Source organism: Rhinolophus ferrumequinum, chromosome X (genome assembly GCF_004115265.2).
Source record: "Rhinolophus ferrumequinum isolate MPI-CBG mRhiFer1 chromosome X, mRhiFer1_v1.p, whole genome shotgun sequence".
In the NCBI taxonomy this organism is placed as follows: Eukaryota; Metazoa; Chordata; class Mammalia; order Chiroptera; family Rhinolophidae; genus Rhinolophus; species Rhinolophus ferrumequinum.
Window position 1 is genome coordinate 69610034 of NC_046284.1, and position 144179 is coordinate 69754212.

The window sequence follows — 144179 nt, forward strand, 5'->3', positions numbered from 1 at the left end:
AAGACTCATGATATATTCTGAAGTAAAAAAGATAGTTAATATGATGTCAATATCATTTAAAAATTACTTACATATACATACATATTTATAGAGAGAGAGAGTAGAAAGTCATTGAAATGTAAATAATGGTTATCTCCAGATAGGATTCTGAGAGATTTTTCATATCTATTTTATGCATTTCTGAGGTAACCCAAATGTCTCCCAGTCTTCTGGAATCACTTATCCCTGTAATAACAAAAATGTCTTGAGTTCCTACACCAGGTAACAGCTAGGATCTGTATTCTTTACCTATTCCTCTTCCCCTAGGGTAACCTTATTCTTATACACCTGTTCACAAATCTATAACCCCCAAGCTATAGTCAGTTCTCCCAGTCCCTGGGTTCAACTCTTGAAACTGCTGTCTTCTTTCAGTACTTCTGCCCAGCATGCAGCCTTCATCCCTCCACTTTCATGACCCCAAACTACCATAAATACAAGGGTAGTGTAAGTGACTTCCACTAAATTATTGGAGAAGAGTTAGGAATATTTCCACACAGCATGTAGTAGGGAACAAGTTAAAACTGAATACTGACATCTTAAAGAGAACCTTTACTGGCTGCCTGATGCCCTAGGCCTCAGCCTACCACCATTTTTACAGATTTCCTCCTCAAGCCAAGAATTCTTCCTTTCTATTTAACCACTCTTTTCCTAGTTCCTAGAATACTCAGCCTTTCTCCAGACTGCTCCCGGAAAAAAATCCAAGTTCTTTTTAGATACAAAGCAATTTATAATTCTCAGTCCCTATCTTAGACTAGGCTGTGGACTCACCTTGCGTTTCATAAAAATCGGGGAACTTTTCTAAACAAAAAGGCATATATCCTTGATCTGCACCCTCAGCTAAGCAAAGAGACAACATAAGCAAAATAATGATTTTCCCTTAATTGGAAATTTGGTGATGATATCTGGGAAGGAAGAAAATTCAAAATCTTGGGTGTGCTCATTTCCAATCAGAGCAAACTCTATAGGTAATTTTTTTGTCTGTTACAGATATTTTGGAAACATTTTACAATGAGCACATATTCTTTAATAAAACAAAATACAGCAAATATTATGAAATATGAAGTGAGGAGGCAAAAAGCGGTTAATAAAAGTGACCCTGAAGGGAGACTGCCCAGGCCTGCATCCCCTCCCCAGGAACCGCCCAGGCTCATCCCCTACAAATCATTCTAAGATGTCTAAAACCCTCTAGAAAGGGGAGATAAGACCTGACTGGTTTTAACCGGTTCTTTGCACATGCGCAAACTACCAAAACTGTCCTTTAGTTGAACTCTAACTAATCATAATGCAATTAGAATGGAATGAACATTAAGGCTTGGTCCCCCTACCCCCTCCGTGGGCTTTTATGTATGCATTCTGGGTAAGAGCACGCGTAGAAAGAAACTAGTTATATAACCAACATACGTCAATCAAATGACCTCAGTCTATAGTCACATCACCTGCTGTAAGGAAATTTACCTACCTTTTCCTATATAAGAAAAAAGTAGCCTAAAGTTAGGTGCAGTTGTCTGCCCCAGCAACTTCTATGCTGGCATCTTGAATAAACTTACTTCCTTGCCCTTCTCATTTTGTGCTGAGATTGTGAATTCTTTTCACCTTTTGCAAACGACCAGGGGTTAATTCCAATGACACAGCATTAAGTGTTGCTTATTGATGAATGCCTCCAAAGTACTTTCTTTAAGTTTTTGTTTCAGAAAATGCCCATATGTTCTCTCTGATCCTGTGGCTCCCTGCCTTTAAGCTCTTCCCCAGTCTCCTGCCTTTTCTTTCTTTCTTTTTGTTTGTTTGCATTTTACAGGGGTAAAAAAAAAAAGCTTGTGAACTTAAAAGGGACAGGAAAAAGGTATTGGCTCTAAAGTAAAGGGAGATCCCAGCAAATTTAAACTGTGTTTGCTATAGATGAAAACTATACAAATGCCTTTCTCAATTGTGAATATTCATTTAGATGAAACCAATCTGCAGTCAGCTCAGAATACTGAATTTTACTTAGCTTGTCTTCAGAAAAAAAAGGAAATCTTATGTATTGTAGTCATTAGAGTTTAAATACATAAAAATATTCACATTTTTAGATCTATAGGGGTGGCTTTATACATTATATTAAATTAAAAGCATTTTGGTAGAGCAGACAATGTATGCACATTTTGAACTCTTAGAAATAGAATTTGGCAGATCTTGGCTTATAAAATTCACGACATAAACTAGGTCTGTAAAAAGATAGTATGTTAAGACTACAATTATATTTTTAGAAATTTTCTGATAATACCTGGAAATGACGGAAACCTCAACTTCAAATGATAAGCACACTTTTATTAAATAGAAACAAGCTTACAATATTTATCTTTTAGAATTTCAGTTCCTAAACGGGATAGCACTGCCACCTTACGGCAAAGACATATTGAAGCTTTTGTTTAAATATTTAAAAAGAATGTTTTCCCTTGATGGTATATTAGCTACAGTATGGAGATATTTTGCATTGCTGATGGAAACAGTCTCATCTAAGATGGGACAAGTTGCATTAATAAGTAATTGTGAGCAGGAATATGCATTTTTGGTGCATCCCCTTAAAATCACAATTACATAATGTTCAAATCCAACACTCTTTAAAAAGAAAAAACAAACTAGCACCTAAATGGCCTTCAAGTGATATAAAGTTTCATGAACCAAAATACAAAGAAACTTGTTACCAGTTCTAGATTACTGAACTGTAATTTCTAATTTTACCCCTTTAAGACATCAACTGGAAACCTAACACATGCCTCCCCCTCTAAAAAAGTAAAAAACAAATGTCATCTATCCCCACAAAAAATATGCTAATGGTTTGATTTTGTAAAGCAAACAGCAAAATACCTTCACCCCTACCCTGGCATTTTAGGAAAAATAAAATGATGACTGGATTTTCTTTATTTTGCCTGGACTTTTAGTTGTGTGACCTAAGTCAGGTTATCTAATCTCTCTGAATCTCAGTTTCTTCACCTGAAAAGTAGGCATAATAATATCTAACCTACCTAAATGGATTGTTGTGAGGATTAAATGAATTAATACAAGTAAATTGTTCCTTAGAACCATGCTTGACACCACAGGAAGCATTCATAAAATTTTAGCTCTCATCACTATTACAAGTAGATCAAGATCAGGAATGTACGTGCATCTACCTTGTGTTAGGTTTGGCAAAGTTCTGTAATGTGACTTGATTTACCTGTCATGCTAAGAAGATAGCTCTCTAGGTTCCATTTACAGCCAGCATAGGCTGAATGGTAATTGTGCTCTATAGTTCTATTTGAACCCTTCTGTCTATAGGATAGCCCTCAGACTGTGTCCCAATTTTGGCATCTATTAGACTTGGGAAAATTAGTTAATCATTCTAATGTCCGGTTTCTTATTGATAAAATGGGGAACAGCAGTACATATTTCATAAGGTTGCTTTGATGATTAAATGAAGTAATGCATATATAAATCCCTTAGCACAGTGTGAATCTTAGAACAGCCTCAACCGAGGTTCTCCAGTATATTTAAAAAATAAAAGACACTCCATCTACAACAAAATTAGCACTAGTTACATAATATACATTGTTGAGGAAATAAACCAACAGATAAACTGATGGGAGAACTACTCTGTGAGGGGTAATAGGGTTAAGGGACAATATACCTGATCTTACAGATATGGGGGTAGAAAATAAGTATAGTGTAAGTCCCAGGATAGTATGATAATAAAAAGCTTGGAAATGGAGTGAAGTAGAACTGGGTATGAAGTCAGGCTCTTTGCCAACTGTTGAGGCCTTTGCTAGTTTACCAAATATTTTGAATCAGTTTCCTCAGAATTGGGGACAGTAGGGTGGCTATGGGATTGAATAAGAAAATGTGAAGTGCTTCTCCCTGAGCATAGGTCATAAAAAAATTCAGTAATCAAATAGTAATCATCATTATTCTTATTTGTAAAGAAATATTTTCTGCATTAGGGACTTGAGCACCTCATTATGACAACTTTTTTTTTTTTTTTCATTTTCTCACTTTTATTTTCATTTTTTTTTTTAATTTATTTTGATGACAACTTTTTAAGCATTCTAATTTCTATGCTTATGGGAAAGAGGTGGTAAGTGGAAGTCAGGACGGAAATAGGAAGTGAATTATTTCAGGACTGGGGCATGGGAAAGCAGAAAGCGATAGGAAGTATCTTTGGATTGTTAAAACAGCAGGCACTCAGGGTGAGTGCCAAGCATAAACCCTGAGACACCTTCCAACTTTTTGCTTCACTCTCTCTAAGCTCTTGGAGACGAAGAAATAAAGGTAGTAAAGGAGGCTCTGCCTCTCCCTTCCCTCATCACACGGGGGAGCACGTAGGCACGTAGATACCGGCATTGTGACTTCATCACTATGACGCAGTGACCATGCTCAGGGGTGAGACAGTAATACAGTCCCAGGGTCATTTTCTTCTTGTACTCACTTCCGGCCTGTTGGCAGGGAAAGGCCTGATGACATCCTGAAACCCAGCCAAGCCTATAGCTGTGATCGCTGGTGAGGTCAACCCCAGCAAATCGGAGGCATCAATAATCATCTTTAGGTACCCCTCCTTTATTTTTCCCATTCTCATATTGATAGAGGGGTTTCTTGAAGTACAAATTAAGTTGAGAAAGAACAGAAACATCTTACAGCCTCCCACCAGAGCACTGCAATTAAGTGTTTCATCAAGGCACTTAGTCATCAGCTAACCAGTCATCTGCCAACCAGTTCTAAGTCAACCAGGCACAAATTAACTGGGTCTGAACCAATCAGGCATGAACCAAACAAGCTTATCAGACATGAACCAACCAGGCATGAGCAAGCTACACACGAGCTTACTTGGTATGAACGAACTATACATGAACCAACCAAGTACAAACCTACCTGACACGTATCAACTGGGTATGATACAACCAGGTGTGAGCCAACCAGGAATAAACCAACCAGTCAGGAGCCAACCAGGCACATGGCAACCAAGGCCAAGCCAGTCAGGCATGACGAACCAGACATGAGCCAACAGGAATGTGGCAACCAGGCCTACGCCAAATAGGCATGAGGAAGCCTGGCACATGGCAACTAGGCCCAATGCAGCCAGTCATGAGACAAGCATGCACGAGCCAATCTAGCACAAGTCAACCAGGTATGAAGCAACGGAGGCCTGAGCCAATCAGGCATGACTGAACCAAGCAAGAGGCAATCATGCCTGAGCCAAACCAGCATGAGTCAACTAGGCATGAGGCAACCAGGCCTGAGCCAATCAGGTGCAAGTCAACCAGGCCTGAGACAACTATGTGTGAGACAACCAGGCTGGAGCCAATCAGGCAGGAGACAACCAAACATGAAGCCTTTCCAGATAAGACCTGCAGAAGCTGAAGACTGCCCAAAAATCCTGCGCCTAATTAAAGTAAACTTCTTTTTCCTTATTCTGTGGAGGCTCATGGCACTAGTTTAGGGCTTAGGGTAAAGAAGGCAAAGCCTAGGTTTGAATCCCAGCTCTGCTAATTATGACCCATGTACATAACCTTCTGGAAGTTACTTAACCTTTCTAAGCTTCAATTTCCACATCTAAAATCAAGGACATAGTGCTATTTATATAAAAATATTGTTGTAACGAGTCAATAATATAAAATGATTACACAAATTCCTTGATTCATAGTAGGGGGCTCAAAAGTCATGGGGGGACCAATTCATGTAAATTTCAGGGGCCCAATGTATTGCCCCCTGGGGAATTTTTAACTTTAAAAGAGGATCTTAGAGAAAAGGAATGCTTAACTCAAAATGAATGACATGTCAGTGACAGAATTTCAGGTATTAATTGCCTACATTTTAGGTGAGGTAGTCTTGTTGCTTTTAGGACCACACCTACTTGTAGAACCTAATGATTGACTGCCCAGAAAACACTATTCATCCACAATATATATTCCATACAATTTCAGACAGTTCTTTGACTCCTGAAGCCCATCCATAGATAGACTCCAGCAGTCCAGGAGCTGGGTTAAAAATTTCTGAGTAACAATCACTTTAATGGTTTTCCTGGAAATCATTCCAGTACAGTAAAGGGGACAGACAAACTAATAGCCATAGTCACTGTGCTGAAGTTCTGTGGCATTCAAGACAATCATTTATGTGATACACAACCTAAATAATTCCATATAAAAGCAGTAGCCTAGGTTTTTAGTGGAGTAAATACGTGGCTGGAATTTGTGTGTGTGTTTATTAAGTTCGTGAACTCACCCTAGAAAAAGTGCTACATACCTCATTGCTGAATATCACTACAGTCACCTTAAAAGTACTCCCCTTGGGAAGCTATGCACCGACGCCAGTGCCTAGTCCACCCTTCAAAGCAATTTTGGAACTCTTTCTCTGGAATGGCCATCAGAGCTGTCATCGTATTCCCCTTGATGACCTGAATGTCATCAAAATGTGTTCCTTTCAATATTTCCTTTATCTTCAGGTAAAGAAAGAAGTCATGGGGGCCAAATCAGGTGAGTAGGAAGGGTGTTCCAATACAGTTATTTGTTTACTGGCTAAAAACTCCCTCACAGACAGTGTTGTGTGAGCTGGTGCATTGTTGTGATGCAAGAGCCATGAATTGTTGGCGAAAAGTTCAGGTCGTCTAACTTTTTCACACAGCCTTTTCAGCACTTCCAAATAGTAAACTTGGTTAACTGTTTGTCCAGTTGGTACAAATTCATAATGAATACTCCCTCTGATATCAAAAAAGGTTAGCAACATCGTTGCAACAAATTCACGAACTTAATTGACGAACCATATATATATATACAATATATATGTGCGCATATATACATATGCGCACATATATATGTGTACACACATACATATATATATGTGTGTACACACACACACACATATATATACATATATATATATATATATATATATATATATATATATATATAATTAAATTTAAATCAGGCCAAGTTTCTGTCCCTTTGATCAGAGAATGTGTTGTTTCAATGGACAAAATAAAATACCAAAAGTTTTCTAGTGAAATCCATTTGTTGAAATGACACTAGGCACCATTACAGATCTGTTATTTCTGAGTTATCTATCCTTCCATTCTATTCTATCCCCACAAATTCCCACATCAATTCTCCAACTGGAATTAATGGAACTACCTTATGATCCAGTAATTCCACTCCTAGGTATCTATCCGGAGAAATCCAAAACTTCAATTCAAAAATCTTTATGCACTCCTATGTTTACTGCAGCACTATACACAATAGCTAAGACATGGAAACAACCAAAATGCCCATCGGTAGATGACTGGATCAAGAAACTGTGGTACATTTATACAATGGAGTATTATGCAGCCATAAAGAAGAAAGAAATCTTACCATTTGCAACAACATGGATGGATCTAGAGAACATTAAGTTAAGTGAAATAAGTCAGACAGAGAAAGATAAGTACCATATGATCTCACTTATTTGCGGATTCTAAAGAAAAGAATAAGTGAATGAACTAATCAGAAACAGTTTTGGAGACAAAGAGGAAAAACTGAGGGTTGCTAGATGGGCGGGAGGGGTGGGGGGTGGGGGGGAGGGTGAGGGGATTGGAGGGCAATCGGTGACCATAGGATGGCCACGGGCTTGAAAATTAATCTGGGGAACGTAATTTGGTGGTTACCAGAAGGTAAAGGGGTTGGGGGGTGGGGGATGAGGGTGAGGGGGATCAAATGTATGGTGATGGAAGGGGAGCTGACTCTGGGTGGTGAACACACAATGTGATTTATGGATGATGTGATACAGAATTGCACATCTGAAATCTATGTAATTTTACTAACAATTGTCACCCCAATAAATTAAAAATAAATTTAGCAGTCGGTGACCACAGGATGGCCACGGGGTTTGAAAATTAATCTGGGGAACGTAATTTGGTGGTTACCAGAGCGTAAGGGGGTTGGGGGGGGGATGAGGGTGAGGGGGATCAAATGTATGGTGATGGAAGGGGAGCTGACTCTGGGTGGTGAACACACAGTGTGACTTATGGATGATGTGATACAGAATTGCACACCTGAAATCTATGTAATTATACTAACAATTGTCACCCCAATAAATTAAAAATAAATTAAAAAAAAATAAAAAAATAAAATAAATAAATTTAAAAAAAAAAAAAGACAGGTTCTGAAGAAGTCGTTGGTACAACTGACTGAAAGCTATGCAGAAAATTATACTGAAACTTCCAGTATTTTAGATGTATGTATTACAGGATAGCAAAAATAATCTCTTTGACAACCAAAGCTATCTTCTTTATAAATTCTATATGTTATAAATACCACCTATGTGAGAATTAAGAGCTGTTATCCCAAATCTAAAAGAATAAGTGGATTCCCAGCTTGTCTGGGTTTTCTTCATCACTACCCCTGCCACATCTAAAAGATAAAAGAGACTAAGGGATTGATTGATTTCTTTACTTAGCTCCACCCGCATGTGGTCTATGTGACACTATATAAAGTCTGCCAATAGATCAATTTGATAAATTACCGTAAACCATTTTAATGGGTCCAATTGAGCATGGGCTATAACTAAACTTTTAATTTAGTAAACATTTACATTAATGTCTCAAGTAAACTTATACATTAATATCTCAAGAAGAGTCCTGACAAAGACAGCTTGGGACTGCTACTTTCTCTCCTTTTATGGTACAATTTGAACAGGACATCTTGTAAGCATAGCTCTTTGCAAAATAGCATGCAGATTGGCAAAGACCCAAAGAATATTTAGAGCCTAAAAGAAAACACTCTTTTGAATGCCATTTGATATAGTAGCCTGCAGAGTAGAGTAAGAATCAAATAGTAGACCCTCGTTATTTTCTTAAATAGTACTATAGCCATGATTCTTAACCCTTGTTGTCTTCAACAATTATTATTACTGCATAGCTGTACTATTCCTCATTATCTGTAATAAATTTTGCAACGGGGAAGACACATTTAATGAAAAGAATATCCTTCATCTGGATTCTTGGGTAATTTAATTTGAACATTATTATTTTATATAAAATAAAGTCAGGTTCCTCTAATTTTTGATAAGCAGTAAAAAATAAAATTTCTACCTTAAACTTTAAAAAAAAAATACTATACCCAGCATGTTACTTATTCCAGAAGAACATTTTTCCAGGCAGAATATAATTTTAAAGAGTTTTTGTAGCTTAGTATCTGACACCTGGTTGACAATTAATAAATTTATTATTGAATGATAGTGATATTCTCCATCCAGAAAACTTACCTTTCTTAGCTTTCCAAACAGTGCCCATTGCTATTACCAAGGGGAAAATACATCATTAGATCCTTGTACTTCAATGAATCTGTATCTGTGGAGGTCCTGACGACATTTACTTTTGAATTTGCCTCAAGTCCCTGAATATGAGGAGGATAATTTTAATGAGTATTCACTGTAGAAAAATAATAGAAAAGCTAAATTTATTACTCTGCATCATAGACAAGGATGTAATGATTAATAAGCTTTGAGCTTTATGTTCTTCTCTAATACATATATGTTATATGTCCACTTATCCTAATTCCTGTTCATTACTAAGTTTGCAAAACATTCTCTTTGTAAAGGCATTTATGAGTTTATAATTATTATTATAATTCATTCTTTAGCTGAATATTTTGCAGGTTTTATTTACTATCCTGCCACTAAAATTCTTCCAAGTATCCTTTCTATACACCTGTTTTATTCTGTTCTTAATGTCCACACCATGGTATTATTTGGAGGTCTAGTCGTTTCATAGCTAGACAGTCATAACTTCTTGCTTACCAGACTTCCCATTTAAGCCTTTTATTATGGTGGTTCTCAAAGTGTGGTTTTGGACCATTGATGATCCACAGATAAGTGCTGTGTACTATTAATATCTGATTTTTGTTCATTACACAAACACTGAGTGCATATTAGGGGAAGCCCATGTGCCAAATACTATGAGGAATACAAGGAGTGCTCACTTGTGCAGCATATATACTAAAATTTGAATGATACAGAGATGATTAGCATGGCCCTTGCGCAAGAATGACGTACATATTCGTGAAGCATTCCATATATTTTTTATCATAGTGATCACTTCTTTAGGTACATAAATGTTGAATAACTATGGTGTACACCTGAATCTAATATACCGTGGGTGCCAAAAAATGTATACAAGTGGACACTGGTCAATGTTGCACAAGCAGTAGTTCACCGTAATCAGAAGTTTCTGGACACTGATGGTAACCACTTTGAGCACCTCTTGTAATTGCAGAAGTCAAACATGACTTGTATTCATCTTTTGTTATTGGTATATAATTCGGTATTACAATTTTAATAGTTTTCCTTTCTTGAAATGTATATACATTTTTTGGCACCCTCTGGATTATTGTACGTTAGCTATATTTTAAGAAAAATCTTTTTTTAAAAGTGGAAAAAAGGATATAAGGATTCTTGAATTATAGTCACTGCCCTCAGGATGCATACAGTGTCTTAGGGGAGGCTGCTGTGTACAGCAGCCAAAATGCTCAAGACTCCGTTGGGCTCTGGTTGCATTGAGGATAAAATCCTGATTTCTTACCAATGTTCTACATTATCTAGCCCTTTCTGTCTTCTTAATATATTTTGAAAGCTTTTTATCCATTGTAAACTTAATCCAAGCCTACTCAAAATCCCCAAATTTTCACATGGAAGAATAAACACAGATTTCTAGAAAAATTCCGAAAAGAAAAGTGGTAAGGGGAGATAAGCCCTACCAGATATTCTAAAGTTGTAAGTAATTAAAATTCTATGGTAATCTATTACCATAGATGCAGAGATAAATCAATTGAACAGAATGGAGAGTCCAGAAGTTCTTTTAAGTAAGAGAATGTAGTATATAATAAAGGGGACATTTCATGTCAACAGTTAATAAAAGAGAGTTTAGTCAAGAAATGTTGTTGGGATAATTGGGGGGAAAAGATAAAGGTGAAATTTTACCTCACCTCTTACATCAAAAACAAAATTATAATTAATAAATTATTAATATTAAGAGCTTTAAACAGACTGGTGTTTGCCAATGGTTGGAGGTGGGGGTGGGGGACATGGGTGAAGGTGGTCAAAAGGTAAAAACTTCCAGTTATAAGTTCTGGGGATATAATATACAGCATGATGACTATAGTTAACAATACTGTATTGTATATTTGAAAGTTGCTAGGAGAGACCTTAAAAGTTCTCACCACAAGAATAAAAATTGTAACTATATGAGATGATTGACGCTAACTAAACTTATTGCGGTAATCATTTCCCAATATGTACATATATCAAATTATTATGCTGTACACCTTGGACTAATACAATGTTATATGGCAATTATATCTCAATAAAACTGGAAAAAATAAAATTTGAAACAAATTAGGAATCGAGTAAGAGTGACTATTTTCATAACCTGAAAGTGCAGATGCCTTTGCAAGCGTGATATCCAATCCATAAAGAATTAATTTGAATGTGTAAAAAATGATATAGTAAAGAACCAAATAAACAAGGTCTAAAATGTTAAACTGAAAACACACCTCACAAACAACATGACAGACTTTTCTGTAAAGTCTATGAACTTTATAATACATAGAGTTTGTGACATCTACCTTGAATGCTCAGAAACCTTTTTGGCTTTACTTCCTCATTTTTGGTTGCATTCAAGGCTAGTTACCTGGACAACTGACTTTTATGTAAGTGAGGTATCAACATAGTTAATCTCTCTATATATACATTCTTTTGTTGCATGTGCTGTTTTAGATTTCAAGTTTCCAGATGACTGGGGTTAAGTCTTACTCCCTCTTAATACTGCCCGGGACATCACATGTTAATAAATCCTCAGTAGACTTCATGATTATCATCTTAAGAACTCGTTACTAAATCAGAAACTAAGTTTTCTCTACTTTGACAGGAATTGGCTGCCTGTGAATACATGCTAGATGCATTGAAGTTAACAGCAATGGGTAAGATGCTTTATGGTATTTTAGAGCTAGAAAAAGAAACATGGCATAATGTGTACACACAGTACTACTTGAACCTAGATATGTGGAAGCTGCCGTCCTTGGTACACAAAGATGATGCCACTAATATCTACTGTACAGGACATGAGTTTGATAGCTTTGTCAGTGCTCCACTATATTATATTTTCCCATTTTTAGTATGGAATTGTCATTCAAGAACTTTTAAATCTTTACAAGTGCAATAAACTTGATCCAATTTTTGAAATTTAGAATGGAAAGTGTAATTGGTCAAAGACAGTATAATTTAATGCCCCATATGTTAGTAGCAGCTCGATAGGATGAATGGATAAAAGAAAAATGACAAGCTATTTTCAAAGATATTTACTACATTTTGATAGTCAGAAATATTAATAGGATAGGCTAGTGTTTTATGATAAATTACAACTTTTTAGGCAGGAAATATGAACACTAAGAGAGATGGCTAACATATAAAATTACACACTTGAAATTCCAAATGAATTTGAGGATCAGCTTTACCATTTCTGTGAAAAGGGATTTTGGAAATTTGAAAGGGATTGCATTGAATCTTTAGATCACTTGGGTAGTATTGACACCTTAACAATGTAAAGTCTTATCTATGAACATGAGATGTCTTTTACTTAGGTTTTCTTTTTTCCATAATGTTTTATAGTTCTCAGTATGCAAGTATTTCACCTCCTTGGTTAGATTTATTCCTAGGTATTTAATTATTTTAGGGGCTATTTTAAATGTAATTGCTTTTTAAATTTACTTTTAGGGTTTTTGCTGGTGTTCTTTTTTGTTGATCTTGTAGGCTGCATCTTTGCTGAATTCATTTATTAGCTCTAGTAGCTTTTTTTGGGACTCTTCGGGATTTTCTATCTATAAGATCATGTCATCTACTATGAATAGACATCATTTTACCCTTCCCTTTCGAATTTGGATGGCTTTTATTTCTTTAGTCTTGTAGCTCTGGCTATAACTTCTAGTACAATGTTGAAAAGCAGTGGTGAAAGTGGGCATCCTTGTCTTATTATTAATCTTAAAGGAAATGCTCTGTCATTCACCATTATGAAGTTAACTGGTTTTGAAAATTATTATTATAAGTTCCCTTTATCATGTTGAGGAATTTCTCTCTAGTCCTAGTTTTCTGAGGTTTACATCATGAAAATGTGTTTCATGTTGTTAAATGCCTTTTTTGCATTAATTGAGTTGTCATGTTTTTTTCCCTTTGCTATGTTAACCTCATGTATTATGTTGATTGGTTTTCTTATGTCGAACCACTCTTATTCCTAGGATAAATCACACTTGATCATGGTGAATGATCCTTTTAATAGATTAGGTTCGCTTTGCTAATATTTTGTTGAAGATTTTTGCCTCTATATTAATAAGGAATATCGATCTGTGATTTTTTGTAATGTCTTTGTCTTTGGTATCAGAGGACTGCTGACTTCATTGAATGAGTTAAGAAAAGCTCCCTCCTCTTCAATTTTTTAGAAAGAATTTGAGGATTGGTGTTATTCTTCTTTAAATGTTTGGTAGAATTCTCCAGTGAAATTATCTGGTGGTCCCTGACTTTTCTTTGTTGGGAGATTTTTGTTTACTGATTCAAACTTTACTTGTTATAGGTCTGCTCAGATTTTCTTTTTGAATCAGTTTAGGTAATTTGCAAGCTTCAAGGAATTTGTTCATTTCTTCTGTTATATAATGTGCTGGTGTACAATTTATAGTACTTACTTATAATCCTTTTTATCTCTGTAATGTTAATAGTTGTGTTTCATTTTTCTTTTTAATTTTATTTGCTTGCATCTTCTCTCATTTTCATCTGTCAGTCTAGCTGTCAATTTGTTGATCTTTTTAAAGAACCAACTTTTGGTTTCATTGATTTTCTCAATTGTATTTCTATCCTCTATTTTGTTTCTCTCTGTTCTAATCTTTATTATTACCTTCCTTCTACTAGATTTGGGCTAGTTGCTCCTTTTTCTAGTTCCTTAAAGGGTAAGGTTAGGTTATTGCTTGAGATCTTTTTTCCTTTTTTTTTTTTTTTTAAACATAGGCATTTGCAGCTATAAGCTTCTCCCTGAGCACTGCTTACACTGCATACCATAACTTTCATATGTTGTTTTCATTTTCATTTATCTTAACTGTTTTCTAGTTTCCCTTGTGATTTCTTCTTTGACCCATTTGTTGTTTAAGAGTGCATTATATATGTGAATGTCCTAGTTTCCTCCGGATAATGATTTCTAGTTTCATTCCATTGTGATTGGAAAAGATACTTGTATGATTTCAATTTTTTAAAATGTATTATGACTTGTTTTGTGGCCAAACCTATGGTCTATCCTAGAGAAAGTTCCATGTGCAGTTGAGAAAAATGTGTATTATATTGTTGTTGAGCAGAGTGTACTGTATATTTCTGGTAGTTCCAATTGATCTATAGTGTTGTTAAATAATTATTTGTCTTCTGTCCAGTTGTTCAATACATTATTGAAATTGAGGTATTTACCTTTATTTCTTCATATGGCTCTATTATTGTACAGCTGCCTCTATCTTCAATTCTATCCTATTTGCTTCATATATTTTGGAGCTCTGATGTTTGGTGTATAAATGTTTTATCTTCTTGGTGAACTGAACCTTTTATCATTATATATCCTTTGTCTCTTATAACAGTTTCTGACTTAAAGTCTATTTTGTCTGATATTAGTGTACTCTGAGTTCTATTTTAATTACTATTTGCATGAAATATTTTTCCCATTATTTCACTATCGACCTTTATGTGTCTTTTTTTTTTTTTAACATTTTTTTAGAGTGTGTTTTTCCAGGACCCATCAGCTCCAAGTCAAGTCAAGCAGTTGTTTCAATCTAGTTGTGGAAGGCGCAGCTCACCATGCGGGGAGCGAACCGGCAACCCTGTTGTTAAGAGCACGGTACTCTAACCAACTGAGCTAACCAGACGTCCCTATGTGTCTTTTTTTGTTTAAAATCCAAAGTGAGTCTCTTATAGACAGTATATAGTTGTATGTTTTTTAATGCATCCTGCTAATCACTTATTAGAGCATTTAATCCATTTACAGTTTAATTACTGATAAGGGATATCTGCCATTTTGCTATTTGTTTTCTATATGTCATATAGCTTTTTTTTGGTCCCTCATTTCCTCCATTTTGTGTTAGTTCATTTTTGTGAAATATTAGCTACCTTTTTGTGTTTAGTTCATTTTTATAGTGAAATATTTTGATAATCTCATTTCCTTATGTGTACATTTTAGATGTTTTATTTGTGGTTATCATGGGAATTACATTTAACATCCTAAAGTTATAACAATCTAACTTATATACCGGCATAACTTCAACAGCGTAGAAAAACTTCTCCATTTCTCCATTCCCATTACCCCCTTTTAGGTTATTGATGTCACATTACATCTTTATACATTGTGTGCCCAATAACATAATAACTAATGTTATGCATTTGTCTTTTAAATCATGTTGAACATAAAAAGTGGAGTTTCAAACAAAATTGAAATAACATTAGTTCCTGTAATTGCCCATGCATTTATCTTTATTTCTTCATATGGCTTTGAGTTACTAACTTTATTTAACCTTTACCTTCATTTCTTCATATGGCTTTGAATTACTATCACACTTCCTTTCATTTCAACCTGAAAGACTCCTTTTAGCATTTTATGCAGGGCAGGTCTAGTTGTAATGAACTCCCTCAGGGTTTTTTCAGGGGGTGGGGTGGGGTTATGAGGATGTCTTAATTTCACCCTCATTTTTGAAAGACAGTTTGGTGTATACAGAATTCTTTATTGACAGGTTCTTCCTCCCCCTCAGCACTTTGAGTATATCAACCCACTGCCTTCTGGCCTCCAAGGTTTCTGATGAGAAACTGGATGATAATCCTAGTGTGGATCTATTGTATGTAATGAGTTCTTTCTTGCTGCTTTCAAGATTTTCACTTTCTTTTTGGGTTTCAACAGTTTGATTGCAATGTGTCTTGGGGTTGATCTTTTTGGGTTTATACTACTTGGAATTTGTTGAGCTTCTTGGTTTTGTATTGAACCAAATTTTAGAAGTTTTCAGCCATTATTTCTTCAAATATTCTTTTTTTATTTTTCTCTCTTTCCTTCTGAAGAGTCCGGTAATGTGTATGTTGGTCCACTTGATGGTGTTCCACAGATCCCTGAGGCTCTGTTTACTTTTCATCTTTTTTTCTTTTTGTTCTTCAGATGATAATTTCAATTGTCCTATCTTCAAGTTCACCAATTTTTTCCTCTGCTTGCTAAATTCTGGTTTTAAACCCCTATAAGTGCATTTTTAAATTTCATTTATTATACTTTTCAACTAGAGAATATTTTGGTGGGGGTTCATTTTTATAATTTCTACTTCTGTACTGATATTCCGATTTTGTTCATACATGTTTTGTTCATACATATTGCTCCAAAAGAAACATTAGAGGTGATGGTCTGGCTAGGTAGAGCTGATGGTACAAACACGGTATATACCAGGTGTTCATGGGCATCAAAGCTAGACAAAGATGAATACAGGAGTCTTGTCTATGAAAGGGGCCTTGTCTGTGAAAAAATACTAAACTAGTTTTAGTTTTATAATAAATTGTATGGCCTATCACAGCTATAAGTACCAAGTGCATGGAATGCAGAAGAGAGAGCATTTAAATCATACCTGGGAGAAATGAAAATGGTGACATTGGAATTGGGTTTGAAGGATGAGGAAGTTGGAACATGGAACAGGATGAGAGAGAAAACAATTCTAAGAGAAAACCCCAGCATAGGCAGAGAAAAAGAGGCATGAAAGAGCAAAGCATGTTCAAGAAGCATGTGGTATGTTATAGATAAAAATATAACATACATTGGCTGTAGGGTGGTAGGGAAAGGGAAGATAGGATTAAAGATGAGATAGTATCATATAGAAAGGAACTTGTAGTCACACTAAGGAGTCTTGATTTGATTATGTAGGCAATGTTAAGCTACTGAAGATTCAGAAAGACAACTATCCATAACAGTTGCTAGAAAGACAACTATGTCATAATAATATGACACGTGGGTTAGAAGAACAAGGTAGCAGACACTGTATGTTAGCTCAAACTCAACACTCATTCCAAATCCCTTACTCTTTGCTTTCCTCACCATAAAAAAAACATACGATTTGCCAATCTTCCTTGAGCTAAGTGTGGTTATATGACAAGTTCTGGTCAAGATACAGACATAAATCTTCTGAGAGGGGTTCTAAGAAAGCATTTACTTTTCTGATAAATAAGGGTCAGAAGTAGCTGGGACAGTTTGTCCTAACCCTTCTTCCTACTCTGAATATGTATGTATTACCCAGAGGTACAGCAGCCATTTTGTGAACATGAGGTGACAAATCAATGTGTTAAAGACCAGAGTGGAAAAAGTCTAGGTCCTTGATGGCATTAATGAGCCACTATGCCAACCCTGTACTGCCTATTTCCAGACTTTAAATAGACTCTTATTTATTTAAGCTACTGTTAACCACTTACCACTTTACTGTTACTTACAAGCAGAACACATTGTGAAGTAACAGAAAGCAAGACTGATGTTGGGCACATTAACCAGAAGATTACTGTAATAATAATCCAGGAAAGTGATGATGAAGACTTCAACGAGAGCAATGTTTAAAGAAGGTAGAATAGATTTGAGAAACAGAAATAAGGAGAGAGAGGTAAAGACAATTTAGTTTTAGGCATATTGACATTGGGGATATCTACGCAATATAAGATGGATACAACCAATAAATAATTAGAAAGATAGGTCTATAGCTCTGGATAAATATTGGAGCTGGACATAAGTAGTAAGGACATAAACAGTGTCTGAAAACTGAAGTATGTTGAATGAAAATGGGAGAGCATATAGAATGAGAAAAGAAGACTAGGAATATAACCTGAGGAGCCTCAACATTCAAGGGATTCAAAGCAAGAGAAGAATGAAGAACAACAAGAGAAGCAGGAATAACAGAGAGTAAAGGGAAGAGTGAGTTTCAAGAAGGGAGTGGTCAAGAGTCAATAATTACAAAAAATTCAAATAGGTATAAAAGCCAGGGTGTCAAAAGTTAGGAATTGAAAGGGAGGAAGCAAGAAAGTGACATTACTTTTTATGAAGTATGACAATCATAGGAAGAAGAAAGAAAAGAAAGTTCAAGAGGAAGAGGCAGGGTTAGGGGAAGGTTTTTGTTACTGCTATTTGGGGATAAAGAAGATCAGAAACTATTTAGAAGTTAAGGAAAAGAAATGAGTGAAAAGAGATACCTAAGACTGAAGAGTAAATTGAATATAATATAGTATTGGAAAATACAGGAAAGAATGAGATCAAGAACTCAAATAGAAGCATTAGCCTTAGAAAAGGGGGATGGCATAGCTGAAAAGAGGTAAGTCTTGAAGGTAGATGGGAAGAAGTTGAGAATGGTCATGTCTACTAACTTATTTTTTCTCTCTATGTAATAGGAGAAACAGTCATCTTTGGCAGGTATAGGAGGCTTGAGAATAAAAGGTCTGTAATACCTCTCCTGGAGAACCGGACAGGAAATCACCTAGGAACCAGTAGAAGGTCTGCTAAGCAGCATTGGAGGTCTCATAGAGCATATGGTCCTCTTAAATAGTTAGAGGTGTTTTTGGACATTTAAGAGGAGTTAACATTAATAAAACAAAGAGACAAAGCCAAGCACCAAGTTTCGTAAAATATGGATATTTTATTCCAGCTCTGGAAAATGAAAAAAAGGGGGGTGGTAGGGAACACATCCTTCCACACACCATTCTTTTCGGCTGACATTAATTACAAAAAGCTAAAGCAAATATGTATGTGTATAAGTATTTATATATATACACATACATATTTTTTCAGATTTTAGTCTCATAAATGTTCATATATTTACTCTATCTTTTTTATAAACACCCTTAAAAGTTATCAAATGTATCCTAATACTACTACCTCTGCCTCTTCACCAATCATTTGATATTGTTTGGATTATATTCATTGTTTGTGATTTAATCACTTAAGTGATTGGTCAAACTATACATTAGAAGATTAGGGAAAAAGTTGCTTTAAGTTATACTCTATGCAACAGAGTTACCCATTACACGATTTTTTTCATCATCATTTGCAACTTCACACATCTTGTAGTACTCTATGCAGACTATTTCAGCTTCTAGTGCTGTACATATCTACATCTTCTGGATGGGACTGCCCGTGATCCATGAGCTTGGGGTCAGGCATAAACTGTGTAGCACCTGATAAAGTATTAAAATGAAAAAAATTAGTCACTCATTTAACAAATTTATTGTTGGGACTGGGAATACAGGAGTAAAAAAAACAGATAAAAATATATGCCAACACAGACCTAATATTCAAGTTGGGTGAGACAGACAATACATTAAATAAAAGATATATCAGATGGTGGTAAGTGCTATGCAGAAAAATAAAACAGGGAGAGGCAAATGGAGTGCTGGGGTAGCTTGCAAATTTAAATAGGCTTCTAGCAAAGTGATATTTGAGCAAAGAACTGAAGGAGGTAAGGGTGTGAGCCCTGTAGATCTCTGAGGGAAATGCCTTATAGGGGGAGAAGAAGGCAAGTATAACAGAGCTGAGAGGATGTTGGAGGAACCATAAAATGGCCAATATGACTGGACAGAGTAGGCAAGATGTGGTGATGGTGGGTGCAGTGAGAGCGATGAGAGACATGATCAGAAAACAATGGAGTGCTAGGCCACAAACACCCATAGTAAGTTTTTTTCTTTTTTTAACTTAAGTGAAATGAGGAGTACTGGGCAGTTTTGAGCAGAGGAGTGACGTAACATGTTTTTTAAAAGATCACTTTTGGCTCTGCAGAGAAGAGACTATAGCGGATCAAGTATGAAAGCAGGGTAACCAGAAAGCTATTGCAGTACTCCAGGAGAAAGATGCTAATGGCTTTAATTAGGGCAGGAGCAGTAGAAGTGGTGAAAAGACTGGATTATGGATAACTTCTGAAGGTAGAATGGACAGATTTCCTAAATGGACTGAATATGTTGTCTGAGAGACTCTTTAACCGGAGTAACTTCAAGAATGGAGTTGAGATTTACTATGGTAGAGGAAAATGTGGGAGAAGCATGCTTAGGGGAAAGCAAATCAAGTGTTATATTTTGGCTGTTAAATTTGAATGGCTAAATAAATGTCTGAGAACAAATGTTGAGTAAACAGCTAGAAGTGTGAATCTGTAGAGTTCAGGAGAGCTCTGGGCTGGTTTATAAATTTTACAATCCTAGCCGATATATAGCATTTAAATCTATGGGACTTACAAAATCATCTAGAGTGTCAGAGAAGAGGTCTAAGGAATGAGCCCTTTGGATACTCCAAATTTTTGAAGTTAAGATTAGAAGAATGTAGCAGAGGAGAATGAGAAGGAACAGCCAATCAGTGACGAGAACCAAGAGCAAGTGGTGTCCAATAGGCCAAGTGAAGAGAATGTTTCAAGGAGGAGGGAGTAATCACCTGTGTTAAAAGTTACTGATGGACTTCATAAGATGGAGACTGAGAATAGATTCCTGGATTTGGCAATGTGTGGATCAACAGTGATCTTGATAAGCTTGACTGTGTACCAGGCAAGATGCTATGTTATTTTCATGCATTATCTCACAATACCACCATGAGATACATGATATTTTTATATTATCCTTGTTTTTCAGATAAAGAAGTTTTAATTTCGAGAGGTTAAGAAAGTTGACCATTGTCACTCAGCTGATAAATGGTAGAGCCAGGACTGAATTCTGATTTATCTGATCTCTAACACAACAACCCTAGTTCTTCTGTAAAATGGGGGTTGGAGAAGTAGCAATGTCATACAATTATTTTTAATATTCAATAAAATAATGTGCACAAAGTTCTGCATATAATACCCTGTGCATGGTAAGCAGACAATAAACTATTTTTACATTTACTTTGAGACATGAGATAAAACATATTTTCCAGAAATTTGTTTTTACTTCAAATGTTTTACAAAATCTGATGCATTTTTAAATGGTTTTATTACATTTGGGAGACACGCCTTTTTTTCCATAGAGGAATTTAATTTCCAGTTTTATGATGAAAACAAAGGAGAAATAGATTTACATACAATGATTTATTTTACACTTATCTTTTTAGAAATATTTTCTATTTTATAAAGTGTGATATACCTATATGTAATTTCACCAAACATATTAAAAACAACCAGATCACTAGTAATCACTACCCATGACATTAATACAGTTTTCTATAGGACACAGACTCTTAACCTTAGGGGGTCTGTGGGTAAAATTCATATGATCTATGAACTTGTATGGGGGAAATTTGTCTTTATTTTCATTAACCTCTGGCTAAAAATTAACATTTTCTTCAATAATGAATGTAGGCAACAAACCACAACAGAATTAACACTATCTCAGATTTTGGCACTAATAGAAATCACAGATATTTTTATATCACAGTGGAATTGCAGTTATCTTGAAATATTTACACTTACTACTACTTCAAAATTATGCACTTTATTAGATATTTTGTTAAACATTATTGTTTAATACATTTAAGGAGGCTCATAGTTCACTGTATTTTATTTTATGCATTTAAAAACATTGTTCTGAGAAAGGGTCCATAGCACACACAAAAGGTTAAGAAACTGAGGGTTCTGCCTGCTCCTTTCTCAAGCGTATCTTTACTGCCACCTGGTGGCAGCCTTTGTTCAGTACAAGTGAAAAGTGTACCACGAAATAGTTTTATCAGACATACTACTATATAGTAAGCATGTGACAAATAATTATTTTATAAGTCTGAATGTATCTAATTTGTTTAATGATGTCCATCAATTGACTAAGTACCTAACACTTCTACTCACTTCCTTAAATTCTTGTCCAAAGTCTGGTCAAAGATTCTGCCCACCAAAATTAGAAAGGCCCCTTTACTTTTAGATCTCCACTTCTCAAAATTTGTTGAAAGGCTTCATATATTTAATTTACCCATAGCTTATGCCAGACATTAAGTAGAGGAATATTCATAGAGAATTCCCAATGGATCTTTTCCTGTAATTACCTGCTTAGAGGCCTCACCACTGGAGATTCAGATTTATGATTCTTAGGAAGAGTGAATTTTAGAAGAAACAACTGTGATTAGCCTAGGTCATTTGATTTCCACCTTTTTTAAAAGATTCATCTCATGCTTTTCTGAGTAATTAAAGATTATATCTTTGTTCTTAGAATTTCTTCATCCCCTGAGCTGATCAAGGGCTCTCTATCCTCCCAAAAGATTAGCCGTCATAAAACTCCTCTTGAATCTCAATCCCCTAATAATTATAATCCCCTAAGCATTATAAGGAATAAAGATGTTCAAAGTTATAAAACAGTAATGAATTATTGTCTCAAATAGCCATTAGGTGATATCTGTTCACTGATAATTTAGTTCACATATTATCTCATTTATATTTCAAGCAAGTTAGTTACAAAAAATGAGACATATATCAGTGATAAATTGCTGAGTGAAGTTAAAATTGTTAGAAATTCCATTTTTGTTTCTTTTGTGTAAAGTTGGGATGATATCCAGCATTCAGCTTCTCCTTAATTGAAACACTTAAAGATACTAGTTACCGCAAAGTACTTTCTCACTTTGCTCTATTCTTTCCATTCTTTTTTCTCTGTGCTTCAGTTCGGCTATTTTTTGTTGACCTTTATTTGAGTTCTTTACTTCTGTCCTCTCTTGTATATACAGTCTGCTGTTAAACCCATCCAAGGAGTTCTTAATTTCAGGTACTATATTTTTCACTTCTAGACTATGCACTTGATTTTTCAATAGATTCCAATTTTCTGAGAAATTCTCCATCTTTTCATCCATTTTGTCCATCATGTTTTCTATGTAAGATATTACTCATAGTTACTTTAAAGTCCTTTTCTGCTAACTTCAATATTTAGATCACCTGTGGGTCTGTTTTTTTTTTCCTCTTGATTGTCAGTCACATTTTCCCGCCTCTTTGCATGACTAGTATTCTGTTTGTTTGTATAGTGGACACTGTCTAAAAGAACTGTGGAAGCTCCACATGATATCTTCCATCAGAAATTGAACCCTTTTCCTCTTTTAGGAAGGGTGAAGTGCTTATCTCAGTCCAATCAGGCACTGAGCTGAGTTGCAGTTTTAGAAAGCATTGTCAACCTCTGGTTCCTCCCTGTTCTTCAGGTATGGCACTCCCAAGCTTCTGATTGAGAGTCTGGAGAGTTTCTGTCTCCCTCGCACTACAGGCTGTAGGGAATTCGGTGTTGCCCTTCAGAGAGGTTTTGAGATTGGCTATTTATTAATAGTTAGCCTCCTGATCCATAAAAAGACCTGGCAGATATCATGAGGGGGAGATGAGATGAGTCATGTATGCATGGCACACGTCATCACTCTAAAACAGGAATCAGCAAACTTTTTCTGCAAAGGGCTGGGGGCAAATATTTCGACTTTGTAAACCATCAGATCTCCATCGCAGCCACTCAACTCTGCCACTGTAGTGTGAAAACAGACAAATGATATACAAATGAACGAGTGTGGCTGTGTTCCAATAAAACTTTATTTACAGAAACTGCGATTTGAATTTCATATAATTTCCACTTGTCACAAAATATTTTTCTTTTGAGTTTTTTCAACCATTTAAATCGTGTAGAAACCATTCTTCACTTATAAAATGTACAAAAACAGGTGGTGAGCCAGATTTGGCACAAGGGCCAGAGTTTGCCAACCTCTGTTTTAGATGGGCATTGATCCTGTGAGACTGAAAGATTTCACCCTGCTTTCATCAGATTTTAAAGAGGTCCATGTCACCAAACTTCTAAATTTGTGATTTCCAAAGTAACATAATTTTCACCATAAATGTATGTGGGTGATACAGAACAACCAAACTCATATTCAGAGACATGATATGTAGTTTGACAGTTCACCCAACCTATTCTGTATAGTGATAACTGGTGGCCATGGCTGGTCTCCCTAGCTAAGTAACATGCTCCCAAAGTGTGCTCAATGAAAATAAATTTGTTCATTGGCAGAATGCCTAATTTCTCTAGGCAAATAATAATGACACCTTCTAACATTCATTGAGAACTTAGTGTGTGCTTGACATTGTACTTTGCATGCAATATTGCATTTCATCCACACAACTATGTGAGAAAAACACTAATATCGCCCCCATTTTATGGATGAGGAAACTGAGGCGTGAGGTATTAGATAACTTGCCACAGGTAACAGAACTAGTATAAGTTGGATCTAGATTCAGATCCAGGTCTTATTCTAAAATCTGTGCTCATAATCACTACTGTTTCTCATGGCTTGGACCTCTGGGACTGCATGTGAAATACAGAATGGTAGAAAGGATGAATCCCAAGGGTTTACTGTATAATTAACTCTTAACGATACATAAGGATGAATAGTACTGGCATCTCTCTCTCTTCTCTACATATCTCCTTAGAACGCTTTTCATACCACATTACCCATGACAGGTGGGTAAAGGGTTTCAAAACCCTGATATGTGAAGAAAAGACATTGGCTAGGGATGCTTTGGTCCCACTGTTAAGCTGTAACATGTTTTATTTCCACAAAGGTACTCTGGAATTGACAGTCATTTAGAAAAACGACTGGATATAGTATATACTTGTGGGAATGTGGTCAATTGTGGATTACTCAGAGTGTAAAAACTGTGTAACTTTATTAAAAAGGAGAGGTGACAGAGGAAAAGAGTAAAACTCAAATCAGGTTTGTTACTCAGTGACAGCTCTTATAAAGATTAGCGAGAGAGGAGGAGGCTGAAATTAGAGACTAAGCTCTGGTTTTAAATTAGATAATCTATACACAACAGAAAGAGCTTGGACTTTGGTGTCAGGAAGATCTAGTCTATAAACACAACTCTGATACTCATAAGCTGCATGATTTGGGCAAGTTAGTTAAGTTCCCTAAGTCTCATCTCTTCATCATAAAATGATTACAATTACATATACACCAGAGGTTAATTTTGTTTTGTTTTGCTTTGCTTTTTGGGTGAGGACTGACTAACATGTTTACAGCTCTTTGCACCACAGAGAAGGTGCTCAATAAGTGGCACCTGATAATGAAATACTATCATTATTTCCTAATTCTTTACCTCTGAGTATTTCCTTTCCAATAAGACAACTTAATGGGTAAGTACCATTGTCATCGTAGAGACATACAAACCTATGTAAGCCAGTGACTAGTGAGTTTATGTGAATACATACTAAAATAGTATTAAACACTCTATTACCTTCTTTTTGATCACAGTAAAACCATTGTAGTATCTGCCAAGAAAGTATAATTGTCACTATTTGGTCCCACAAAGTATTAATTGCCAGTATCTAATATTGGCAAAATTATTAGTATTATAATTGGTGCTATTCTTACTATTTGATGTTGAAAGTTCTGGTATCTAAACTAAATAAAATTGACAGTGGAAGCTAAGACTGATAGCACAAGAAATGGAAAGCTGGTATTTCTTCTATGCAGATGTGACTCATATTTATAGCCTGCATGTTGATAGAATTCAGAAAGGCACATTTTTCTCCACCTGATTAAAAAACTCACATTTATGAAGAGATATTAAATGCTTCACTCACCCAACCTGAGTGCTACTCTATACGCCCATATGCAAAGATGTGTATTATGAACTATGTCACACAATTAGAAAAAGTTCCAGGTACCTGAGTACCTCATGACCTAAAAAGATATAAAGACTACAGATATGAAAAGACAAAACACTTATGAAGAAAACTCATAAGTTCAAACTAGTAATTATATTATAAAATTATTTAAGAAAAGAATGAAAACAAAACTGAATTATGCAAACAAACCTGAGGTGGATTCTGATTTGATCTTTGTTGCAGAGCTGAGTTCTGTTGGCAAAGCCACTGGGTATTTCAGGTCTTGAGTTGTTTTTGCAGGTATTTCTATTTCAGCAGAACTTCCTAGCTGTTTACCAAAAAGATTTTTCCTTCATAAGTAAATCATTTTACTAAAAGAATAAAATATCTTATAAAACTATGTCATGCAAAGGTAGTATGTTCCTCCATCTATTTTCACTCTGTCCTTGACCTCTGCCCAGGACTCCTATTATAAGCCAACACCCACCCAAAGAAAACTCGATGTCTACCTTTTCAGTCCTCTTAAACTCTACCTTAGTTTTTTCTTTAGGTTCAGGAAGTGACTCTTTTTTGTTGTTTTTTGTCCACAATGATTTAACTGCTTCATAAATTTGCTGGCTTGTAGCATATGCCTTTTTCCCAGTTACCTAATTAAAACAAAACATGAGTTAAATAACCTATTTTTAAAAGTTAAAATACAAATATTTAAAAATTTATGTCAGGTATTTTATATTAACACCCAGGTCAGAATCAAGAGTAAAGACATACATTTCTAAATGATATTAACACAAAGCCCCATTTTGTAAGTCTTATATGAAAAAGTATTTGCTTCATGTAAAAGGCTAAAAATATATATAATAAGTATAACACCAAGAGTGAGTGTTAATGTAAACTGTGGACTTTGGGTACTGATGATGTGTCAATGTATGTTCATCAATTGTAACAAATGGACCACTCTAGTGGGGGATGATAATGGAGGAGACTGGGCATGTATGGAGACAGGAGGTGTATGGGAAATCTCTGTACATTTCTCTCAATTTTGTTGTGAACGTAAAACTGCTCTAAAAAACATAAAGTCTTAAAAATGTATAGCTTGCATTCACACTGTGAATTTAGAACTATGTCTATTTAAGAGGAGGTTGGGAAAGACAGCTTGAGATAAAAGCAGGTACCTGAGAAAATGAGAGAGGCTACAAAGTTAATGCTTTTCCTTAAATTTTTATGGTGTGTTTTCCAGTCATAAAGAAAAAAGCATCAAAGTACTTCTTTTGTTTTGTTTTTTGGGAGAAACATGAAATAAAAAATGAACTACAAACACTAAAGCAGAGGCTAGGTTGCTGACTGAATTCCTGAAGCTGCCGTTAAACTTTAATTCATCTCTTTCTGTTTGAAAAATCTTCTGATTTCTTCTTTCTATTTTTTCTCATGCTTTTGTTCCTTATAGTTAAAGTAATTTCAATAGCTTTTGATTTTTCAAGTTTTTTTTTTTTTAAGAGGTTTTGGGGAACTTTCTAAGATACACTTTCTGCAAACATAAACTTTTAAAAAACTATGTTTTCCTTTCTGAAATAGAAACATTTTTATTGTTTTTGCTAAGTATACACCTACACTTAAGAAAAATTAATCAATCCTCTAGAATAGAGAAAGTCCTCTTCCTTCCCCCAGTGTAACATTTGTTAATAGTTGTGTGGAAATTTTTCCTGAATTTTTACTCTTCTATGTCCATTATATATGCACACACATAATAGCATTTTAAAACAAATGGAATGTAGATATTTATAGATCTACCAAAAGAGGATGAGGTAAATCTATATGCATTGACATGGATAGACGTCCGTGATGAACCACAGAATTGAAAAAGGAGATTATAGATTATATACCACAATCTCAATTATGTTTTAAATTAAATTTTAAAATAAACCACACACATATATAGTTTCTTTTTTAAACACAAATGAGATCATACTATAAATATTATTTGATTTGATTTTTTAAAAGCTTAACAATATATCAGAGATGTTTCCCTATCAGTTTATATACCAGATCTTCTCAATAGCTGCATAGTATTCTATAGTAGATATGTAACAATTTGTTTTTAAAAATCTTCTATTGATGAGCATATTGGAATTATGACTTATTTAACAATTCTCTTGTTGATAGGCATATGGGATGTTTCCTTTTTTTTCTTTTTCTTTTTTGGCAATAATAAGCATACTTCAATTAGCATCCTTACACATACGTCTGGAAGTTTCCTTGGGATAAATTCCTAGATGTGAAGTATCTGGGTTAAAGATTTTATAAATTTTATTTTTGGATAATATTGCCACATTGTCTCCAGAAAATCAGCGATATACTACAGCAATTCACACTCCCACCAAGAGTGTGTATGTCTGTTTTCCTAACCCATTTACCAGCAGCAATATTACGAATCTTTTAAATCTTTGTCAAATTGAAAGGCTAACAAACAGTACCTAAATGATCTTTTAAATTTGCATTTGTTTGATTGCTGATGAAATTAAGCATCTTTCATATATTGGGCCATTTATGTTTCTTATCTTGTGGATTGCTTGTTCATATACTTTCTTCATTTTCCTAGAGGGCATTCAATTCACCTTTCTCCTATCAATTTATAGGAGCTCTTAATATATGAAATATATTATTTAGTCTTTTGTTGTAAATGTTGCAAATTGTTTTCTCGGTTTTTCACTTATCCATTAACTTTGTGTATGGTATATTGTGATCAACAGAAATGTATTTATTTTGATGTAGTAAAATACATACTTTTTTTCTTGGATGGCTTCTGGATTGTTTTGCTTAGGAAGGCCTTTCCTATCTCAAGATTACACAAATATCCCTCTTTTTTCTTCTAATATTTTATAGCATATTTTATGATTAGATCTTTATTCCACTTGGAATTTATTTTTACAGGATATTTGGTAAAGTTCTAAGTATTTTTCCAAAAACATGATTATTCCAACACATTTCTTTAATAATCCATCCTTGCTTTACACACTGATCTGAAGTGACACCTTTACCATACCCTTCCCCTTCCCTACAACATATATAAAGACAAACTCTGTATATTTGGTTTTGAACATTCTCTTTTGTTCTCTTGGACTATTTTACTGTCTGTCTATAGTTTAGTATAGTTACCAATATATGGTAGATGGACAAAAAATACTAGTTCAATGAATGTCATACTCCCTCCAAATTCAGGAATTTTGTAAGAACTGAATTAAATTTATAAATTTGGGAACATTTGCCGTATTCTAGTATTGAGTCCTTTCATCCAGAAACAAGATATACCTCTAAATGTATTCAAGTTTAAATAAAAATGCCCTTCAGTAAAGTTTAGTATTTTAAAAAATAAGTCTTAAAACATTATTTGATAAATTTATTCCTAGATGTTTTACAGTTTTCAAAGACACATTACTTGTTACTCTTTACAAAAGTTAAAAATGAAAACATTGTGAGGAAAAATAGAAAAAGCAAAGAGTAATCCCAAATTCAAGCATATTTCCAAAATGGTGACTAAATGGAGTGTGACTTTTATTTCTCAAAAAACCTTCTGGACTATTGTTCTGTAACCTTTTTTCCATCATAGACCCCTTGGAGAATCTTTTGAAAGGCATGGGCCCTTTACTTCAGAAAAACACACATACAGTACAAGAGCTCTCACCTGCCATCCTTTTAAGAGACTTGTGTGATTAACTAAAAATGTTTTAAAAATTTATAAACATGTTCATAGAATACTGAATATTAATCGCCAGTAGATACTCTCCAATATGCCCAAGTACTATCTTTCACAAGTGATTTCTACGCTTACCAAGAATAAGTTGTATTTGTTTCCAAGTCGCTACATCAATTTTACTATAATTAAACAACTTAAATGTAACATAATAGGATGAAATGTGAGTGTGAAGATAACTGTTGTGTCTAGGAAAAATTAAGTTAAACACTTTGTGAAGAACATACAATGTGACATATAGATGATGTATTACAGAACTGTACACTTGAAACCTACGTAATTTTACTAACCATTGTCACCCGAATAAACTTTAATTAAAAAAAAATAATAACTGCTGTCAAATTAGAGGTGGGCAAGATAACTGTAAAAGGCTAGGAGAAATAATAAAAATCTAAGAGGATTCCACTCTTTTATTATTTACAAAATGTTTTTAAGTGTCCACTCTATTAAAAAAAATAAACTGAAAACAGTAGAAGACATATTACAGACATGGCTACTATACAACAGATGCTATGGATCTTCAGCTAGGAGACCCACACTCACAGAAAAGCCCTACTTCAAAAGAGAGAAAAATGAACACATTTGTTTTAATTTGAAATAAAATATTTAGGGTACATATTTAAGATTTAAAAAACTCCCTGCTGTAACATTTTTGATTAATTGTTAACTACTGGTCCTGATAATATCAAATTAGAAGGCTCCTATTATATATTCTATTTTACATATATATATACAATTTTTCATAGTTTCTGGCAGGGGAGTCACAGATTCTCTGAAGTTCCTCAAGGATCTCAGGTTAAGAACCCATGTTTTGCTTATATAAACACACACACACAATTATATCCAATATATACAAACATATATTTATATCTAACATATGATAAATATATATCTAATATATCATATATATTAGGCTCTACCAAATGTTATATATGACATTGTTGTATGACAGTTAAAAGAAAGTAAGGGTCTCAACTCTAGAAATTTAAGTAATAATCATTAATTAACCATAGAAGAACTTTTAGGAGCTCATATTAATATCTCTTTTATCATAGAAATTTTTATTGAAAGCAGGAATTATTTTCTTTTTTCCTTCTGTCAAAGTAAAATTGAATAATGTTCTATCAAATTAATACTGATGTTTTTCTTAATGGAAGAATTAGGTGGTTAACTGTTTTTTTTCTTCTATACTTTTCTGTAATGCTTAAATTACTTAAGGATGAGTAGGTACCAATTTTATATTTAAAAAAATGAAGTCATTACTCTAAACAAACACACAAAAAGAATCAGTGGTTGCATCATGTACTGGGAAGAGAAATGGACAGGAAGTACAACACCTGAAGCGAATCAGTTACTGTGAAGCTTCTCTGGGCTACAGTTTCATTACTGGTAAATGAGAAAATGAGGAAGTTGAATGTAATGAGTTCAAAGGTTTCTTTCAGCACTAACATTATATGAATTCAAGTGGCTAATTCCTACGTAAATTTTAAGAAAGATTAAAAAAATAAATGTATCATTTTATCCATCAATTATCTCAACTATAACTAGATTTAATGAATAGTGTTCTTTTCCTTTGCAATAATATAAGCTTTTATAATCTGATTACATTAAAAACTACATAGGGCACTATATCCTTGACATTCTTAAAATACTGAATAGGCAGTTTTGTCTACATCAATAATTGAAGAGCTGTAATAATGATAATGTAAGTACGAAGTCCTTCTAGTAACACTACACAAAGCTTCAAGTACAAGGGGGAAATATTAAATGTTGGTAATTAAGGGAAGAAGGAAAGGAAGAAAAAACTGCATATCCCAAAGCTCTTCTCAATCTGAATATGTGCTAAAAATAAAATAAAACACCAATACAAGCTGTTCAAATTATTAGGAGAATATGGATTTGTGGGTAAGCTCACAAGAAAAGGATGAAACAATTATAACATAGATTTTTCATGGAAAGTATTATTTAGTTCCAGATGGCTTCAAAATTGAGTTTGTATATGTGTATTTTTTTTTTTACTTTCAAAAGCCTCTGTTATCTTGTCTGGGTACCTATCAAATGGTTGTTTCTTGGATTATGTTAATCTGCTTAACTGACAGCTGCCAGCAGGTATAATTTTCTGTTAAAAATTGAATTTTACATTGCTCTACAATAGAGTGGTATTTATCCCCATATATTCTAATTAATTGTCTCTGAATTTAATCCTCAAACCAGCATTTATATTGTTGAATTATATTTAAATGAATTCATCCTATTTGTTTGTGATGATCATATAGTTAGAAATGGCATTTAGCATGCTGAGATGCTAATGTGATTTTGCCAACTTAAGAGTTGATACCAACTATATTTCTCTGAAAATTAAGTGTTGCAGGTGCTGTATGATATTTAAATCTAGTCATGCTGAGACTTTAAACAAATACTGAAATGTAGCTGTCATTTAAAAAAGAACTTACCTTTGCAATTATTACTGACTGAACTGGGTAACAAACAGTTGCTCCTAAAGTGGCCAGTCCCAGTGGATAAACAATTTTCTTAAATCTAGAACCTATGAAATTCAAACAAACTGTTAAACTCCTAACAGATGCTATCAAAAACTCGGTGCTTTTATAATTTTAATATTCTCTTTGTTCCTTTTTAAGTCATCACCCTATGTTAAATTATTCTTTAGGTAATAGTATCAATCAAGATGGTAGCTAAAATGTCCTTAAGGATCACAATTCAAGTAATACTCCTTAATTGTCATATCCAATTTAAGAAAAGTATTCTCAATCTACTATGATAATTACCTACACAAAGGGGATTGATGATTTCTTCTTTTTTAAAACTGTATTTTTTCATGTCTTAAACTATGTTAAACTGAAATGGACTTTCTTTTACATCCTTTTTTGATTTAAGTGTTTAAGAAGGTGAAACATCCAACTAAATAATTAGCTAAGGACTTTAAATGGTACTCCTTCATGTCACGGATTTAGAATACAGAAATAGTAATTTAATAATTGCAAGTAATTTGAGATAATTAATTCACTTCTACAAATGTCTTAACTAAACAATCTAAGGGTCATTTTCAAACTTTTTTTGACAGCAAAATCCTTTTCCAAAAAACTCTCACAAATAGAATCTCACTAGGAACTTCATATATAAAACCTATAAACTTGAAGCTACTCTGGTTAGGGAGGGAAGCCCAGCATTGAGCCCGACCTGCACGGCTTTTCCCTTTTTCCCACACCACCCCTAAACACTTCCATGGAACCCTAGGTTCTGCAGAATAGTTTGAAATCAACCACTCTCAGCCATAGCACAGTTCCAACAGACAGTTGGTTCAAAACAATATGCATCTTAAATGCTTGTCTCAGTACCTGGACTCTGTAAATCTGATTTGGGCAATCAGATGATGGAATTTCTAATTGGGGCAAGAACTTTTATTCTCTGGAACAGCTCTTACAACCCTTAATTTAAAAATAGAACAGCCTATAGGTGGGAGGGGGTGGGATGGGGGAGAAGGTAAAGGGATTAGAAAGTACAAATTAGTAGTTATAATATAGCCATTGGGATACAAAATACAGTTTGGGGAATATAATCAATAGTGTTGTAAAGATTTTGTAGGGGGTCAGATGGGCACTTGTCTTATTAGGGAGACCACTTCAGGGACAGTATAGATGCCTGACCACTGTGCTGTACACCCGAAGCTGAAGCTGAATAATAATGAATGTCAACTATGAATAAATAAATAAATATATATACACACACGTGTGTGTGTGTGTGTGTGTGTGTATGTATATATTCACGGGAGGTGGAGTATATCATAAGGAAGATAGTCAAGGGTATTGTAATAACTATATATGATGTCAGAGGGGTAGTAGATTGGGTGAGGGGGTTATCACTTGGTGAGGGGTGTAAATGTCTTACTATTATATTGTTCTGTACACCTGAAACTAATAAAAAAAATAAAAATGAAAATAAAACAGCCTGGCTGACATATCAGTAAAGACTAATGTGAAAAATACCTTGTAATGTTTTCAGGCAACTTTACAGTGTAGGGAAGGTAGAAACAAGAGAAATTGCTCTGTCTGGTTTAATTATTAGTAAGGAGGCCTTCCACAGTCTTGTCTACAACAGACGGAGCTTGGGGGAGGTGGGTACACCTCTACTTTAGCTTTTCTTTAGATATAGACTGGTTTTTGTGGTACTAGGAAAGAGAGTCTCGGTATATTAAAACACGTCCTAAGTTGCTCCTTTACTCCACTCCTCCTCACTATTATTCTAGTATCTAAAGCTTGGTTGTTGACTGTATTGGCCTATCATCTCTTGATGTAGGTTTCCTTGACTCAGCCAAACTCCCCTAATTGTGCTGCGCCTAAACTGGGAAAGTGGCAGTTTTTCTTTGATATTTCATTTTAAATATTAAAAAGACTTACATTTATCCTCTCTTTACTTTATATTAAAGGCAAGTCGACAGTAAAATAAATTTCATTTGGGTTCAATAGCCCTAATTTCATCAGCAGGAAAGGACTCTAGACACTAGCTATTTACTATATACTAAGACATCATTGAGTGATTTCCTTTCTTTGGACCTCTATCTGTAGCATAACAGGGTTAGACTAAACTAACAGCTTTCAAACTTTTTTGACCATGACTCATATTAAAAAACAAAATTTACATTGACCTCTGACCTCTCTCTCCCATCTCTCCACTGAAACCAATGTTCTGTGATATTTACCCACACTAAATACAAAACACTCTAATATTTGCTATTCTCCTCTTTTATTTTTAATAAAATGCTTCTTGAGATCTACTATGTTTATCTCACTACCTACTAATAGGTTAAGATCTGAAGTTTCAAAAACACTGGGTTATATTAGGTGTTGTAAAAGTAATTGCGGTTTAAAAGGTCAAAAATAATTGCAAAAACCACAATTACTTTTCCACCAGCCTAATATTATTCTAGCTCTGACATTTGGAGATATTGTGAACGACCTAAGGAACATTTTCTCTTACAAGTGGATTATGAGTTTCTCACTGACAATTGAATAATGTGTTTTGGCCAATTTCCTTCAAAATTTAATTATATGAGTCTTATTGTTAAATGTGGTGATCTTGGTTTTCAATTTTTTCTTAAGAAATAATTTATAATATGTACTCAAATAGAACTTGTTCACAGTGTAAGAATAAAAAATGAGATATAAGAAGTCATTGATATGAGCTACAGGGAGAGTATAAGGTCTATTGGGATGAGATATATACGCTAGCGTTAGAGTGTTGGAATGTTTTAATAGTTCACAGAGGTTTTGTATCTCATTAGGTGTAACTGAGCTGAGGCTACTTTAAGGACTAAAGCTGAGCAAACCAACCATAAAGTTATCTGAAAGCAGATTCCAGACTGGTTCAGAGCTGTGACTTCCAACCACATGTCATTTAGTTTTGGAACAATGACTGACAACTGAGTTGTGGGCAGAGGAGGGATGGAAAGTGACCAAAATGGCTACTGATGAAAAAACTGCATCAGCTTAGTAAGGGATTGGTTGAGGAGAAGAGGCAGTAATGCCTTCTGAGAGGATTTCCATAACCAGAGGTAGCTGATGGGCAAATACAAAATTCACCCCATGCTTATGAAAGTTATTCAATGGTGTGCAGAAAAGAGTTAACATAGTATGCCTGAGACTGCCACTGGTAGAAAGGCCTATTTGCAAGGCTGGCCCTTGGCTGGCACCTAGGAACTTGACTGGTAATCAGTTCCCTCCACTGATAGAAAACATTCCCTGATTAATAAGAGTGGTATACTGTGCCTAAACTGTTTGCAAAAATAATGTGGCTTATGTTGAACAACTACTTTCCTTCTGGGAGGCTGGACTTTTGGTAGATGCTAAATAGACAGTGTTTCTGTAACCAGCCCCCCAAAATAACCTTGGTCACTCAGTCTCTAATGAGCTTCCCTGCTGGACCTCTCACGCATATTGTCACAAGTCATTAGTGGAGGAATTAAGTGCATCTTATATGACTCCACTGGGAAAGGACTCTTGGAAGCTCGTGCCTGGTTTCCTCTAAGCTTTGCCCCATGTGCCTTTTCCCTTTGCTGATTTTACACTGCATCCTTTCACTGTAATAAACCTTAGCCATGAATATGACTATACACTTAGAATGAATTCTCTGAGTCTTCCCAGCTAACTGTCAAACCTGGGGGTGGTCTTGGGGTGGCCCCTCTACATGAGTGGGAAGGAAAGACAAAGTTGGTAGAGATACAGAGTGCAGAGGGGGAAAAGAAATCAAATATACCAAGTCTCATGTGTTGAATGAGAGTAGTGAGTGAGTTGTCCACTTTCTAAACTCCATTCTGAGTTGGCTAATGTCAGTTCCAGCAATCTTGGTCAGGATGAAACCAAGAGGGAATAAAAATGTGAGACAGAGAGGTCAATATCTCTGTCTCAAATCCTTAATATAGCCCCCAGAACATGGGTTGTCATGACTAAGCAGGGAAAAGTAGTTTGAGTGGTCAGTACACATTTTCTCATTAATGTAAAACTCTCAAGATTTTTTTTTCATAACTTATTTATTTATTGTTTGTTTTGAGGTGCATAAAACAACAATAGTAATTAGACATTTATATAACTCTTTTTTTGATAGCTAGAGACTCTTAAGATCTTCTAAAAAGCAAAGTTATCTAGATGATGGGAAACAAAATGACAAATTACAATTTTAATAGGACCAGCTCTATATTTTTAAAATTTTCTTAAATGATCATACAAGAAATTCAACTCTTTTGGTATACAGTTCTATCAATTTTACTGTATGTATAGTCATGTAACCACCACTCCAATCAGGATATGGAACAGTTCTATTGCTTCTAAAACTATCACATGCTATTCCTTTGTAGTCACACCTCCTCCCTACTCCTAACCCCAGGGAACCACTGACCTTTTCTTTGTCACAATAGTTTTGCCTCTTTGAGAAAGTCATATAAATGGAATCATACAATATGTAACTTTTTTAGACTGGCTTCTTTAACTCAGATTCATCAAAATTGTTGCATATATCAATAGTTCATTCCTTTTGTTACTGAGTAGTATTACTTTGTATGGATGTGCCACAGTTTAGTTTATTGTTGAAAGACATTTAGGTTGTTTCCAGATTTTGGTGATTACGAATAGAGTTGCTATTAACATTTGCGTATAGATTTATCATTTCTCAAGGGTAAAGACACAGGAGTGGGATTACTGGGTCACAAGGTAAATGGATCTTTAACTTTATAACAAACTTTTGTCAAACTATTTCCCAGAATGACTGTACCATTTTGTATTCTCACCAGCAATGTATGAGAATTTCAGTTGCTCTACATTCTCGACTACACTTGGTAGGGTTAGTCTTTTTAATTTTAGACATTTTAATCGGTGTGTAGCAGTATCTCATTGTGGTTTTCATTTGAATTTCTAACAATTAATGATGTTGAACATCTTTTGGAATAGCTATATTTTTGAAAACACAAAAAGTTTTTAATACAAGTAAACATGCTGTAGTATAGAATCTAAATATTTTTATGGTAGCCTATCATAATAATATTCAATAAAGGACATGAGGTTTTCCAGTGACAGTAAAATTCAGAAATTAATACAATGGAATTGAAAGACAGAATATATATTTTTAAACCCTACCTTTTCTTGCTGAAACCAAGCCTGCCAATCCTGAAACTGTAATCACTCCAATTTTCGGAAGAAAATCTTGTGGTGGATTCTTCAGATAAACATATGTATCTCAAGAAATCAGTTAAAAATTAATATAAATGACTTACTACAACTGGGCATTCTATATAGGTATGATGCAGAAAAGTTAAAGAGATTCGCTAAGATAATAGCAGATGGTTTAAACATTCTTCAAAAGAAGAGCTACACAAAACAATGGTTTGAATAACAACTTAAAAAGCTAGTTATAATAGTTACTTGTTACAAAATACAATCTTCTTCCCATAGCTAATTTCATGATATTTGTTTTCTTAATAATTCAGGCCATTATTACTCTGCAATGAAATATTATGCTAGAGTTCTCAACTTACTATGGATTACTATAAATTCCTGATTGTATATGTATTACATCTCTATGATGGAAATGCTTCTGGTCTTAACTGCCCAAACATTGGTAGTATCCAGTAAGAAATGAAATAGGTACTTTATTAGGGAACTTTGAATAGTAGTCTAGGGATACATACAGCCACTAGACCCTGCTTGACATTACTTCTCAGTAACCTCAGAGCAGCCATTGGTCTTGGTTAAAACCAATGATCAGGATGAGAAGTGAGCCTAGACAAAAAGGAGATGAAGAATGGGTAGAAGTCCAGATTTCCTGGCTTTTTATATATTTAAATTGTTTCTGGTTCCATGCAGTGCAACAACACAGTCTTCTTTCATAGTTAATTATTTAATGGCAATCACTTATTTAATCATATCCCTCAAGATTGGTGAGGAATATAATTTGGAATTAATTCCTACATACATTACATAATAATACATATACAGGTCATCAACATCATGGAAACATTTAAAATTTTAGCTGATCTTTGTGTCCTCCATATACATTTATTTTGACAACTGGCTTAGACCAAAAATATTAGGTAGCTATATCTGCTGCCAAACATGATTGTCAAAATAAAGACTCAAATACAAATGCTTTCAAACATTAGCTCAAATATTTTAGGGTGACTGATTGGTATAGTGCTTCCCAGCAATTGATAGCAAAATACTATGTATTTTAACAGCAAATAGCACTTTTTAAAATTAATTGATACCAATGGAAATATGTTTCTAATTTATGCTTTATGAGTATATAATATAAAACAGACCTCAATTTGAGTCCAGGTGCTGCCATTTACTAGCTTGTGACCTTGGTAACCTACTTAATCTTTCTAAACCCCAGGTTCCTCATCTATAAAATGGGAATAATTATAATACCAACAGTCTCAAAATTGCTATAAAAATTAGGTAAACTATGTAAAATACTTATCATGGTACCTTAACATATAAGAATAGCTAAATAAATGATAGATACCATTGCTCTGTTATTATTATAATAAACTGCAATACAGAGTATTTTCTCAGTTGGTAAAATATGCTAATGGATAACATATCATGTTTATTTTCCTCACATTTAAACCTTGCAAATTAAAAAGACAATAGAACATTCCCAATTATGGATGGTTCATTCACCTACCTTTTCCAAATTGTACTGTATCCATTATCCCATTTTTCACAAAGACATAAACACCCTAAGCAAAAAGGGGGAAAAAAGGACATCTGCATTGTTGAAGATGTTTATAATTAGATCAAATAGTCCACATCTCTGAGATTACATTAAAACATTGACTTAGAATTATACCCACATCTAAATCTAGCTTTCCTATTTATTCACTATGAGGATACTGAACTTGTTAAACTTCTCTTCACTTCTTGCTTTTCATTCTATTTAACATGGATAATACTTGTTTACTACTTCCTTCATATAAATAGGTAAACTAATACCTATAAAATAATCAGAGAAGCTCTTATAAAGGTTATTGCAGAAATACAAAGTCTTATCATCTTATTTAATAATGGCCTAGAAAAATGAATGGAATTTAAATAAAACATGAAGAAAGGTATATTTCAGCTTAGAAACAATAGCTGATCAATAAAGATGCAGTAGAAACAACATAATGATTTGTGGAGAAAACAACAAAAACCCTGAAGAAAAGTTCTTTATCTTCTCCCTTTTTCAAGTGCGCATTAGAAGGGGAAATAAATTTAATAAGACATTTATCTCAGGACAGAAATCATCCTACATAGGCTAGTGTCCATCTTGTTCTTAAATAGGAACATAAATTCTCTACAAATCAAGATTATATGAACCCACTGGAGGGATTAGAACTTTAAATCAAATTTTTCCTTTCACTTCTTTCTAATTTATTTTAATGCAAGAAATATTGTTATACACATTTATTGAATAATAGGTACTACCTTAATTACATCAAAAGAAAACTGAAGGCATCAAATGATTTACCCATAGCAACTCTCACATTGTACTCTATTGAAGGAACCAGAAAATGCAATCCAAATATATGGTCTCCTTCTCTGAACTAGCTGTTATCAAACCATGGGGTAAAAACAACAAAGGAGATTTTCAAAACAAATAAAATAAAAATGAGCATATTACACTCATATGACATATGTTACTGATATTGAGTTATCTTGGTATTAGTAACTTTCTCTCAGATATTTTCAGTGATCAGAGATGCGGAGGTTCGTCCTGTTCATCATGGTCTCAAGCTGTACAAACCAGAATAGACCCTAACTGCCACTGAGCGACTTCTCTTTAGGGACTGTCTCTTGAGAAAACTTCACCTTCATGTAACACCTATTGACATTAGGAATCACGTAACTGGTGAGGAAAAAAACTCGTCACTTCTTTGGGGAAATTTTCCTTAGCTGTGTTTAGGTATTCACTTTTACCACTGGGGGTCACTGCTACCTAAATTTCAAAACACCATTAAGGAGTAGGAGTAGAAATTGAATTCACCCTACATGATTCGAAGTTTAATATAATTTGAGTCAGAAGTAATTTTTAAAGAATATATTATGTTTTTAGGGGCGATTTAGAGAGAAAATATTGTTTACATTTTAGATGAAATGCATTAGAAAGTACCCTTCTTCAACCTATTCATTTCAGCATATTAACAGAATACAAAGTTCTTTCAGTCTTAAATTGGGTGACAGTAACAACAGCAATTTAAGGATCTCTCAGGAATAATTTACCTCACTGAAAACAACTTTGAGAACACTATGGAAAATTAGGTCTCAGGAGACTCAAGGGTGAATCATCCAGCTGTTGGCATATAGCCTTAGAGGCATGATTCAGACCCTAATTACTTAAGATATTTCCCTCTGAGATCAAGCTATTAAATGTTTAGTACAACTAGTACTATTAGAATTGGGAGGCACAATTTTTCAAAAATAACACCATATAATCATCAGATGTTTGAAATATCATCTAAAATGACCACAGTTCTCAGATTTGGTATTTTATAAGATCATTAGAATTTTCTTTTTAAAAAGAATGGATTAGAAACAAAGGTGCAGAAAGGTTCACAATTGGATAGTCTAGATTTGATGAAAAGCTGTATAGTTATTAGGTCAGAATGATGAGAACAACGGTACCAACATTGTCATTATGACACTAACATTGGAGATGCTGATGGTAACACACCTATATATATTTATTATATTATATATTATATTGTATTATTATTATAAGACCCGGTCTTCTAGTAAAATAAGACCGGGTCTTCTATTAATTTTTGCTCCAAAAGACTCATTAGAGCTGATGGTCCGGCTAGGTCTTATTTTCAGGGAAACACAGTATGTTGATGTGATGATAATGAAACATCAGTATTGTATCAGCTTACTCCACTCCTTGCTGCTGGATAATGCTGACTAAAGGCTAAGTATTAAAACAAGGTGAATTCTATTTTGCCAAATAACTGACGATAATCAAATGGTCTTATGAACTAAACAAAACAGATGAACATTTTGCTTAGTCAAATAAGGAACAATTCAGAAGTAATTTCAGAATTTCAGGTAAAAGGCCAAACAATATTTCGTACATTCTAGGTGACATAAATGCTTGTTGAACTAGTTTAATCTATGCAGTAGTAGTATAGTAGATTAAATATGGCCACACATTTTTTCCCTAGTACTCATATTGAGAGTTGGCATCTATTTCCCCTCCATTTAAAACGAGGTTGGCCTTGGTGACTTGATTTAACAATAGAATGCTGTAGAAGTAACTTTCTTGGACATCTGAGGATAGCTAAGAAGTCTGGCAAATCCTGCCTAGGGCCTCTTGTGACATTTTCTATAGGAGCGCTGAACTGCACATGGAAGTTATTTGACCACCTTCCCTGAGAGAACATGTGTAGGTGCTTCAGTCAACATTCTCAGCTGAGCCCAGCCTTCTAGCATCTGTGACAAGTTGCCAGAGATGAGACTGAAGCTGTCTTCCACCCTCTAGATCAGCCCGCGCACCTGATGAATACCACTGAGGAACCTCTGTCAACACCACATGCAACAGGAGACTCACCTGTCTGAACTCTGATCAAATTCCTGATTCAAAAAATTATGACATATAATAGAATGGTTACTGCTTTAAACCACTAAATTTCGGGGTAGTTTGTTACACATCAATGGGTAACTGCAACAACTGCTATGTAATACAAATCAGAAACCTCCAATATTAAACAACTATTAGAACTGACTTACCTTGCACCAGCCAATATAACGACCAGTTGTAGAGCGGATGGAAGCAAAGCCCGTTTGCAAATTACCAGGCTGCTCTTCAACATATTTAGACTGGAGAGGTGGTGCAGTATATATGGGGAGCTAGAAGAAAAATAAACACTTCGTGTCAAAAATATAAAATAACTGAAATTACTTTTCTAGCAGTATGGCAGAATAGGAAACTTTATCAATCTTCCTGCTAAAAACAACTAAAACTACTACTAAATATTTTTTTAAAATCATCTTAAAAATGCAAGAATGATCTGGCAAGCTGTTTATAAAGACTATTCAGAAGCCAGAAACTGAGCCCCTACACAAAGGATAAAAGGGCAGCACTGAGACAGGAGAAGCAGTGGCATGGTCTCGCAAACAAACAACCACAACACTATCCCACACTAGATACAGAGATCCACGCTCAGGAGGGATCTCAAAATACACATCTATTCACTGAGGAGCGAGGGGTTTGTGCTCCACATCAGTTACCTCAACACTTAGATTCTGCACAGGAGAGACGAATCCCCAAAATCCTTGTCTACGAAAACCAAAGGAAGAAGTAAAACTCTCATTATTGGCAGATGACACAATATGAGAAATTGACAACTCTAAGGACTTCAAAAACAGTTAGAAATAATAAACAAATTCAGTAAATTTGCAGGAAACAATATCAATATACCAAAATCTGTGGCATTTCTATACACTACCGTGTTTCCCTGAAAATAAGACCTAACTGGAAAATAAGCCCTAGCATGATTTTTCAGGTTGACATCCCCTGAACATAAGCCCTAATGCATCTTTTGGAGCAAAACTTAATATAAGACCTGGTCTTATTTTTAGGGAAACACGGTAATAACAAACTATCAGAATGAGAAATTAATAGAACAATCCTATTTACAATTGCATCAAAAAGAACAAAAAACCTAGGGATAAATTTAGCCAGGTGGGTGAAAGACCTGGACACTGAAAACTATAAGACACTGATAAAAGAAATGGAAGAAATGTACACTTGAAAGCTATATAACTTTACTAATCAATGTCACCCCAATAAATTTAATAAATAAATAAGAAACTGAAGAAGACACAAATAAATCGAAAGATATTCCATGTTCATGGATCGGAGGAGTTAATATTGTTAAAATGTCCATACTACCCAAAGCAATCTATATATTCAGTGCAATCCTTATGGAAATGGGAAGGATATCCTTCCGTTTTTGATAACATAAATGAAGCTAGAGGACATTATGCTAAATGAAACAGGACAGACACAGAAGGAGAAATACTGTATGATCTCACTTACATGTAGAATTTAAAATAGACTTAGAAACAGAAAGTGAAATACCAAGTGTGGGGTGGAGGGGAAAATGAGGAGGTCAAAGAGAATGCAAGAAGAATAAGTTCAGAAATTAAAGTATAGCATAGTGACTATAGTTAACAATACTGTATTGTATACTTGAATTTGCTAAGAGGGTAGCTCTTAAATGTTATCCGACCACCCCACACACACACATACATAGAAGAAAATGGTAACAAAGTGAGGTGACAAATATGTTAATTAGCTTGACTGTGGTGATAATTTCATAACATATATTCATGTCAAAACATCAAGTTGCATACCTTAAATATATACAATTTTTATTTGTCAAACATATCTCTATAAAGTTAAAAATAATTCAACTCTACTGTGAGAATTCTATTTCCACCGAGGGAAGAACAATCTCATTATAGATTCAAGGCCCTTGGGCTTAAATGTCACTTATTGTATAAATACAACTTGCTTGTACTCAATTAGAAATTACAATTAGATTCAGTAAGCTATAAAACCACATTTAGATTAAATTGAACCAAGTAACTAGAACTCTCACATCAATATTCTTTTCTGTTATTTTTGGCGAAAACAAGCAAATAACAAGAAAATAAGACAAACTCACATCATAGAAATACTTTTAAAAGAAACATCTAGGGATATGGCCAACTGTACATACACCTAGCCCAAATGTCAATCATTTTACAGATCTGAACACTGCAAATTTCTTAGTTTAAAAAATGATCACCCCACGGCTCTCCAGGATTTTCTAATAAAGATTTAATTATATTCACTAGATAGTACTTAATAAGGCAGGGGTATGTTGAAACTTTTAAAAAAAGATTTTTAACGAGAAGAGTTGAACTAAAAAAGGACTTTCTGATTAGCTACAAGTTTACCAAAAGATTCAATTAACCAGGACACTTTATTCATACAGTGTTTTGGTTTAGTAGAAGCTTTATTGTAAATAGATTTAAACAGAGGCATAACTCACTTTACACAATAAAAGTACCTGGAAATGTTACATGCAAATCACATTTTCATTCCTTCAGAAATTCTAAGTTCCTCAAGGACTGGATCCTAACTTTGTGAATAATCCCTAACACTTAGCGGGCAACCAACTTTAACAAGTAATTAAATTTTATTTTCCATAGTTTTCCATGTACAATGCACACTTTTTTGCCCAAATTTGTGAGGGAAAACTAAGGATGTACATTATACATGGGCTGTACTAATTCCATATCAATATAAATGTTTTAAATTCTTTTATGTATGCTTATGAGTTAAAAGTGTAACTCTAGAAATCAATACTGCATACGATATCCGTATGCAAAATAATACCCTGGAATATGGTAATCGGTTTTGTTGAACTTACAACGAACTTGCAACGACGAAGAGTTCTTGGCAGTCTATGATGCGTAAATATCATAAATTTGTTACCGGTACATAAAATTTCTTGTACGTTGTATCTGTTCTTGTGTTTTGTAATTATTTATTACATAAAATTTCTTGTACCATAATATGTTTAAAAATAAGTGCTAAAATTCCTCTATAATACAAAAAACAAATACCTAAATATAAACAAATAAAATTTTGAATTAAAAAATTAAAATGAAAGATTTTTTTCCCTGAAAGTTTGGGCCAAAAATGCATGTGCATTATACACGGGAGCACATAATACATGGCAAAATACAGTATAATGTACTGGAGAAAACACTACATATCAAGGAATCCCGTGTACTTCACAATATAGTGAACAGCACAAATTTATTTTAAAATTCAGTAATATGCAAATTCAGCTATTAGGGTCAAATGTTACTTATCTTTCTACCTAGATTTTGAGCTTTCCAAAGATGGAAGTGTAAAGGTAGACTTAAAAACATCATCTCTCTAAGACTAATAAAAAGCAGAAAGAATAACGAGAGACAGTATTTAGGAAAGTTAATCTATCCTAGACTGCTAATAAAAATTAATAAAACTTTACCCAGTGCTTACAACAGTGCCTCACACACATGCAAGAGGAGCTCAGAAAATATTTTTTGTTGAATTTTATGTATGTCAATTTGGCAATACATTGATATATTTCATGCATTCTGACCTATAATTCCATTTCTAGAAACTTATTATAAGGAAATAGTTGTAGATGTACGTACAGGTTTATGTACAAGGTGTTTTGACAATGCACTATTACAATAAAAAATTATTGGAAATATGCTAAATTTTCAAAAAATCATAGACATTGTACATTTGATAATGGTACATTCATGCAACAGAATATTTATGCCACCAATAAGAATTCTGTCCAATCTCATCCAACTATCAGTGGTGGAGTCAAGATTCAGATTCAGTCCGGTCTGACTCAAATATACATTTCTAAGTATGTAGAAAAATCTTAGGGGTGACTGAAGGCTGGAAAAGATAAGAAGTACAATGGTGAACAGAATCAGTAACCACAATTAGATATCAACAGGCTGGCATGATAAACTAGATCAAGGTTAAACAGGTATGAATGTACCTGCAACTGAGTCCAAAATGTCCATTCATGTAAGTACAGACTGGGAAAAGACAGTAGTTCCTGTAATACAGGCCTTGTGGTACAAAATTCCCTCAGCTTCTGTGTATCTGGAAAGGTCTTTATTACCCCTTCATATCTAAAGGATATCTTTGCTGGATATATTATTCTTGGCTGGTAATTTCTCTCTTTCAATTGTTTGAATATTTGATTGCACTCCCACCTGGCTTGTAGAGTTTCTGCTGAAAAGTCTAATGATTATGTAAGGGGCTTTCCTTTGTAGGCTACCATCTTATTTTCCCTGGCTGCCTTGAGAATTCTTTCTTTGTCATGAATTTTTGACAGTTTCAATATAATACGCCTTGGAGAAGGCCTTTTATGATTGAGATAATTAGGTCTTCTGTTTGCTTCTTGGTTTCAAGGATCCAGTTATTTCCATAGGTTTGGAAAGTTCTCATCGACTATTTGTTTGATTAGGCTCTCTGTGGCCTTCTCCCTCTCTTCTCCTTCTGGTATACCAGTATTCTTATATTGTTCTTTCTGATGGAGTCGGGTAGTTCTGGTAAAGTCCTTTCATTCCTTTTAACTCTCAAGTCCATCTCTTCTTCCATCTGCATCATTTCCAGATTTCTATCCTCAGTATCACTAAATCTTTTCTCCATCTGGTGAGCTCTATTTCCTAAGCTGGCTAATTTCATTCTTCATGTCTTTTATGGAGTTCTTCAGCTCCAGAATTTCTATTTGGTTCTTTGTTTTAAATTTCAATCTCTTTGGTAAAGTATTCATTTTGTTCATTGATTTTATTTCTGAGTTCATTAAACTGCCTGAATTTTTTTGTATCTTGTTGAGCTTTTCAGAAGAGCAATCTTGAATTCTCTGTCATTTAAGTCACATACAAGCTCTGGCTCTGACAATTAAGTTTGCAAACTTGTTGCAACGATGTTGCTAACCTTTTTTTGATATCAGAGAGATTATTCATTATTAATTTGTACCAACTGGACACACTACTAACCAAGTTCACTATTTGGAAGTGCTGAAAAGGCTGCATGAAAAAGTTAGTTGAGGGGGATTCCGGATGGCTCAGCTGGTTAGAGCGCGGGCTCTTAGTAACAGGGTTTGATTCCCACATGGGCCAGTGAGCTGTGCCCCCCACAACTAGAGTGAAGACAACGAACTACCGAGCTACCGGTGGGGCAGCCAGATGGCTCAGTTGGTTGGAGCACAAGCTCTTGGCAACAAAGTTGCCGTTGCATGGGATCGTGGGCTGCAACCCCTGCAACTAAAGATTGAAAACGGCGACTGGACTTGGAGCTGATGGGCCCTGGAAAAGCACACTGTTCCCCAATATTCCCCAATAAAAAATTTTTTCAAAAATTAGACAACCTGAACTTTTCGCCAGTAATTCATGGCTCTTGCATCACGACAATGCATCAGCTCATGTGGCACTGTCTGTGAGGGAGATTTTAGCCAGTAAACAAATAACTGTATTGGAACACTCCCCCTACTCACCTGATCTGGTCCCTGATGACTTCTTTCTTTACCCAAAGATAAAGGAAATATTGAAAGGAAGACACTTGAATGACATTCAGGACATCAAGGGTAATACGATGACAGCTCTGATGGCCATTCCAGAGAGAGAGTTCCAAAATTGCTTTGAAGGGTGGAATAGGCACTGGCATTGGTACATAGCTTCCCAAAGGGAGTACTTTGAAGTTGACCGTAGTGATATTCAGCAATGAGGTATGTAGCACTTTTTCTAGGATGAATTCATGACCTTACTTGTCTGACCTCGTATTTCCATGTCTTTATTTCCTGGAGATATTTTTTTTTTCCAGAGTTGTCTTGTTACCTTGGTTATTCATGGTTAATTGATGGGTTATTTCTCTTCCTAGGAATCTAAGGAAATAAATTCTCAGCAGGTTGATACAAAGTGGTCTTTCTTTTGCTTTTCAGTTGGTAGTGCTGGAATTTTTTATTTTCTCTTGCTCTGTTCTGGCTTCTCATGGTGGAAGATTCCCCAGGAAGGTGGGCATCTCCTCGGTAACCAGGTCACCTCGGTCTCAGGGCACCACGCCCATGAGAGGATGTGGTGGACAATGGAGTTTTGAGCCCCTGAAATCCCAGTGCTGCCCCTGCAGCCAGACGCAGAGCTGCACTGGGCAGTCCTGGGTGCCCCTGCTGGGATCAGCCGAGAAAGGTGGGACTGGGGTGGGCTGGGAGAGGCCACTGGTGTTTGTGTCTTTGTTCTCCTCTGAGTAATGGTGACTTTCAGACCATAGTTGCATTGCCCCTATATCTCTATCCTTGTTACTTGGATTAGCCGCAGTGCACATCTGCCATTCAGGAACTGTCTCTCCAGTTCTCGGGACTGTTGACATTCTATTCTTTAACCTGACACTACTACAGCTTTTTCTGGGGCCTGTTGCTAGCTCTGGGAGGTTGGGGGGACGCGGCCAGGCTCCATGGCTTTGTTTTCTGCTTGGCATAGCTTACCAGTAGCCCATGTAAAAAAGGTTTAATGACCCTTTTAAGGTTTACTATTAAGGTTTACTATGTCTCAGTCAAAGATCATAAGTAAGGTTGATTTCCAGGACACAAAACATATATGTATATACCAGGGGTGCCAAAAATGTATACATCTTAAGAGATGTTATCAACATATTACTTTTCGAAGTTGAATTGAATTACAGTAGCAATGTGTAGTATGACATTCGCTCAAAAGATGACATTAATCAAATGAATGCTAGTGTCATTCATTGTATTACAATTTTAATAGTTTTTTTCCTTTCTTAAAATGTGTATACATTGATTTGGCACCCTCTGTATATAAAAGCAAATGTGATCTTAGCCAGCTTCTGACTCTATCCAGCAGTGGTCAAAATATTTACACTCGAAGAAAATGCTAACCATCATGAATGTGTTTGGCAGAGAATGATCACGACAGTGAAGGAACTCAAAGCTATGACATGTGAAGAATGGTTAAAGTTACTACTATTAGTAGTATTAGTAGTAAAGTTATTACTACTATACTTATCCAGGAAACAAAATGAATTAAAGTGTAACTGACATATGAAGAGTTGTTTTGTGGAAGAGATATATGGTACCAATGCAAGAGATACTGGGTTACTGAATAGAACTTATTATGACACAAGTTTGTGTCTGACCTAAGGAAGGACCTTAAATTGAAAGAGCTGCCACCAGGAAATGGAATGGTCTGCCTTAAGTTTCTTTATTCAGAGTTTTATTCATGTAGAAGAAGATAAATGACAACTTAGTGTGCCTATGGTAGAGGAGATTACAGTAACATACAGAAGACTCAACTAGAAAATCTCTAAGATCACTTTCCAAACTGAGATATTAATGAATTTCTCAAAGACTTGCAAATATCAGGTGTACCTGTATGAATTTTTCAAGAAAGAAAAATCGGATTGCTTAGAAGTACTAAGATCCGGTACTACTCATTGATTATTCATTAAGAAAAATCGCCAATCGTTTTCATTGGATATGGATTTTAGATGTTTGGGTTAAATACAATATACAGTTTTATTTTGAGACACCTTATAACTATTTTTCTCAACTTATAAAATGTGCGTAACAAATACGTCAAAAACATTTTGATGAACAGAGGTAACAACAACAAAAAAAACTCACAGCTTTTGCATCACATTTATGTTATAAAAAATCCACAAACATTTGTAGACAACTTACCTGCTCTGGTTTCACTAGCTGCTTTTTGGATTTCTCTTCTTTGGCTGCACGCACACTCATAGAGGCACACATCAGACCCGCAGGCATGCTTGTCAGCTTTCCCATCTGAGAAAGATGTATCACAAATACATATTTTAATTGAAAAACTCTCCATCCTCCATTTGCTGAAAAATTTGGGGGCCTCTCAAGAACACTATGGGTTTCATTTAAACTTATTAAAACTCAAGCATTCCAAATTACTTCTTCAATCATTTTTAGGATATAATTCCTAAAATTCTCTTCTCATACTATATGTAGAGTAGTATTTTTACCAATTAATTAACTACCGATTTCATATGGAATATAGCAATATAATAATTACTAGGAAGAAGTGAATATAAAATTTGAGGGATGAAGTGGGATAGATCATGGTATTCACTCAGTCCACAAATACTGATTGAGCAACTACTATGTGCCAGACCCTGGTCTCAGTGCTTAGGATACACCAGAGAACAAAGCAAAGAATCTTGCTCTCATGGAACTGACATTCTAGTGGAGCAGAGACAGACAATAAATACAATAAATAAATTATATGGTATATTACAAATTGATCAATACAATGGGAAAAGTAAAGGAAGGAGTGATTTGAAGTACTGGGTGACTTAGGTTGCATCTTAAAATACAATTTTATTTATATTATTTATTAAAATAATTTCCTTCCATTACAAATTCTTTGCCCCTAACTTTCCCAATGCATTCCTCTTTTGACTGTTTCATTCTTAGTCTAATGCCAAAAATGACCTTTGTTTTGGATATAATTTGATTTGAAATAAAAATACAGGAAAATCACTGGCTCTAAGAACAAAGTGTTCTAGTGTTTATTCAGGTATCAAAATAATTCCCAAAGATTATCCATTCAATAGGTCAAATAAACAGTTTTCCAAGGAACAAATATTTTAAGAGTTTGATTCTATAGAAGGGAAAGGAGGTTTGCTGAAATCAACAAACGACACCCAGAGGAAAGAGGTCTCTTTGGCTTACACACAAGTGTAATTGTGCAAGAACTGGAAGAAACATGGGCCAAATCTAAATGTTCTCTGAGAGAAGTGCCTGTATTTCATTTTTGACACATTTAATATTTTCTGAGCAGATTAGGGAGAGCTACAGGAACAAACTAAGCAATTTCCTGCTAAAACTAGGCATCACTCTGATTTAGATTAAGATTCTAAAAATACAGAGTAAAATTAAGACTCAACACTAATCCAAGAGTTTGTTCACTGTTTTCCCCGCTTCAAGCCTCCCTCTAGTATGTCAGCATCACAAAATGATTTATCTAGGCCTGCCTTCCCAAAAGACATCACTTTTCATTTCTTATCCTCAGTTGGTATTCACTAATGAAATAACAATATTTCCACTCCATACCTTTGCAAGGTATCAATAAAAAAAACAACATATGAAAACTGATGCCAGCAAGGATGCTCTCCCACATACATGGGAAATTTTGTTAATAAAGCTCTGTAGTGATTATGTGAAAGATGTCAATTGTTACAAGATTTAAAAGCTATTTATAAACCACCTGATTAGACCATACTCTCTAGGTATAAGAAAAACACTTTTAAAATATGCTAATAATTGAAAAATTTTCAACAACCTAATGTTCTCAGAGTGCAATTATCTTACTTCACATATTGCAATAACAAATATAGACTATAAAATAAATTCGTAGGTATTGCTTGACAATTATGATCTAGTGCTCCAGAGTCTGGATTGATGAACTGCACTAACGTCTAAAAAGTTAGTATTACTTGAAAAATGCCTAAGTATCTTCACTATATTTTCTACTCAGTAGGGCAGGGTCTATCCACCTTGACCCTTTCGATGAGGCAGTGTGGCATAACGGGGAAAAAACAAACAAAAAACAACAGCAAAAAAACACACATTGGTTTAGGAGTTGTACAGACCTGGTTTTGAATTCCAGTTGTGGACTGTACTGTCTAAATCCTGGCAAGTTACTTAAGCCGTTAGAGTTAGGCTGCCCAATATGGTAACTACTAGCAACATACGGCTACTTAAATTTAAATTAATTATAGTAAATAAAATTTAAAACTTAGTTATTTATTTACACTAGCCCCATTTCAAGTGTTCAACAGCATATTTCAGAGCACAGATATATAATAATCCCATCTTTAAAGAAAGTTCTACTGGACAGTGCTAACTTAGAGTCTCAGCCCACATATCTGAAAAAAATGGAAATGTCTTCTTTTTTATGATTATCATGAGGATTGAATATTTAATGAAAATGGCTTGCATTCGGCAAATGGGCAATTAATTTTAGTTCCCCATTCCTTCTGATTGCTGAATAAAGATGTTAAGCAGCTATACTTACTCCCCATTTTTCATCTCACATGTATTTTATGTTAATTAGGCTCTAGTAAGAACTATAATAACAATAAAGAATATCATACTTAGTGCCTCTAAACACAAAAGGCCAAGATTTTGATCAAAAGAAAACAGGCAGTTTAGCACCCTCAGGCCTGTTCAAAACACAGGTTATACTGATGAAGAAGGCATCACCATCCAAAGAGAGGCAGCTGACTGTACACAACACTGAAAATTTAGAATAGGGATGAGCAAACTGCAGCTCTGGGCTAAATCTGTTCTGGACGCTGAGCTAAATATATATATATCTATATATATCTATATATACATATATAGATATATATAGATATATATAGATATATAGATATATAGATATATATATAGAGATAGATATATATATATAGATATATATATAGATATATAGATATATTTTAAGTATTTAAAGATTTTACAAAACAAAAATAAACAAACAAAAAAGAATATGTGAACTCTGCATCCTGCAAAGTCTAACATAGAAGGTCTGACAATGAAGTTTGTGAACTTGTTGCAATGATGTTGCTAACCTTTTTTGATATCAGAGGGATTATTCATTATGAATTTGTACCAACTGGACAAACAGTTAACCAAGTTTACTATTTGGAAGTGATGAAAAGGCTGCATGAAAAAGTTAGAGGACCTGAACTTTTTGCCAAAAATTCATGGCTCTTGCACACGACAATGCACCAGCTCACATGGCGGCACTGTCTGTGAGGGAGGGTTTTTTTATTATTTTTTAAAATTTTATTGGGGAATATTGGGGAACAATGTGTTTTTCCAGGGCCCATCAGCTACAAGTTGTTGTCCTTCAATCTAGTTGTGGAGGGCGCAACTCAGCTCCAAGTTCAGTCACCGTTTTCAATCTTAGTTGCAGGCGGCACAGCCCACCATCCCATGCGGGAATTGAACTAGCAACCTTGTTGTTGAGAGCTCACACTCTAACCAACTGAGCTATCTGGCCGCCCCTCCGGAAGGTCAGCGGCAGCTTGTTGTCTTCAATCTAGTTGTGGAGGGCACAGCTCACTGGCCCATGTGGGAATCAAACGGGCAACCCTGTTTCAGAGATTGCACTCTAATCAACTGAGCCATCTGGCCGCCCTGTGAGGGAGTTTTTGGCCAGTAAACAAATAACTGTCTTGGAATACCCTCCCTACTCACCTGATCTGGACCCAATGACTTCCTTCTTTACCCAAAGATAAAGGAAATATTGAAAGGAAGACATTTGGATGACATTCAGGACATCAAGGGTAATACGATGACAGCTCTGATGGCCATTCCAGAAAAAGAGTTCCAAAACTGCTTTGAAGAGTGGACTAGGTGCTGGTGTCAGTGCATAGCTTCCAAAGGGGGAGTACTTCAAAGGTGACTGTAGTGATATTCAGCAACTAGGTATGTAGCACTTTTTCTATGATGAGTTTGTGAACATAATTGTCTGACTTCGTATGAGGTGAGGTGTGATCAAACAATACGGTGAATGTTTAAAAAAAAAGACATTATTACAGTAAAAGACACATTGACATCAATCCCTCTCAAAATACTCCTTCTCACTTTAAACACACTTATCCCATCGTTCTTGCCACTTTCTGAAGCAGTTCTGGAAGTCCTCTTTCGTGAGTATCTTTAGTTGTGCTGTTGTGGCTTCCCCAATGTCCTGAATCATTTTGACTTTGGGGTAGAGCCAGAAATCGCACAGTGCCAGATCCGGTGAATAAGGTGAATGAGGACACACCATAATGTTTTTATTTGACAGAAATTGCCATATACCAGAAGCGATGTTTTACACGGATCATTATCATGATGGAGAATGATTTATGACACACTTTAAAACACACCTTCTCTCAACCATAGCTCACACTCGACTGACTGCACCGAACAAACTGAAACTTGTCTCACACTTTTACTAAGGTTTGACATGCTGTTTCCCATATTAAAGATCCTTGCCTTTCTGTTGGATGACACACTCGGCAGAGCATACATCGTATTTTGTGATCACAACGGAAAGGCTCTATATCACACATTGCTTCTGGTACAGCAAGTTCTGTCAAATAAAAACATTATGGTGTGTCCTCATCCACCTTATTCACTGGATCTGGCACCGTGTGACTTCTGGCTCTTCCCCAAAGTCAAAATGACCATGAAAGGTAAACGCTTTGAATTGATTCAGGATATCAAGGCAGACACAACAGTGCAACTAAAAACACTTGACGAAAGAAGACTTCTAGAACTGCTTCAGAAAATGACAAGAATGATGGGACAAGTGTGTCTGAAGAGTGGGAAAGTATTTTGAGGGGGATTAATGGCAATGTGTCTTGTAGTATAATAATTTTTTTTTAATTTAAACATTCACCATATTTTATAATCGCACCTCCTATCTGCTGTCTTGCCCTTTACAGAAAAAAAAAACATGCCAACCCATGATTTAGAAAATCAAATAAGATATGTAAAAGTATCAGATTGGAGGGTATTATAAAAACTCACAGGCTCATAAGGCTGATAGTTAAACAGAATTCAAATTGAGCATAGATGATTATAGTTTTCGCAAGAAGGTAAAACCTTAAGTTAAAATTATTTGTAATTTCTAAATAATGACTTGTCAATTCAAAATTATAAATGACTTGTTTAAAATCAATGAGAGATAAAAACTAGCTTCCCCAAAAAGATAACAGGTTCTAGAACAGAATTCTATCATATATAGATTTACAAATAACAAGATTAAAGATGAGGATCAGGTAACTCCCCCATAAGACTCAACTCTTCCAAGTGCTTCTGTAATCAAAATATAGTTGATTGTCATTATCTGCAGTAGTCATATTCCATAAAATAGCCATGAACACTGATTTAGGGAATACTAAACCAGTGCTCCTAGGGAAAATATAGGGTTCACTTCTTATGAGCCTCTGGTTACATTTTCATCAACTGATCAATATTTAACTTTCTTTTACATGTGTTTCTGTTTAAGGACACCTTAGTTAATATATACTATTGATTCATTAACATTGAACTCACGGCCAAGAACACTATAAATCATGCATGAACAAAGTTTATCGAACATATATATTTTCTCCTTAAGGCATGTCACAGCTTTCCTGAACTTACAAACATTAGCTAGCACTTTTGTACTATGCATGGGAGCCATTTAAAATAGCAGTATCACCAAAAACAAAAACAAAAAGTGAAAAAAAACATAGCACTAATTAGACCACAAAAGGGGCACCTGTTCACAGTATGAGAGCTGAAACAATAAAGCAGAGCACTGACTTGCCCAACTTCACTTGAGAACATAAACATGAGTTTTCTTTTCTTTACTAACAGAATTGAAATTTAAAGTTCTCTTCTATGACAATTTTTGCTACCTATTTTGTAATAGAGTGCATATATTTATTATAGAGTAATCTAAAATCTGTCATAATAATTAGCTCTTTTTTAGGGATGTTATCACGTAGCAAAAGTTATTTTATTAAATCAAGAGTCCTGTGATAAGTATAGAACAAAATCAAAATTTTAAAAGTTAAACTCTAAAAACTAAAAGGAAAGTGAAATAAACAAACCATGTAGAGGCAATGATCCACAGGCAGGACTGAGGGTGAATTTATATCCAAGAAATTGACCGTCCATCCCTAATGGGCTATTCCAGGACTAACTGAGGGCGAATTTATAACCAAGAAATTGACTGTCTATCCCTAATGGGCTATTTTCAATGGGCAATGAGAATAGCAAAAACAACAAATATTAAAACTGTTTTAAATAATTACATTGTTGGTGGCAGTGTTGGCATTTTATTATTAAAGTGCTGCATGTATATTGTAGAATAAGACATTTAAATATACTGGTATTTTAAAGATTGGGATTTTCAGTAGGGGAGAAAGATGTGATATTGAAATGAAAGCAAAATCTTCTAGTTCTGAATTTGAATAAGAATTATCAGTTGATTACCCTGTATTACCATGATACAGAAAACACAGAAGACAGAGAAATGCATAAAAGACACCATGGGAATTCGATAAGGAAATTGAAGAATTCAGAAACTCTATAGGGCAAATATCATGACCTAGTTTCTTCAATAAATAAAGGAAGAGAGATAGAGGGAGAGACTTAAAGATTTAAAATCAATAAATTGCAATGTATAAATACTATATGGAACCAGAATAAAAAATGAACTTTAAAAAATTATGACACATTCAGTGATATTTTAACATTGACTAGATTTACTTGACATTAAGGACTTATTGTTAATTTATTTGTGATACGTTTTTAAAGAGTTCCAGTTTTTTTTAAAGCAATATATACTGATCTATACAGATGAAATCAATCTGGAATTTGCTTCAAAATAATCCAGGGGTTGGATAGAGATAAAACAAGATTGGCCAGGACTCAATAAATGTTGAAGTTGCATGATAGGCATATACTATATTATATTTTACATATTATGTTATGCTATATTATTATATTTGACATTTTTCTCTGTACTTTTATAAATGTTTGAAATTTTCCATAATAAAAAATTTAAAAAGACTCCTGTGAAACTTAGGATACATCCCCATTATAATCTTTCAACAGCATTTTTCATTAAAAATGAGGATCTAGGAATACTGATAAAAGGCAAGAGCAGAAGAAAGCATTCTAGTATTACCAAATTCAATATTCTCCTGCTAATCTATTGTCAAATACAAAAATTAAATAATTAGTATGCCTCTTGTTTACTCATTTTCTATTCTTTCATTCAATTAACACTGTTAAGTCTTACTGTACAATTACATTAGGTGCTGAGGTTACAAAGATGATTAACATATGATCCATGTCCTCAAAGAATCACAGTCTAATAGAGAATACAGTTATGTAATACAAAAATTGTCCAGAGTAATGAGCATTATAGTGCATGTAGATACAGAGTGCTATAGGGGCCACCAACCTAGACCAGGCCCTTATCTGTCTGGTAAGGCAGTAGAAAGAGGACAGACTTGAGAGGTAGGACTAAATTCAAATTCTAGCTGTACTACTTACTAGTGGTATTGCCTTGGGCAAGTGATTTGATTGCATATCAATTTCCATATATGTAATATTACCTATCTCACAGGGATGAGCACAGAAAAAGGGCTAACAGATGTTAACTACATATTACCATCACCGTCATCGTCATCATCAAACTCCTAACCAAAGGCCACCATTAAATTCTCATCTATTCCAACCAACTGTAATCACCACTGTCAAACCAAAATAATTCTTTTGTCATTCAGATTACTACCTTGCTCAAGTAAATAAGTTGGCCGCCTTTTTCCTAGCACTGTTTAACACCAATCTATATAAGTAGTCTTATTTCCCACGACTGCCCAACTGACACTTATCCTTAGCTTCCAATTGCAATTGCAGTTAATCTGCCACTGATATCAGTATTTTCTCCCCAAGTAGACTGTTAACTCCTTGGGAACACAGAAGCAATATATAATGTTGAGGAGATGAGATTAGTTCGTTGGCATTGATGAGACCCTCTGCTAGATACGTAAATGAAAACGTCAAACACGTGGGCCTGGGAAGTTCAGAAGTTTATAGTTGTATATTTTCTACCTTTGAAGCACCCACTGCATTTTGAATGTTAGTCTAAGTGGCAGCAAGTGCTGTAGCAGGCTAAAAGAACTGCATTGCTGCAGTAAAACACTGTCTTTCATGCTTCTTGTCACCGGTCAGTCCTGCATCATATCTTGGCTTCAGCAACTTCCAACTCACAATATTTGGCCTTTGACCAATACAGTTAAAAAAAAAAATGACTATGCTTTCTTCACTTCAAAGAAAAGGTAACCATATTTTTGACTCCTGCGGGGTAGGTACAAGCTGGCATAATGGAATATAGCTACGCAACAAGTAACCCATGCAAACAGCCAGACAGACCTTCAAATTCAGATTTGTAAGAAAATTCAATTGTCTTGCAGTATTGCAAGTGTAAACTGCTTTTAAATATTTGGCTCAAGAACTTAGTGAGTCTATTTCCAGCACCTAATGAGCTGTGACAAACTGAGATTAGTCATCAAAATTCAGTACAGCCATTAGAAGCTTAATGGAACTTTGCACGCTGCAGTGTCCTTTGATTTGTTCACTTGTAAAGGTCTGAGAGGCAATAATGATATAATGGAAAGAACACCAGGCTGTGAATTGGAAAAGCTGGGTTCTAGTCTAGGCTTTGCTAATAACTCACTATGTCACCTTTTATAAGTAAATTTCCTTTCCTATGTATTACATTGCCCATTTGTGAAAGGAACCTGCACCACAAAATGTTCAAAGTTCCTTCTAATTTTGACAATACATGATTCTAAAGTTCAGTGATAATTTCTGAGTGTATAATTTACTACAGATAACACATTCCCATTTAGTTTCTCTGAAAACCAGAAGGGAAATCACTAATAAACAATTATCTGTATTAAAATAATACTCTAGATGATATGGACAGAATCACACTTTTACCCACATTGGACATCTTGAATGTGGAGACCACAGAGGGAATGCCAAGAATTTAAAAGTAAAAGTCATTTAAACCCACATATATTAGGTTGGTGCAAAAGTAATTGCGGTTTAAAAGGTTAAAAATAATTGCAAAAACCGCAATTACTTTTGCACCAATCTAACAATTAAAAATTACTTCCTAGCTACATAAATGAAAGCTTCGTCCTAAAGACATTTTTGTAATAGAGATAGTGTCAGTATGCGTGAAGGAAAGGAAGCAATTCAAAGGATAGGAGAAATGGAGAATTCTTACTAAACACAATAAATGCAGTAAAAATAATAATTATAGTCTGATTAGCAACCTGTAAGTTTCAGTGTTCAGATCCAGTAACGCTGCTGACTTGGGCATCGGGACAATTGTGTATAGTTTTAGCTCTGTTCTTGAACAACTATGTAATTTCTGGTTAGTTATGCTACCTCTCTGGGCCAAAGTTTCCTTATTTTTAAAATGAAAGACCTTGAATAGATAATCTCTCAGGATCCTTAGAAGTGTCCAATATGGTAGATAGTATTCACATGTGCTATTTAAATTTATATATTTCAATTAATTAAAATAAAATTTAAAAGTCAGTTCTTTCATCCTCCTAACCACATTTCAAGGCCTAAACAGATACATGCGACTCTAGTGGTTAACATACTAGACAACACAGAAATAGATCATTTACGTCAGTGAAGAAAGTTTTATTGGACAGCATGCCTTAGAGCTCCAACCTTTATGTTTTTCTTATGATTGTATCTAAAATAAGATGAGATATATGCATTCCCATGTTTATCGCAGCATTATTCACAATAGCCAAGATGTGGAAACAACCCAAACACCCATCAATGAATGAATGATAAAAAATACATACATAATATGTTGTCACGCAGCAGCCTGTCTGTCCCCTCGTGCCTATCCCTAAAGAAAAAAGAGTCTGTGAGACTGTTCCTTTCAGTGACTTTGCTTCAGCTTTGTGCTTACACTTCATGGCTCTCTGTTTGGCCCCCAAAAGATGGTTGGTCAGCCAACGACAGGTAATATTCCCCACGGGGGGAACAACGTAAGCCAGGTGCAGCTGCGTGGGGACCAACAGGAGAACCCACGGGGTGGACAGAGGTAGGAATAGACCCCCACCTTCCCCTGTCTAAGGAGAGCTTCTGCCTATGTGGCTATATTCCTCCCCACAACCTGCTTGGGAAGTGAGTCAATGATGTGATAACAGCAGTTCTCCTTCCATTCTTATCAATAAGTTTCAGCATAAAGGATTTGTCCCTGGGGAGGCACATACCATAATTGTTAAGACATCATGGGACTTTTGATTCTGGCTGTTTGCATGCAAGGGTGATTGATTTGAATCAATTTTCTGGTATGATGTATGAGACTCACAGACCGCGGAGAAAACAATGCTACTTCCTTGTGTATCAATAAAAGCCAGAAGGTGGCCCGATTCGGGGCTCTCAGTCCTTTGAGGCTGGAAGACCCTTGGCCCCGTTTCATAACTTTCTTGATTTCTGTTTCTTTCTTAACCCTTCGCCACCCCTTCTCGTTCTCTCACTGCCCGTGTTGCACTGGACGCGACAATAATATAATGCATATATGGTGAAATATTATTCAGCTATGAGAAAGGAGAATAACCTACCATTTGCAACAACATGGATGGACCCTGAGCACATTATGCTAAGCGAGATAAGTCAAAGACAATTACTGTATGCTATCACTTATATGTGGAATCTAAAAAAGTAAAACCTTTAAAAATCAGAGAGTAAACTGGTGGTTACCAGCGGATGAAGGGGGATAAGAGTGATGGTGTTTTAGGATAAAAACTTGTAACAAGTAGTATACGTGTCATAGAGATCTAAACAGTATAATAAATACAGAAAACAATACTGCACTATAATTATGTAATGTGATAAATATTGTTACATTGGCAATCACATTACAATATATAAACATATCAAAGTAACAGGCTGAACACCTTAAACTTTCACAATGTTACATGTGAAATTTATTCAATAACAAGAACAGATTAAATTTTTACTTGATTTTTGCTTTCAAACATACCAATTTTAGCTCTATATCCATCTATTCAGGGCACCTATGTTGACCTGAAGACAGCAGAAGAGCTGGATGTTGTTTATGCCACTGCAGTGGAATATAATGGAATCACACTTTCAATAAAGTAAAGGGAAAATATGAAAATGAGAGATTTTATCCTTCTATAGGAATGGTTCTGAAAAACAGTCTAAACCTATATATCAGAGAATAGTCTCATAAAATCATAAAAGCAAACTTATCATATGCATTTTCTTTACATTTTCCCATTCTTTACACAAAGATTAGTCAAACACTATCCTAGGTACTAGGAATAAAAATATAAAAAAAGATATGCTCCTACCTCATCCAAACCCCATCTCTGGGGAAATTCAACATGACTTTTCTAGCCTTGTCTCTGTTCGCTGTTCTCCTTTAGGAATTCTTTGATATAGCTAAACTCAAGCGGTTGTCTTTCTCCACATCATTACCCTTAGGAATACCCTCTCTACTAAACTTCTGGCCATTCTACGGAACTACTAGATGTGGCACTCTTCATGTAGTCTTTCCTAACCCTCTAATTAGACTTGTTTTCTCACTCTGTTTTGAACCCCATAGATTCCATTTTCCTTGAGGACAATAACTGTATCGTAGCAGTGTTGTAGCCAATTTAACCAGCCTTGTATCAAGTACATAAGTTAGTATAAATTAATGACACAAGATCAGATCAAAGTAACCTATCTTTGAACAAATGTAAGTTGTAAGGTCTAAAATATGAAATAATCATATTTATCCATCCTTTAGATTTTTGTTAGGCTTACTTAAAAATCATCACCACTTTTCTAAAGTGTTGAATTTAGAGGTGGGGGTAACAATAAAATATTCAGGATAACCTCTCTATTTATATATCACATGTCATTCCATAGGTTAAAGTTGAAATAAGGCAGCTTTATGACTCAAACATGTCTCTCTCTAAAATTTCTTATGGTTTAAAACACAAGGCTTATGAAATACAACATGGTTAAATGTAGTAAGTCATCAAAAGTACAAATAAAACCAAAATCTATTAGAGATCATTTTGTTGATTTATTTGACACAAAAACTGTCAAATCACATATTTGCTTATTTTTCCCTCAGCCCTGAAATGATATTTTTATTAAAAATAAAAACAAGAAAAATGGCGGCGTGAGGTGAGACTCTGTAAAGCTCCCCTGGAATTTACAACTAATCGAACAACAATAACTCCACAAAGGACTCCCTGCACAGCAGACAGGCAAGACGAAGAGGCCCACTACTGAATTCACTGAAAGGTGGGCGAATCAAGCGAGCGGGGTAGAAGGGAAGGGAGACGTGCGGAGACGGAGCTGCGCGGGCGGGCGCAGGACACACACCTAGTTCAGTGTCCGAGCTCGCTGCTTCCCGGAACTACCGCAGCTGCGGGAGAGGGAAGAACTCGGACTGCTAGGGCTCCGCATATGGCCCACAGGGCTGAGGGGGCAGCATATAACACGGATGAACCCAATGTTCACGGCAGAGACCTTGGAGGAAAGACTGAGGGCAGAAGGCTGAAAACAGTGGTTTAAGCCCTCACTGCCAAGCAGAGAACGGAGCCTTAGGCACTGAGACTAGCCGGCCCTCCCTACCCTCCCACAGATCGCCCTGCCCCCACCTGCCCAGTAATAGAAGAGGAACACTAGCAGTGTCAGAATAAAAGAACAGAATATTTGATGTTCTGAGAACTGTGGACCACAGACACAGATTCGCAGCCCAACTAGTTCTGGCAAAGGGGAGGGAGCTGCGGAAGCAGGACCAGCTATGATGGTGGTCGCCGCCATTGCTCTGGGCCACCTCTCACAACTCACCCCGCCCCTGGCCCCACCTATCTGGGCAGATCCCTGCAGGAGTAAACAGAACAGCTGAAACATACGGGCTCTGAATCAGGTGCGGGAAGAGTTTTGGAACTTCAAAAGCTCTCCGCATACCCATACAGACACTGCGCCCTGTGACCCAAGCGAACTATTAACAGAGGAGAAGCCCATCTCCCAGGAAATCCCCCCATTGTGTAAGAAGCTGGAATAGTGCAGAGAAAACAAAGCACTACCGGGTGAGCGAAGAAAAAGGCTGCAGTCGGAGAGAAAATAAAATATTCTACCAACAAGTACTGAAAAACTAAAGAAAGACCTCTTCCTATCAACCTGATGCAGAAGTCACTCCTGCAGATGTCTAGGAAGAGAAAAAATAAATCAGTAATCGCCATGAATAACCAAGGCAGCAAGACAGCTCAGAAAGAAAGTGAAAAGTCTCCAGAAAATGAAGTTAAAGATATGGAAATATGTGACTTAAATGACAGAGAATTCAAGATTGCAGTTCTGAAAAAACTCAACGAGATCCAAGAAAACACAGAAAGGCAGTTTAATGATCTCAGAAACACAATCAAAGAACAACATGAGCATTTTACGAAAGACATTGAAATTTTAAAAAAGAACCAAACAGAATTTCTGGAAATTAAACACTTAATAGAAAAAGTTAAGAATGAAACAACCAGCTTAGGTGGCAGAGTTGCCCAGATGGAGGAAAGAATCAGTGACATCGAAGATAGAAACATGGAAATTACACAGCTGGAAGAAGAAAGAGACTTGAGACTTAAAAGAAATGAAAGACCTCTACAAGAACTTTCTGACTCCATCACAAACACCAATATAAGAATAATGGGTATACCAGAAGGAGAAGAAAGAGAGAAGGGAACAGAGAATATATTCAAACAAATTGTTGATGAGAACTTCCCAAACTGGTGGACAGCACTGGATCCTAAAATCCAAGAATCAAATAGAACACCTAATTACCTCAATCCCACAGGACATCTCCAAGGCACATTGTATTGAAGCTGTCTAAAATCAACGACACAGAAAGAATCCTCAAGGCAGCCAGGGAAAAGAAGACGGTCACCTACAAAGGAAAGCCCATTACATTATCATCAGATTTTTCAAACAGACACTCTACAAGCCAGGAGGGAGTGGAACCAAATATTCTAACTATTGAAAGAGAAAAACTGTGAGCCAAGAATAGTACATCCAGCAAACATATCCTTTAGATATGAAGGAGGAAGAAAGACCTTTCCAGACGTACAAAAGCTGAGGGAATTTTCTAATACACGACCTGCCCTACAAGAAATACTAAAGGAGGCTATTCGACCACCACCAACAGGGACAATTTGTGGCAACCGAAACATAAAAAGGGGGACAGTAAAGGCCTGAACCAGAATATGGGAATGGAGAAAGTAAGCGTGCTGAAGAAAATGGAATACTCTAAATATCAAACTTACTTTTACATAAACTTAAGGAGAACCACTCAAAAAAAAAATCCAGAACTGAAATATATAGTGTAATAAAAGAAGAAACAGAGGGAAATATCATAGAATACCACCACACAGAAATAATAGACAACAACAGAAAGGCAAAGAAACAATGGAGACACAGCCTTACCAAAAAACTAAAGATAGAATGACAGGAAATCCTCCCATATCAATAATCACCCAAAATGTAAATGGACTGAATTCACCAATAAAAAGGCACAGAGCAGCAGATTGGATCAAAAAAATTAAACCCAAACATATGCTGTCTCGAAGAGACACATCTCAGCTACAAGGACAAGCATAGACTCAAAGTGAAAGGGTGGAAATTGACACTCCAAGCAAATGGTACCCAGAGAACATCAGGTGTAGCCATAATGATATCAGATGAAACAGACTTCAGGGTGAAAAAGATAACAAGAGACAAAGATGGACATTTCATAATGATAAAGGGGACTATACAACAAGAAGACGTAACAGTCATCAATATTTACGCCCCAATCAGGGAGCACCGAAATATACCAAGCAACTGCTAAATGAACTAAAGGGAGAAATTGACCAAAACACAATTATATTAAGGGACTTAAATACATCATTGACAGCTATGGATACATCATACAAACAGAAAAAAAAAATAATAAAATAGCAGCCCTAACTGACACATTAGATGAAATGGACATAATTGACATATATAGAGCACTTCATCCTAAAACATCAGACTATACATTCTTTTCTAGTGTACATGGAACATTATCAAAGATAGACCATATATTGGTACATAAAATCAGACTCAGCAAATTTAAGAAGATTGAAATCATACCAAGCATATTCTCTGATCACAAGGCTTTGAAATCAGATATGAACTGCAAAAAGAAAGCAGGAAAAAACACAAATACATGGAGATTAAACAACATAATTTTAAAGCACGACTGGGTCAAAGAAGAAATTAGAGGAGAGATCAAAAGATACATAGAAACAAATGAGAATCAAAATACATCCTACCAAAATTTTTGGGATGCAGCCAAAGCAGTTTTAAGAGGGAAATTTAGTGTCATTACAGGCCTATCTCAAGAAACAAGAAAAATCCCAAATAAATAACCTCATGTTACACCTTAAAGAACTAGAAAAAGAAGAACAAGTGAAACCCAAGCTCAGAAGAAGAAAAGAAATAACAAAAATTAGAGCGAAACAAAATGAAATAGAGAACAAAAAGACACTAGAAAAAACTAATGTGACAAAGAGCTGGTTCTTTGAAAAGATTAACAAAACTGACAGACCCTTGGCTAGACTCACTAAGATAAAAAGAGAAAAAACGCTAATTAACAAAATCAGAAATGAAAAAGGGGAAGTTATCACGGACACCACAGAAATACAAAGGATCATTCAAGAATACTATGAAGGGCTATATGCCACCAAATTCAATAACCTAGAAGAAATGGACAAGTTCTTAGAAACCTATAGCCTTCCAAGGCTGAACCATGAAGAACTGGAAAATCTAAACAGACCGATCACCAGTAATGAAATTGAATCAGTCATCCATAACATCCCTAAAAGCAAAAGTCCGGGACCAGATCGCTTCACTAGTGAATTCTACCAAACCTTCAAAGAGGATCTAATACCGATCCTGCTCAAACTCTTCCAAAAAATTGAAGAAGAGACAGTACTCCCTAACTCATTTTATTAGGCCAACATTAACCTGATACCAAAACCTGGTAAGGACAGCACAAAAAAAGAAAACTACAGACCAATATGTCTGAAGAATACAGATGCAAAAATCCTATACAAAATTCTAGCTAATCTAATATAACAATGCATTAAAAAGATCACTCATCATGACCAAGTGCGGTTCATCCCCGGGGTACAAGGATGGTTCAACATCCGCAAATCCATCAATGTGATACATCACATAAACAAAATAAAGGACAAAAATCATATGATTATATCAATTGATGCAGAAAAAGCATTTGACAAGATACAACATCCATTTATGATTAAAACACTTAATAAAATAGGTATAGAAGGAAAATACCTTAACATCATAAAGGCCATATATGACAAGCCCTCAGCTAATCTCATAATTAATGGTGAAAAACTGAAGCCCTTTGCTCTATGTTCAGGAACACCACAGGGCTGTCCCCTGTCACCTCTGCTTTTCAACATAGTGTGGAAGTCCTTGCCAGAGCAATCAGGCAAGAGAAAGAAATAAAAGGCATCCACATTGGGAATGAAGAAGTTAAATTATCACTCTTTGCAGATGACATGATGGTATATATAGACAATCCTAAAGACTCCACCAAAAAGCTATTAGAAACAATCAACGAATACAGTAAAGTTGCTGGCTACAAAATCAATGTACAAAAGTCCATTGCATTCCTATATACTAACGATGAAATCTCAGAAAAAGAAATGCAAAAAACAATTCCTTTTGCAATTGCACCAAAAAGAATAAAATACCTAGGAATAAACTTAACTAAGGATGTGAAGGACCTATATGCTGAAAACTATAAGACATTTTTGAAAGAAATTGAAGAAGACACAAAGAAATGGAAAGACATTCCGTGCTCATGGATTGGAAGAATTAACATAGTTAAAATGGCCATATTACCCAAAGCAATATACAGATTTAATGCAATCCCCATCAAAATCCCAATGGCGTTTTTTAAAGAAATAGAACAAAAACTCATCAGATTTGTTTGGAACCACAAAAGACCCCGAATAGCAAAAGCAATCTTAAGAAAAAAGAACAATACAGGAGGTATCACACTCCCTGACTTTAGCTTGTACTACAGGGCTACAATAATCAAAACAGCATGGTATTGGCAGAAAAACAGACACACAGACCAATGGAATAGAACTGAGAACCCAGAAATAAAACCACATAAATATGGACAGTTAATTTTTGACAAAGAAGCTAAAAACATACAATGGAGGAAAGACAGCCTATTCAATAAATGGTGCTGGCAGAATTCGAAAGCCACGTGCAAAAGAATGAAACAGGACTGCTATCTGTCACCATGTACCAAAATTAATTCAAAATGGATCAAAGACTTAAACATAAGAGCTGACACAATAAAGTGCGTAGAAGAAAACATAGGTACTAAACTTATGGACCTTGGGTTTAAAGAGCATTTTATGAATTGGACTCCCAAGGCAATGGAAGTAAAAGCTAAAGTAAACGAATGGGACTATATGAAACTTAAAAGCTTCTGCACAGCAAAAGAAACCATCGACAAAATAAAGAAGCAACCAAGTGAATGGGAGATTTTTGCAAACAGTGCCTCCAATAAGGGGCTAATATCCAAAATATACAAGGAACTCATGAAACTCAACAACACAAAAACAAACAACCCAATTGAAAAAGGGGCAGAGGACCTGAAGAGACATTTCTCCAAAGGGGACATAGAAATGGCAAGTAGACATATGAAAAAATGCTCAACATCACTAATCATCAGAGAAATGCAAATAAAAACCACAATGAGATATCACCTCACCTCAGTCAGAATGGCTATCATCAACAAGACAAATAGTAACAAGTGTTGGAGAGGCTGTGGAGAAAAAGGAATCCTCATACACTGTTGGTGGGAATGCAGACTGGTGCAGCCATTATGGAAGGGATTGTGGAGGTTCCTCAAAAAATTACTAATAGAATTACCATATGACCCAGCAATCCCTCTCCTGGGTATCTACCCAAAAAATCTGAAAACATCTACACATAAAGACACGTGTGCTCCAATGTTCATTGCAGCTTTGTTTACGGTGGACAAGACATGGAAACGACCAAAATGTCCTTCAATAGATGAATGGATAAAGAAGTTGTGGTATATATACACAATGGAATATGTTTCGGCGGTAAGAAAAGATAGAGCAACATTTGTGACAACATGGATGGATCTTGAGAGTATAATGCTAAGCGAAATAAGTCAGACAGAAGTAGCAGAGAACCATAGAATATCACTGATATGTGGTATATAAACCAAAAACAACAAAAGAACAAGACAGACAAATAAGAAAGAAGAACTCATAGACACAGACAATAGTTTAAGTGGTTACCAGAGGGTAACGGGGCTGGGGTGTGGGAGATGGGGGTAAGGGGGATCAAATATATGGTGATGGAAGGAGAACTGACTCCGGGTGGTGAACACACAATGGGATTTATAGATGATGTAATACAGAATTGTACACCTGAAATCTATGTAATTTTACTAACAATTGGTCACCGCAATAAATTAAAAAAAGAAAAAAATAATAATAATAGTAAATTATACTTTAAGAAAACCAAAACCCTAAAAAAAATTAAAAAATAAATAATAAATAAAATTAAATCAAAAAGTATCAACTGGGAAAAATTATAAAGCCCGTTACTTTCATTATAAACGTAAGTCTGCTTTCTGTGGTAGTTATGCACTATCACCCTGCGTTTTTCTAAAATAATATCCATGAAAGTATTTGAATAGCAGTTTTATTCTACTTTAACAACACTATGGGGACACACGATGAGCAAGTACAATCCCAAGCTGAAATGGGGGAAGAGAAATTCTGCAATAAAAGATATTTTTTTCCCAATAACACCAAACTTGACTAATGTTAAGATTTTAAAAAATTAAACATATACATGAACATAGATATTCCCTTAAATTCCTATGCTGTAGCCCTAACCCCTAATGTGATGGTCTTAAGCGATGGGGCCTTTGGGAGGTGATTCAGTTTTGAATAAGTCATAAGGGTGGGGTTTACACCATAAATGGGATTAGTGTTTTTACAAGAAGAGGAAGAGCTCTCTTTTCTTCTCCAGAGCATGAACAAAGAAGACATTAGGTGAACACACAGTTCGATGGCGGAAGTCAGCAAACCAGGAAGAGAGCCCCCATCAAGAACCAAATCTGGACTTTCTATCACTGGATTTGTCAGATTTATTATAGAGCCTCCTGTTTTTCTGTATGCAGCCCCATGGGGGTTTATCTTTTTCACATAACAAGAACTCTGGAGGTTAGCAATGGTGACGTCGTAAGAATGGCAGCAGCAAGGTGGTCTTCTTGAGTTCTCTTCCAGAGCTTACCATAAGTTGAACATCTATAACCCATCAAAGGACTCTCTGCTCATTACACAGAACAGCTAAGAGACTCATATGAGCATTGCTTGAAGGTGGGCAAACTGGGCAAGCAGGGGAAGAGGCAAGGAAGCAGAGGGTAGACACAGCCTGCATCCATGGCTGCAGAGACCAGGAGGTCCCAGGACAGAACAGAGACCACAAGAGCCAGGAGGTGGGCTCTTTCCCCACATCCCACAGCTGATCTCTCCCGCCAAGAGAGCAGCATATCCAGCATTTGAGGCAGCAACCTCAGCTATGACCTCCAGCTGGGCCCTAGGTCGGGACAAAGAACATAAACACCATACCTGGGCCCCACCCCCCACTCTCCCAATCTTACCCCTGCTCTTCCAAAGACTCAAGCTGGACCCTGAACTGAGGAGTAGTGTCAGATTACAGAAGAGCCATAGAGCTCAGGATCTGGGAAGACCCGGCTTGCAGCTCTGACCCAGGGAAGAGCCTGGGAAGAGTGTGAAACTGCTGGACTGGGAGAGAGGACTCCCCCATACCCAGCCCCTACCTTTTCTGGCCTGCCTAGGGCAAGGCAATTACAACTGCGGAGACACACCCAGGGATCAGCAGCAGGCAACAGATGCAGCTCTGGGCTTTCAGCACCTCAGAAATCTCCCGACCTCCACACACACACACATACACACACACACACACACACACACACACACACACAAGGAAGTGCCCTAAGACTCAGGAGACGTGGGCACAGGGCTAGCTGTGTTACTCTCAGTGCTCATATGTGCAGACAAGAGCAAAAACTGCACTGACTTTGTAAAAACTACCATCCAGACCCCTTAGCCCCACTCATCTAGAATTGTAGTGCAAGGGTCACTCTGGGCACCAGGTGACCAGCTCTGCCTGCACAATACACAGAGGACTCTTTGATACAGCAGAGGACAACCTGGACATTACTTGGTGGGCTTAAGCCAAGACTGGCACTGCTTATTTTGTTTTATTTTGTTTTTGTATTTTTGATATTTTTGCCTGTGTTAAGTGTGAGTTATCGGTTGTTTTTACATGTGAGTGTATTTGGTTTTTTCTTTGTTTTTGTTGTTCTTGTTGTTGTGCTTGGTGATTTGCTTTGTTCTGAAATTGCCCTACCAGGGCCCAGCCCAAGAGGCACAAGATTCAACACATCCAGAGGCCCACTCCAGACCAAACCAGAGTACTACCAGGTTTGACCTACAAGTCAGACACCCAGAGGGAATTCTCTACAGGCACAAGAGCCGATAGAGGCTAAGCCTCATTTGACCGGTCAACCCTCACGCAGCAGAACATCCACTGTGGGCAGAGCCAAGTCTCACAACCAGTAAGCCTAGGAGTGAATGCCACCTACTGACAAGCCAAAAGCAATTAAAGATCAACTTTAAGAGAACAATATACACAACACAAGGGTCACCTTTGGAGCACACGCAGAGGAGAACAGGGAAGTAGTGCAAGTCAAATATAAAGGACACATACTACATAAGATAACCTAGCAAAAACCAAGAACCCTAGGGGATCTTCCTAATACATCAAAGCAAACACAGAGAGTCAGCCAGAATGGGGAAACAAAGAAACATGTACCAAATAAAAGAACAGAAGAAACCTCCAGAAATGGAACCAAATGAAACAGACGTAACCAACCTATCAGAGACATAGTTCAGAACACTGATGATAAGAATGTTTAAGGAGCTTAGTGACGACATAAAGAAGGATAGAGAAATCATAATGAACAACGATTTAGAACTAAAGAATACAATAACTGAAATAAAGAACTCACTTGAAGGAATTACTAGCAGGTTAGATGAAGCAGAGGATCAAACCAGCGACTTAGAAGACAAGTTAGCAGAGATCACCCAAACAGAACAACAGAAAGAAAAAAGAATAAAGAACAATGAAGATGGTTTAAGAGACCTCTGGGATAACATCAAGTGCAACAACATGCACATCATAGGAGTACCAGAAGGTGAAGGGAGGAAGCAAAGAATTGAGAACATATTTGAAGTAATAATGTCCAAAAACTTCCCTAACCTGGTGAAGGAAACCGACATACAAGCCCAGGAAACGCAGAGAGTTCCAACCAGGATAAACCCAAACAGGCCCACACCAAGACACATTATAGTTAAAATGGTAAAGGTTAAACACAAAGAGAGAATCCTAAACGCAGCAAGAGAAAGACAGCGGGTTACATACAAGGGAACTCCTATAAAACTATCAAATGACTTTTCCACAGAAACATTAGAGGGCAGGAGGGAGTGGCAGGAGGTACTCAAAGTGGCGAAAAACAAAGGCCTACCACCTAGATTGCTTTATCCAGCAAGGCTCTCATTTAAAAATTGAAGGAGAGATAAAGAGCTTCCCAGAAAAGAATAAGCTAAAGGAATTTATTACCACCAAGCCTGCATGTTTGGCTTCTGTAAACAGAAGATGAAAACAAACTAACTACAAATAAAAAAATGGCAATAACTATGTACCTATCAATAATCACTTTAAATGTAAATGGATTAAATGCTCCAATCAAAAGACATAGGGTGACTGAGTGGATAAGAAAGCAAGATCCTTGCATATGCTGTATACAAGAGACTCACTTCAGATCAAAAGACACACACAAGCTGAAAGCGAAGGGTTGGAGTAAGACATTTCATGCAAATAGAAATGAGAAAAAATCTGAAGTTGCAATACTTATATCGGACAAAATAGACTTTAAAATGAAGAACATACTAAAAGATAAAGATGGGCACTACATAATAATAAACGGATCGATCCAACAAGACAACATAACCCTAGTGAACATTTATGCGCCCAACATAGGAGCACCTAAATACATAAAACAGATATTGACTTACATAAAGACAGAGATACACAGTAACACTATAACAGTAGGGGACTTCAACACACCTCTGACAACAACGGACAGGTCTTCCACAAAGAAAATCAGTATGGAAATAATGGCCTTAAATGACACATTGGACCAGTTGGATCTAATTGATATTTTCAGAGCAGTTCACCCCAAAGCTGCAGAATACACGTTCTTCACAAGCACACGTGGAACATTTTCCGAGGTAGACCACATGTTAGGCCACAAAACAAGTCTTGATAAATTTAAGAAAACTAAAATCATACCAATTGTCTTCTCTGACCACAGTGCTATGAAATTAGAAAACAGCTACAGGAAAAATACTGGAAGACATACAGATTCATGGATGATGAATACCATATTACTAAACAATCAATGGGTTAACCATGAGATCAAGGAAGAAATCAAAAGATATCTCGAGACAAACGAAAACGAAAATACGATGACCCAAAATCTATGGGATGCAGCAAAAGGAGTCCTAAGAGGGAAATTCATAGCAATGCTGGCCTAGCTAAGGAAACAAGAAAAATCACTAATCAACAGTTTATCTTCACACTTAAGGGATCTGGAGAAGGAAGAGCAAAATAAGCCCAAAGGGAGTACAAGGAAGGAGATAATAAAGATCAGAGTGGAAATAAATGAAATAGAGACCAGAAAAACAATACAAAAGATTAATGAATCCAAGAGATGGTTTTTAGAGAAGATAAACAAAATCGACAAACCTTTATCCAGACTCATCAAAAAAAAAAAAAAAGAGAGTGGCTCAAATTAATAATATCAGAAATCTCAAATATATGGTGACGGAAGGAGAACTGACTCTGGGTGGGGAACACACAATGTGATTTATAGATGATGTAATACAGAATTGTACACCTGAAATCTATGTAACTTTACTAACAATTGTCACCCCAATAAACTTTAATAAAAAAAATAAATAAATCAGAAATGAAAAAGGGGAAGTGACAACAGACACCACAGAAATACAAAAACTTTTAAGAAATTACTATGAGCAATTATATGCCAAGAAATTAGACGTTCTGGAAGAAATGGACAATTTTCTAGAAGCATACAACCTCCCAAGGCTAACTCAAGAAGAAACAGAAAACCTGAAGAGACTGATTACCACCAGGGAAATTGAATAGGTAATCCACAAGCTCCCAACAATCAATAGCCCTGGACCAGATGGCTTTATAGGTGAATTCTACAAAACATTCAAAATGAACTATCACCCATCCTCCTCAAGCTATTCCAAAAAATCCAGAAGGAGGGAAGGCTCTCAAACGCTTTCTACAAGGCCACTATCACCCTGATCCCAAAATCAGACAAAGGCATTACAAAAACAAAGAAAACTACAGTCTGATATCTCTAGTGAACATAGATGCAAAAATCCTCAACAAAATATTTGCAAACAGAATTCAGCAATAATTGAAAAGATCATACACCATGATCAAGTGGGATTCATCCCTGTTATGCAAGGTTGGTTCAACATCCGCAAATCAATTAATGTGATACACCACATTAACAAAATGAAAAATAAAAATCACATGATAATATCAATAGATGCAGAAAAAGCATTTGACAAAATCCAGCAGCCATGTATGATAAAAACCCTTAAGTAAGTGGGAATAGAGGGACCATATCTCAGCATAATAAAGGCCATATATGATAAACCCACAGCTAACATCATACTCAATGGGAAAAAGCTAAAACCATTCCCCCTAAGATCAGGAACAAAGCAAGGTTGCCCACTATCTCCACTTCTATTCAACATAGTGCTGGAAGTTCTAGCCACAGCAATCAGACAAGAAAAAGAAATAAAAGGCATCCAAATTGGTAAGGAGGAAGTAAAATTATCATTATATGCAGATATGATACTATATATAGAGAACCCTAAAGACTCCACCAAGAAGCTCTTAGAGCTGATAGATGAATTTAGTAAAGTAGCAGAATACAAAATTAATATTCAGAAATCAGTTGCATTTGTATATATCAATAATAAAACATCAGAAGGAGAAATTAAAAAAAAAAATCCCATTTACAACTGCTCCAAAGACTATAAAATACCTGGGAATAAATTTAACCAAAGAAGTAAAAGATCTGTACTCAGAAAATTATAAGACACACAAGAGAGAAATCAAAGAAGATACAAATAGATGGAAACACATTCCATGCTCATGAATAGGAAGAATTAATATAGTTAAAATGTCCATACTGCATAAGGCAATATGCAGTTTCAATGCAATTCCTATCAATTTACCAGGGACATTTTTCACAGAAATAGAACATATAATCCTAAAATTTATATGGAACCATAAAACACCCCGATAGCCTGGGCAATCTTGAGAAATAGAACAAAGTGGGAGATATAATGATACCTGACATTAAATTATACTACAAGTCTACAGTAATCAAAACAGCATGATATTGGCATAAAAACAGACACATAGATCAATAGAACAGAATAGAGAGCCCAGAAATAAACCCATGCCTATACGGTTATTTAATCTAGGACAATGGAAGCAAGGCTTTATAGTGGGGTAAAGACAGCCTGTTCAATAAATGGTGCTGGGAAACCTGGACAGACACTTACAAAAAAATGAAGCTGGACCACCTCCTTACACCATATATTAGAATAAATTCAAAATGGATTAAAGACTTAAATGTAAGATCTGAAACCATAAAACGCCTAGAAGAAAATATAGGAAGAAACTTTAGAGACATTACCTGGAGTAAGATTTTTACTGACATATCCCCTTAGGCAAGGGAAGTAAGAGAAAAAATAAACATGTGGGATTACATCAAACTAAAAGTTTTTTCACAGCTAAGGAAACCATCAATAAAACAAAAAGTGATCCTACTGAATGGGAGAACATATTTACCAATGATATATCTCATAAGGGGTTAATATCCAAAATTTATAAAAAACTCACTCAACTCCAAAAAAACAAACAACCCCATTAAAAAATGGGCAGAGGACATGAAGAGACATTTTTCTAAAGATGACATACAGAAGGCAAACAGACAGATGAAAAATTGCTCAACTTCAATAATCAAAAAAATTGCTCGACTTCAATAATTAGAGAAATGCAAATAAAAACCATAATGAGATACCACCTCACCCCAGTCAAAATGGCTATCATCAATAAATCAACAAAGTAGAAGTGCTGGCAAGGATGTGGAGAAAAGGGAAACCTCGTGCACTGTTGGTAGGATCGCAGATTGGTGCAGCCACTATGGAAAACAATACGAAGGTATCTCAAAGACCTGAAAATGGAACTACCTGATGACCCAGCAAATCTAACTGGAGAAATCCAAAACTCTAATTCAAAAAAATGTATGCACCCCTATGTTTATTGCAGCACTATACACAATAACGAAAACATGGAAACAATCAAAATGCCCATCGGTAGACAACTGGATTAGGAAACTGTGGTACATTTATACAATGGAGTATTATGCAGCCATAAAGAAGAAAGAAATCTTACCATTTGCAACAACATGGATGGACCTAGAGAACATTATACTAAGTGAAATAAGTCAGACAGAGAAAAACAAATACCATATGATCTCACTTATATGTGGAATCTAAAGAAAAGAATAAATGAAAGAACTAATCAGAAACATTCTCAGAGACATAGAGGAAAAACTGAGGGTTACTAGGTGGAAAGTGGGGGTGGGATAAGGGGGAAGGTGAGGAGATTAGAAAGCACAATCGGTAAACACAAGATTGCCATGGGGATCCGAAAGTCAATTTGGGGAATGTAATCAATAATGTTGTAATGTTGTAAAGATTTTGTAGGGTATCCGATGGACACTTGTCTCAGTAGGGAGACCCCCTCAGGGATGATGTAGATGCCTGATCACTGCACTGTCACCTGAAGCTGAAGTTGAACAATAATGAATGTCAACTACAATTATATATATATATATATATATATATATATATATATATATATATATATACACACACACACACACACACACACACATATATATAGTTACAAGAAGTGGAGCACAGCATTAGGAATAGAGATAGTGGAAATGTAATGGCTGTATGCGATGTCAGAGTGGTAGTAGATGGGGGTAGGGGGGTTATCACTGTGTGAGGGATATAAATGATAAATGTCTATTACATTGTCTTGTACACCTGAAACTAATAAAAAAAAAAAAGTTAGCAACATCGTTGCAAAAAAAAAAAAGAAGAACCAAATCTGCAGTCACCTTGATCTTGGACTTCTCGGTCTTCAGAACTCTGAGACGTAAATGTCTGTTGTTTAAGCCACCCAGTCTGTGGCATTTTGTTATAGCAGCCAGAGCTGACTAAGATACATGATGTGACTTCAAAGTAAGGAGATTTATTTTCCTTTGGCTTTTCGAAATCTGTCTCTTTCATAAAACATGCTTATTATAAGGTACATTTGTGACCTGAGCTATCTAGAATTTGTAGTCATCTAGAGGAGTTCTAAAACCTGGGGAGGGGAAAAAGGGCCTCATATTCAGAATCTCTTGTGGCCAAACAGCTGTGCCTGAACAACCAGCAACCAACAAAAAGAGAAGAACCAGGGCTGAATATTATAGGCAAGGGCATTCCAATTGACTACTTATGTTTGTAAAAGGCTAGATTAATCATACAAAAGTCAAGAAGTAGAAGTAACAAGAAATGCAAGAGATAAGTAAAAATTGTAGCAAAGTGAAATATAGTACCAGAGGCATACACTGTGGCCGGGAAGAAAGAGAACCAGCAATGAAGTTACAAATGATGGAACAGCTCTGCAATCTGGTAGCAATGCCTGTGCTGTCTGTACCTTAATACCAGCCCTGAAAACATAAGGGCTTCCTGAATACAGGTGTTCTGTGTTTAAGGAGCACTTACTACCGTGTTTCCCCCAAAATAAGACCTAGCCGGACAATCAGCTCTAATGCGTCTTTTGGAGCAAAAATTAATATAAGACCCGGCATTATACTATATTAATTATATCATACCTGGTCTTATAGTAAAATAAGACCGGGTCTATTAATTTTTGCTCCAAAAGATGCATTACAGCTGATTGTCTGGCTAGGTCTTATTTTTGGGGAAACACGGTACGTGCCAGGTGCTTTACCTATACTGAGTGTTTTAATCTTCACAACAATCCAATATAGTAGTTATCATTTAGGATGCTTTTGTCTAAAGTTTTGGAATCCCCAACTCAAGCTGGCTTCAACAATGAAAAAACATTATTCTCTCATACAATACGAAGTGTAGAAGTAGGCAAAACTTCAGGATTGACTGACTGACTCATTGACTAATGAAGAATCCAGGTTCTTCCATCTCTCTGTTCTGTTGCCTACATTAAAAACACCATTGTATACCAGAGGGTGGAGGAGGGTGGTAGTTGAGGGTCAAAGGGATCAAATACATGGTGATGGAAGGAGAACTGACTCTGGGTGGTGAACATACAATGTAATATATAGATGATGTATTACAGAATTGTACACCTAAAATCTATGTAACTTTACTAACCATTATCACCCCAATAAACTTAAAAAAAAAACCCACCATTTTATTTTATTATTTTAATTAAACTTATTGGGGTGACATTGGTTAGTAAAATTATACAGTAGAACCTGTTTTCAAACGTCTCCATTGACGAACACTTCGGTTTACAAACGCCGTAAACCCTTACAAAGGCCGTAAATGCTTTGGTTTTCGAACATGCCTCGGAAGTCGAACATGTCACGTGGCTTCCACTGAGTGCAAGATCCTGAGGCGTAGCTGTCGGCTGTTCTTGAACATTTCAGAACTTGAACAGTCTTCCAGAATGGATTACCTTCGAAAACTGAGGTATCACGATATAGGTTTCAAGCGTACACTTCTACAATTCATCATCTACATACTGCATTGTCAGTTATGCACTGACCATCCAGTGTCAGTTATCCTTCCATCACCATATATTTGACCCCATTTACCTTCTTATACCATCCACCCTCTCCCTTACACTCTGGTAACCACTAAATTGTTGTCTGTGTCTGAGTTTTGTTTGTCTTGTTCATTCGTTGCGTTTAGTTTTAGTTCCCACATATGAGTGAAATCATTGGGTTCTCGACTTTTTCTGTCTGACTTATTTCGCTCAGCATGATAATATCAAGATTCATCCATGTTGTCACAGATGGCACTATTTCATGTTACAGCATTTCAAATGGTGCATAGTATCTGGTCCTTTCTTGGAAATTAAATATTAAGAAACACTAAGAGAAAGCAGTGACCTATAGCACATCTGTAAATGTGAAATAATCTAAAGATGAATGTGCTGACAACACAATACTTGTGCTGTGATACATTAGTAACAGGAAAAGGGTAAGTAATATTTTTGAATTCATACTACGCATCAGAAAGTATTTTATGTTAATGGTGCAGAATGCATATGTAGTATTTTCAATGGGGCAGAGAAGTGTATAAGGACACAAGCATCAGGTGTGACCTTTGGAGGGCAGAAAAACCCTTGGAAAAAAGCTGCCTGTGGTTTATGGAGTATGTTACATTGCCCACAAAGTTAAGAAGTTACATATATTTTATTTCACATTCATGGGAAAAAAAAGCAAATGGCTTTTTTTCAAGAGACCTTTTCAAGATAGCATATTCTAAGACTATTTCTGTGTTCAATACCCATTTAGGTTAACTATCTATATTTGCATCTTCATTAAGAATAACAGCTACAACATATCATAATTGTCAAAGGTAAATAATGAAGACACTGAATGATGAAGATTGGGTTAAAACTCTGGTTTAAGATGGATGGGAAATAAAACGTACATTTGAGATATAATCTTCATCAAAATTAAAGCTCCAGCACTAATTAAAAAGCCAATCTTAAATTAGCCAGACTAACTGCCCAGCCCAGCGTGACTTGGACAGATATGGTTTTTACTGCATTATTATAAAACATAAATGTTAAAACTCTTCAAGCACCAAGTGCTTTAATTATGCTGTATGAAAGAACAATTATTTTGGAATTTCTGAGCACTCAGTAATTATGATTATTACTGAATAACACCTTAAAGTGCCAAAAGTTTATCTTAGATAAAAAATTAAGTAGAAAATTAAAAATAACATATATAGGGAGAATCACTGCTGGACGAGCAAGAGCCATGGCGGGCGTGGTGGACTTCCAGGACGAGGAGCAGGTGAAGTCGTTTCTGGAGAACATGGAAGTGGAATGCAACTATCAATGCTACCGTGAGAAGGACCCGGACGGTTGTTATCGGCTGGTGGACTATTTGGAAGGGATCCAGAAGAATTTTGATGAGGCTGCCAAGGTGTTGAAGTTCAACTGTGAAGACAACAAACACAGTGATAGCTGCTACAAACTGGGGGCCTATTATGTGACTGGAAAAGGTGGACAAAGACCTACAACCTAGATTGCTTTATCCAGCAAGGCTATCATTTAAAGTTGATGGAGAGATAAAGAGCTTTCCAGAAAAAAATAAGCTAAAGGAATTCATTAAAACCAAGCCAGCATTGCAAGAAATACTAAAAGGACTTCTGTAAATAGAAGAAAGATCAAAACAACCTAACTACAAATTTTAAAATGGCAATAACTATGTACCTATCAATAATCACTTTAAATGTAAATGGATTAAATACTCCAATCAAGAGACATAGGGTGGCTGACTGGATAAGAAAGCAAGACCCTTGTATATGCTGTATACAAGAGACTCACCTCAGAACAAAAGACACACACAGGCTGAAAGTGAAGGGTTGGAGTAAGATATTTCATGCAAATGGAAACGAGAAAAGAGCTGGAGTTGCAATACTTATATCTGACAAAATAGACTTTAAAATGAAGAACATACTAAAAGACAAAGATGGGCACTATATAATAATAAAGGGATCGATCCGACAAGAGGACATAACCCTAGTAAACATCTATGCACCCAACATAGGAGCACCTAAATATATAAAACAGGTACTGACTGACATAAAGACAGACATCAACAGTAACACTATTATAGTAGGGGACTTCAACACACCTCTGACCACAAGGGACAGGTCTTCCAGACAGAAAATCAATATGGAAACGACAGCCTTAAATGATACATTGGACCACTTGGATTTAATCGATATTTTCAGAACATTTCACCCCAATGCTGCAAAATACACGTTTTTCTCAAGCGCACATGGAACATTTTCCAAGATAGATCATATGTTAGGCCACAAAACAAGTCTTGATAAATTTAAGAAAATTGAAATCATACCAATTGTCTTCTCTGATCACAATGCTATGAAATTAGAAATGAACTACAGGAAAAAAACGGGAAGACACACCAATTCATGGAGGCTGAATAACTTATTACTAAATAATGAATGGGTCAAGCAGGAGATCAAGGAAGAAATCAAAAGATATCTCGAGACAAACGAAAATGAAAACACGACGACCCAAAATCTATGGGATGCCGCGAAAGCAGTCCTAAGAGGGAAATTCGTAGCTTTGCAGGCCTACCTAAAGAAACAAGAAACAGCACTAATCAACAGTTTATCTTCACATTTAAGGGATTTGGAAAAAGAACAGCAAAATAAGCCCAAAGGGAGCACAAGGAAGGAGATAATAAAGATCAGAGCAGGAATAAGTGAAATAGAAACCAGAAAAACAATACATAAGATCAATGAATCCAAGAGTTGGTTCTTAGAGAAGATAAACAAAATCGACAAACCTTTAGCCAGACTCATTAAAAACAGAGAGAGAGGACCCAAATTAATAAAATCAGAAATGAAAGAGGAGAAGTGACAACGGACACTGCAGAAATACAAAAAGTTTTAAGAAGTTACTATGAGCAACTATATGCCAACAAATTTGACAATTTGGAAGAAATGGACAATTTTCTAGAGGCGTACAACCTTCCAAGGCTAACTCAAGAAGAAACAGAAAACCTGAATAGACTGATTACCACCACGGAAATTGAATCAGTAATCAACAGTCTCCCAACAAACAAAAGCCCTGGACCAGATGGCTTCACAGGTGAATTTTACAAAACGTTCAAAAAAGAACTATCACCTATTCTCCTCAAGCTCTTCCAAAAAATCCAGAAGGAAGGAAGACTCCCAAACACTTTTTACGAAGCCACTATCACCCTGATCCCAAAATCAGACAAAGACACCACAAAAAAAGAAAACTACAGGCCGATATCTCTAATGAACATGGATGCAAAAATCCTCAACAAAATATTAGCGAACAGAATTCAGCAATACATTAAAAAGATCATTCACCATGATCAAGTAGGATTCATCCCTGGTATGCAAGGGTGGTTCAACATCCGCAAATCAATTAATGTGATACACCACATAAACAAAATGAAAAATAAAAATCACATGATCATATCAATAGATGCAGAAAAAGCATTTGATAAAATCCAACAGCCATTTATGATAAAAACCCTTAAGAAAGTGGGAATAGAGGGATCATATCTCAACATAATAAAGGCCATATATGACAAACCCACAGCTAACATCATTCTCAATGGGGAAAAGCTAAAACCATTCCCCCTAAGATCAGGAACAAGGCAAGGTTGCCCACTATCTCCACTTCTATTCAACATAGTGCTGGAAGTTCTTGCCACAGCAATCAGACAAGAAAAAGAAATAAAAGGCATCCAGATTGGTAAGGAGGAAGTAAAGTTATCATTGTATGCAGATGATATGATACTATATATAGAGAACCCTAAAGACTCCACCAAGAAGCTGTTGGAGCTGATAGATGAATTTAGTAAAGTAGCAGGATACAAAATTAATATTCGGAAATCAGTGGCATTTGTATATACCAATAATAAAACATCAGAAGGAGAAATTAAAAAAACAATCCCATTTACAATCGCTCCAAAGACTATAAAATACCTGGGAATAAATTTAACCAAAGAAGTAAAAGATCTGTACTCAGAAAATTATAAGACACTGAAGAAAGGAATGAAGGAAGATATAAATAGATGGAAACACATATCATGTTCATGGATAGGAAGAATTAATATAGTTAAAATGTCCATACTGCCTAAGGCGATATACATATTCAATGCAATTCCTATCAAACTGCCAACGTCGTTTTTCACAGAAATAGAACATATAATCCTAAAATTTATATGGGACCATAAAAGACCCCGTATAGCCTCAGCAATCTTGAGAAATAAGAACAAAGTGGGAGGTATACCAATACCTGACTTCAAATTATACTACAAGGCTACAGTAATCAAAACAGCATGGTACTGCCATAAAAACAGACACATAGATCAATGGAACAGAATAGAGACTCCAGAAATAAATCCACGCCTATATGGCCATTTAATCTGCGACAATGGAAGCAAGAATGTACGATGGAGTAATGACAGTCTATTCAATAAATGGTGGTGGGAAACCTGGACAGACACATGCAAAAAAATGAAGCTGGACCACCTCCTTACACCATATACAAAAATAAATTCAAAATGGCTTAAAGACTTAAATGTAAGATCTGAAACCATAAAATACCTAGAAGAAAATATAGGAAGAAACTTCTCAGACATTACCCGGATTTTTACTGATATATACCCTCGCTCGAGGGAAGTAAGAGAAAAAATAAACATGTGGGATTATATCAAACTAAAAAGTTTTTTCACAGCAAAGGAAACCATCTATAAAACAAGAAGGGATCCTACTGAATGGGAAAAGATATTTGCCAATGATATATCTGATCAGGGATTAATTATCACAAATCTATGAAAAACTCACTCAACTCAACTCCAAAAAAACAAACGATCCAATTAAAAAATGGGCAGAGGACTTGAAGAGACATTTTTCTAAAAAGGATATACAGATGGCAAACAGACATATGAAGAAATGCTCAACCTCACTAACCATCAGAGAAATGCAAATAAAAACCACAATGAGATTCCACCTCACCCCAGTCAAAATGGCTATCATCAATAAATCAACAAACAACAAGTGCTGGCGCGGATGTGGAGAAAAGGGAATGCTTGTGCACTGTTGGTGGGATTGCAGATTGGTGCAGCCACTATGGAAATCAGTATGGAGGTATCTCAAAAATCTGAAAATGGAACTACCCTATGATCCAGTAATTCCACTCCTAGGTATCTATCCGGAGGAAGTCAAAACTTCAATTCAAAAATCTTTATGCACTCGTATGTTTATTGCAGCACTATACACAATAGCTAAGACATGGAAACAACCAAAATGCCCATCGGTAGATGACTGGATTAAGAAACTGTGGTACATTTATACAATGGAGTATTACGCAGCCATAAAGAAGAAAGAAATCTTACCATTTGCAACAACATGGATGGACCTAGAGAACATTATGTTAAGCGAAATAAGTCAGACAGAGAAAGATAAGTACCATATGATCTCACTTATTTGCGGATTCTAAAGAATAAGTGAATGAACTAGTCAGAAACAGTTTTGGAGACAAAGAGGAAAAACTGAGGGTTGCTAGATGGGCGGGAGGGGTGGGGGGGGAGGGTGAGGGGATTGGAGGGCAGTTGGTGACCACAGGATGGCCACGGGTTTGAAAATTAATCTGGGGAATGTAATTTGGTGGTTACCAGAGGGTAAGGGGGTTGGGGGGTGGGGGATGAGGGTGAGGGGGATCAAATGTATGGTGATGGAAGGGGAGCTGACTCTGGGTGGTGAACACACAGTGTGATTTATGGATGATGTGATACAGAATTGCACACCTGAAATCTATGTAATTTTACTAACAATTGTCACCCCAATAAATTTAAAAAAAAAAACATATATAGGGAATATAGCAGTTACACGAATAACCATTTAAAAAATCTTCCACAAATGGCACAACGTATTGGCATAATTTAACTTTACTCAGTTTATGGTAATCAGGGTCAGACAAATACTAACCATTGTCAAAAGCAGTAACTGAATTTAAAAAAAAACAACCTAATACCTCCCTTTACACACACATACACATATGTGCTATCTACAGGATAGAAATTAGGCTATACCTACCTTGTGGGGATGTGGAAAAGGAATGCTGAGAGCATTCTGTTCACTTGGGAAGACAGTGAAACTCCAATGAGGCTTTGCAGGAAGGACTAAGGACCTCAAAACTAAGTAATAAAATAATCCACAGGTTTAAATAAAACTGTATACATAGGTAATCTAAAAAGTTCTTTTATTTAACATATATTGAATGCCTATGTGCCCAGCATTTGTGGAGGCAAATGATGACTAAAGGTCCTAAAGCTAACCTGAAATTTTAAGACTGATTCAGTGGTCTTAACTTTTTGAGAATAATGAAAATTATGAACTATGGTCCTCCAAAATTCAGTTACTCTGAAAATTTTGTACATGCTCGCAGGCCCCTCCCTGAAGCATCTGAATACCCAATCCATCCAGCCCCACCACAACTAAAATTTATCAGAAGTACATTTTGTCCTGATAACAAATATAAATACCTTAAGGAAAATTTCTCTTATTAAAATTTTCTCATAGGAATGTTCTAAGAATAAAATACTATAATAGATGAAAATGTTATAAACTGCTTAGTGCTAGATAAATGGATGTTAGTATCTCTATAATACATTTCTTAACTAAACTTCAACCTTCTGAAGGCTGTATCTGAGTGGACAACAGAGCAAGCCTAATTCTTTCTTAGTGGACATAGCATTCTACTTTGTGCCTTGACAAAATTTCTTGTTCAAATTAATGTGATGAGTATTACACTCCATCAAATAAATACTTTAAAATCAATGCTTTCCATTTAAATTCATGTATTTTTAGCTAGAATGGTCTATCATACCTTGATAAAGGAATCCGTTATGGAAAATATTCTTTTAAATTACAATTGCTTAAATATACATTTTTAAACACCTCATTTTATGGAGATGAAAAGATCTAAAAATGGAGGGAGTTGCAAAGGTATGTGAAGAAGTTCCTTTTTCAGTGGGGCTGTTGTCTGAGGGGCTATTCACAAGGAAAAATCTCATCACCATAAGGCTGTTTATGACTCTAGATCACTAGACTTGGGTGGGGAAGAGAGGGAAGTTACAGTCTGCCATACCTGGTAAAGGAAAAAGCAGCTTACTCATCTCCAGTTGCTCTCATTTTTTGCTCTGTCTTCACCTCTTTCCCCCATCCCTTCATTTTTTCAGCAACTATTTGTTCCAATTGTTTTTCAATGCTTATATTACCTCTGCTTTTTCCTTCTTCCTCCCTTTCCCTCCCTGGTTGATCTGAAGGGAGGACTATGATTGCCTATATCAGTACTGTTCTTTCTGGGTGATTCCCTTTGTCCATAGACACAATGTACAAATATTCCTGAGGAAAATAAACACAGGGGCATAACAATACAAGTGACAACATTTAGCCTCTTCTGAAATATCAGGTAGGAGATGGGAGGGACACATATTGGCTTGAAAGAGCAATCAATGCCCCTGAATAAACTAATGATATTGAATCCAACATAAAATGGTAAAAGTGAGACTGGCTTCAAAAGATAGGGCTGTGTTTCAGGCATATTACCTTCTTTGTACTTGAGTTTCAGTCTCAGAATGCAAAAGGACCTTCAAGGTCTCTGGTACAACCATTCTTGATGCTCAAAGCCCTTCTATAACACACTACCAAGTGACCTTACAGTCTCTGTATGACCCTCTTCAGCAATGGGAAACTCCACTAATAGATCATTCCATCTTTTTACAACTCTATGAGAAATTTCTTCCATAGACTAAACTGAAAGACATGTCCATATAATTTTTACTGACCCTGGTTCCACTTCCTTGTGCCATATAGCACAGATCCAGCCATTCTAGCCCATGAAAAAATACTTTAATTCCCCTTCACTGGCTTCTGGAATGCATTCATGTCTCTTGTACTATTTTCCAAGGGTAATAAAGTTTCTGACAATGACAACTACCATTGAACACATCTTCTGCTTGAAGAGATACTAGTGTATTTTTTTCCTAACTCAAACTGAAACAAGAAAAGGTGCTAATGCTTTGTTTTGTAGCTATAGCCTAAGAGCTATTTCTTGACAGCAACATCAAAGTCTTACGAAAGAGTGCCCTGTTTTACAGTAATCACCAGTGAGTCACTAACAGAACATCTGTACATATATCACGGTGCTTATTTTCTTCAGAAAATGAGTGGGTGACTCACCTGTAAGAGAATAAACTATCATTAAGTCCACTGAGAAGAGCAGAGTCTATCAGCTACAACATTACTTGTTATGCTGGTACACGAAAAGCAGATACTTTGCTGAAATAGGAAATTAAAAAACTTTGTTTTTTCTCACAAAAAATTTTAAAATGACACTACTGAAGAACAAATAATCCAATGACAAAAATGTCTCTGTATTATTTGGGCATTCTGTGTCAGCATTTCACACACTGTACTTCAAAGGACTGAAATGCTAAGATCAAAAATGAAGAGCCCGTGGAAAAGCTATAGGGGCAAAGCAGCCACAAACTATAAAGCCTTTAGTATCTCAATCCTCAAAGGTTTGGGACTCTATTATGCCTTAAATTACACGCTTATCTGTTGGGCTTTCATAGAAGATCCATGAAAATGGTATTCTCATTCACAGTCCACTAGAATTTTACCTCCTTCAATGTGGGATATTCTTAAAGAAACTTTTCTTAAGTTATGAAAACGATTTTATGTTTCACAGGATAGTCTTTGAGTGAATTTCTACAATAACCTCAGCATTCAACCTTCTATCTTGGACTGGCTGGAAAAATGGCGGAGAGAGGTGAGCCTCTGTAAAGCTCCTCTGGAATTCACAACTAATCGAACAACAATAACTCCACAAAGGACGCGCTGCACAGCAGAAAGGCAAGACGAAGAGGCCCAATACTGAATTCACCTAAAGGTGGGTGAATCGCGCGAGCAGGGGAGAAGGGAAGGGAGAAGTGCGGAGACGGAGACGCACAGGCGGGTGCAGGACACAGACCCAGCTCAGTGCTCCAAGCTCGCTGCATCCCGGAACTACTGCAGCTGCAGGAGAGGGAAGAACTCGGACTGCTAGGGCTCTGCTTATGGCCCACAGGGCTCAGGGGGCAGCATATAACACGGCTGAACCCAACGCTCACAGCAGAGACCTTGCAGAAAAGACTGAGGGAAGAAGGCTGAAAACAGTGGTTTAAGCCCTCACTGCCGAGCACAGAACGGAAGCCTTAGGCACTGAGACTAGCCGCCCCCTCCCTACCCTCCCAGAGCTCGCCCTGCCCCCAACTGCCCGGTGCTAGAAGCGGAACAATAGCAGTGTCAGATCAAAACAATAGAATATTTGCTGTTCTGAGAACTGTGGACGCAGACACAGATTCGAAGCCCAACTAGTTCCGGCAAAGGGGAGGGAGCTGCAGAAGCAGAACGGCTGTGATGGTGGTCGCCACCATTGCTCTGGGCCACCTCTCACAACTCACCCCGCCCTTGGCCCCACTTATCTGGGCAGATCCCTGCAGGAATGAACAGAACTGCTGAAACATACGGGCTCTGAATCTGGTACAGGAAGAGCTTTGGAACTTCAAAAGCTCTCCACATACCCAGACGGACACTGCACCCTGTGACTCAGGTGAACTATTAAGAGATGAGAAGCCCATCTCCCAGAGATCCACCCATTGTGTGAGAAGCTGGAATAGTGCAGAGAAAATATAGTACTACTGTGTGAGAGAGAAAAAAAGGCTGCAGTCAGAGAGAAATTAAAACATTCTACCAACAAGTACTGGAAAACAAAAGAAAGAACTACTCCCTGTTGCAGAAGCCACTCCTGCAGATGTCTAGGAAGAGAAATAATAAATCAGAAATTGCTATGAATAACCAAGGCAACAAGACAGCTCAGAAAGAAAGTGAGAAGTCTCCAGAAAAGAAACTTAAAGATATGGAAATATGTGATTTAAATGACAGAGAATTCAAGAATGCAGTTCTGAAAAAACTCAACGAGATGCAAGAAAACACAGAAAGGCAGTTTAATGAACTCAGAAACGCAATCAAAGAACAACATGAGCATCTTACGAATGAGACTGAAATTTTAAAAAAGAACCAAATAGAATTTCTGCAGATTAAGAACTCAATAGAAGAAATTAAGAATGAAATAAGCAGCTTAGGTACTAGAGTTGACCAGATGGAGGAAAGAATCAGTGACATCAAAGATAGAAACCTGGAAATTACACAGATGGAAGAAGAAAGAGACTTGAGACTTAAAAGAAATGAAAGAACTTTACAAGAACTTTCTGACTCCATCAGAAAGAGCAATATAAGAATAATGGGCATACCAGAAGGAGAAGAAAGAGAGAAGGAACAGAGAATATATTCAAACAAATTGTTGATGAGAACTTCCCAAACTTTTGGACAGAACTGGATCCTTGAATCCAATAAGCAACAGAACACCTAATTACCTCAATCCCAACAAGCCTTCCCCAAGGCACACTGTACTGAAGCTGTCTAAAATCCACGACAAAGAAAAAATCCTCAAGGCAGCCAAGAAAAAGAAGACAGTAACCTACAAAGGAAAGCCCATTATATTATCATCAGATTTTTCAAAAAGAAACTCTACAAGCCAGGAGGGAGTGGAACCAAATATTCTAACTATTGAAAGAGAGAAATTATGAGCCAAGAATAATATATCCAGCAAAGATATCCTTTAGATATGAAGGAGGAAGAAAGACCTTTCCAGACATACAGAAGCCAAGGGAATTTTCTAGTACATGACCTTCACTACAAGAAACACTAAAGGAGGCTATTCGACCACCATCAACAGGGTTAATTTGTGGCAACCGAAACATAAAAAAGGGGAGAGTAAAGGCCTGAACCGGAATATGGAAATGGAGAAAGTAAGTGTGCTGAAGAAAATGGAATATTCTAAACATCAAACTTTCGTTTACATAAACTTAAGGGTAACCACTCAAAAAAAAGAAAAATCCAGAACTAAAATATATGATGTAATAAAAGAAGAAACAGAGGGAAACATCACAGAACACCATCACAGAGAAATAACAGACAACAGAAAAGCAAAGAAAGAATGGAGACACAGCCTTACCAGAAAACTAAAGATAGAATGACAGGAACTCCTCAGATATCAATAATCACCCTAAATGTAAATGGCCTGAACTCACCAAGAAAAAGGCACAGAGTAGCAGACTGGATCAAAAAACTAAACCCAAACATATGCAGTCTCCAAGAGACACATTTCAGCTACAAGAAGCATAGACTCAAAGTGAAAGGGTGGAAATTGACACTCCAAGCAAATGGTACCCAGAGAGTATCAGGTGTAGCCATAATGATATCAGATGAAACAGACTTCAGGATGAAAAAGGTAACAAGACACAAAGATGGACATTTCATAATGGTAAAGGGGACTATACAACAAGAAGACATAACAGTCATCAATATTTATGCCCCCACTCAGGGAGCACCGAAATATACCAAGTAACTACTAACAGAACTAAGGGGAGAAATTGACCAAAACACAATTATACTAGGGGACTTAAATACATCATTGACAGCTATGGATAGATCATCCAAACAGAAAATAAATAACGAAATAGCAGCCCTAAATGACACACTAGATGAAATCGACATAATTGACATATATAGAGCACTTCATCCTAAAACATCAGACTATACATTCTTTTCTAGTGTACATGGAACATTCTCAAGGATAGACCATATATTGGGACATAAAATCAGCCTTAGCAAATTTAAGAAGATTGAAATCATACCAAGCATATTCTCTGATCACAAGGCTTTGAAATTGGATATCAACTGCAAAAAGAAAGCAGGAAAAAACACAAATACATGGACATTAAACAACATACTTTTAAAGAACGACTGGGTCAAAGAAGAAATTAGATGAGAGATCAAAAGATACATAGAAACAAATGACAATGAAAATACATCCTACCAAAATTTTTGGGATGCAGCGAAAGCAGTTTTAAGAGGGAAATTTATATCATTACAGGCGTATCTCAAGAAACAAGAAAAATCCCAAATAAATAACCTCATGTTACACCTTAAAGAACTAGAAAAAGAAGAGCAAGTGAAACCCAAGGTCAGCAGAAGAAAGGAAATAACCAAAATCAGAACAGAACTAGATGAAATAGAGAAGAAAAAGACAATAGAAAAAATTAATGTGACAAAGAGCTGGTTCTTTGAAAAGATTAACAAAATTGACAAAACCTTGGCTAGGCTCACTAAGATAAAAAGAGAGAAGAAACTAATTAACAAAATCAGAAATGAAAAAGGGGAAGTTATCACGGACACCACAGAAATACAAAGGATCATCCAAGAATACTATGAAGGACTATATGCCACCAAATTCAATAACCTACAAGAAATGGACAAGTTCTTAGAAACATATAGCCTTCCAAGGCTGAACCATGAAGAACTGGAAATGGTATCCAGAGAAGTGTTATCAGATGAAACACACTTCCGATCACCAGTAACGAAATTGAATCAGTCATCCAAAACCTTACCAAAAGCAAAAGCCTGGGACCAGATGGCTTCACTAGTGAATTCTACCAAACCTTCAAAGAGGATCTAATACCAATCCTGCTCAAACTCTTCCAAAAAATTGAAGAACAGACAGTACTCCCTAACTCATTTGATGAGGCCAACATTACCCTGATACCAAAACCTGGTAAGGACAACACAAAAAACTACAGACCAATATCTCTGATGAATACAGATGCAAAAATCGTAAACAAAATTCTAGCAAATCTAATACAACAATGCATTAAAAAGATTATTCATCACGACCAAGTGGGGTTCATCCCTGGGGCACAAGGATGGTTCAAAATCCGCAAATCCATCAATGTGATACATCACATAAACAAAATAAAGGACAAAAATCATATGATTATATCAATTGATGCAGAAAAAGCATCTGACAAGATACAACATCCATTTATGATTAAAACACTTAATAAAATAGGTATAAAAGGAAAATGCCTTAACATCATAAAGGCCACATATGCCAAGCCCTCAGCTAATCTCTTAATTAATAGTGAAAAACTGAAGCCCTTTGCTCTACGTACAGGAACACCACAGGGCTGTCCCCTAAAACAGGCAAGAGAAAGAAATAAAAGCCATCCACATTGGGAATGAAGAAGTTAAGTTATCACTCTTTGCAGATGACATGATGCTATATATAGAAAACCCTAAAGACTCCACCAAAAAGCTATTGGAAACAATCAACGAATACAGTAAAGTTGCTGGCTACAAACTCAACGTACAAAATCCATTCCATTCCTATATACTAACAATGAAATCTCAGAAAAAGAAATGCAAAAAACAATTCCTTTTGCAATTACAGCAGAAAGAATGAAATACCTAGGAATAAACTTAACTAAGGATGTGAAGGACCTATATGCTGAAAACTTTCAGACATTTTTCAAAGAAACTGAAGAAGACACAAAGAAATGGAAAGACATTCCATGCTCATGGACTGGAAGAATCAACATAGTTAAAATGGCCATATTACCCAAAGCAATGTACAAATTTAATGCAATCCCCATCAAAATCCCAATGGCATTTTTTAAAGAAATAGAACAAAAAATCATCAGATTTGTTTGGAACAACCAAAGACCCCAAATAGCCAAAGCAATCTTAAGAAAAAAGAACAATACTGGAGGTATCACACTCCCTGACTTTAGCTTGTACCACAGGGCTACAATAATCAAAACAGCATGGTATTGGCAGAAAAACAGACACACAGACCAATGGAAAAGAATTGAGAACGCCGAAATAAAACCACATAAATATCGACAGATAATTTTTGACAAAGAAGCTAAAAACATACAATGGAGGAAAGACAGCCTCTTCAATAAATGGTGCTGGCAGAATTGGATAGCCGCGTGCAAAAGAATGAAACTGGACTGCTATCTGTCGCCATGTACCAAAATTAATTCAAAATGGATCAAAGACTTAAACATAAGGCTTGACACAATAAACTTCATAGAAGAAAACATAGGTACTAAACTTATGGACTTTGGGTTCAAAGAGCATTTTATGAATTGGACTCCAAAGGCAATGGAAGTAAAAGCTAAAATAAACGAATGGGACTGTATGAAACTTAAAAGCTTCTGCACAGCAAAAGAAACCATCGACAAAATAAAGAGGCAACCAAATGAATGGGAGAAGATTTTTGCAAACAGTGCCTCCGATAAGAGGCTAATATCCAAAATATACAAGGAACTCATGCAACTCAGCAACAAAAAAACAAACAACCCAATTGAAAAATGGGCAGAGGACCTGAAGAGACATTTCTCCAAAGAGGACATACAAATGGCAAATAGACATATGAAAAAATGCTCAACATCACTAATCATCAGAGAAATGCAAATAAAGACCACAATGAAATATCACCTCACCCCAGTCAGAATGGCTATCATCAACAAGACAAATAGTAACAAGTGTTGGAGAGGCTGTGGAGAAAAAGGAACCCTCATACACTGTTGGTAGGAATGCAGACTGGTGCAGCCGTTATGCAAGGCAGTGTGGAGGTTCCTCAAAAAATTACGAATAGAATTACCATATGAGCCAACAATCCCTCTACTGGGTATCTACCCAAAAAAATCTGAAACCATTTATACATAAAGACACGTGTGCTCCAATGCTCATTGCAGCTTTGTTTATGGTGGCCAAGACATGGAAACAATCAAAATGTCCTTCGATAGATGAATGGATAAAGAAGTTGTGGTATATATACACAATGGAATACTATTTGGCGGTAAGAAAAGATATATAGGAACATTTGTGACAACATGGATGGATCTTGAGAGTATAATGCTAAGCGAAATAAGTCAGACAGAAAAAGCACAGAACCATGATTTCACTGATACGTGGTATGTAAACCAAAAACAACAAATGAACAAGACAAACAAGTGAGAAACAAAAACTCATAGACACAGACAATAGTTTAGTGGTTACCAGAGGGTAAAGGGGGTGGGGGGTGGGAGATGAGGGTAAGGGGGATCAAATATATGGTGATGGAAGGAGAACTGACTCCGGGTGGTGAACACACAATGGGATTTATAGATGATGTAATACAGAATTGTACACCTGAAATCTATGTAATTTTACTAACAATTGTCACCCCAATAAATTAAAAAAAAAAATTTCTATCTTGGTGTGTCTGAATGAGGAAGAGAGAAATGAGAACATTTTATACGTAAAGGATATGGTAACCAAATAAATACATTTTATACTGCTAAGGATTATTTATGCCATTAAAAAGATCAGAGTAACCATCGAGGGTCTAAAAGAAATAAAAATAAATATAAGAAGAAACGAGGCTTTAAATAAATAATTTTAATGAAAATTGATAAATTTTTACTTAATAAAAACTTTAATAAAAATTGACACCAATAAATTTCTACTTGTTTGAGAGAACTGATGTTCACTGTCATGAGAGAAAGCTTATCAACCACTGACATGAAGGAGGTGTGACTTAAATTGGGATGAAGGTCACAAGAAATATGGCACAATACTATGTGCTAGGAATTTAATGATACTTTTAAATACTAAGAATAACAACAGCAGCTAGAAATTATTGGACATTTGCTATAGCCTGGGATAGTGTTGTTCATACCATATATTACCTACTTGGTATTTCCTAGTATAAAACCCTAGGAAATAAGTACTATTCTTATCCTAATTGTTCAGATAAGAAAATTGAGGTTTAGACAGAGTAAGTGATTTGCCCAGTCACGCAGCCAGTAGTATATGGCAGAGCAAGGAAACTCTCACAGGAGTCCAAGAGGACTTGCATAACAGCATTATTCATAATTATTTATAATATTGGCAACCAGTTGCAGATAAAGACCCAAGAAAAGTCGGCTTTCTCTAGCCAAAAGACCAGGAAAGAGGTGGTCTAGCAAGACATAAAACTTTTAAACAACAGCCACTCTACTGTAGCCAAACATCACAGACAAAACTAAAGCTATACCTTCACCCCTACAAGCAAAAGCTGAGGGGAGAGCCTAGACTTCCACTCTGGCTAGGCTGAAATAAGGCATTCTTACACTCCCCATCCCACCAGCATGGTGTTAGAGAAGGTGGATCTTTCATCCTTGCCAGGGGGTAATGAGCTCTGGCCCCCAAAACATCAGTGGAGAACACATGGGGAACCTTGATATCCATCACCACCTGATGGTAATAAGGCACCCTGCCCCTTCTCTGCAGAAGGCCCAGTGGAGAGTCAGAATATTCACCATCATCAAGTGGTAACAAGGTCACCCCAATGGCGATGTTAGTATGGGGAGCACTAACAAGGTACTCCTATCCCTCCCAGCCACAGTGTTAAGAGTAGAGGCCTAGTGGGAGAACTAAACCTCCACCCTTGCACAGTAATGTTGCAAGTAATAACAATAACAATAACACACTCATCCTTAGGTGTCAAGACAGACTGAGCAGGGGACCTTGACTTCTACCACCCACACCTGGTAGTAACAAGGCAGCACTGCCCTTCCCCTTGCCAGAGGAGTGTTAGAGAAAGCCAACTAAAACAGAAGTTTTGAATACAATCCAGAGCATTATATCAAAATATCAAAATATGTCAGGATCAATTAAAAACTACTCATAACAAGAACCAGGAAAATCTCAACTGGAATGGAAAAGGACAGTAGACAGATCCCAACATTAAGGTCAGAGAAGTTGGAATTATCTAACAAACACTTTAGATCAGCCATCATAAAAATATTTCAACAAGCAATTATGAAGATACCTGAAGCAAATTAAAAAGTAGAAAGTCTCAACAAAGAAATGTAAGATATAAAGGAAAACCAAATGGAGACATTAGAACAGAACAATATGACTGGAAAAAAAACAAAAATCTCAATGGATGAACGCAACAGCAGAATAGAAGTGACAGAAGAAATGGATGACAACTTCCCAAATTTGGCAAAATACATAAAACCCACAGATACAAGAATCTGAGCAATTTCCAAATATGATAAACCCAAAGAAATTCATATCAAAACACATCATAGTTGAACTTCTGAAAACTAAAGAAAAAGAAAGATCTTAACGACAGCAAAAGAGAAACAATTTACCTCTAGGGGAAAAAATGATTCAAATGACTGTGTCAGAGTATTAAATGATTGTGGTGGACTGCATAATATCCCCATCCCAAAGATTTTGATATCTGAATCCCCAGAAGCTATGAATATGTTCCCTAACATGGTAAACAGAACTTTACAGATGTGATTAAGTTATGGATATTTAGATGAAGATATTATGGTGGATTATCAGGGTAGCCCCAGTATAATCACAACTGTCCTTATCAAGAGGCTGAGGGACATTGAACTATGGAAAAGAAATAGTGAAGTAATATGGCATGTGAAAGACTTGACCAGCCATTGCTGGGTTTCAATATGGAGCAAGTAGTCATGAAACAAGGAACACAGGTGGTCTCTAGAAGCTTTTAGAAAAGACAAAGAAATGGATGCATCCCTAGAACCTCCAGAAAAAATGCAGGTCTACCAAAACTTTTACTCCAGTGAAACTGATTTTGGATTTCTATTCTCCACAATTGCAAGGTAATAAATTTGTGTTGTTTTTACCACTGAGTCTGCGGTAATACGTTACATCAGCAATAGGAAACTAATATAAGGGTCAGTCCACAGAGAACCATTTTTTTTTAACTAAACATATTTACCATAGGACCCAGTGATCACATTTCTGGGCATTTCTTCCAGGGAAATGAAAACTTACACACACACAAACTCCTGTACACAATATTTCATAGCAGTTTTATTTGTAAGACCCCCAAACTGTAAACGTGCGTTTGGTTTTGAATGGCACTGTGAGGAACTTGCTGAAACCTCTCCCTCAGAGACACATCTATTAAAACAGTCACATTAACAAATGTTTGGATATGGATCAAAGGGCTTACAACAAAGTGAGGTGCCTTTATTGAACAAAATTTATAGAACTTGGTAAAAAAAGAGGCAATTGCATTCAAATTAGAGCCTGTACCCACCCACCCCCCAAGTGTTAACTCCCATCTTACACAGATCTGTGAGCTAAAAAAGGGATTCAAGATGGATTTGGCAGCTGGTGAAAACTGGTAGCTACCATATATTAGGCTGGTGCAAAAGTAATTGCAGTTTTTGCAGTTTTTAACCTTTTAAACCGCAATTACTTTTGCACCAATCTAATATGCTGAGTCTCCATCCCTAGCTCCTGCTTCATACAGAGGATTCAGGAAAGCAGCTGGCGAAAATTCCATTCCCCTATTGCCTCACATCACTGTGTTGCTGAAGAGCTGTTCTGATACTCACAACACCTGATTAAAATCTGCATTCCCCAGGCTGGTGGTGCAAAAGAGCTACTCCAGGTGCATTTGGCAGGGGTTCTACTGAGGGGAGAATCAGAACAAGCCTCAAAGACTGGCAATACCCTACTGCTCCCAAGGGCCTAGACTTTATTTGGACCAGACTGCAGGGCAATTTATTACCCAGGGTGTTGTGAAAAAAAAAAAAAACTATCAGCTAGCAATCAGTGGAGACTAACAACTCGGTATGTGTCATGCAGGGTCTCTGGTCCCACTCCCCGCACAAGAATGCAGGATATGGTGAGGCCAAAAAGGAACACCTACGGAGCCATAGATAGTGGAGTCATACCACTATAGTCTCGCTGGCGGCTGGGTTGGAGACACAGGGAGCAGGAGCCACACTGTCCGCAACCTGCTGTCCACTTCTCTGTAATCTGCAACCCACACACCACTGTGCTAACTGCAGTCCGCACTTGCTAGCTCAGCCACCATCCACTTGCTAGCCCCCATTTTCTGTTAGCGTAGCCATGGCAGTTATATTAGTGGCCAATGGCTCACTGGTTACAGCTGACGGCCAACTAGCCACAGCTGATGGCCATCCAATCACAGTTGATGGCCATTTACTACCTGAGCCAGCACCTTTCCACGTGACGCCGAGAGCCTGGAAACTGCACTCCTGGCTCTGTCCCCACACAAGCTCATTAGTAACAACTGAAAATCTTAGTGGTTTAAGGTGCTTAAGCACAACCTCTGATCAACCTGCCTGATCATTAAGCAGTGCCAAAACAGGGAAAATTCTAGGAATCTAGGTTTAAAGATAAAAATAGGAAAGAACATCTGGGCAGGGATATCTGAAAATGCACACTACAGGGAAAAGAAATGTCACAGAGTTAGTCCAGAGAAGTGACTAAACAAACAAATAAGCAAACAAGCAACAACAATAACAAGCACCCCCTACTCCCATGCTAGAGAAACCAGAGTTGCTATATTACCTAAAATGTACAGTTTACAACAAAAAAAAATAAATAAAACCTGTAAAGAAACAGGGAAAAAAATGGCAATATACTTCTTTTCCATTTCAAAGGGGAGAAAAAGCGGGGGCTTGATGTGCAATTTCTGCCCAATAGGCCTACTCTGTAGTAATTAATGACTAGCCAACCAATCAGATCCTCTCTCTAGGAAAGTCTGAATGTAAAGCATACGGATTAGCAGAAGCAGATCCATTCAGTAATGAGAATGGTAACCACCAGAGTTGGTATGGTTTCTTGAATGTTCTTCTTGAGGTTTGTTTCTCTGGTGAGCCAATTTCCTAGCCTTTCTTCCTAACTGATGTATCCTTCCATTAAACTATTACTTAAGATAACTTGAACATGCCTCCGTTCTTCATAACCTGGAAAAGCCTAATACTGTTTTCTATAGTCTGTAGAAAAGCCACATATAAGCACACTCCCACCCCAAAATTAGTGGTTCTCAAACCTAGCAACAAATCAGAATCGCCTGATGGGCTTTAAAATCATTAAAATGTCCCATATGGGCTGGGGCTCAGGCATCAGTACTTCCCCTCTCCCTTCTCCCATCTCCCCCCCCACTCCGGTTCAAGCCATTGTTTCTCAGTCTAGTTGTGTAGGACACAGCTCCCTGTCCCATGCTGGTATTATGAGCCTTGGCACTCCCCGCCAGCTGAGGCAGTCGGTCACTGGTTGTCGGTCACCGGTTGTCGGTCAGCCGCTCACAGCAGCTCACAGCAGCTCATGGCAGCTCACGCTGGCTGCTGGCCACTCATGCTGCATGCTGGCCACTCATGCTGGCCACCGGCCGCTCATGACAGCACACGTTAGCCCACGGCAGCTCACGGCCAACCTCCGGCTGCTCACAGCAACCCACCTCAAGGGAGAGTTGTTGTTCACAATCTTAGCTGTAGAGGGCGCAGCTCACTGGCCCATATGGGAATAGAACCAGCGACCTTGGCGTTAGGAGCTCGGCGCTCCAACTACCTGAGCCACCAGGCTGGCCGAGTACTTTTTTTTAAGCTCCCCAGATAATTCCAATGCACAGTTAGGATTAGGGTACATTGACTTACATGAGCCCAATGTGCCACAATATTAGAGAACCTTTGAATCCACGATCTAAGCAATCTTTTATTTCCATATTCAATGAGGTTCACCGAACACTAACAGATTTCTGTGAGGATGGCATCACACGGAATAGTTCAGTCAGGTGACTGTAGGAGGAGGCTGTGCACAGATCATTTTCCCTTTATGGCATAAAGTGACGTCCTGGAACCTATCCCAAGCATGTCTAAATACACTAAGGATTTCGAAGCATAACTTTCAAAGTTACACTAAAAATAAAGATGTTGAACAATGCTAAGAGAAAACAGAAAAACTGATTTTGCTGGGGATAACCACCAGTCTTTTCAAGTATAAACTTCATTTTGTTAGGTTCCAAGTATTTTCTTGTATAAGTCACATGAAACAAAGAAGAGGAAAGAAAAGAGCCAAGGACTAAATTTGACACAACGGAATATACGGCTGGTATTATCAAGGATTTTGAAACCCTAAGGCCTATGATGTGCATGTTTCTTCCCATCCACACTATCCTTCGCCCAAGTTCCAACACATAATCCCAGATCACATATCATCTGTATTCTAATTCCTGCAGTGCTCTGTATTTTCTCTCCACTGACCAAACTTCCTGCTACTCCTCAAAACTCCAAAAGCCATTCCATGTGTCTACCTTCCGTCTCCTTGCCTGAAATGAAACACAACTGTCCCCTGAGGTCACAGCAATCCTGAAGTGGAGGCTAGTCAATGTGCAACCCTCATGTGGAGGCTAGTCAATGTGTCCCAGGGATCGGAGGTAGAGTCTGTCTCCTTCCGGATTCCCAATGCTGCTTCTAAGCCATTACTTCTTCACCCCCAGGTAAAAACTTCTGTTCTTGTTAGTAAGGAAATGGAACAACTGGAAACTTCAATAATGGGAATGTAAATTGGTACAACCACTTTGGATAACTAAAGTTGTATGCCCTATGACCTGGTGCTCCCACTCCTAGTTATACATTAAAAAGAAATGTGCGCTTACACGTACCATAAGGACATATACAAGAATGTTCACAGGTGCATTATTTGTAATAGCTCAAAACTGAAAATAATTCAAATATCCATCAACAGTAGAATGGATAAACAAATCCTGATATATTCACCTTCTGGAACATCATACAGCAATAAGAATAAATGAACTAGAGTTACATGCATAATGGCTGAATCTCAGGAACATAATATTGGGTGAAAGAAACAAAGTAGACAACAAAGTAAATATTGCATAATTCCATTTATATGACGTTAAAAAATAGGCAAAATTAATATGGTGGAGGGCAACTATGTGGGGGAACAAAGGGAGGGTTTATGGGCTTCTGGCAATGTTTTATATATATATATATATATATATATATATATATATATATATACACTTTTTTTTTTAATTTGGGTGCTTGTTAATCAAGTATGATCATCTTGTGAAACTTAACCAAGCTACCATAATTTGTGTATTGTACTAAATGTACGCTATACTTCAATAAAAAAAAAGTTTACATAAAGGAAAGAAAAGTAATTCTGCTCCTTTGAGGTTCATACCATCCATTTATTCATCCTTAGCACTATCATCTACCTGTTTCCTGGTTACTTCATCACAATCAAAGATTAAGGATCCTGGTTAAAGTCTCTTCTATACTCCAAATCCTGCCACAACTCTGAGTGACTTTAATGTCCATGTAGACGAACCACCCAAAGGCCTCATCTCACTGTTCCCTGACCTCATCTCCACAGACCTTCATATTCACTCCACTGTAGCTACCCACTCCGAGAATACCTTGAATTTATCATTACCCAGAACTTGTTACAGCTAAAATCAGAAACTTAACAAGCTTTTCTCTGACTACAACCTCCTACTGCAGCTGTGATTTCCTTACTACTCTACTCCTGTTCTTTGAGCTAATAAAATTACCTACCTTAGAAAACTTTTCGTGAGAATTAAATGAAATAACGTGCATTAACAACTTAGCAGTGTCTGCCACACAGGAAGTGTTCAGTAAATAGTAGCCACATTTCGATATTAAGTATTTTATTATAAACAAGTTCTTTTTCAGGACCCAAATTTTCCTCAAATTCACTCAATCTCTGGCATTAATAAATATGGCTTTTGTTTGACTGGGGATAATCACCAGTCTTTTCAAGTATAAACTTCAAAATGAAGTTTATACTTGAAAAGTATATTACACTCCTCCCAATCCTTTTAAATGAAGGCCAGTTCTCCAGCCATTCAGATTCAAGAAGTCATCAGGATCACACGGTCACTCTATTCTTAATTTTTTGAGGAGCCTCCATACTGTTTTCCATAGTGGCTGTACCAATGTACATTCTCACCAGTAGTGTGTGAGGGTTCCCTTTTCTCCACAGCCTCTCCAACATTTGTTCTTTCTAATCTCATTGATAATAGCCATTCTAACATGTGCGAGGTGTGATCCAGCTATCCCTCTTATGGGTATCTATCCAAGAATTTTTAAAACACTTATTCATAAAAAATATATGTACCCTTATGTTCACTGCAGCATTATCCACAATAGCCAAGACGTGGGAACAGCCAAAGTGACCTTTGACAGATGACTGGATAGAGAAGATGTGGAATACTACTCAGCATAAAAAAGATTAAATGTTGCTATCTGTAACAATATGGATGGATCTTGAGTGTATTATGCTAAGTTAAATAAGTCAGAAAAGGACAAGAACTGTATGATTTCACTCATATGTGGGATATGAAACAAAAAGCCAATGAACAAACAAACAAAAAAACAAACTCATAGACACAGACAACAGAATGGTAGTCATCAGAGTAGAAGGGGGGGTGTAGGGAGGATGAAGAAAGTAACGGGGGTCAAATACATGGTGATTGAAAGAGACTAGACTTCCATTGGTGAGCACACAGTAGAGTATACAGATGTCATAAAGTTGTACACCTGAAATTTATATGTCATTAACCAATTTTAACCCAATAAATTTAATAAAAGGTAAAATTCTACTAAAATCTAATAAGACAACAATGAAAAAAAGAAGTGAGTAGGTGAGATCACCACAGGTCTTGTTCCTCAAGGCTAGTTCCACATCAATGTCCCACCATCACATCTGCTCAACAAGCTCTTTTATTTCAAGCTGTATGTAAACTTTATTTTCAGAGTTATCTACCAACCTTCAGGAGTTTTCTCTACCTTACTCCTTGTTATTAAACCCTGGAGCTTCAGGACTCAGATAATGTGATTTCAGATCCAGTTCTACTGCATACTACTGTGTGACTGTGGGCAAGTTACTCAACCTTTCTAAGCTTCAGTTTCCTTACCTGTAAAATGCTAATAGTAACAGTAGCTACTCATAGGGCCACTGTGATGCACAAATGAAAAAAATCACATAAAATGCTTTGCAAAATGCTTAGCACAGTAAATATTCAATAGCATAGTAAGTGTGATTATTATTCTTTCCTTTATACTACTTCTTGGCACATTTCCCCTTGTCTCCAAACCTGCTCAGGTCTGTCTCCTGCCCTCTCCCCCCAGTTTTACTGAGATATAATTGACATACAGTCTCCTGACTTTTTTTTTTTTTATGAAAAGACATCTTTTCTGGAATTTGCTACCCTCATCCCAAGATTTCGTTTTTTTCTTTCACCACAACACTTCTCTAAAAAATAATATACACCATCCTTTCAGAGGACGCAAGAATTAGTGGAAAGATCATGCAGTATGGAGCCAAATATACCTGTGTTTCAACATGGCTCTTCCACTTAGCAGCTGTGTAAGACCTAGAGCAAGCACTTTTTCTAAGCCTCAGTTTTTTCAGATTTAAAATGGGCAAACTACCAATTTCTCAGTGTCATCAAGAGGATTAAACAAATAATACATGTAAAGCAGCTAGCCAAGGTAGGTGCTAAATGAATAACAATTTCCTACCCTTTATCCTTTCCTTAACCACTTATAATCTAGGCTCTCCCTGTACGACTTTACTTAGACTTCTTTATCTCACTTCAGCTCTCCTTAGCATTATGAATTTGGGCAATTTACTTGACTTCTCTAAACCTTAGTTTTTCATTTGTAAAATGGTGATCATAATATCTACAACATAAAGCTGTCTTGAGAATTAAGTGAAATGCATATGTAAGTATGTTAGCATGGTACCTGGCCTTGTTGTAAGCACTTAAGAAACAGTAGCTGCCAGTAACTTATTAATGGCCACATCAAAAGAGTGTTCAACTCTCTCTCCTTCTCTAGGCTTCAGTGACAACATGCTATTCTGGTTTGCTCCTGAGGCAAGGCACTTCTCTTACTCTAAATCACAGTTGTTTGTGTTATATGTTGCATCTCCACTGCTTAATCTCTTTTATCTTCATTGTCTGGCACTTATTTACTCATGTAGAATTTATTGCGTATCTAATATAAGTCACACCTGTGCTAGGGACTAAGGATACAAAAAATAATGTCATAATTACTGTCCTCGAATACCTTATAGTTTAGGAGGGTAGAACATACAAGTAAACAGTCTATTATTTGCAATGTGATAATTCCTATGGTAAGAGTATGCACAGTGTCTTCTGGGAGCACAATGAGGAGTTATTTAAATTGGAATGCAGAGGTGCAGGTCACTATCTTCTAAAAGAAATTTTGTGTTTAGCATGTGGGGAGGCAGTACACAATTATCTGTTAAATGAATGAATGAATTATGAATAGAAACTACCTAGATGAGGATCGGAAAGGGCACTTCAGACCCAGAGAAAGAGAAGGGGAAAAGGCTTGGAGTGCAAATGTTAGGTGAGTTCCTGAGAAACAGATGAAGCTGAAAAGCCAAGGCATGGGTGGGGTGTTGTAGACATGGGAGTCTGACCTGACCCCAGAGGGCAGATAATGAAGTGCCAAACGGTTTTTGAGTAGGAGAGAGGCATAATCAGGTTTGCATTTTAGTAGAAGTACTATTCTGGCAGTGCAGAGGAAAATGGATTCCATGAGAGCCAGGCTAGAAGCAGCAAGTCCAGTCAGAAGGATGTCGTGAATTATGAGAGCCAGAATTGCAGAAATGGAGTGAGAATGGCGAATCAAGATGGACACTGAGCCAATTTAAACCGACTGAATTATTTATATTTGTATTTCCTGGAAGCAGTGCATTTAACACTTACAACACCTACACAAACATAGGTATTTTTTGACTACTATTATTGAAACCTACTTAGGGAACGAACTGCAGTTAGCAGCCAGCTAAGTCACTTCCTGCACACAGATTCCTAAGTGGCACCTTTCCCCACACAGAACTCAAAGGAAACTTAGGCTTGTTACTCAGACGCGGAGACTGACAACAGTAATACAAACCCGTGCACTTCAGAAAAACTCAGACGTCTCTATCCTGGTCCGTTTCACTCCAAATAACATTTGAACAACGTCCTTCAAAGGGTCATGAGGCCCCGCCCTGTGCACCCAAATGCCCGGGATTCTTTCTTCTTTGTTTCAGCTCAAGACCCAAAAGTCTGCCGCTGCTTGTCGCCCGGCCGACCACTTTCACCCAGCCTTTTCCCAGGTTTCCACCTGTGCCGCTGTATAAAGTCAACAGCAGAGCGTTTAGGAGAGAGCGCAGTCCCGGGCAGAGTAAACTCTTAAGAGGAGAAGCGGTGTCTTCAGGCTTTAAACTTTAAAGATTCCCTGACATTGCGAATTCTCTCAAAACCCACCATCACCCCGCCTCTTGCTGTGGGGCTCCCTGCTGTAGTTTGGAGAGTCCCTTCTATAGTTACTAGACTGCTGTCTGCACTCAGAGAAACTAAGCAAGTTTTGTTTTTTGTTTTGGGTTTTTTTTTTTTTTTACTTACCCTAATGGCCGCCATGTCCGTGACCCTCTCTGCTCAACTTTTCCTACGGAGAGCCGAGAAGGACAAAACAGTAGGGACTGAGCCCCTACTACAGTCCACACTCGGTTACACCCCTTCTCTGCTGGTTCCCGCCCTTTCTCCGCCCTCCTAGAGCTTCTTCCCTAAGCTGCAACCCTAGTGATCTTACGGAGAAACGATTCGTTCCTGTGGTTGACTGTCCCTATCCCTGATAAAACTTTTCAGAATATTCTCCATAGTCTCCCTGAAAGCTCTTTTGCTGGGTGCAGAACTTTTTATTACTTTTATTCTTTCGTGCATACGAGGGCTGAAAATTAAGTTCGCAAACTTGTTGCAACCATGTTACGAATCTTTTTTTTTGTATCAGAGGTATTAGTCATTATGAATTTGTACTAACTGGACAAATCGTTAACCAAGTTTATTATTTAGAAGTGCAGAAAAGGCTGCGTGAAAAAGACGACCTGGAATTTTTCGCCAACAGTTGATGGCTCTTGCATCATGACAATGCACCAGCTCACAGGGCACTGTCTGTGAGGGAGTTTTTAGCCAGTAAACAAATAACTGTATTGGAACACCCTCCCTAATCACCTGATCTGGCCCCTAAGGACTTCTTTCTTCACCTGAAGATAAAGAAAATATTGAAAGGAAGACATTTTGATGTCATTCAGGACATCAAGGGTAATAGGACAACAGCTCTGATGGCCATTCCAGAAAAAAAAGAGTTCCAAAACTGCTTTGAAGGATAGACTGCTTTGAAGCTGGCATCAGTGCTAGCTTCCCAAGGGGAGTACTTTGAAGGGGACGGCAGTGTTATTCAGCAAAGAGGTTTGTAGCACTTTTTCTAGGATAACATTGTGATGGTAATTGTCTGACCTCGTATGTGTTTGTCTCGATAAGAATTTAAAACTCAAGTCCAGCTGCCTTAATAAATAACTATATAGTCACAAACAAAACGTTATCTCTCTGATATGTAGACAAGTTCATACATTCCAAGAGTATGTCACTAAGCCCCTGCTGTATGGCAGGCACTTGTTCAAGGCACAGAATAAAACATAGTGTCTTCCCTCTTGTAACTTACTGTTCCAGGAGAAAAAGAGAGACAAATAAATGTCACAAAGTGCCAGATGCTATGAAGGAAAATAAAACAGTATGGGTTTAGATATGTTAAGGAAAGGCTTTCTGATAAGGTGACATTTGAGAACTCCTGAAAGATAAGGAAGAGTGTTCTATGCAGAAGGAACAGCAATGAATAAGGCCAGTGTGGCTAGAGTGATAAGTTTAGAGGGAGAGAAATAACACATTGTATAGGGGCTTTCTGTACCACCATACAGATTTTGGATTTGATTCTGAATAAGATGGGAAGTATTGGAGTGTTTTGAGCAAAGATGTGGCATGATCTACACTAGATTTTTAAAAAGGACCATTTTGGTGCTGTGTGGAAAATACATTGTGGATAGGTGCAGTATTCTCAACAAGAGCAAGATCTCCCTTAGGTTTCCAGTGAATGATTCCAAGGAAAGAAGATGCTCATAATCTGCCCATCAACATACCCAACATTAATTCATTTCTTCAATTCAACAAATACTTAAGTGCAAACTGTATACCAGGCATTGGTGATGTACCTAGCATATTTGACACCCGAAGCAGATCATTTTTTTAGCAGTCTCCTCCTCTATATGGCAAAATTATTTTAAGAAGTAATGATGAAATTAAACTATTAATACCATAAAGGTATTAAATACCATAAAGCCCATAAAACAGAATGATTTTTTTTCTTTTATTAAACTTCTTTATCTGTCTATCTATCTATTATGCCAGTATAAAATTAAAATAGAAAACAGATAGTACAGTACAAAAAAAAGGAAAAAGTAATCAATTGATGTTTTCTAATTGTTTTAATGTAATTTTTAAAGGAGAAAGAATTTATACCTACACATTGGTCTACCATAGTAATGAATACTATTACAGTTCCTGCTTAGAGCTTTAACATCTGCATATTTGTCAATGACTTCATCAGAATTTAATATTTCTGCATATTCGATAGATGTCATAGGTAGATTTGATAATCTATCTTTGTTCATAGTTGATAAACACTTTTTATTAATTTTAATATTAGTAAAATTTATTTCATATTAAGCAAGAGATATATGAATAGGAAAGGTCTTAAAATTGTGAACAAGTTTGGAGGAGAATCACAAAAATCTTATCTCATAAATTTCATGAATTACAGTACTATCCATGCTTTTGTTTCTTCAGACTCAAATCCACAGGTATTCAAATTTTCCATCGTTGAAAATTTCAACTAAAATGTTTTCACCAGAAATTAATCATAGATTTCTTTAATAGTTGGCAAAAAACTTCAGAAGTTCTTTTTCTTCTTATATAAAAATCAGTGAAAATATCTGAATGAGAGGAAACTTTGACATCATTTGGTCCATTGCTCTAGAACAAGTGTCCAGTAGTGCTTGGTGCAAATGATCAAGGCATTTGGATACACTGCCCTTTTGGTTTCTTCAGGCAATGTCAGACCAGCATCTTCTGTCTTTTCTCCTGCTATTGTTGTTTTAACATTTGAATATTTTGTCTATGTAAATATTCATTTCCTTACATTGTGTTGCTTGGTAAATGTTTTTCTCCACAATTTCTGTGACCAAATCTTCAAGGAACGATTTAAAGCCTAGTCTTTTATTTTGCATTGCTCAAGGCTAATTCTAGCTGTTCACATATATTTTTCTGTCTGATTAATAATCTCATCTAAAGTTTCACGCCAGAAAAATTCAAATTCAGTAAAATATTTCATGTATGAGTTAAAAGTTTCATTTTTCTAACAAAAAATTACACCTGGAATTTTGCACTGTTTCAGTATTTTAAATTTTAAACATAAATGAAAACACAAAGTGGTCATACAAGATGGCAGACTTGAAGTAACCCTCGATTATAATCACTGTGCTATCATTGTTCATTTCTAATCTACTTTTTAAATGCAGGGTATGTAGCACCACAGGGGGTGGAGACACAAACTGCACCAAAGCTGAGCTCCAACAATTTGGAAACTTTGTGAACTTGTTCTCTAAAGGAATATGTGTAGTTCAGTCAACATTTTTATTGGAGACCTACTGTATAACAGGGAATTCTCCAAATTAACTTTCACGAAGCACACGATGTTTGTTAAAGGATAAGTTATCAAAATGTACTAATTTGAAAAATTACATGTGTATTATTAAAACTCAACAACACAACAAAATTTGTTTAGACCTTAGACCAAAACAAAAAGTTTCCTAGGGGAGGCGTATATTTTATCACTGACATTGCTTAGAATTGCCAGCACTTAGTGATAATAAAAAGCAGAATGATTTTATTTCATTTTAAAGTTGATTTTAAATTCTCTAAAAATAATCCATCCCCCTCTTGCCTGCCCTCAGGTCTGACTACTTCCACTCTGGCCCATGGGGCACCACACCCTGTCATTGTTCTATGTATTAGAAATGAAGCACTGAACATAGCAGTCATAATCTGTGGTCTGTATAGCTTAACTATAAATGTTTTTATCAAGAAAACTAACAAACAAAATCCTTTTGAATAGTGATAAATACTATAGAGGGTGAGTGGGTTAGGGTGGGAGTTATTTTAGTTTGGGAGAATGGAGGATACTTCTGCAAGGAACAGACACTTGAGCTGAGACTTGAGTAATGCAAGGATGTAGGCAGAGGAAACAACAAATGAAAAAATCCTGAAGTGGGAAATAAATTTACTGGAGCATCGTTGAGTGAGGCAGAAAGTGTCAGAAGAGTCAGATAATCTGTAAAGAATTTCAATTTTCTTTTAAAATAAATATTTAATTTAAATATTATTTAAATCTTGCTTATTATAGATTTACTAATTGCTACTGGTTGCTTTGGACATGAAAGGCAGCTTTGTGTTATGGAAGGTATAAGAATCAAAATAAGATCTGCCTCTGAAAGAGTCTTATAAAGGAATTGAACTAGACCAGAGATGTTGAAAGTTAGTGCACATAAGAATCACCTGGACCGACCCACAATGTGATATATAGATGATCTATCACAGAATAGTATACCTGGAACCTATGTAACTTTATAACAATTGTCACCCGGTTACCAGAGACTGGGCCCTTCTCGGTGCGATGTCCAAGTTCTTGGCATCTCGGGCAAAGAATTAAACAAGATACCAAGATAAAGTAGTGAAAAAGCAATTTATTGGAAGAGATAATACACTTCAAAGAAATAGGAGCTGACCCGAGCAGTAGAGAATGGCTCAAGGGCTCAAGGTGACATTATTAGGAGAAAAAGTACACTCCAAAGGGTGTGGAGTAGGCCCTGAGCAAAGGCAGGGCTCGGGAGGCTCAAAAGGCCTGACTGGCTAGGACTTTGAGTTTTTATCCTTTTTTCTCTAAAATGGGCTGTTCCCTTCTGGGTGTGGGACCACTTGATTGACACCTGTGATTGACAAGAGGCTATTACCTCATCTCTTCATACTGTGCATGTTCCTTCCCAGAATGCAATCTGTTATAATGATATTAATGAACTTCCAGGCATATGCATGATATTACAACAGTGGTATAATGAGGCCCAGGTGAAATGAAGGTCGTTGTGGCCTTTACTGTGCAGGTGTGAGTGACTGGTTTAATCTAGTTGGGTATTTTGTACCCGTTTGTTTCCTCATAGGGATAGATAATTACAATGAAAAGGGGAAGTTTTGGGTGGAGAGGGGTGTTCTTTTGGGGGGTTGCATTCTATGGGTGATGTTCAACGTGCAGGAATGCAGAGACCCGATGCCTATCTCTAACTGCCTGCCTTGTTTCCCCTTGAGAGACGTGATCCTCATAAAATCTCTATAGGAAGTTGAGAGACAGAAGGTCTGCTTCCTGCTGGGCAGGGGCATAGAGCTGTCTCTACCTATTGGGGGATTCCTGGAACTCTTACCCTATCTGATATCAGATGAGAGGAAGGGGTCTCGAGATCTGCCTGGAAGACTGTGTTGAACTGGCAATCTTGCTGGGGTATCCTATGTATCCCCAAAGCCCCTACATGAGGAAAAATAGATTTTAATTAATAAATCTGTTAGCTCTATAGAGCCTGTGGCCATTCAATCAGTCATTTGGGTGGTGTCAATTGTCCAGGAGCTGGGACCAGAATGGGTTGGAAAGAACATTAGAATGATTACAATCAACAAGTATACTGGCCTGGGGGAATGTTAAAACCTATTTGGTCTCTGGGATGGAATTATCCAAGAGTTAGATCTGGAATGGCTTGGGGGTTGTTGGGAAGTCACAGGCTTTTAAGTAGTTATCTGAAGCAGGGTTTGAGAGACTGTAGTGCAGGGGATCCTGCCGACTACGCCAAGTGTCATGCAGGGTGTCAGGCGGGGTCTCTGGTCCCACTCCCCACACAAGAACGCAGGACATGGTGAGGCCAAAAAGGAACACCCACGGAGCCATAGGTAGGGGAGTCATACCACTATACTCTCACTGGAGGCTGGGTTGGAGACACAGGAACCAGGAGCAACAGAATTCTCAACCCTCACTGTGCCGCTTGCAGACTCAGCCACCATCTTCTTGCTAGCTCCCCCTTTTTTTGCTAGCCTAGCCACGGCAGTTATATTCATGGCTAATGGCTCACTGGTTACAGCTGACGGCCAACTAGCCACAGCTGATGGCCATTTGATCACAGTCGATGGCCATTTACTACCTGAGCCAGCACCTTTCTATGTGAGGCCGAGAGCCTGGAAACTGCTTTTTGGGGCTCTGTCCCCACAGAGACATTCTGTGATTCAGGCTAGGAGCAATCTTTAGTCTAGGGTTGAGAAACTGATTAGAAGAGTAATCAAAGCCAGGGGCTAAGGAGCTAAGAAACTAGGGAAAAGGAGACTTAAAATTTCTACAGTGAGGGGCTCTCCCATATCTTCTCCAGATCTCTCAGGTGAGTCTTGTTAATACACCAGCTGAAAGTTATCAGAAGGTTTGATTGAGGCTGGAGGATGCACTGCCGATATGGCTCACTCACTTACACAGTTGTTAGTAGGAGGCCTCAGTTCTTCGCCATGTGAGTCTCTTCATAGTGTTGCTTAATTGTTCTCATGATATGACAGCTAGCTTCCTCCAGAATGAGTGATCAATGAGAAAGAGCAAGGAGGAAGCCACCTTTTTGGCACCACCGGGGGTGCCAAAAAAATGTATACAAGTGGACACTTTGGTAAATGTTGCTCAAGCAGGTAGTTCGCTGTAATCAGAAGTGTCTGGATGCTGATGGTAACCACTTTGAGCACCTCTTATAATTGCAGAAGTCAAACGTGACTTGTATTCATCGATATGTATTGAGTATTACAATTTTAAGTTTTTTTCTTAAAATGTGTATACATTTTTTGGCACCCTATGTATATATATTATATATAATATATACATATTATATATATACAAGTTTCCCTCACTTTTCAAAATTTCATGTTATGCCACTTTGCTTTTATGAAAGACCTATATTAGTACCTGTTTTCACTAACCAAAATAAATCCAAAGAGGATTTTCGCTTTCAGGAGAAAAGACAAAAAGCAAAAAACTGTGTTCAACCTTTGTTTAACAGGAAGCCATTATAGAGGCAATGCACACCGCCAAGCAGGGAGAGTGGCATCACCAAGCTCCTTCCAGGGGAATTACACTCAGCATCTCAGCATCAAGCCACTATAGCTTTGAAGTGTGTCTGTGAGCACCTTTGCTTTATCTCAATTTATACTGTGCATTCGTTAGCAAGATGTGTCCCAAAGTATCAGAAAAGCCTAAGAGAGCTCTTTAGGGTGTTAATATTTAGCATAAAACTGAACATAATTAAACATTTTGAACATGGTGAACAAAATAAAGACACTATGTGTGCATTGAATTTTGGGTCTGGGAAGCTCAAAATTTTTTCCATGTAAATTAACGGTAATTACTTCTTTACATCATTTTGGCTTCTGCAAGATTTCAGAGGAATGCTCTGTTTTCAGAAATATATAACATATTTATGTAACATATATATTTATGAGTATGTAACTGATATATGAATGAATGATTATATAAATCTGAAGCTTGGAGACAGGTATAGATTTGGGAGCCAACTCCTTATACTTAGTAATGTAAGCCATGAAAAAGGTGGATTATTCAAAGTATATAAAGTGAAAAGAGTAAAGGGCTGTTGAAGAAACTCCATTATTCATTCTCTTCTTCTTCTGTAATAATAGAACCCATGACTTTTATCTGGACAAATGCCTGCTCAGAATACACACTTCATTTTCTTGCCTCTGGGAGCACCAAGAGACAAGGTAACGGCAGTTAAATTATTTAATTAATAATTTAATAGGATAAGGAATTATTTGATGATTTCATAGGATAGTGTATCAATTAACAATTTACTGTGTAACATCCTAACCCCAAAACTTAGTGGCTTAAAACAACGACCATTTTATTTGCTCATGAATCTGTGCATCTACAATTTGGGCTGGGTTCAGCTGGGCAATTCTGCTGGTCTCTGCTGTAGTTACTAATGTGGTTGCAGTTGTTTGGCAACTTGTCTAGGGTTGAATGATCCAGGATAGCTTCACTCATGTCTGGAGGTGGGTGCTGGCATCTTTTCCCACACGCTTTCTCATCCTTAAAGATGCTAGCCCAAGCCTTCACACAGAGGTTTCAGGGATCTAAAAAGGTAAGAGTGGAAGCTACAAAACCTCATGAGGCCTAGGCTTGGATGTAATACAACATCATCTCCCCACAATCTATTCATCAAAACAAGTCATGAAGCCGATCAGATTCGAGAGATGGGGGAATAGACTCTGTCTCTTGAAAAAAAGAATAGAAAAGTCATAATGCAAAGGGATGTGTCTATAAAGACACATGGCCAGGAAAGAGTCTTTACCAATGGCTACTTCTGATGGCACTGACTAATTTAACATGCGAGAAAAAATATGTGCAACTTCCTAGATTTACTTTTTTTTTTTTTTTTACCATGGTAGAAGCCCAGGTAACTGAATTTAGACTGCTCTGATTGAATGATTTTTTTCAGTTAATATAAACAAAAATGGAACTTATATAGACAAACAATAGAATCAAAGAAAAGCTAAATAACCAGGCCTTTACAAAAACAGGAACCAGGATAACAAGAACCTAGATAGGAGGAACTAATTAAAAATTGATTCCAAGACCCATTGTCTGAAAAAAAGCATGTGTTCCAACAATGTTTTTCTTCTTTTTTTATTAGTTTCAGGTATACAAAACAACATAATGATTAGTCCAACAATTTTCGATTCTTGTGCAATCTGCTTATATCCATTATGAGCCTTAGTTGTAAGCCACAGTTGTGACCAATTTTAGCTAACTTAAATATAAAATAATTTTGACAGAATTAGGCAATTAACCAAATTAAGAGAAAAGCTGGAGACATAGGATCAGAACTATGTGCAGGGACCGGTGAAGGGCAGGATGCAAGCAACACAGCAAAGATTGCTCCACACGATAAGTATGCATCTTTCAGTTAATTTCTCAAGATTCAAAGTCCTGTATGGAAGCCTCCCATCTGGTTAAACCTAAATAAATCTCCATACTACAGTGTGGAAAGAGGGAGTAGCTGATCTTTTCTCTTCTGAGGTAAAAGGAAGAACATGCCTTCTATAAAAAGTCACAGAACTGAGGATTCCACCCAGTGGAAGAGGGTTGGATCCTGCTGAGAACAACAATGATAACAAAAAAGAATTAACCAAACAAACAAAACACCTTACAATTTCTATTACCCTGCTCAAAATTAAAATCCCATGGAAAGAGAGTCTGAATGACCCATCTTGGAAATTGTGTGTTCAGCCATTAGCTAGGGATTGTAGACCTTTTAAATTGACAATCCGAAAATCATTGATTGACAACATCTGATAGAGGTTAAGTAGTTCCCTAGAGAAAACATGAGGTGCTTTTACTAAAAAGAAGGCACAGAATGGGCGAACTAAAATAATGCACATCCACAACTCCACCAGATCAAAGTACGTTGGTGAAGGTAGGCAGTTTTAAACTCATCTTAGATGATAAGTATTTCAAGGGAGAAGCCCAGGTAATTGAGTTTAGACTGCTCTGATTGAATGATTTCGTTCAGCCTCTGAGAAATGGAAGAAACCGTTAAAGGGAAGCTAAAGTCAGGAATAATGTTGCATTAGTTATTGTTGTGTAACAAATTACTCCAAAACTTAGTGGCTTAAAAGACACAAGCACATTTGTTTCCCAGTTTCTGTGGGTCAGGAATCTGAGCACAACTTAGCTGAATCCTCTGTTCAGGGTCTCTCACAAGGCTACAATGAAGGTATCAGCCAGGGCTGTGGTCATAGCTGAAGGCTTTACTGAAGAAAGTTCCACTGCCAAGCTCACTTTCATGGTTGTTGGCAAGATTCAGTGCCTTGTGGATAGTTTGAATGAGGGCCTCAGTTCCTCACTGGTTGTTAGCCAGAGGCCTCCCTAGGTTACTTGACCTATATGCCTCTTCATAGAACATCTCACAACTTGCTTCATCAAAGCAAATATGGAGGACAAAAGTGTGTCAGCAAGAGAGAGTACTAGACAGATGGAGGTAACCTAATCATACAAGTGACTGTCATATTTTATTCATTAAAAGTGAGTCACTAAGTCCAACACACATTCAATGGAAGGGATTAGACAAGGGTGTGAATATCAGGAGGCAAAATCACTTGGGGCCATTTTAGAAGTTATATAAATGTCAAATTATTATATTGTGTACTTGAATATAATGCACACCAAGTATACTTAAAAACAAAAAGTTATAGCTGGACACTCTTGCATGACAGAATCTGGGATATAATAGAAGTTTGTAATTCTCAGAAATCCTGAGGTTTAATAAGCTTTGTTTACATACAACTAGGTTGGACAATTAAGTACTCAATATTTAATGTAGTACCGTCAAACTTGCTTGACATTTGTTTTTTAAATGACTGGACTATTTTTCTTTCTTTCTTTCTTTCCATTTTTTTTAAATTCGTTGCAGGTGTACAAAACAAAGTAATACTTAGACATTTGTCATTTATATCCCTCACACAGTGACAATCCCCCTCCCCCCCTCCACTACCCACTGACATCGCACACAGCCATTACATTTGCACTGTCTCCACTCCCAATGATGTACTCCGCCTCTTGTAAGTGTATACATACATATATATACATATATATATATATATATAAAATATTATAGTTGGCATTCATTATTGTTCAGCTTCAGGTGTACAGTGCAGTGATCAGGCATCTACATCTTCCCTGAGATGGTCTCCCAAATGGGACACGTGTCCATCGGATACCCTACAAAATCTTTACAACATTACTGATTATGTTCCCCATATTAATTTTCAAAACCCCGTGGCCATCTTGTGGTTACTGACTGTTTTCTAATCCCCTCACCTTCCCCCTTACCCCCACCCCCTAGCCCATCTAGCAACCCTCAGTTTTTCCTCTTTGTCTCCAAAACTGTTTCTGATTAGTTCATTCACTTATTCTTTTCTTTAGATTCCGCATATAAGTGAGATCATATGGTACTTATCTTTCTCTGTCTGACTTATTTCACTTAACATAATGTTCTCTAGGTCCATCCATGTTGTTGCAAATGGTAAGATTTCTTTCTTCTTTATGGCTGCATAGTACTCCATTGTATAAATGTACCACAGTTTCTTAATCCAGTCATCTACCGATGGGCATTTCGGTTGTTTCCATGTCTTGGCTATTGTGTATAGTGCTGCAATAAACATAGGAGTGCATAAAGATTTTTGAATTGGAGTTTTGGATTTCTTCGGATAGATACCTAGGAGTGGAATTACTGGATCATAGGGTAGTTCCATTTTCAGATTTTTGAGATACCTCCATACTGTTTTCCATAGTGGCTGCACTAATCTGCAATCCCACTAACAGTGCACAAGGGTTCCCTTTTCTCCACATCCGCGCCAGCACTTGTTGTTTGTTGATTTATTGATGATAGCCATTTTGACTGGGGTGAGGTGGTATCTCATTGTGGTTTTTTTTTGCATTTCTCTGCTGGAGAAAAATTAACATTTTTGCAGCGCACCTTACACATCATTGCAATGTATTGGAAAATATATGCCTAATGGGGACCATACAGTGACGTTTACCATTAATCAATTCTACCAGACACAAAAAATAAAGGTAATGTGGCATAAATATGATAGGAAAAAATGGCATCAATTACAGTCAGTATCAAGTTTACTTGAAGAGAAGGAAGAGAAACAACTAATACTTCAACTTACATCACCTATAAGTCTCAACATGGTCTAATTACAAAATTGAAAATATTTAGGAGAAACAATATTATCCAGGAGTTGAAATTTGGTTTTAAAAATACACGAGAGGAGCTAACTAATTTATATTTCGGTAGCACCAAACATTTCTAGTGTTTTAGTTTATAAGGTTTCTAATCAAGTTTGCATTTGAGAAAAAAGTTCACTTTCTGAAAAAAAAATTGAACTATTAATGAGATGTTGTATGTAAATTAAACACATGAAACACATAGAACCAACCAAGATTTTCAATGTATAAGTCTGGAATAAAGCTACCCTTTCTATTTTTATTCATAGTTGATTAGGACACAAAAATCAACATTTGAAATATCTATTCCCCTGCTTGCTAACTTAGCAGGGTAAAGGTTAAGAAGTACAAGTTTATATTATAGACGCAGATGAAGTGATATTGGAGGTTAAATGACTAATTTTGTGGGGAATTATGCTGTAACAAAATATAAAATAATACTTTAGGGAGGTTAAGAAAAACACATTGTGTTGTCAAAACTTTCAATGATTAAATGTAAGTGCTGATAATAGTGTATATAATTTCTCTCCAAATCCCCTTATTTCTCTGTGACTCACACATGTGTGCATACACACACACACACACACACACACACACACACACACACACACACACTCACAGAGGAAGATCCAAAAATTGAAAATGCCCACATCATGGCACTACTCTTGGACAAATGACCATGAAATAGAAGCAGCAGCTGTATCAGCAGGTGGAGAAGTAATGTGGTTTTGTCTGTTTTCGAAAACACTCTAATGAATGTTTGGTGCACTTTGCTACAGAAATAAGAAATTTAGTAATTTAGCTTTAAAATGGTCATAACCCCTCTGTAATATTCTTTATTAGAAATACAAGTTAGTAAGATATAAAAATACCTGTTGTGAGCTTTTAAAGTTTAGGATAATCTCCTATATTGAGCGCCAGCAGTTCTATAGTCTAGTGCTGTGATAATTCAACCCCTGAATAAATAAATGCATCACATCAATCTACACTATACTTTATTTAAAGATACAATACAGGCCAAGATACACATATTACACATACATTAAAATTTCACCTTGAATAGTACACTGCTTAAACATATTACGGTTTATACTTAACATATAAGACAATTCAACAATGGCCAGCAATTAATGGCAATACATATTAGGTTTGGTGCAAAAGTAATTGCGGTGTTTGCAACTATTAACCTTTTAAACTGGAATTACTTTTGCACCAACCTAATATTTTAAAAACTGTAATATAGCATGAGTGTAAAACGGAAAATGTTCCACAATACCAGTGTAATTTACTGTCTTCCTTTTCTTTGAAAACAAAACCAAGTCAAATGCTTCATTTTCAAAAAGTGAAAATTTTTAATTCGTAATGAATACTAAAATTATAAGCATTGCATCAGCTCTCGCTGATTTTTTTGGAGCCGGAAAGAGCTGTTTTTTATTTTTCCCAATTAAAGACAGATTTTTTTCTCTATTCACTGGTGATAAATGTAGCAAAAGAGAACGTAGTCACAAAAACTGAAACACTAGGTTTGAGAGCTTGATGGGTTTAAAGGTTTGAGAAGGTGTAATGTGTAGAGGTTTCATGACCAAATTTTTACAATGATGTGTATTTCCAAATGAATAACATTTTTAAATTAATTTTTCTTCTTCATAGACTTTTGAATCCCTCCAAGTACTGCGCATGTCTTAGCATTAACTCTTATTACATAGTGTTAACTGTTATAGTGTAAACTGTCATAGTGTAAACCTAAAATTCTTTAGGTTTAAAGAATGAACTTTGGACATTATAATTCTGCAACTTTAAAATCATCAAATTTATGTGTATTTATTTTTGAATGACTAGATACACTTTTGGAGGAAATTATAAAAATTTGTTAATATCTTCAAGATTGTTGGGCTTTTTGGGATAAATCAGTAATATTAACTATTGATATTTCTAACACTGTTTAGTATTATATTAGCTATAATTTTGAATGTCACTGCATTTTAAAGTGAATTTTATTTTGAAGATAATCTTTTTATTTTATTCTAATATATGTATAAGAATAGAGACCTTGGTGTCTAGATGGATACTATTTGCATAAGATAAATTTACTAGAGGTGAGTCAACTTTAAAAATAAGCTCTTAAAATATTACTTTTTAACAGCAAAAATACACTCTAGGTAAATTCACAAAGTGCATATTTTATCTTTTTTCATTAACATATTTTACAAATTAGTTAAGAAATTGGTGATGTATATCTGTTCATTTACTCAAAGAGCCTAAAATGAGTACTTCTTTAGGTGAGAGGTATTTTATAATATATGAAAGAAGGAAAAAAATCTGCATGTCTTTTGAAAGTCATACAAAAATAAAATTTAAAAATAAAACAGAAAAGGTCTTGAAATCACATTTATATGTTTTTATAATCTTTGAGAGGCTAGCATAAACCAGTCAATTTTCCCTATTAAGGATTTCTTTTGAGGGTACATGGTAATCATGCCGTTACATTTTGACACAATCATTTTGACTTATCTGCTTTGATATCATGAATGTTATAATTGGGGATATCTTTATATATTCTGTAAAAAATACAACTTTGGAGTTTTATTTTAATAAATCAATAAGGGTATAAAATAGACATCTTTATTGCATTAATGGTGCTCACATTAGTCTTTATTCTATCCTCTCTGAAGGTTAAGACTGGAGAGTTTAAGATTAATGTTAGGATAAAGTTGAAGGGTCAAAGATGAGGTGATGCCTGGGATGAGTGAGGTCAAAGGTGGAGTGAGGGTTCGTATGAGGCTCAGGAATAGGCTGAGGTAAAGAGTGATGACATGGAATGGGGTGGGGTGCAAAGGGGGTAGAGATCAGGAATAAGGTGTGAGCTTAGAATGGGATAGGAAGAGGGAATGGGGTGAGAGTAAGAGATGGAGAAGATATCTGGAATGAAGTAGAGTGGGGCAAGGGCAAGGGAGGGGTGAAATAGGGATGAAGTATGGAGGGTATGGAGAAGAGTCAAGGATAGGGTAGAGGTGGGACTTGGGAATAAGGTGAAGGATGGATTGGACTAAGGGTTGGGATGTGGAACATGTGTAAGGGGTGAGAATTATGGGATCAGGGGATAGTATAAAATTTAGAGATGTAAATTAGAAATTTGAATTATTTTAAGGCTTATTTGCTCATATTAATAAATAAGAAAATGACAACTTTCAAATGTGCAGAAAAGCAAAAAAAAAACCTTCAAAATAATATTTTTAAGAAAACATCATTTACTTTAAAAGCTACAGTTTTATTCTAATATTTGTTTATCTTTTCTTCCTCTCACTTTCCGCTAGATTGTCACTCACATCAGTTCGGCTTTCTGCTCTTGAAATATGGACAAGGCACATGTACTTTACACCCCATGACCTATTAACAACACTGCAAGATTTTGAATTTTCATTTCTAAAATATACTTAAAATATAATCATTACATGGAAAATCACATGCAATTAATGAAGCTTTCTTACCAGTTAATGGATTTTAGAATAAATAATGCATACTGTATATATTTATTTCATTCTTAAACAGAGATACCATTATACGTTCACTTCCTATTAGATAAACCATCAAAAAGAATTATCTTGCCTGGTTTTTCTTTGGGTTAAAATTTTTTCTATAGTTGTACGTTTTAATTTTATAATGGCTCTTGATACTTTGGTTTTCTGAAATAAATTTTCATTACATGTATTCCTCCATTTGTTCCTCAATTCTCAATTTTACTTTTAATTACAAACACAATTTGACCTCAATTTAGAATTTAAGATAATTTTTCATTGTTAGTCAAAATTCAGTTTTCCTAGGTTGTTCTTAATATGAAAGTTATTTTATTTCTCAGACAGCTCATTTTTGTGCACAAGAAGGTAACAGTGCTTTGTTAGTTGGACAGCAGTAATTTTCTTATATACTATGTCTCACTTCTAGTAAACTTCAACTTTAAATAACAGAAAAAGGTCAATCAATATAAAAATGAACAATTCTACTTTGTATGATTTTAAAATTTACTGTTAGTATTCAGTAAAAAGTAATTGTTTTTAACGATATTAAAACTTTTAATAATAGACAGACCATTTCATGGGATCTAAAGAACAACAACAAAATACCCAATCAAAGATTTTTTAAAAATACATTTTACAAACTGTTGAAGTTCTTTTGGTCTAAGGTACTGGTTATGGATGGATGACTTCTCTACTCAGAATCCTTCAAAAAATATTTTTAATTCAATTAAATAATGTGAGAAATATTTTTCTAACACAATGTTGATTGAAATGGAGGTGACATTTATGTGATTTGAATACCATATCTTTGTTTGTTCTTTTTTTTTTAATTTATTGGGGTGACAATTGTTAGTAAAATTACATAGATTTCAGGTCTACAACTCTGTATTACATCATCTATAAATCCCATTGTGTGTTCACCACCCAGAGTCAGTTCTCCTTCCATCACCATATATTTGATCCCCCTTACCCTCATCTCCCACCCCCACTCCCCTTACTTAGAGGAATTTTTTGTGATAATTTTTCCTGCTACATCCTGTTAATCGTTGAAAGTGTTTTTCATTTGGTTAATTTTTAAAGACTTAAGCAGAGGTAAATGAAACTTTATTTACTAAACAAAAAAAAAAAACCTTGATTTTTCAAGTCAGAATTGCTAAGTAACTAATTTGTGAATTAAAAATTATTTAGACTTGTCTGCATGAACATTGTGCAATTTAATTTAAAAATGAAAATCAATTTGGTATAATTCCCTAATCAGGGGATTGGATGTAAAAAAAAAATTGGTAAAGTTAGAAGAATTAATCTATTCACACCAAATAAGGCACACTTCATAGTTTTCTAGAACCTTGGAAATAAATGATATGGCCAACTAGGGTTGATAAGCTAACTATATGTTGATATTGTTTTCTAATTAACTCTTCTTTCCTCCACAGTACAATATGTAGGAAAATTTTAGAGTTATGTTTCCCACTTTATGATGGAAGTAATTTTCTTATTTTATAGGGGATATATATTAATATATAGAAATATATACTGTGTTTCCCTGAAAATAAGACCTAGCCAGACAATCAGCTCTAATGTGTTTTTTGGAGCAAAAATTCATATAAGACCCAGTCTTATTTTACTATAATATATATATGTAATATAAATAATATAATATAATACCAGGTCTTATATGAATTTTTGCTCCAAAAGAAGTAGTAGAGCTGATTGTCCGGCTAGGTCTTATTTTCAGAGAAACACAGTAGGTAAATTTAATCTATCTTTTATTTGATAAGAGCAAGAAGGAAATTGTTCATCATTTTCTTTCCTCAACACTACACATTTAGATTTGCAGTTTTAACTTTTTTTTCCTGAAAACCTCAGATTTAATTTGTGTGAAATTTGTGATGAAGTTTTCTTATTCAATATATTACATGCTCTTTACTCTCATTCCTGTAGAATTATGATGATTACTGAGTGACTTTAAATAATTTACTTGATATAGATAACCCTAAGACAAGGCACATTCTTTAAAGATAGATAACGATGTGTTGCTGAAACGTTTGCATTGCTCAGTTCTGAACTAACAATATTTAGCAAATATGCTAAAATAACAATGCTATAAATAACTTTCTTTACAAGAGTGATAATTATTTTCTAAGACCATCTTTTACATTTGATTCTTTAGCTAACTTAGTTTCATTCAATTTCTTAAAATTTTACAAAAAAGAAGCAGCTGGTCATTTTACATATAATATTTATATTTAAATTTTAAGCCACTATAACACAATATCAAAAATTATATGGATTTAAGCATGAGGAATAACACTCACATAGCAGGGATTTTTTTGTTTGTTATTCTTGATTATGGTGTTTTCTTTTGTTTTAGTGACCACCTTCAGTTATATATCAGTGTTATATATAGTTGAGTATAATTTTTTTTTGCTGTCTTTCTTTTCACTTGCTGGTTAGTAAATGTTAGTTCTTAGTAAGTGATCTCTCAGTTTCCACCTTAATTTACTCTTTTTGTACTCACAAAGTGGTTCCCCTTGAAGGTTAGAAATGCAATAGTTCTTCACAAAATTAGTGTTTCACTAGAGCATGTAGACTGTCTGTTAAACAAGGTGAACTGTTAGTTTGGTTTTTTTCTCAGTCAGAGGTTGGCAGTAACTGCAATATGGCAGCCTGTATTCTTCCATTACTTCTGTGATTTTGCCACTCCATATAAGATTCGGGTTACTCGAGTCTGAATTGATACCCCACCTTCTGTGCTGGTACAAAGTAGGAGAAAGAAATCTCACTACATTTCCTTTTCTTTGAGGCCAAAGCCCTGGTTCAGTAATCAATCTGAACCAGATGAGAGTGAAAGAAGGAGGCTAGCCAGCCTTTTTACCTCCTTCCTCATAGGCCAAATGGAACCTGTGAGACGACAAGAGGTTTCACTCAGACCACAGATTACCATCCTTTGCGCTATGTAGTAAGGCACACAATAAGGGGTTAGGAGGATCCTATAATTTAATTTGCCCTTGATTTTTTAAAAACAACAGCTACCATTATTCAGGAAAGTTGAAAATTTAAATGTGCAAATTGAGTAGTGGCCCATATGCCCTCAATTTTGGACAAAATTTAGATTATGTATGAATATAAAATAATGAGATTATTTTCCCCATGTAGTTTATAGAGAGTCCCAGTAACGCCTTGAGATGGGTCTTTCCCTAAAAGGATACATGCTTCTTGCTACTTCCAGGTCATCACTTCCTGGGGACTCTGCATTTTCTGGAGATTCCAGCCACAAATTTCTTGGGGTTTGTGGGCAACTGTGTTCTGAGGATGGTGAATATTTATTTATTAAAGCCTCCAGGTGTATAAACCCAGTGAATTTCAAAGTTGGAATTTCTGTATTATCTAGCTCCTCATTTCTAGGCACACCAACAACAAGTATTGCGGTGCCTTTCCCGCTTTCCTTTAGACTGGCAATTCCTGTAACTTCTAAGAGTTGAGATTCTGGGACCCTTGGAGATTTAATTGGCATTTTCTCTAGGCAAAGAAGCCCTGAAGTTTTTGGTCTCATTAGGGCAGTGCTGTCTAACTCATTAGTTAATGTGTGTGTGTGTGGGGGGGGATGGTCACCATCACCATTTGATTTACAATCTCCAAGTCCCTCTGATGAATACCTTCTCCGGTGTGTTGATGAGAGGTCATGTTTTGTTCCTGTTGTGTTTGTCTTCTGGACACTTTCTCAACTTCTGCATCAATAGGATGAAAATAGATGAACTCATAAACATCTTGAGCATGTCTGTATTGAAAATTTGGATTCACAGAAATAATCTGAAATAAAATTGAAGTTCAAAACATTACATAACACAGTAAAAAGCACATGTAATTAAATTGTTAAATAATTTTGAAAAGCAGACTATGAATTTTTCCACTATCTAGAAATAGATACAGTTCATTGTATTATATCAACACATTTAATACCCTTGTCTTGTGTTTTACACATTCTATCCTAGAGCTGTGAGTCTAGTATAATACTAAAATAGATAGTATAAACATACTCAGATTCATCCAGATCCATTGAGAAATGTAAGGAATCCTCAAAAGAGTTGTTTTCTTAGAGAGATTATTCTAGTCTAGTGTTTCCCAAAGTGTATTTCCTAGAACCTGAGTCTCATCAAAGGCTCCAGCACACACACACAAGATTTCTCAGCTAATAATTTGGAAAATAATATATATTCTGTCTTCATAATGTACAAGAGTCTATTAAAGGCTCTGAGAAGTCTTTTTATTGATATATAATTCACCGTATAAACCATGCCTTCCATTTTCTGTATTCTGATGCTTTGACATCTGGGGCCTTGCGGACCCCAAGGGACTGCCTCTCCCAGGGTTAGCCAGTTCCTAGAGATGGTAAGTAAGTCACCCCAGAGCAAGCCTTTCAGAGCCCACACCCCAACCACCTCCTTTTCCAGGATTTCATGCTTTGGGCCACTATCTACTTGCCTTAATCATCCTGATGCCCACAGAAAGCAAATTCCCCAGAGTGGGGACTCAAGTCCTGGGCCAAGAAGGTTCTTGGCTTCGTGTAGGGAAGAATTCAAATGTGAGCCAATATAGAGTTTAAAGTGAAAGTAAGTTTATTTAGCAGAGAGTAAGTAAGGAAAGGCTGCCCCACAGACTGAGTGGTGGTCTGTAATTGCTAGTAGAAGAGAGACCCCCTCTATCTGCCAGGCTAGGGTTTATATGTGTTTTCTTGTTCTGTGGAAAACTTATTGGTATGGGAAAAGGAGGAACGAAGAACAACGGTAAGTTTATCTTTAACTTCTGTACGATGCAAGAAGAATAGCAGCAGGTTTACCTTTAACTTTTGTAAGGCAAAATCTATAGGTTTAATTATGGGGATGGCCTTAATGGCATCTCTTTGTTTAATAGCCTTTGGATACTTTGTTTTCTGTGATTGATTAACATCTGCCTGAGTTCTGTGTCTTGGAGCATGTAGGCAGCAGGCTTGGAATCCAACTTCCTAGTTTCTTCTTTGGAAAAATAATCCTCATGCCCCTTCCCTATCTTAATGCCAAGGCTCAGACAACTAGGAACACCTACTGTGCCCCAGGTGCCACTGATATTATACAAAGTAGCCAATTCTAAACCTGCTTACCCTGCCTCACCTGTTTCTTCCTGTGGAAACCACAATGAAGTCTCTCTTGACCAGCTGCTTCCTCCCCTCTGCCTCCTGACCAACTGTGGGGACAGAGTCAGGAGTGCAATATCCAGGCTCTCAACCTCACGTGGAAAGGTGCTGGCTCAGGTAGTAAATGGCCATCAACTGGGATTGGATGGCCATCAGCTGTGGCTAGTGGCCGTCAGCTGTAACCAGTGAGCCATTGGCCACTAATATAACTGCTGTGGCTACGCTAGCAGAAAATGGGGGCTAGCAAGCGGATGGTGGCTGAGCCTGCAAGAGCAGATTGCAGTTAGCATGGTGGATTGCAGCTAGCAAGTGAGGTTGGTTGGCAGAGGGAAGTGGACGGCAAGTTGCGGATAGTGTGGCTCCAGCTTCCTGTGTCTCCAACCCAGCCGCCAGCGAGACTATAGTGGTATGACTCCCCTATCTATAGCTTCGTGGGTGTTCCTTTTTGGCCTCACCATGTCCTGCGTTCTTAGGCGGGGAGCAGGACTAGAGATCCCAGATGGGACCAGAGACTCTGCATGACACCCTGCATGACACCAACCCTAGTGATTCTTTGTGTGGAACCCCAGAGCGAGGGCGCCCCCTCCTCTTGGGATCTGTGAGTATAACGAACTATCTTTTCAATGGCAACCATCTCCTAATCTGTTGGCCTTATCACACCCAAATAAAAAAACTTGTATTAAAACAATTGGCACAGTGATCAGGGTGGTTTGGCTTCAGATTGGAATGATATGCCATTAGACTGTTCTTGACTTACTGTTTCCACCAGAAAGTTGGGACAGCACCTCTGCTTGCTGGCGTGCATGGACTTATGCTATGGCTATGACTGCTGCCCTTTTGCTGAGTGTTGCCATGAGTTCCCAGACTAAATTTGGAATTCAAAAGCTGAGTCATTCTCAGGTTCTGGTCTGAGCTTAGTCAATTGCCTATATTCCAGGGCAATGCTCCTAGGGGCACCCTTTCGTATTGACTCGGTAAGCTTGCTAAAACCTCCTCTGAAGGGAGCCAGCTGTGACTTTTCTCCAAGTGCTGTGGGACAGGCCTGATTAGTCTAGTCAACCAGTCAACACTGAGAAGTGGTGGAGCAAACTGGGTTGCTTTTTTTCGCCATACTTTTCAGCCTGCCCTGAATAGAGGGAGAATGCTCTCAGAGGTGCTCCTGTGTTGTGAGGCACACACAGAGTCGGTGTAAGAGCATCCACCTCAGGGGCCATGGCATGACACCACAGAAAAAGGTGTCATTCCAGACATAAACTCTTATGTTGCTGCTTGCCTTCCTGCTGTTGCCTTGTACCCCAGCAGGGTACAAGGATACTTGTCACCCTTGGAGATAAGTGTCACAATGCATAATGAAAAAGGAAAGGGGGGGAGGACACTTTATCCTTGCTCCACCTACGACCCCTGAAAAGTACATAAAATGCTATACTGAGTACTGCTGCTTACCAGCATGCATAGGGCCTTAGGCTCAATACCTGAGACTCAAAAATACTGATAAGGCTACTGTCACGCTCCTGGAAGTAGATCCAGACACCTCAGAGGTCAACTGGGACACCCTAGAAGGGAAGCTTTCACCTGTTAACAGAGCCACTCAGGACTACCAGGAGTTTATCTGGTAAACACCCAAAGGATAAAAAATAAGTAAAAATAGTTGGGGACATATAGAAGATAAAAAAACAAAGAGAAAAAAATTGAAAGAAAAACAGAAAGAAAGAAATTTCATCTGCCTAGAGATATAAACTATTCTAAGAAGACTTTGTTAAAAAAAATAATGAAAAGGGACTAATACTTCAGACAAGGAGGCTTAATTGCACGGTCCCAAGGATAAGTCTGCTATAATTCTGTAGGTTTAAATCTGAATCCCTGGGAGTGGACTGAGAAACCTTGAAAGAAGAAACAACTGCCTAGAGACAGGCCACCGAACGCCTTCTCTCTCCCCTTTTTCCTGTAACCACCTATAAGGTCCACACTATGAGTTATTAGCCAGAGACAGAAATTAAAAACTGTAGCTTTAGGTAACTAGAAGCCCAATTTTAAAAAAAGAAAAAGAAGAAAACCAGAAAAACAAACAAAAAATACCTACATACAGGTATAGAAAATAAAAGGTAAATAAATAAATCCTATATATATATATATATATAGTCTATCTATCTATCAATCATCTATCTATCATCTACCAATCTAGCTATATAATATACAGTTCCATAATTTGATCCAATTTGAAATGCAAAATTTACTCAAAGAGTTTATGTAAAAATAAAAACGGCACTGATTGGCTTTTGTGCCTCTACAACATGGGTTCTAAATTAACTTTAGCATTTACTAAAACATACCAATTGACAAAATGTAGTGGATTTGATCAATACTTGAGCTCAAATTATAGTTATGTCGTCAGATTCCACTAAATCTAAACATTACACCTCTTGTGATCTTGGAAAAGTAACTAAATATGAAAGAGATGAAAAATAAGAATGCCTAAATTTAAATGTGGTTTTGCCTAAATTTTCCATAGCCATAGAATCTATTGTCCTAAAATATCCCAAAGTGGGCACTGACATTCTAACACACTGAATAATTAATTAAAATTAAGTATTTGGCACTTACAAATTGGCTTGATAAAATGGGACTCCCTGGATGCCCACTTGAAATAGGTAATATGGCCTTATATAATTTAAAACAGTGTCTTTAAAGAATGAAGGTTAAAACTTATCATATAAAACCTAAAGGGGTGATTATCTTCACTGCTTCTTTATTTGACAGCCCAATTTTGCAGGTTCTTACGCCTGGGGAAAAAAAAAAGATACCTCATGGTGTATTGGATTATCACAACTTTAATGCTGTGGTCCTGCCCACTGAGTCCTCCATAATAAACACCAAATAATATTTTAATTATTAACAACAGAGTTCCAGTTTCTGGTTCTGCATGAAAGAGGCTTAGAAGTCGCTACTCCATCCTAACAGCAAGTAAATAGATGAACAGACTGAAAAATGGACAAATCTTCTTGGATCCACAATAAAGAGGAGGACACAGGGCAACCCACTGCCCCCAAGATGTGATCAACAGACAGGCAAATACAGGGAGTCATGCATTACTCGAACAAAGACTCAAGTGGAATCCATCAAGGGAAGAAGGGCCAGGGAAGAAAATCCCAAACTGTAATTATGAATTGCTGGAGGCTCAGTGTGGCCAACTCTGAGAGTTAAAAACTCCAAAAGGACCCATTTAAGGGGTGGGGGGTTATATTGTGAGATTTACATCCAGGAGCTTAACCAGGTGCTCACAGTAAATATTGGAGTAAAATCATCTCCTACTTATGTCACGGGGAGGAGAAACTGAACCATTTTAAAATATGCCAGAGCTCTCTGTTTTTAACAGGACTTCCCTCAGGATAAACTAATTAACCAGGGCCTAATCTGTGGGGTATAATCAGAGCCCAATTGATCTGGGGAAAGGAAATACAAAACTCCGGTCAACTCTAGCCTTCCCCGTGGAAAGAGAGAAATACCCTCTATTTCCCACTCTGTCCATCCTGTCCCACCTAAAGGTGAAGAAAAAAACCGAGAAACACTTGTGAAGTTTAGAGTCCAGAGGCACAGGTTCACTAAAATATTGAGAACTAATCATAGGACTATAGAACATTCCCCTCCCCTCACACCTCACCTTCACATTAGTAAAGGCCTATTTATAGCAGTTCCTAATACCTGGTACATCATGTCCAGCTATCAATAAAAAACTTAAACAAAGCACACTAAAAGGCAAAAAACACAATTTGAAGAGATAGAGCAAACATCGACCAGACATTGCAGGGATGTCAGAGTTATCAGACCGGGAATTTAAAACGCAAAACAACTATGATTAACATGCTAAAGGCTCTAATAGACAAAGCAGAAAGCATGCAAGAACAGATAGGCAATGTAAGTAGAGAGCTAGAAATCCTAAGAAAGAACCAAAAAGAAATGTTAGAGATCAAAAGCACTGCAACGGAAATGAAGAATGCCTTTGATGGACTTATTAGTCAGATGGACAAGGCTGAAGAAAGAACCTCTGAGCTAGAGGATATATCAACAGAAACCTCCAAAACTGAAAAGCAAAGAGAACAAAGACTAAAAAAAAAAAAAAAAAAATAGCCGAACTGTATATCCAAAGACTGTGGGACAACAATGAAAGGTGTAACATACAAGTAATGGGAAAACCAGATGGAGAAGAAAGGGAGAAAGGAACAGAAGAAATATTTGAAGCAATAATGACTGAAAATTTCCCAAAATTAATGTCAAATACAAAACTACAAATCCAGGAACCACAGAGAATAATAAGCAGAATAAATGCAAACAAAACAAACAAAGAAACAAACAAAAACACCTCCATGTAGGCATATCATTTTCAAACTTCAGAAAATTAAAGGTAAAGAAAAAACTACTAAAAGAAGCCAGAGGGGGTGTGGGGAGCCATGATTTCTTGTTATTCTAAAGCCTTGCAGACTGGCTCAGTTTATGATTAACTTGTTTCAGCTTCTAAGGCATTATCTCTGCCTGCACCTGGAGGGTGCTTGCAAGCTGCTGAGAAATGAGGTGGGAGTGACCGGTTCTCGGACACTGAGGACTGAAGACTAGCAGGATAATTGGTGGGCTTTGTCATGAGATAATGACTTTGGGAAAGTTTCAAGGATTTTGTAGTTTGTATGTAAAAGTCATAAATTTACTCTTAATCAGATAATGCATACTCATGATTGTTAAGCTGCATGTACACAGATGGTATAAATTGGTGAAGAATAGTAAACTCGGTGCTTCAGGATCACTGAAGACCGGCCGCATCATCATATGTGTGAGTGTCTTTTTTCATTCCCACTCCCCCATTCGGGTACTGTTCGATTTGTGGCGGCTGGCCCGTCACACTTGGCGCCCGAACAGGGACCGAATACGGGGGTAACAGTGAGGAACACCGCGTGGTTAGGGCCCGGCTCTTATTGAGGAGCTTATTTCATGGATGCGCGGTGAGTAAGGCACTGTCCCTCGGTTGAATGAATGTGTGAGTCAATGATAGCTCCACGACTTCGTGTTACGGAGCTTGTTTGGGCCCTAATCTGAGGTTCCGGTTCTGTCATATGGCATAACGGCGATTGGGCTTCTGTCCACCAGTTCGGGGGTTTATACCGAAACGCCTTTTGTTAAGACAGATTTGGTCCCGAGAGGGGCACGGCCAGACGGGCATCTGATTGTTTTTCTTTGTTTGAAAGAAGGGCCGAGTCAGGGAAAAGAGAAATAGGTCACGCTAGCAGCAAGGACCTGTGTGTTAGAGGACTTAAGAAAATGGGTCACGCCAGCAGCAAGGACCTGTATGTTAGAGGACTTAAGAGATTACTTGCCGCCCGTGGCAGCAGGGTGAGCAAAGAGCAATTAGAAAAATTTTTAGAATTTGTAAAGGAAGTTTGCCCATGGTTTCCAGATGAAGGTACCGTCAGCTTGGAGACTTGGGAAAAGGTTGGAGAACAATTACAAGGCTATTATAGTGTCCAAGGACCTCTGCGGGTCCCTGTAGAAACATTTGGATTGTGGACTTTAATTAGAGATTGCTTAGATCTTAAAAGGGAAGGCTGTAAGTTAGAAAAAGTAAAACAGGCAGGGAATGAATAAACCCTTCCGTTTGCCGCTTCACTGGAAGAGCTGGGAGAAAGGGAGGGGGCTGATTATGCTGAGAAAACTTTTCCATCTGCCGCCTCTCCGGAGGAGAAAGAGGAGGGGGAAGGAGTCAGATATACAGAGGGACTTGCTAAACATAATAAAGAGCCTGTTAGCCAGAAACCTCCAGATAAACACTGGAAAGATTTAGACCCTCAAGATCAGGAAGATTTAGTGGTGGCTGCAGCTCAAGAAAGCAGACGGCTTGCAGATCCTATGTTTACACTCGCAGAACAGATAAAGATGATTCAAGGACAATTAGTCGAACTCAAAGTTGCTGTGAGTAAAAAAAATTGTCTTCTGGGTCCCCAGATTTCTTTAAGAGATCAGTGGGATCCTCGGGGTAAAGACCCCCCCGCCAGGTTATGTTAAACCAGGGTCAGATTTTGTTGTGTGCTCCCCTCTTCAAATGGCTTGTGAAGAGGCTCACAAGCAGGGGGAATCCACAAATCAATTTGGAGTATATCCTGTCTTTAACAGGCTTGACCAGACAAAAAAATGTATTTAGAGAATGGAGGCCTTTTCAATAAAAGCAGATAAAAAAAATAAAAAAATTCAAAGAAGCTTGCGCACAGTACGGTCCTATTGCCCCTTTACCATGACAATTTTAGATGCTATGTCTGGTGAGACATTGGTGGCTCAGTGGTAAAATTCTCGCCTGCCATGCGGGAGGCCTGGGTTTGATTCACAGCCTCCCTGTTAATCTTTTAGTACAAAAACAGCTTAATAAAGGCCATATAATTAAATCTACTTCACCCTAAAATTCGCCCATTTTTGTAATTAAAAAAAAAAATCGGAAAAATGGAGATTGTTACAAGATTTAAATAAATAAATAAATAAATGAAACTAGCCTATAAAAAGATCAGTGACGAGTTCTTCCTCAAGACATGGCAAATAGCCCCACCTTGTGTCAGAAGTTTGTTAGTAAAGCAATTGATAACACCAGAAAACAGTTTCCTTCTGTTTACATCATTCATTATATGGATGACATTTTGTTGGCCTGTAAGAAGGAAGGGGTGTTGTTAGCTTGCTTTGTAAATATGAAAGAGAACCTTCTGGCCTCAGGTCTTATTATTGCACCTGAAAAAGTACAGAGAAGTGAGCCTTATTCTTACTTGGAATTTCAGTTGTTTGCTCAGTATTTCACTCCACAAAAAATAGAGCTTAAAAAAGATCATCTTAAATCTCTTAATGATTTTCAAAAGTTGTTGGGAGATATTAATTGGCTGTGCCCTTCTTTGGGATTAACTACTGGAGATCTTAAACCACTGTTTGAAACTTTAAAAGGAGATTCTGATCCGACCTTCCCCAGGTCTCTTACTGAGCCTACACGAAAGGCTCTCTCTAAGGTTGAGAAAGCCATTCAACAACAGCATGTTTCCTTTTTAGATTATTCTAAACCTCTGTATGTGTACATTTTGGAGACCAGACACACGCCCACGGCGGTGTTATGGCAAGAAGGGCCACTTAGATGGATACACCTCCATGTGGCTGCTCAAAAGAATCTTACTCCTTATTATAAATTTGTGGCCAGTTTAATTCAGGAGAAGCCACATCTCATGTTATTAGACATTGTCTTGCTGCTTTTGCTATGATTGGGACACCTAAAAAACTTAAAACAGATAATGGCTCAGGTTATACCAGCAAAAAATTCTCTTTATTTTGCCAGCAATTCTCTATCAATCATGTTACTGGCATTCCTTACAATCCCCAGGGACAAGGTATTGTTGAACGCACTCATGACACATTAAAAGTCAATTTACAAAAAATAAAAAAGGGGGAGTTATATCCCCTGACGCCCCATAATTACCTGTCTCATTCTCTCTTTATTCAAAATTTTTTGACCTTGGATGCCCATGGTAAGAGTGCTTCAGAGCGCTTTTGGCATCCTTCTACTGCCACTCAGGCTTTGGTCAAATGGAAAGACCCACTTACAGGCTCTTGGCAAGGCCCAGATCCAGTCCTCATATGGGGCCGAGGACATGTTTGTGTTTTTCAACAGGATGCAGAGGGCCCTCGGTGGCTGCCAGAACGATTGGTGCGACATGTGGACCCTCTACCTGCTAATGACATTGATGACCCTCAACAATGCAGAAGAAGACCAGACGTATTGGGCCTATGTACCTGATCCACCAATCCTCCACCCTGCTGTATGGGATGGTTCTGAGATTCCAGTCTATGTCAATGACACTCACGCCCTAGGATTGCCTTCTGATGGACACATAAAACAACATTTGAAAAGTTTTGTAAATCAGGCACTCCCTACAGTCAGGTGGCTGATTTACAAGATGGGACTAGAGATTGGACCACTGTTGTTAAGTCTGTTAATGTATCTGCTTGTGTTCCTTCCCCATATACACTTTTGATTGGAAATATTAATGTACACTTTGTAGAAAATCAATTTAATGTTTCCTGTAATAATTGTTCTTTAACAAATTATATTTCTTGGGTGCCGTTAGAAACTAATGTTATGATACTTAAACAACCATCTTTTGTTATGCTTCCTGTTAATATCTCTGGACCTTGGTATACTAAAAGAAATTTGGCATGATGCTAATGTGTCTTTAGATATGTTTCGGCTTCATGATGAAATTCAAAATATGAGAAAAGCTGAACCCTTGAAATTTGATGCAGCTCAGGCTGCTTCTGAGTTTATTGATGCTCTTAGAAATGCTATGCCATCTATGCCTCATATTACCCATTCTGTTATGATTTTTCTTATATTGGGCATCTGTGTCTGTTTGGTTCTGTGCCTACTCCCCATCCTCATTAAATGTTTCATCAGCAGGATGTTAGACTTGCGAGCTGACATCCATCAGCTTGAACTTAAGACAAGGCCTTAAGTCTCTCTCTCCCCCTTGTATGTATTGGGACGGGTTAGCCAACGACGGGTAAATCCTGGGAGGTCCTTCAACACCTAAGACAGGGCTTGTATTAAAAAATACAAGTTTCAAAGACGGGTTAATTGATGAGACGGTCCCGGGATGCCTAAGACAGGCACCGTCACCTTATATCTCCTGTAATATGGATTTTGCTTCAATAAAATAAAAAAGGGGGAGATGTGGGGAGCCATGATTTCTTGTTATTCTAAAGCCTTGCAGACTGGCTCAGTTTATGATTAACTTGTTTCAGCTTCTAAGGCATTATCTCTGCCTGTACCTGGAGGGTGCTTGCAAGCTGCTGAGAAATGAGGTGGGAGTGACCGGTTCTCGGACACTGAGGACTGAAGACTAGCAGGATAATTGGTGGTCTTTGTCATGAGATAATGACTTTGGGAAAGTTTCAAGGATTTTGTAGTTTGTATGTAAAAGTCATAAATTTACTCTTAATGAGATAATGCATACTCATGATTGTTAAGCTGCATGTACACAGATGGTATAAATTGGTGAAGAATAGTAAACTCGGTGCTTCAGGATCACTGAAGACCGGCCGCATCATCATATGTGTGAGTGTCTTTTATCATTCCCACTCCCCCATTCGGGTACTGTTCGATTTGTGGCGGCTGGCCCGTCACAAGGGGGAGAACATCTTACTTACAGAGGAACAAAAATAAGAATTATCTCTCTTCATTACCCTCAGAAACCATGTGATCAAGAAAGGAATGGAGTGAAATATTTAGGGTTGAGAAAAAGTAGCCACCTACCTACAATTCTGTACTCTGAGAAAATATCCTTCAAAAGTGAAGGTGAAATAAAGATTTTCTCACAAACAAGCATTGAGTGAATTTGTTATCAGTAGACCTGCTTTACAAGAATGTTAAAAGAAATTCTTCAGAGAGAAGGATATGATATAGGTCAAAAACTCAGATCTACATAAAGAAAGGAAGAGCATCAAAGAAAAAATAAGTGGGGGCAAAATAAAAACTTATTTTTCTTATTTTGATCTAACAGATAACCATTTGTTTAAAATAATAACAGCAACAATGTATTCAATTATGTATGCTTGTTATGTATCTTATATAGCCTTATATAGAAGTGAAATAAATATCAGCAATGGTACAAGACATGGGGGGCAGGAATTAGGGTTATTTTATTATTATAAGGTACTCACGACTACCCTTGAAGTGGTATAGTGTTATTTGAAAATGGAAGTGGATTACTTGTAAATGTATACAGTCATGAGCCACTTAATGATGGGGATACATTCTAAGAAAAGCATTATTAGGTGATTTCATTGTTCTGCAAACATCACCGAGCGCACTTACACAAACCTAAATGGTACAGTCTAACACACACATACTATATGGTCTAGCTCATTGCTCTAGGAGACAAATCTGCACAGCATATTACCGTACTGAATGCTGTAGGCAATTAGAACACAATCATAAGTATTTGTGTATCCAAACATATCAAATATAGAAAAGATACAGTAAAAAAACAGTATAAAATATTTAAAAATGGTATGCCTACATAGGATAGAGCACTTACCATGAATGTAGCTTGCAGGATTGGAAGTTGCTGTGGGTAAGTCAGAGAGTGAGTGGTGAGTGAATGTGAAGGCCTGGGACATGACTGTACACTACTGTAGACTTTATAAACACTTTACACTTGGGCTACACTAATTTATAAAACAACGTGAAATTAAATCAAGCACAAGAGAAAATGATATAATCGAGAGATGTGGTAAACACAAGATGTATGAGGTTGCGGCTACCATAACAGCATAATATTTTAATGCAAATTTTTTATACATAGAAAAAGTAACTGTAAAATAATGATAAAAAGTGTAGTATAGGATATACATAAACCAGTAACATAGTCATTTATTATCATTATCAAGTATTACGTACTGTATATATTGGTGTGTACACCAATATATGACTGGCAATGCAGTAAGTTTGTTTACATTAGCATCAGCACAAACATGTAAGTAATGCATTATGTTATGGCATTATGATGACTACGATGTCACTAGGTGATAGGAATTTTTCAGTTCTATTATAATCTTATGGGACCATTGTCGTACATGTGGTCTATCATTGACTGGAACATCATTATGTGGTGCATGACTATATTGTAAACTCTATGGCCATCACCAAAAAAAGTATAAAAAATAAGTATAACTCACATGATAAAAAAGGAGGGAAAATGGAATCATACAAAATGTTCTATTAAAACAACAAAAGAGAAAAATAAATAAGAATGAAGAATAGGGGTAACAAATAGATAACAGTGATAAATGTGGTACATATTAATCCAATTATATCAATAATTACATTGAATGTCAATGGTCTAAATTCGCCAACTAAAAGACAGAGATTCTTAGACTGGATCAAAAAACAAGACAAATATATGTTGTCTACAAATAACTCACTTTAAATATAAAGCCACATATAGATTAAAAGTAAATGGATGGAGCTAGAAATACCACGCTAACACTAATCAAAAGAAAGCAGGAGTAGCTATATTAATTTCAGCCAGACTAGACTTCTAAGCAAGGAAAATTATTAGAGAAAAAGAAGGGCACTATATAATGTTAAAAGGCTCAATTCTCCAAGAAAACATAACAATCTTTAACATGTAGGCCCCTACCAACAGTATGTCAAACTATATGAGGCAAAAACTAATAGAAGTGCAAGGAGAAATAGATGAATCCACTATCATAGTTGGAGACTTCAATACCCCTCAATCAAAAATGAACAGATCTAGCAGGTAGGTAACTAGTAAGAACATAGTTGAACTCAACAACACCATCAATTAACGATATAATGGACATCTATAGGCTACTTCATTAAACAACAGCAGAATATACAATCTTCTCAAACTCACATGGAAAGTTACCAAGATAGACTACATTCTGGGCCATAAAACACACCTCAATAAATTTAAAATAATAGGAATCATACAGTGTCTGCTCTCAGACCACAATGGAATCAAACTTGAAATCAATAATAGAAAGATGGAAAATCTCCAAATATGGGATAATAAACAAAACATAGGTCAAAGAAGAAATCTCAAGATAAATATGAAAAATATTTTGAATTAACTAAAAGTGAAAATACAATTCATCAAAATTTATGGAATACAGTGAAAGTAGTTATTAGAGGGACATTTATATAATTGAAAGCACATATTAGAAAATAAGAAAGCTCTATAATCAGTCATCTAAGTTTCCACCTTAGGAAACTAGAAAAACAAAAGCAACCCTAATGCAGTATAAGCAGAAGAAAAGACATAATAAGAAGTAGAGCAGAAATCAATAAAGAAAAGAGAAAATCAATAGGTAAAATAAACAAAACCAAAAGCTGGTTCTTTGCAAACGTCAATAAAATCAATAAGCCTCGAGCAAGGGTAACTAAGAAAAAATGAGAGAGAACACACATTACTAATATCAGAAATAAAAGAGGAGACATCACGACAAATCCTATGGACATTGATAGGATAATAAAGTAATATGAACAACTCTATGCCAACAAATTTGATAACCTAAATGAAACGGACCATTTATTTGAAAGATACAATTTGTTAAAACACACATAATAAGAAATAGACAATCTGAATAGGCCTATGTCTATTAAAGAAGCTGAATCAATAACAAATAACTTTCAAAAACTTAAAGCAGTATGCCTAGATGGGTTTACTGGTGAATTCTAACAAACATTTAAGAAAAAAATTATACCAATTCTCTACAATCTTTCAGAGGATAGAAGCAGAAGAAATACTCCCTAACTAATTCTATAAGGCCAGCATGATCTTATTACTACTAAAACCAGGCAAAGACATTATAAGAAAATAAAACTACAGACCAATATGTCTCATGAACATAGATGCAAAAATCTTCAACAAAATATTAGCAAATCAAATCCAAAGTGTATAAAATAATTATACACCACGACCAAGTGTGATTTATTCCAAGTATGAAAGGCTGGTTCAACATTTGAAAATCAATTAATGTAATCCATCACATCAGCAGGCTAAAAAAGAAAAATCACATGAAAATCATATGTCAGTAGATAACAGATAAAGCATTTGACAAAATCTAATACCGATTCATGATAAAAACTTTCAATAAACTAGGAATAAAGGGGAACATGTTCAACTTGATAAAGAATATGTACAAAACCCCTACAGCTAATATTATACTTAATCTGATAAACTTGAAGCTTTTTAAGATGAGGTACAATATCAAGTACAAAATCAGGTACAAGGATTTTAAATGGTGAGAAACTTGAAACTCAAAGCTTTTTAAATCAGGTATAAGACAGGGATGTTTCCTCTCACCACTCGTTTTCAATATCGTACTGGAAGTTATAGTTAAGCAATAAGTCAAGAAAAGAAACAAAATGTATACAAATTGGGAAGAAAGAAATGAAACTGTCATTGTTCACAGATGATATGATTGTCTATGTAGAAAATCCGAAAGAGTCGACAAAAAACTCCTGGAACTAATAAGCAATTATAGTAAGGTTACAGAATACACAGTTAATATACAAAAGTCAATGCCATTCCTATATACCAGCAATGAATAAATGGAATTTGAATTTAAAAACACATTATTATTTACATTAGCACCCCACACACACAAAAAAGAAATATTTAGGTATGATCCTTGCAAAATATATACAAAGATCTGTATTGGGAAATACTATAAAACTCTGATGAATGATATCAAAGAACTAAATAAAAGGAGAGATATTCCATTTTTATGGATAAGAATCAACAATTGTTAAGACCAGTTCTTCCCAACTTGATATACAGATTCAATGCAAGCCCAGTTCCCAAAAAATATTTCAGCAAGTTATTTTGTATATAGCAATGAACTGATTCTGAGGTTTATATAGAGAGTCCAAAGATCCAGAATTGCCAATACAATATTGAAGGAGAAGAACAAAATTGCAGGACTGATACTACCTGATTTTAAGACTTACTATTTAAAGGTACAGTAATCACACTGTGGTATTGCCTAAAGAAAAGACAAATAGATCAATATAACAGAATAGAGAACCCAAAAATGGACCTACATACATATAGTCAACTGATCTTTGACAAAGGAGCAAAGGTGATACATTGGGGAAGAGATAGTCTTTTCAAGAAATGTTGCTGGTGGAACTGGACATCCACATGCAAAACAAACAAACAAACAAAAAACAAAGAAACAATGAATCTAGCAGCAGACCTTACATCCTTCATTACAAAATTTAATTCAAAATGGATCACACTCCTAAATGTGAAATGCAAAAGTATTCAACTCCTAGAAGATAACATAAGAGAAAACCTAAGTGACCTTGGGTATATGGTGATGACTTTTTGGACACAACACCAAAGGCTTGATCCATGAAAGAAATAACTGATAAGCTGGATTTCATTAAAATTAAAAATTTGTGCTCTGCAAAGGACAATGTCAAGAGAATGAGAAGACAAGCCACAGACTGGGAGAAAATATTTCCTTTATCAGATACATCTAATAAAAGGATGGCTATCCAAGTTATATAAAGAACTCTTAAAACTCAGCAATAAGAACATGAGCAACCTGATTAAAAAATGGACCAAAGACCTTAACAGACAGTCCCTGAAACTAATATGAAATAATATTGAATATCAACCATAATTTAAAAAAAAAATAGTCACGGGGATACATAGTACAGCATAGGGAATATAGTCAATAGTATTCTAATAACTATGTACAATGTCAGATGGGTAATAGATTTATTAGTGTTACCACTTTGTGAGGTATAGAAATGTCCAATCACTATGTTGTTTCATACACCTGAAACTAATAAAAAAACAAGAGTGGATTTTTGACTGTACTTGGGGTGGGCAGGGGCTCGGCACTCCTAACCCCTACATTGAGAAGGGTCAAATGTACCAATTTTGAAGATTTACTACAAAAAAGAATAAAATAACTCAATAGTTTAAATTTTTTGATTGCATATTAACATATTTAGGATATACCAGGTTAAATAAAATATATTATCAAAATTGAAAAAAAAGAAAATATGCTCCACATCATATGTCATCAGATAAATTAAAATTAAAACAATAATGAAATACCACTACGCACCTATTGGAATGGCCCAAATCCAAAACATTGACAGTACCAAATGCTGGTGAGGTTGTGGAGCAACAAAAACTCTCATTCATTGCTGGTGGAAATACAAAATAATAAAGCCCCTTTGTATGATAGCTTGGCTGTTTCTTATAAAACTAAACATAATATTACCATACAATCCAGTAATTGTGTTACTTGGTATTCACACAAAGGAGTTGAAAAGTTATGTCCCACAAAAACCTGTACACAGATGTTTATTGCAGCTTCATTCATGAATTCCAAAACCTGGAAGCAGCAAAGATGACCTTCAGCAGGTGAATGGATGAATAAACTATGGTCTTTCCAGCCAATGGACTATTATTTAGCACTAAAAATAAATGAGCTATGAAGCCATGAAAGGACATGGAGGAAACTTAAATGCTTATTAGTGAGTGAAAGAAGCTAATCTGAAGAGACTGCTTATGATAATTAGTTATGATTCCATCTATATGACAGTCTGGAAAAGGCAAAACTATGGAGATAGTAAAAGCATTCAATGGTTGCCGTGAGTTGGGGCTAGTGGAAGGATTAATAGGTGGAGTACAGAGGGATCTGAGGGCAGCAAAAATACTCTGTATATTTAATTTAATTGTGTAATAATGAACTCTTGTAAAAGGTATTCAATAGAATGTTCATGTTTCTGATGGTTCCCAAATAGGCTTAAATGAGAGAAATAATGGTCTTCTCAAATAACTTTTTTTTTAAAAGCGGAAAACATATATTTATTATATAAGTCCCCAAACACAGCCATATAAAAATTCTTGGCATTTTGGTTAAATATGTATATATTTCGTGTATAGTTACAATTGTGCATAACAACATAATTTAGCTTTCGATAATACATTGTTTAGGTACATCATGAGTTCTGTTAAGCATAAGCACTGGTTGGGTTTTTTTCACATTCAAACAGTAGAAGAATATATGATCTCACTTATATGTGGAATCTAAAGAACTGAATAAATGAGCAAAGTAAACAGAAATAGTCTCAGAGATATAGAGGAAAAACTGATGGTTGCTAGTTGGGAGGGGAGTGGGGATGAGGGAGAAAGGGAAGGTATTAGAAAACACAAATTGGTAACTACAATATTGCCACGGGGATATGAAAGACAGTTTGGGGAATATAATCAATAATGTTGTAAAGATTTTGTAGGGTGTCAGATGGGCACATGTCTTATTAGGGAGACCACTTCATGGATGGTGTAGATGCCTGATCACTGCACTGTACACCTGAAGCTGAAGCTGAACAATACTGTATGTCAACTATAGTTTAATATATATATATATATATATATATATATATATATATATATATATATATATAGAGAGAGAGAGAGAGAGAGAGAGAGAGAGAGAGAGAGAGAGAGAGTCATGAGATATGGAGTATAGCATAGGGAATAGAGTCAATGGAATTGTAATAGATATATATGATGTCACAGGGGTAATAGTTTGGGGGAGGGGCTTATCACTTTGTGAGGGGTAAAATGTCTAACTATTGCATTGTTTCGTACACCTGAAACTAATAAAAAAATAAATAAAGTCAAATAAAAAATTAAATAATTTTTCAAATGCCATTTCAGTAAGTGGTCATCTAAATAGGTCATTTAAAGTGGTCATCTAACGTGGTCATCTATCTTGCCCCAGTCCTTAATATCTCTTAATTCAAGGCCTCTTGGCTGATTCACACTTCATACCAATTAAAAAAACACCTGAAATCTATGTAACTTTACTAACAATTGTCACCCCAATAAACTTTAATTAAAAAAAAAGAAAGATACTTGAAAGAAAAAAAATAAACAACAATGTATATGTTTTCTAGTAATGAAACTACTGGGAGCAGGTGAACTTAACAACTGGAAGATTAAAAAATGTGGCTCTTGTTAAATACCAAATGATGAGTTTTCATCAGTGACTCTCTGGTCTATTGACATAGATACTGTCTACAATGCAAATACTGTGAAGGAAGAGAAAATTTTTTTCTTCCGTTTGATTGAGATCCAAATTTCTTCATTGGACATTGAATTCTTTGAAGATAATACTGTATCTGGTTATTTTTTATTGCCAGGGTCTAAGATGGTGGTTGTTTAATAACTTTTACTTTTGGTTGATAAAGTAACATTTTACTCATCATATTGTTTCTGATTTCAAAGTTATGTGAGCCCTGAGTAATAATACATATTCTATTCCAAAAAAAAAATATCACAGCCAAGTGGTATTTAGGGATCTACTGAACATACACACCGATTCCTTTAATATGCTAGGACATCCTATCTTACTGAAAAAAATGTTGTCATCACAAATGCACCAAGCAACTTAATCCATTGATATTTTAATCTAGGGTCTCATCAGCTCATACTTTATACTGCAGTCCAGTAGCCTGCATATTGACGTGGGTAACACCAGATCTTTCCCATTCATCCTGCACACTAATATTAGTGTCTTTCCTATGAACAGTTTACCTCATACTTTTTCCTACCTCACTCCTCTCTCTCTGTGGATCTTAAACACTTTTCCAGCTCTTGGTATAGCAAGTATATAGGCTCTTTAGAGTCTCCTTTGAATTTTATTTAAGATACATGACCTAAATATCAAGAATCTCTTTGAACTTCTTATTCTCTCAGCAACAGCCACCACAAAAAGATCATACATTTCAGGTATTATTATTTATCCTTCAATATACACATTTTAGTTTGGGTTACTTTGATATGAAAGCAGAATAGGGCAACACATCACAGAGTATGATATGAAGGGCATAGAAAGGCTTGTTTGGTAAGTATAATTCTCTTTGTTAACTGCCAAGGTGCTTTAACTTTTAGCATTAGAGATATGTTTACTATAATATAAATACTTTACTTGAAAGGAAGAATTTATTAGGAAGCATTAGCTGTGATTCTCAAAGTGTTGCTCCCAAATGAACAGCATCAGCATCACCTGGCAATTTTTTAGAAATGTAAATTCCAGGCCTCATCTCAGAAGCTCTGGAAGTAGGGCCCAGCAACATTTGTGTTAGCAAGCTCTCCAGGTACTTCCAACACATGCTAAAGTTTGATAACCACTGGAGTAAAGTATCAATTCCCTGACAGAAAACAGAGAATTAAATGAACAGGATATAGATCAGGCACATTTTGTGGAAGGGAAAAAGGCATAGTCACTGTGGGGAGGGAGAGGTCTGAGTAGCACCTGGCCAAGTAGCTATATGGTAATATGAAAACCACATAGCACCTAGTAATTCAGAGGAAGGGGTTTAAAAAAGTAAGAAAGATGGCTCTGAAAAAAAAAAAAAAAAAAAAAAAAAAAAAAAAAAAATTTCCTCTTTGTCTTATCTAGGGCTGACCCTGGATACAGGTTAACTCCTGAAAGCCCCTTTCTGTAGAATTCTGAGATTACAGAGATTAGAAATTAGACTCGGGATTTCTGGTCAAGATGAAACAGCAGGTAAATGCTATGCTTAATTTCTCTCAGGACCACATCAAATTTATGAATAAACTACAACACAACCATCAATGAGAATCACCTAAAACAGGGGTGTCCAAACATTTTTCAATGGTTTTCACCAAGGGCCATATGTTGTAAAATACACAAACAGCCGGGCCACTCATTTGCGGTGAAGTACGTATTGCCTCACCTGGTTTATTTAAGTAAACTAAATATATTTTTTATTTATTTGCTGGAATTTGCTGCAGGCCAATTAATAGTGGATTGCCACAGTTTGGACACCTCTGACCTAAAATCTTGCTGGACCGAACCCCTAAAACTAAGGACATGCAGAAGAAGCCACCTTGAAACTGGTACGAGGGGTAGAGATGTGGAACAGGCTGGTCCCACACCTTTGTGAGGGGTGTAAATGTCTAACTATTACACCATTTTGTACACCTGAAACTAAAAAAAAAAAAAAATTGGGAGGGATCTCTCGGCTGTGTAGGTCCCCTTGGAGGAGGGAGGGATCCCAGCCCCTCCCCAGTCCAGGGTTCTAGTGCCAAGAAGAGAAGTCCTCATAATTTCTGGCTGTGAAAATTAGCAGAGATTGTGACTGGTGAGACAGAGGGCAGCTGGAGTCCCAGGTGCTCCTCTTAAAGGGACCACACATGGACTTGTCCACCAATGGAATCACTGGCTCTGAGCTCCAGCACTGGAGCAGCAACTGGAGAAGCAGCAGGGACACACGAGTTTGGGGGCCTGGTGACTGAGCTGTCTGGCTTCAGGACGGGGATTGGAAGAGCAGCTTTCTCCTGGACAGAGGAGCTGGCAGAGGCCATTGTTTCTTTGTTAAGTCCTCCACTGTCCCAGCATGCAGACACAGGCAGTATGTTTGCAACACCCCCAGGCTGATTCCAGTGGTTTTTTTGTACAAACTGCCTGCTTTGGTTCGTGCTGTAGACTTTCCTAGGATCTCTCAAAGGTTCACGGAACTGAGACAAGCAGCATGTGGCTTGAAAGTGTCCCCTACCTCTGACTGAACAGCCCTAAGCCTGGCACTAGTGGTAGACAGCCTTGGATCATGGCTTCTCCTCTCAAGGCACTTTCAAGCATAGCATGGGCAGTGGCCATCTGGGACTTTCTTTGTTGCTCCTGCTGAGTATCCCCGAGTGGAGCACTGGCTGCCACTAAACTTGATCTGCGCTGGGTCCCTTCCCAGGTGGCCCTGAGGCTGGTGCCCCCAGTATCCAAGTTTGAAACTAGCTGGGGCATCACCCAGCTATGTCCAAGGATGACAAACCCAACAGGCAGATATCAGAGTCATACTGAGGCAGATACTGTTCTGTAGGGTCAGCCCCTGCACCACAACTCATCCACTGTAGTTACAGCCAGTCCTCACAACCAATGAGCCTGAGGGACAGTCCCTACCATTGATGTCCAAATAGCAACCAAGGCTCGACTACAAGAGGAGGGACACACCTGGAGTGCGCAGCTCAAGGGACCAGGAAGACTACATCACTGAGCCCCAGATCACACCTACTACATAAGGCCACTCTACTAAGACCATGAGACATAGCAGCCCTACCTAATACATAGAAACAAACACAGGGAGGCAGCCACAATGGGGAAACAAAGAAACATGTCCCTAATAAAAGAACAGAACAAAGCTCCAGAAAAAGAACTAAACAAAATGGAGACAAGTAATCTACCAGAAACAGACTTCCTGACACTGGTTATAAGGATGCTCAATTATTTCAGGGCAAACTACAACAAAGAGATAGGAAACATGAACATGGAGATAGAAAACATAAAAGGATACAATAATGGAAATGAAGAATATATTACAAGGAATCAACAGGAGATCACATGAAGCAGAGGTTCAAATCAGTGATTCAGAAGATAAGGTAGCAAAAAATACCTAATTAGAACAGCAAAAAGAAAAATGAATCCAAAAAATTGATGAAAGTTAAGGGGCCTCTGGGACAACCTCAAGCATACCAACATTTGCATGATAGGGATACAGAAGAGAGAGAGCAAGGAATTGAAAACCTATTTGAAGAAATAATGACAGAAAACTTCTCTAACCTGGTGAAGGAAATAGATATACAAGCCCTGGAAGTGCTGAGCATCCCAAACAAGAAGAACCCAAAAAAGCTAATACCAAGACACATCATAATTAAAATGCCAAAGATTGAAGACAAAGAAAGAATCTTAAAAGCAGCAAGACAAAAGCAGTTACCTACAAGAGAGCTCCAATGAGACTATCAGCTGATTTCTCAACAGAAACTTTGCATACCAGAAGGGATTGGCAGTAAATATTCCAAGTGATGAAAAGCAAGGACCAAGATTACTCTACCCAGCAAAGCTATCGTTTAGAATCAAAGGACAGATAAAGAGCTTCCCAGACAAGAAAAAGCTAAAGGAGTTCATCACCACCAAAACAGTATTACAATGAATCTAGAGGGACTTTTTTAAAACCAAAAAAAAAG

The 144179-nt window shown here is 36.6% G+C and overlaps 2 protein-coding genes and 1 non-coding gene across 6 annotated transcripts; 2 read left to right on the plus strand and 1 right to left on the minus strand.

The window, feature by feature from the left end:
* The first annotated feature begins 4808 nt into the window (after positions 1 to 4808).
* Positions 4809 to 12848, plus strand: SATL1 (spermidine/spermine N1-acetyl transferase like 1). Its single transcript, XM_033090837.1, has 5 exons — positions 4809 to 4935; positions 5069 to 5173; positions 5340 to 5437; positions 11939 to 11990; positions 12820 to 12848. Exons 1-5 carry the CDS (start codon positions 4809 to 4811, stop codon positions 12846 to 12848), a joined length of 411 nt encoding a protein of 136 aa, XP_032946728.1.
* LOC117030698 (U6 spliceosomal RNA) lies at positions 9988 to 10094 on the plus strand. Its single transcript, XR_004424444.1, has one exon. It is a non-coding gene; the product is annotated as a U6 spliceosomal RNA (small nuclear RNA).
* Positions 12849 to 19097: 6249 nt separating the features above from the next.
* Positions 19098 to 103628, minus strand: APOOL (apolipoprotein O like). 4 transcript variants are annotated; one of them, XM_033103717.1, is made up of 10 exons: positions 103533 to 103584; positions 58946 to 58992; positions 49209 to 49313; positions 41671 to 41790; positions 38591 to 38645; positions 37042 to 37140; positions 31852 to 31943; positions 26184 to 26297; positions 25861 to 25978; positions 19098 to 19260 (listed from the first exon to the last, which is right to left on the minus strand). In XM_033103717.1, the coding sequence occupies exons 3-10, from the start codon at positions 49311 to 49313 to the stop codon at positions 19172 to 19174; spliced, it is 792 nt and encodes a 263-aa protein (XP_032959608.1). In that variant the 5' UTR covers positions 58946 to 58992; positions 103533 to 103584; the 3' UTR covers positions 19098 to 19171. The 4 variants fall into 4 exon arrangements, with proteins under 4 accessions (XP_032959608.1, XP_032959519.1, XP_032959600.1 ...); XM_033103628.1 differs by lacking the exon at positions 58946 to 58992 and having other exon boundaries at positions 103533 to 103628; XM_033103709.1 differs by lacking the exons at positions 58946 to 58992; positions 103533 to 103584 and adding an exon at positions 103039 to 103453.
* Positions 103629 to 144179: the final 40551 nt, after the last annotated feature.

Coding starts and splice junctions, on each gene's coding strand:
- SATL1 (XM_033090837.1), top strand. CDS start 4,809: ATGAACCAAACAAGCTTATCAGACATGAACCAACCAGGCATGAGCAAG. Junction 5,174..5,339: donor ATCTAGCACAAGTCAACCAG/GTATGAAGCAAC, acceptor TGAGACAACCAG/GCTGGAGCCAATCAGGCAGG. Junction 11,991..12,819: donor ATTGAAGTTAACAGCAATGG/GTAAGATGCTTT, acceptor TTGATCTTGTAG/GCTGCATCTTTGCTGAATTC.
- APOOL (XM_033103547.1), bottom strand. Junction 26,298..31,851: donor AGTCAGTAATAATTGCAAAG/GTAAGTTCTTTT, acceptor TGTTTTAATTAG/GTAACTGGGAAAAAGGCATA. Junction 25,979..26,183: donor AACCTAAAGAAAAAACTAAG/GTAGAGTTTAAG, acceptor TTTGGTAAACAG/CTAGGAAGTTCTGCTGAAAT.